The sequence below is a fragment of the Centroberyx affinis genome, unplaced genomic scaffold (assembly GCF_046629955.1).
Source record: "Centroberyx affinis isolate AG114_WGS23_722 - 3 ecotype Tasmania unplaced genomic scaffold, CSIRO-AGI_Caff_v1 ptg000693l_1, whole genome shotgun sequence".
In the NCBI taxonomy this organism is placed as follows: domain Eukaryota; kingdom Metazoa; phylum Chordata; class Actinopteri; order Beryciformes; family Berycidae; genus Centroberyx; species Centroberyx affinis.
The window spans coordinates 53,313-195,275 of NW_027279313.1; the positions used below are offsets into that span (position 1 = coordinate 53,313).

General features: G+C 40.6%; 11 protein-coding genes and 2 non-coding genes across 15 annotated transcripts in view; 6 read left to right on the forward strand and 7 right to left on the reverse strand.

Annotated features, from left to right (window-relative positions):
- Nucleotides 1-17,458: 17,458 nt before the first annotated feature.
- Nucleotides 17,459-40,993, forward strand: adcyap1r1a (adenylate cyclase activating polypeptide 1a (pituitary) receptor type I). The gene is made up of 14 exons (XM_071519380.1): nt 17,459-17,569; nt 20,711-20,913; nt 24,252-24,348; nt 29,274-29,384; nt 29,509-29,609; nt 29,710-29,807; nt 30,030-30,162; nt 31,930-32,083; nt 32,459-32,519; nt 32,998-33,067; nt 33,425-33,516; nt 35,458-35,587; nt 36,373-36,414; nt 36,696-40,993. The coding sequence occupies exons 2-14, from the start codon at nt 20,869-20,871 to the stop codon at nt 36,897-36,899; spliced, it is 1,338 nt and encodes a 445-aa protein (XP_071375481.1). The 5' UTR covers nt 17,459-17,569; nt 20,711-20,868; the 3' UTR covers nt 36,900-40,993.
- A 2,238-nt stretch (nt 40,994-43,231) lies between these two features.
- ghrhra (growth hormone releasing hormone receptor a) lies at nt 43,232-61,810 on the reverse strand. Its single transcript, XM_071519385.1, has 13 exons — nt 61,724-61,810; nt 60,677-60,785; nt 54,242-54,349; nt 51,378-51,478; nt 50,473-50,570; nt 49,630-49,762; nt 48,103-48,256; nt 47,269-47,329; nt 47,023-47,092; nt 46,654-46,748; nt 44,462-44,591; nt 44,096-44,137; nt 43,232-43,384 (listed from the first exon to the last, which is right to left on the reverse strand). The coding sequence occupies exons 1-13, from the start codon at nt 61,808-61,810 to the stop codon at nt 43,232-43,234; spliced, it is 1,341 nt and encodes a 446-aa protein (XP_071375486.1).
- Nucleotides 61,811-65,179: 3,369 nt separating this feature from the next.
- Nucleotides 65,180-65,258, forward strand: trnal-uaa (transfer RNA leucine (anticodon UAA)). The gene has a single exon. It is a non-coding gene; the product is annotated as a tRNA-Leu (tRNA).
- Nucleotides 65,259-65,696: 438 nt separating this feature from the next.
- trnal-uaa (transfer RNA leucine (anticodon UAA)) lies at nt 65,697-65,779 on the forward strand. Its single transcript has one exon. It is a non-coding gene; the product is annotated as a tRNA-Leu (tRNA).
- A 1,001-nt stretch (nt 65,780-66,780) lies between these two features.
- Nucleotides 66,781-75,846, forward strand: eef1da (eukaryotic translation elongation factor 1 delta a (guanine nucleotide exchange protein)). The gene is made up of 7 exons (XM_071519391.1): nt 66,781-66,883; nt 69,992-70,115; nt 73,886-73,967; nt 74,068-74,156; nt 74,350-74,547; nt 75,177-75,371; nt 75,708-75,846. The coding sequence occupies exons 2-7, from the start codon at nt 69,999-70,001 to the stop codon at nt 75,744-75,746; spliced, it is 720 nt and encodes a 239-aa protein (XP_071375492.1). The 5' UTR covers nt 66,781-66,883; nt 69,992-69,998; the 3' UTR covers nt 75,747-75,846.
- LOC139644027 (uncharacterized) lies at nt 68,446-69,097 on the forward strand. The gene has a single exon (XM_071519386.1). The coding sequence runs from the start codon at nt 68,453-68,455 to the stop codon at nt 69,095-69,097; it is 645 nt and encodes a 214-aa protein (XP_071375487.1). The 5' UTR covers nt 68,446-68,452.
- Nucleotides 75,847-75,935: 89 nt separating the features above from the next.
- On the reverse strand, nt 75,936-79,621 carry LOC139644029 (tripartite motif-containing protein 16-like). Its single transcript, XM_071519389.1, has 7 exons — nt 79,040-79,621; nt 78,213-78,299; nt 77,883-78,116; nt 77,110-77,269; nt 76,745-76,792; nt 76,582-76,641; nt 75,936-76,474 (listed from the first exon to the last, which is right to left on the reverse strand). Exons 1-7 carry the CDS (start codon nt 79,619-79,621, stop codon nt 75,936-75,938), a joined length of 1,710 nt encoding a protein of 569 aa, XP_071375490.1.
- A 414-nt stretch (nt 79,622-80,035) lies between these two features.
- ftr67 (finTRIM family, member 67) lies at nt 80,036-85,111 on the reverse strand. The gene is made up of 7 exons (XM_071519390.1): nt 84,468-85,111; nt 83,957-84,052; nt 82,826-83,059; nt 82,214-82,373; nt 82,009-82,110; nt 81,553-81,660; nt 80,036-80,565 (listed from the first exon to the last, which is right to left on the reverse strand). Exons 1-7 carry the CDS (start codon nt 85,065-85,067, stop codon nt 80,498-80,500), a joined length of 1,368 nt encoding a protein of 455 aa, XP_071375491.1. The 5' UTR covers nt 85,068-85,111; the 3' UTR covers nt 80,036-80,497.
- A 938-nt stretch (nt 85,112-86,049) lies between these two features.
- On the reverse strand, nt 86,050-88,651 carry LOC139644036 (protein THEM6). Its single transcript, XM_071519399.1, has 3 exons — nt 88,594-88,651; nt 87,501-88,005; nt 86,050-87,399 (listed from the first exon to the last, which is right to left on the reverse strand). Exons 2-3 carry the CDS (start codon nt 87,999-88,001, stop codon nt 87,292-87,294), a joined length of 609 nt encoding a protein of 202 aa, XP_071375500.1. The 5' UTR covers nt 88,002-88,005; nt 88,594-88,651; the 3' UTR covers nt 86,050-87,291.
- Nucleotides 88,652-89,014: 363 nt separating this feature from the next.
- LOC139644037 (protein THEM6-like) lies at nt 89,015-92,079 on the reverse strand. Of its 2 annotated transcripts, XM_071519401.1 has the most exons (4): nt 91,969-92,070; nt 91,292-91,427; nt 90,037-90,544; nt 89,015-89,446 (listed from the first exon to the last, which is right to left on the reverse strand). In XM_071519401.1, the coding sequence occupies exons 3-4, from the start codon at nt 90,538-90,540 to the stop codon at nt 89,339-89,341; spliced, it is 612 nt and encodes a 203-aa protein (XP_071375502.1). In that variant the 5' UTR covers nt 90,541-90,544; nt 91,292-91,427; nt 91,969-92,070; the 3' UTR covers nt 89,015-89,338. The 2 variants fall into 2 exon arrangements, with proteins under 2 accessions (XP_071375502.1, XP_071375501.1); XM_071519400.1 differs by lacking the exon at nt 91,292-91,427 and having other exon boundaries at nt 91,969-92,079.
- Nucleotides 92,080-94,787: 2,708 nt separating this feature from the next.
- LOC139644032 (uncharacterized) lies at nt 94,788-117,151 on the reverse strand. Of its 2 annotated transcripts, XM_071519392.1 has the most exons (25): nt 117,107-117,151; nt 116,804-116,933; nt 115,463-115,630; nt 115,153-115,290; nt 113,332-113,483; nt 112,924-113,027; nt 112,638-112,827; nt 111,860-111,991; nt 111,493-111,636; nt 110,824-110,959; nt 109,706-109,856; nt 109,249-109,385; nt 108,889-109,000; nt 108,095-108,158; nt 106,637-106,840; nt 106,284-106,429; nt 105,886-106,004; nt 104,834-104,958; nt 104,576-104,673; nt 103,568-103,704; nt 102,857-102,981; nt 102,502-102,647; nt 101,336-101,438; nt 101,088-101,221; nt 94,788-97,043 (listed from the first exon to the last, which is right to left on the reverse strand). In XM_071519392.1, exons 2-25 carry the CDS (start codon nt 116,931-116,933, stop codon nt 96,917-96,919), a joined length of 3,222 nt encoding a protein of 1,073 aa, XP_071375493.1. In that variant the 5' UTR covers nt 117,107-117,151; the 3' UTR covers nt 94,788-96,916. The 2 variants fall into 2 exon arrangements, with proteins under 2 accessions (XP_071375493.1, XP_071375494.1); XM_071519393.1 differs by lacking the exon at nt 115,463-115,630.
- Nucleotides 117,152-125,319: 8,168 nt separating this feature from the next.
- ccdc24 (coiled-coil domain containing 24) lies at nt 125,320-136,580 on the reverse strand. The gene is made up of 5 exons (XM_071519388.1): nt 136,431-136,580; nt 131,087-131,274; nt 127,170-127,313; nt 126,821-126,925; nt 125,320-125,410 (listed from the first exon to the last, which is right to left on the reverse strand). Exons 1-5 carry the CDS (start codon nt 136,578-136,580, stop codon nt 125,320-125,322), a joined length of 678 nt encoding a protein of 225 aa, XP_071375489.1.
- A 956-nt stretch (nt 136,581-137,536) lies between these two features.
- The window catches only part of LOC139644034 (von Willebrand factor C domain-containing protein 2-like), a 4,897-nt gene continuing 470 nt past the window's right edge, over nt 137,537-141,963 (forward strand). The window contains exons 1-3 of the mRNA XM_071519396.1: nt 137,537-138,080; nt 139,627-139,756; nt 140,157-141,963. The exon at nt 140,157-141,963 is cut by the window's right edge and continues 470 nt beyond it. Of these exons, the coding sequence (XP_071375497.1) occupies nt 137,724-138,080; nt 139,627-139,756; nt 140,157-140,335 (666 nt within the window). The 5' untranslated portion in view covers nt 137,537-137,723 and the 3' untranslated portion in view covers nt 140,336-141,963. The remainder of the gene's footprint in view (nt 138,081-139,626; nt 139,757-140,156) is intronic.

The following is a 141,963-nucleotide window of genomic DNA, read 5'->3' on the forward strand; positions in this document are numbered from 1 at the left end:
AAAAAGCTTTGTGTTAAAATATGAATTTTGCCTAGCTGCGGCTATTAAAAATGAATTGATGGGGAGTTGTCCTAGCTTTCTGCCTCTCTGGTGGTTCAGTCTCTCTCTCTCTCTCTCTCTCTCTCACTCTCTCTCTCTCTCTCTCTCTCTCTCTCCCTCTCTCTCTAGGTATCTTTCAACGGTTTATTGAGATAAAACTTCCCAGTGTCACTTCGTCCTTGGCCAGGTCACTTTCAAGAAGTGTTAGATCTCAGCAGGAATAACAGGCTTGGCCCTGGATTAAAATTAAAGATTAAAGATTCAAAAATGTATTTCTGCAACTTTAAGACAATTATCTCGCTAGTCTACCTTCTCTGGAATCAAGAGTGACTACTGAGTGTGTTCCAGGCATCATTTTCCAGCAGGTGACTACGATTGCCATTTTGCCACAAACATCGCTGGCAAAATGGTGGGGTGTGCTTTTAAAGTGATTCAACCTTGACTATCCCAACTCATTACAGACCCACTCCCAGGCTGCATGCGTAATTACTGCGAACAGGTGCATCACTCAGCCGCATCGCCACGGAGTTAGAGATTTAATTTAGAGATGCTGCCCAGGATATTAACCCCGCTAATTACATCAGCGAGCTCCACGTTCAGCCACAGGGATGAAACGTTGTGGACCTCGGGGCGAGAAAAAGCACACAATTACTTTCTCCTTTATTCTAGGGGGAGTACAGGTGGGGAGGATGTGGTGTTTACACAGAGGAGGCTTCCAGATTGGGCTCTTGCGTGCAAGGCGTGTGATCGCCGAGGAAGATGGCTTTGTGTGTGAGGATGGGTAGCTACATGCCATGAGCACGTTCTGCATCTTAGGCAGAAAATTCAAACACACGGAGAGAAGCACTTGATGGCTAATGTTGTGCAAGGCCACACTCATGCGCTCACACAAAAAAAATACAGAGTTGTATCTTATTTCTGAGTGTGCTCAGATGTATACACTCTTAACAAATAGAGTTTTAGTACCAGAAAATGGTTCTTTAGGCTTGTACCACAGCAGAACCCTTATTGGTGCTGTAAAGAACCCTAACTCTAACCCAGTCGACAGATGATGCAGGGAGAGTCACAGGATAATACCAACACTACCTAACCCTAACCCTAACCCATGCTCAATTGGTTCTACATAGAACCTTTGTGTTGCTTTAAGAAACAAAATGAAAGATTTCAAGTAATGATCCAAAACCAGCAGTATTAAAAGATTTTTTTAAGAACCACACTGGGTCCTTTATTCTGATTTACTGTTATCTGTTTTTTTTTTTAAATAAGTAATTATTAGTTTTGCTACTCTTTATCATCAATTGATATAACACAATGGTGATTCAAGCAGTTCATGAAAGCTTTTACATTTGCTGTTCTAAAGAGGTGTTTGGTACGTCTTTGTTATAACCCTTGGTCATATGTGTGGTTTTCCCTGTACTGTTGTGTTTTTCTGCTCTGTGCTTTCTCTCTCTCTCATCTGTGTGTCTGATGAGCAACAGGTGGTGTGCTGTGATTGGTTGTGCTGTGTGATTGTGTTGGTGTGTCCTGGCTTGTGATTGGTTCCTGCTGAGACACCAGAGTATAAAGCTGCTGCCACCTGTCCAGAGATGTCTCCTTTCTTTGCCAGCCTCCAACCAGTCGGCATCCTAGTTCTGTGTGTTAGTTCTGTTCATTGGTCTGTTACAGCCCTGGGAGTTGTAGGGGTGGGTGGCCTTTTTGTTTGAGATCCTTTTTCTCCTGTTTTTCCTTGGTTAGGAGTGTAGGTAAGCCTCCTGTAATTTTGTTTCTTTTCTTTAAACAGGTAAGATTAGGGAATCTGTGTTAGCTTTCCTTTTGTTTGTTATTTTGGCCATTTACCCACCCTGACGCCTGTCTCCCTGAAACAATAAACCGTCTGGGGCTTAAACTACTTGTTTGCTGGTTGTGTTTGGGAGCGGGGAAAGAGGGGAGCCATCCTTTTATGTTGCACCTGGGTTTCCCCTAGGCCGGGGCGTAACAGTCTTTCCTGAGAAAAGTCCTCTGCACAGGAAGTGATGCATTTCCGCTTCCAGCTGCAGCAATGGCGGTTTGTTTGGAATACATACAGTAGAAGAAGAACTGGATAGTTGGCGTGAGCAGTGATAGCCACCATGGATGAACAGACAAAGAGAAGAGCGCCACCTACAGCAACTCAAACTTCATCAGCAGATATCTAGGTGACAGAGAGTGATCTCTAGGAAGTGCAGTGCAGAAACAGCAATAAGCGCTTAGCACCTAAGATGCTAAAAAAAATTAAACAAACAAAAAGTCATTACAGTTCTATAAAACCACTATCCTAACCAAAGAAGAACCCTCCTTTTTCTGGATGTAGAAACAGACTGCATACATATTCTGTCTTGCTTTCTCCCTCTCTCTCTCTCTCTCTCTCTCTCTCTCTCTCTCTCTCTCTCTCTCTCTCATTCTCACTCTCACACACACACACAAAACACTACGGTATTTTTCATTTCATGTGCATCTGCGTCAGAAAGTTTTTTTCATTGGAAAAGGGAATAGGGTGATAGCTAGTCTGTGATCTTTTATTCATCCATCCGTCCTCGTCTCCTCACTCCTCGCCTCCGCACCAGGGAGCTCAGCATCTGACAGCCCTTACAGAGAACCACCAGCTGGAGTGGCAACAAGAGGAGGGGTGAGGAGGAGAGGAGAGGAGAGGAGAGGAGAGGAGAGACAATAAAGGAAAAGGAGAGGGAGTGATGAGGAGAGAGAAGATAAGGTATGGAGTGGAGAAAACACAAGTGGAGAGGAGAGGAGAGGAGAGGAGGGGAGGGGAGAGGAGAGGAGAGGAGAGGAGAGGAGGAGAGGAGAGGAGAGGAGGGACAATAAAGGAGAGGGAGTGGCGAGGAGAGAAAACACAAGGGAGAAGAGAGAGGAAAAGGGATGGAGTGGAGAAAACATAAGTGGCAAGGAGAGGAGAAGAGAAGAGAGGAGCAGATACAGTAAGACACAGATACATAGGTTCAAATATTGGAGGTGAGTTCATGTCTGGGCAAGTGTGCATGTACGTGCATGCGTTTGTGTCTGTGCGTGTGTGTGTGTGTGTGTGTGTTGTGTCTGCTGGGGACAGGAGGACGGTCAGGGGCAGAATGTGCTGACAGCAGCCCGGCCCTCAGAGCATAGCAGATGGTTCAAACAGGATCAAGAGAGAGGCGACGGGCTGCAGCTCCACATCAAAACCTCACCACACAAAAGTCAGCGCAAGCTTTGAATAAAATCAACTTTTTGGTTTCAATTAACTCGCTTCTATTGCAACACTTGATCCCGCTTTAGAATGCCCTGCCTGAGGGATGGAGGCTGGAAAATCATCTTTTACATTCCTCTTGAAACATATAGTATTTTTAGAGACAGGCTTGTTGTATTGTTATAATAAAAATCAAATAACAATTCTTATTCTTATTATGTTATTATTATTATTTTTAGTAGTAGTAGTAGTAGTAGTATAGCTCTCACATGTAGCTATTTTATAGCCATTTTGCATCCCCCCTAGATTTCGCTTGGTTTAATACAATCAGGGACTCAAAATGGCACGATTGCAGGCCATTGAGCCCATAGTAGCTGCTCAAGATTCAGAGTTAGTGTTTCTATCCTTCATGTTTCCAGGACTCCATCTTGCCCCCAAGCTCCACTACAGCCATTGGGCATCAGGCGTTTCCATCAGCCATGGAGGGAATGCTTCCTTTGAAATCAATGAAAGCTGCTCCACTGCCATGTTGTATCACATCCAAAGGAGGTGTCCATGTTCAAAACTCACAGAGGTTCAATTCTCAATGGCTGCCTGATCACCCTCATATAGTGCATTGACATAATGATAAATAAAGTTGATTTTGGTTGTTTTCTGGTGTATTGACACATAAAAAAATACATAAACACATAAAACGAATGACAATCCACATAATCCACACAATCAACACTAAATTATGTTCAATTAATAAAGACCTATACATTTTTCAAAGTGACAAATACTCCAAAAATTAAGTGTAACTAGTGTCTCTGTGGAGTGGCTAGAACAACACACTGGCACAACGCAACTCAGTGCAACAGGTTTTGTGAAATTGCATTGAAAGTCCTTTTTGAGCTTATTCACAAAACACACAGGTGCTGCATCTCATCTCTAATTCAGGCAGTCAACTCAGGCAGTTAACATGCCATTTTTGTCAATGTGAATAACTCATCTTTTTTTTTTTTCCAGATGCTATACTCATAGTCACCTAGTCAAAACACCTTGCTCTGCAGTGAAAGCCAAGTGTTATTACTGTCTCCCACCGTTTCGGTTGAAGAACATGCTGTCAAACAAGGGCAGAGGGATTCAGCAGCCACCGTGCTGGAAAAAATCAGTCCTCCTTTTTATGGACAGAGAACATGACGTTCATGTCGGCTTACTGGCTCCCTCACCTCAACTTCACACAAAGCTGAATCGACCTGCCAGCCACCAACTGTCTTCTACCTTATTTTCCACCTCCTTCAACCACTCATCCTTCCTTTCTATCTCCCTCTCTTTCTCTCTTTGTCTATTTGGTTTTGTTTCTCTCTCTCTGTGCCTTTGTATCTGTTTCACCCCCCCCCCCCCCTTTCTGTTTCTCTTCCCCTCTCTTCCTTTCTTCCCTCCCTCCCTTCTTTCATCCATCTTTCCTTCTCTGGTATTATACCAATCTGATAGGTGAGAGTTTTTGCTGGTTTCTTCAAGTATTCTGTGTCATGTAACATCTGTGTCACAAACATTGTGTAAGGCCAGCCACCTTAGATCTTTGTGGTGGCTTTTTTTGTGTGTCTGTCCCTCAAAGTGTGCCACATACACACACACACACACACACACACACTTGGTGCTGCAGGTGAGAGTTGCCATGGCAATCTGTTGATAAGGAGCTATGATTGAGTGGCTGAGGTGGAGGGTAGACCGTGCTTTGATACCTACTTCATACTGAATTTCACTTTCACAGCATCTCCTATCGTGGGCCTAATGTAGTCATTTTATTGAAGGATAATGGACTGACGTAGTAACAGCCTATGCAGACTGTATTTGTAGCCAATTAAAATACAAAGTGTGCCATCATTTATGTAGGAATGTTTGCTGCTGGGGTTTATGTTTCTTTTGTTCAATATTTAGCATTAGCTAGTGTGTAAAAACTCTTTTACAAAGTCTCTTAGTTGCAGTTACAATGTTTTAATTAGGAAAACATGCACTATCCAGCCTTTAGACCATTTTTTAATAAAATGTTTTAACTGAAAGTAAGATGCCGTGTGTGTATTGTAGACTGTCTGTCCATAAGAATACTCAGTAGGTTTTTAGCCTCTACAGTTAGCTGTCACAAAACACATAATACACCCTATGCCAGCTTTCAGTTAACAAGCCCTCATCAGATTATCTCTTTACACACAGACATAGAAAACTGCACCTCCAAAGCCCACATTCACATTGTGTACTCCTAAATATTAGCACATTTACTGAGGATCAGGCCACAACACACAATATTTAGGATTGACACTGTGGAAAAAAAAGGACTAGGCTTTGGAAAATCCTTTTAATGTTTGTCTTCAAGGGAAATAAGCAGAAGCGGAAAGTAACTGCTCTAGTTAGTGCTTTGTTTCTTGAATATTTTGAGTATTTTCTCATACTTTTACTTAGGCCACAGTTTTATTTCTATATGGACAGTGACTACAATAAGATTAAAGTAAAACAGTAATAGTGGACTTAACCTCAAATAACTGTTACTACATCTGCATACTTTTGCCTGATAATGATCCATCAAATTATTCACAAAAACCACACGACATTTTGGAAATTGCACAAAATATTACCTTCTTGTTTGAAAGCATCTAAGTGTTTCAGCACTTTTTCATGAGGTGCTCTTTTACCGTTATGTTTACTTGAGTATAATTGTCAAGACTAATACTTCTGATCTGAGGAAATTTGAGTAAAGTAAGAGTATTTCCACTTGAGTGAAACAGTTCAGTATTCTTTTCACCATCGGAAAGAAGAGGATTTTGTACATTTCAACAGTGACATACCTATTCTGCACTTAGTTGGGCTCACTGCTTGACTTCTATGACCTAAGTGGTATGAATCATATCTTCCCTGTAAAGTGTGTGCGTCAGTGCTGCTACTGAAATAGAGGCACCAAAATCTGAACACTGCACAGGTCCATTAGGTTTAAGATGTTAGGAAGCACATGCTGTACAACTATGCTATAGCCGTATATGTAAAGTAATCTGGGTAATACGGAGAGACGTCATAAGGGGTAGGAGCACCTGCACACACACACACACACACACACACACACACACACACACACACACACACACACACACACACACACACATAAAGACACGCATCTGTTAAAATTAAACTCACAGTGTGCACACAGGAAACAAACCAGCACCTCTTCCAAATTGCCAGTAACACACTCAGACACACTTTTGTATAATTAGTTCCTAAGTAGCTCACTGCATGGGTTAGCGTGCTAAGAAGAGGAAAGACATTCTGGCATCATAAATGTATACACACACACACACACACACACACACACACGTGCGCTGTACATGTGTACCGTGACAATGACTATACCCCGGGAGCTGCTCTAATATGCATTTGCAGGTGAGAGCACAGTCAGTGGTTTAATTAGCTGGTACTTAGAGATCTAATGCAGAGTCAACTCTAATATTACTTGATGTAGACTAAATAATAAATGATTGTCTGTACCATGACCCCATACATACAGGGGTGAAAGATCCTATACACACCCTCTAGTTTCATGCATGCCCTGCCTCCATTTCTACTTGATGAAGGGAAAAGTAAAATAAATGAAGGTAGGAAAATTTAAGAAAGTAAAAAATGAAAGGTTGTATCTTGTATGACTGAGTGTGTTCTTAAAAGGCGATAAGTGGCACTGAAAACTGCTTTGATGGATTGAAGTTCAAATCCTGGCATGATCCTGGTCAAACTCACAAATACAGCATAGCATGTGTGTGTGTGTGTGTGTGTGTCTGTGTGTATCATTGGAAGTATGGAAGTGGCGCTGTTTGTTCAGTTCTACTGTATTTGTTTCTTATGTGAGACACTGAGTTTAATCTGAGTAAATATGTTGTGTCTGATCACATTTCTTTTGTTTATACCCCTTTATGTTTTCACTTGGACGACGTTATCAATTATTCAAAAGTGTGTGCGTTGTAAAACTATTCTTAGGACTTATTCTTGTAGTGTATCTGTGTTAGTGTTGTTAAATGTCTGCCTGTGTGTGCCTGTCTACCTGTGTGTCTGTACAGGTCTAATCAGAGTGTGAAAAATAGAATACATATTTACATATTTTCATATAAATTTACATATTTACTGATGTCAGCTGGGTGAGCTGTTGGCATGAGCTGTGGAACATTGTTGGCATGCTCAGCCTCGGGTTCTAGCTCCATCCAATATCATTATCAGTATAAATCCATATTACATGTGAAGAGTTGGTTTAACAGTTTTCCCCATAAGGAGAGAAACCGACCAGTCTCTGAACCAGACACTAACCCACTTTGACCTGCTGTTGACCTGGGAGTTCAACACCATCTGGTGGGGTGAAAGCAGTCTGTCTACTTTCTATCCTCAAACTACCTATATATGCAACAGCATCTGTGTCTCCGAGAGGTAAGCTGAACCTAAAGAAGAAGACAGTATACTACAGTTGCTGGAGCTGTGAAAGCGTGAACGCTCAGATTTATATGTGCATTAACATTCCAATATTCATATTAAGAAATGTCCCATTTAAAAGATACAGTATATCACATGTAAATGCCAGATCTGATAATAGCAGGATAGGTTCTCCTGATTGTTGGAAACTTGAATATCATATAACAAGAATATAATTGGAATATACTAGAGCATGTAAACACCTTCCCCCATTTATTGTTGGGTTTTACGCTCTGTGTAAGTTCTGTTTCCTTGGTAATTTTCTGAACACTAAATCCTGAATCTCACCTGAACAAGTATATGAGCTGGTATTTGGAATACTCTGTACCGTTTTCATGTACTGTTGAGAGCATGTAAACACTCTCAATGATTTTGATAATATATTTTTTTACAGGTCTTATTGATAGTCTCTCTGCTTTGTTGTTGTTGTATGCCTGCCTGCCTGAGGTGTATTTTATGAAAGCAGTAAAAAAAAAAGAAAAAAAAGAAAATGTATATGCATTCATACTACCCCTTGCGTACTCTGTGCTTACAGTGAGAGGTTTAGTGGTGAGCATAAAACTCACTCGCCTTACAGTATGTTTTGGTTCATCATGACTCATCCACTGCAGATAAGGCCAATGACAGCCAGTCTATGAATAACACATTGAAGACCTGTACTTTCAGTGTACACTGTGTAATATCTGAGAATGCCGTATACCTCAGAGTACAGTGTGCTCGCTATGTGCTCATAAAAGCATAATATTACATGTCGGAGCAATATCACGCCACTACCCTTGAATAACTGATTATGTAGGGGAGACCGGGAATGATTGTACCACATCTCAGCATCTATGACTGTAAGAGTTTGGTGTTAGGTATCTCACATTTTGACACAAACTACTCACATTCGTCTACTACAGATAGCACTCATTTCAACCTCTATTATAATATCACAGACTTCATGAATTGATGTCAAATACAAGGAGTTCCATTTTTACAACCTACCTCGATACCGGGGTAAGTTGTAACACTAGCTGGGGTAAGTTGTAACAATAAAAGGAAATTAAAAAAAAAAATGCACCAACACTATGCATCTTGCATTAGAACAGCTTTAATGAAGAATGTATGAAATGAAAGAACCACATTACTGTCAGTCAATGTGTGTGTGTGTGTGTGTGTGTATGTGTGTGTGTCTTAGACTATGCTGATCCTTTTGAACTAAACCATTACGCATGCATTTATAGGTGTCTTTTGAATGAAATCAACTTAAATCTCAGTCAAACTTAAATCTTAAATCAATTAAAACTTAATTGATTGAAATGTGCTGTTCCATCACATGACTCACATGACTCACACTTTTTTCAAAAATGTTACAACTATCCAAACCCCTGTCAGCCACTATATTTCTAGCTGTTGTAGAAAGGTGGTTTGAGATTAGCATGGATGGAATGCATCACATTTTACTTTACAGACTAATACAAGTTCTATCATTTTAACTTCAGCACTATATCAGTCCTAATCATAATAGAAACTTGGTCCAAAAAAATACATTCTTACCTCAAAATCTTTTTTTTTTTTTTTTATGGCTGTAAAATCTGCAGCTTGGGTTACACAGCCAACTGCACATGTGAGATTAAGAGGGAAGTGGGTGTGTACAGTAGTGATCATATCACTCTAGCTCATCCCTGATTGGTGGAACTGGTGCTGTTACAACTAACCCCATGTTACAACCATCCCGGTCTCCCCTACTACATTTGCATTCTGCTGTTTATCTTTCTACTGTACCTCCTCTATACATAATAATATATACTGTATGAGCAGTGGTCCTTTGATTGACTTCTTCTGCTCTGTCCCAACCCACCAGACTCTCAGTGCCCATCGCAGGCTGCCAACATTTCATGCTTCCTCGCATCACTAGGCTTAAGAGTTGCACGGCATGTCTTTTCTTCAACAATGCAAACCAAACATCTGTGTTTGTGTGTGTGTGTGTCTGTGTGTGTGGGAAATCTCCTTTGGGAAGTCTGTGCTGTCACAGTCTGATGGCTTCAGTGGTCCATTCCTTGGAAAAACACAGTTATTCTCTGCATGCTTAGAAGTCTCTCCTCCTCACGCAGCCTAATATCCAATGTATAGCACTTAGACCCTTTTATATAAGCCGCCATAAAAGGCATTCTTTCTATAAGCATGAAAAATGATACGTTCCTGTCCTGTTTTTACAATATGGGGAAAATGAATGGCATGACAGAGGCAATTGTTTCTGTAGCACTCAAAGGAGGGATTAAACTGTATTAGTGGGTGGAGTTTTGGCAGCGTATTGTGTTGTGAGTTTATGTGTGTGTGTATACATGTGTGTGTTTATGCTTTTGCACTTGCATTTTTGTTGTGTGCGTTTGTGTGTGTCTCTGCGTGTGTGAATGCATTGGGTTTATGCTTTGTGAGTGTATGTGCCCGCCTGCCCTTATGTGAATGACAAAGAACATGTTTCTATGGTTCAGTTTGTTATCATAGACACAGACTTGTATGTGTGTGTGTGTGTGTGTGTGTGTGTGTGTGTGTGTGTGTGTGTATGATACTTTAGTCTCAAAAGCTTCCCCCCCCCCTTTTTTTTTCCTATCTAAAATCTGATGGAAATAAATTATTCAGTCTATAGAATGAACAGTAAAGCAATATCCCGCTACCCCTGGTTTCTTTCCCAGTGATGATCTAAAATCCCTACTGATCAACCCCTTGAGGCTGCTGCCTTGCCTCATGAATTCCAAATGTTCTTTCTTTCTTTCTTTCTTTCATTCTTTCTTTCTTTCTTTCTTTCTTTCTTTCTTTCTTTCTTTCTTTCTTTCTTTCTTTCTTTCTTTCTTTCTTCCCTCTTTCTCTCCCTCTTTCTCTCTTCCCTTTTCTCCTTGTAAACATCTTTCTTAGATCAGCTGCCATATTTCAATCCCTAAAACTCTGTGCCTTCTGGGTGTCGGAGGCGTCAGTGTGAAACAAAACTTTGAGTTTTGTTTGTGGGTACAGAGCATGCAGACAATTTTTCATTTCCTGACAGATCTAAAAAGCAAAGACTGACATCTCAGCATTGCACAAACCCAACAACATCACACAAATATGTAAAGCACTTCAGCTTCTCTCCGTCTCCATGACAACAGGGACGTTTTGTTCCTTCGTTTTTCTAATGCCATTAGAGCCATATCCATATGTGACTGGCAGAATGTCTCCAAATTAAAAACTGCTCAGTGATGTTTTTTTGTTAGACTGCATCTTTCATCTAAGAAAGACACGCAGCTGAAATTCACCTCATCATCACAAAATGTCACTTAAGGATTATTCCTTTTAAATTTAATAATATTCAAGGGTCACCGAGAAGTAGCACTCAGTAATTCTGTAATCTAGCCTCGGGACTTTCACATGCAATGAGATCCCACTCAACAAAATAGGCCAAATGGTCATTCTAGCATGCTGAAACACTCCAGCTGCTTGAACAATGCCTTGAGGTCATGCAGCTGGCTTTTTCTTGCCTTGTAATTAGTGGTCCAACACACAATGACAGTGATTGCTATGTTACACATGGCAACCATTAATCAACCACACAACTGTATAGTGATCAATGTAGCGGATCTTTTCTCATGGATAGTCCTGTTTGATCAAGTCTAAGGACAATCAAAAACATTAGAGTACACTCCTGAACCCCCTATACATGCGTATGAATCTTTCCACCACAAATTTAAAACAAGACATAGTGAACACTATGTAATACATTTACCATAAGAGCAAAACAATGTTTCAGATTTGCCTACAGCTGCTGTCAGCCTTGGGGAAGACTGACTAACCGTTTCCATCTTTATAAAGTGCCATCCCAATGCAGGTGCATTAAGTGTGATTATTCACTGAAGGGGGGGAAAAATATATCCGTAATTGTCTCTAAAATTTAATGTGTGCAGAAGATGCATAATGGTCCAAACAAACCATTAAGTTTAGAAGCAACCTGTGAAATGCGATTTGGAAGAGTTTGTTATGGTGTTTGCTTGTGATCATTAGTGAGGCAATGACTAGGAAATAAAATTCAAAGTGGTAAAAACAAAGACATCAATGCCACACGTTTTTGGAATAAACAGACCCACACTGAATATAACATTAGCGCTACCTAAACATTATGATTTCCAGTTTCCAGTTCTTTTGTGCATTGCCCTGATCCTCTTACACCCATTTCCATATCAATGTGCTGCTATTAATTTGTTTTTCGTTTTGCTTGTTGAAAATGGGATTTAGTCTCTTGTCTCTCTATCTCACCATTAATGTGTGGTATTTGAGCACCAAAACCTGCAACATCTAATACATAAAACAGCAGAGAAATGATATAAAACAAATGTACTATCTGCTGGACTTATGTGTTCCCAAATCAGTCTTCTGTGAAATATTGGAGACACACTCAACCATAACCCGCCTCTTCTCTTTGATGGTCCGCATATTGTTTACAATAACAATAGCGTGAAGCAGCAGTGCCTCGAAACAATTAGTCCCTCATGTTCTAGTTTATGTATTTTGGCTGTAAAAGCCACAGACCCTGTTTTGATGAAGTGGACAGCGAAAACAAAGACACATGCAAGTTGGCATAGAAGAATACGGCAAAGATCAAAGCTTTTCTATAACAAGGTTCAATTGGGTGAAATTCAAATTCTTGATATTATCAAGAGTGTCACGAACACAGGAGGGACCCAAACGCAGGACACGGACAGAGTGGTGTTGGTAAGAAAAAGGTTTTATTGTAAAGGAGGATCTGGATGAGGGGCTGATGGTAGGGAATGGGAATCCGGTGGCAACAGGGGTGAGTGATGGTGAGGAGGAGCGGGGCTTGGCGTGAGCGTGGGATGAGGGGAAGTGTGGCTGGCAGAGGTAGCTTGGAGGCTAGGAGGTTGCTAGCAGGCAGGCAGGGAGACAAGCAGGAAGACAGGCAGGCAGGTGATGATCCTGGAACACAAGAGAGGCTGGTTAGTAACATGAAACACGAAGAGACAAAATCACTAGGAGTTCAAACTAAATTGGCCTGGAAGCGTATCTACCACTGAGGTTGAAACAACAATCTGGCGAAGAATGGTTGAAGAGCCGGGGTAGATATACTGCAGGCAGATGAGCTGATGAGAGGCAGGTGAGCAGACTGGGAGAGGAACGAGGAAGGGAGACCACGCCCACGCCAATACACACAGGGAACAATACACAGGGAAGGGGAAACACTAGGGAATCTTCTCCAAATGGCAATATCAGCGCCTCAGTGATCACTTGAAATCCTCTTTTTTAAGGTTTAAGCAGCAGTCTAAGCCATAGTTAAAGCAGCAGTAATCAGGAAAGCAGCATGCGTGGGATTGATCTTCTTTCATGTCCCTTACCAGACTAGATGGGCCCACTCTAGGTCTGAGTGCCACTGGGCACAGAGATCAAAGTCTCATTTTTAAAGCCAGAGAACTGTCTACTTGCACAGATGAATCAAAGGGAGTGTAAATGTCATATGTACAGAATGTAGTGGTGAATAGAGAGAATATAGTGGTCAGCTGAGCTCTCTGTATTTGGTCTGGTCGAAATGGATTAAGAATCAGGATTGTCCATAATGTAAGATTATTATATGATATGATTATTATATAATGTGTATTTGTATGGTGCACACAGACAGGGACTCAGTCACAGCCTACCAAGAATCTGTTGCCCACTTCACCCAGTGGTGCACAGACAGTCTCCTCCTCCTCAACGTCACCAAGACGAAGGAGCTCATCTTTAGACGCCCACAATAAACTCACCACCCCTCATTGCTCCACTTCCATCAACGGCCAGCCAGTGGAGATGGTGAAGAGCTTCAAGTACCTCGGCATCATCCTGGACAATAAACTGAGCTTTGATCACCACATCACAGACATCCACAAACGCTGCCAACAAAGACTCTCTGCCATCCGCAAACTTAGGGCTCTCTCAGTCAAACCCCACCTCCTGCTCCTTCTGTACCGAAGTATTATTGAACCCATCCTCCTATACTGCACCACCTGCTATTTCACCATGCTCACCCTCACCAATAGAAACAAGCTCCTGAAAATCACTAAGATATCTTCTAAAATAATTGACTTCCCCACTCCCAACCTGCCAGCCCTCATTGACACTGCCACCACTCGCAGAGCACTGAACATAGCACACGACCCCTGCCACCCCCGCAACCCATGCTTCACCTTCCTCCCCTCTGGCTGCAGATACAGACAACCACTCTGCAAAAAAACACGCTTTGGGAACAGTTTTGTGCCCTCCGCAATCAGTGCCTTAAATAGCCTGGGCACACTGTAACAGACTTGTGTTGTTGTGATGTTCTTGTTTGTTTATACCCTGTTTTGAGCGTTACTTGTTTTGAGTGTTTGATTGTGTACAGACTGTGAAAGCAAATTTCCTCTATAGAGGACAATAAAGAATGAATCTGAATCTGAATCTGCAGCTGCACAAGCTACATGGATCAAGTAATCATTAGTTCTCATTGGTCTGTCAATCTAGGTTAGGCTACAGTGGTGGAAATGCTTGAACATGGTATAACACACACACACACACACACACACATTCACACACGCACACACACACGCTCTATCAAACCTCCCCCACTGGGACTACTGATGCATGATTTGACACTCCTTTCTCCCACACTAGGGAGAGGACATCATGATGACATGCGTCATTCATTACAGAACATTTTATTGAGCTGCTCCTCTCTTCTCTGACAACCTGCAATTATATCAGCATGCTCTATGAAGTCAATCCACATTTCCAGCCTCACATTAAAGGCAATCAAGAGCTTTTGAACAGGCTTGGTGAGAACAAAATGGGAGTCCGAGCCCTGTGCTGCCTTGCTCTCACTAACAGCTTCAGAACAAGCCTCTCACACACTCTTTCAACGCAGTTAAAGGTACTATGTGTAGCATTTTTAAACATCACTTTATCATTGTTAAATTGGTATAATTACCCTAAACAAATGAGACCATGGTCGAATTGGCAGCCTCTGTCAGACATCAGTAGCGTTTCATAAAATTGGTGTGTGAAGAATTCCACTACATCTATGTACATTGCGGAGGCGAAAGCCAATATGGCACTTTTCGTTTCGTTTCATTTTCATGCAAACATGTCCATTTGTTCACAAAAAGAAATTCAAACTTTCTCCCCTGATTTGATTGGGTGGAATGAGGTTTAACTGCATCAGCAATTAGTGTTATGATTACGGAATTCAGTTATTTATTTGCAGATAAAATGTGTGGCTAAAAACAGTGATTGGGTTCAGCTGAGCCTATACTTTCTCCCCTGATTTAGATTGGGTGGAATGATGGAGGAAGCATTTTTCCCTTTTCTCTTTTCAATTTTCCATTCCTTGAGCGTTCTGCATATATAGACTTGACGGATGGTCCTCCTTTCATGTGCTTTGTCTTTTTTCATACGCATGGGCTGATTGATTAATCGCCTACCACTAAAACACTCAGTAGGAGAGAGGTTTGTGGGAGGAGGATGAAGAGGGAATGGGGTTTAGGATGAGGTCTCACCTGGTTCCCCACAGTGTCCTCTTTAAGACGGGATGAGTAGGTGGGCTTACCACTCAACCACTTGATGCTTTCCTCCCACATCCTGCCAGAGACGAGTTGCCATGGCAATCCAACAATCTGATTGACGCGAGACAGCAAGAGAGAGCGAGATGGAGAGAGAGAGAGAAGCAGACAGAGAGAGAGACGTCCTGTGGAGAGTCTCATTGAGTGGAGGAGCAGAGAATCATACACACCCTCAAGAGACTGTGTCATCCCAATAGAACAACTGACGAAACAAATCCACAATCTCCTTGTGTCTGTGATCTCAAATCCATACAAAAGTCTACTTTTAACTACACAGAAAATAAACAAACAGATTCACACTATGATAGGCAGGTATATAATACTTCCCAAAATAGTTGAGGTGATTTAACAGTCGGAACTGACAAGATATAGGAGAATAGCAGGGGAGAGATAACCAACAGATCACTGCGTGTGATAATTCAAGTGTATCTTACTACTAAAGAACTGGCAGGCACGTAGGCAGGTTGACCTAGAGTTGGAGAGGCCAACCGCCTGGTTTGATCTTTGACACTGACAAACACTGCATCGATGTCATCACTGTCAAATTGTCCTTGAACAAGCCACTGAAAAAGGTAGAATTTTGACCTCACTGAAGAAATGCATGCTCCATTATCTGAAAAGATAAATTCAAAATAAAAAAAAAGTAATTACAGTCTTTTTCTTTGTCTTCTTCCTGTCTTGTTAGATAAGTGATCTCTTTATCTTGTTGCTTGGTCTAAAGTTCATAGAGATGTGGAAGGGCAAAACACTTGAAGCCAGTGGAAGATGAAGCAGAGAGCGTTTGCCATGGAAACAGGGCTCAAACCACTGATTCAAACTTTGTTTTACCTGCTATTAGAGTGATAAAAATAGCCACAAGACTGCTGACTGTAATGATGGAGAAATGTTCAATTTCTCTCAATGGGAGCATTCCCATGGATGTCCTTGAGAGGGATCCAATAACAGTGTTCAAATGTTCCGGAGAAGGCAGGAAACATACGTCAATACATCCATCCAATCAGATGAGTTCATGTATTTTTTTGGTATTTAATCAATTTTGATAGGGCCGGTCTCTTAGCTGCTGTTTGTGATGTCCTATTTCCTGTTTTGTTCTTTGTGAATATCCACATGGCAGGGTTTAATACTGCTTATGCCCCATTGATTTATGGCCAAGCCATCAAAAGGGCCCAGCTGTGTGATCAATCATTTCTAGGTTGCGCTCCACTCAAAACACCAGCCAGCCACAGCCTAGCTGCTACTGAAATTGTCTGGCCAAAATCACAACAAACCCAAAGAGGTTTAACTGCTTCAGCAATTGGTGTTATGATTACGGAATTCAATTATTTATTTGCAGATAAAATGTGTGGCTAAAAACAATGATTGGGTTCAGCTGAGCCTATATACTGGAGCCCAGTGGTGACAGCCCTAAGGCAATTATTTAGTCACTGTCCGCGGTGCTGAAAATAAACTGGATTGCCAGCGGCATACTGGGCAAATCAAAATGCTCCTGGTCAAATGCATTGATATTAAAGACAAGTTCCCCAGAAAATAGTGAGATACTATATAAAGTAAAACAAAAAATAGCACAGCTCGACTAGCAGGTATCAACATGTAGTTTTCCTGCGGGAAATATTGAGGTTATGACTAAATCTTTGAGAAAATCACACATTATCGACCGACTCAGTTCCCTAGAAGTTGCTCTCAGCAAGGAACCCGAGCGCTGGCTGAACCTGCGGCTGCCAACATCTGGTCCGGGGCCGCAGGCGCTAATGTTAAACGTTGTGAGAGAAGCCTGCTCTGTGACTTTTCTGACTAGTTTCGTTTTCAAAACAAAGTCGCCCAGGCTTGTAGCACAAGAAGAAATGCAATCGGAGTTTTCCTTTCAATTCAGCAGGAGCCTGGTTTCAGTCGTCTAGATGCTGAACGACAATCGTGTGCGAGACCAAGTTTCTCCCCCTGTCTCTCTGGCTGCATACCTGCATTTGTAGACTAAACTGTTGCCTCAATTTGTTGCTTATCTGTCTGACGAGCTGCAAATCCCGAAGGAGCGGACACCCTCCTCTTCCTCCTCCTCCTCCTCCTTGCGGTGCAGCAGCAGCCAGCACGGTGAGCGGCGCGTCCTGCAGCAGCTGCAACAACACTACCTGTCATTTCAAGACGATAACTGAGCGACGAGCACGCCTCAAGCGCCGAGGTATTCACCGAAACAATTACAGATCAAACACCATTGAAGACTAATGGCTTCATGTGTAGATATTTGCTCCTATAGGAAAATTACGCAATGGTAAGTTCGTTTCGCTTATTTTCCACGCCGAGTGCTGCGCGCTTTTACTCTCATCTCTATGTGGCTTTCGCTATAGTGATCAATCAAGGAGGCTTTCACTGAGCCTTATATTTAAGAAAAAGCTTTATTTCTACTTGAAATGTGAGTGGGTTTGCTGTTTTGGCACGAGTAGACAACCTCGCAGTGATTTTCTTGGGAGAGTGTAAATAAGGGGAAGACTGGTTTTATTACTGCTGTTTTTCCCCTTGCGAAGCAAAGGTCACCCACATAAATTGATGAATTAAACGCATGCATGCAGGAATAAGAGGAATAAGGCTGTACAAAATTAACCTATTGATTCTGCACCGCCAAGGGAAAATTTATTTGTCACTGATAGATTATAATTAGGCCTGTATCGCATGATTTCCTTTCCTCCGATATGCCTACAAATCCTCTGACATTTTGCAAGCTGGACTTTAAATGATCACATGAGACTCTTTCGCAGTAGAGATTAGCTGTTTTTCCAGTGATGTGGGCTACAGCCTGTATGATTATGACCGGACAACATTATATTAACTTAACTTATTAACAGAGCTGTCAAGAAGTAATGATTTTGAATGGCTGCGGTGCTGCACACTGACAGACACTCAATATGACACGCGATCCCCATTTGCAACATTAAAAAGGCTCGCATTTGGGTTAATTGAAAGCGTTCCCATGTCAAACTAGGTTCCTTTTAAAGTTGGAATTAATTATTAATGCACCGTGATGTTCGGAGCAATTTAACATACATGAGGAGGATCTTGATATGTTGAGCCAGATCTATAAAATCCTTCATACAATATGGCGCTAAATAATTAAGGAAAACAGAGAGTATCTTTACTATGTTCTCTCTCTCTCTCTCTCTCTCTCTCTCTCTCTCTCTCTCTCTCCCTCTCTCTGTATCTACACACACACTGTCTCTTTCAGTGTTAGTGTGTGTGTGTGTGTGTGCATGCCTAAGTGTGGGCCTTGGGCTGTGTTGTTTTTTCCAAGTGTGTAGGCCTAGTTGTTGTTCAGACTTGACATCTTATGGTTGATTGACAACAGTGATCTCCGTCCCTCTAATTTTAGTGTATGTCTCCCAGCATTTAAAACCCCCCAGTCTGTTTGGGATCTTACTAACCAGTTTTTATTCAAATGCCATAGTCTATCCGTTGATTCAGCCATTCCTCCTGCTTGTGAAGCCTTGTGAATACTGCCTCATCCTGCTCTGTATGATATTATGTCTGGGTACTGCTGGGCTACTTCAATAAAATAAATTATATGATCAGTGTGTGGTAGAAGCACACACATTTCTTGGTTCGGCTCCTTCATTCTGAACCACACAACCCGAGGGTAATATTCTCCTACATTGGTATGAACAGCATGTGCTTTTTTTTTTTTTTTTTTTACACCCATGGCATAAACGCTTTACAGCTTTTCAAGTGACTCACATGCGTCCAGTGCTGAGCAAAGAATCTCCTGCTTCTTGCCCTCAGGACCATAATAATGGTGTTTAGGTCTCTGTTGTTTCCTATTCCAGCGGTACTCAGTACCAAGGAGGGATTAGTCATAGACACTGAGGACTGGTTTTAACTAGGTTTTCATTGGGAGCCAAAATGGTCACTGTGACATTTTGTTCCATGCAGTCAAATAGATGAGGAGAAACAGAAAACAGATTATTAATCTTATTTCTGTCTTCCTCTCTGTCTCTCTATCCATCTCTTTGACGTCTGTTAGCTGTCCACTTGCCTGCCTGCCTCAAATTGTCTGTCTTTCTGGATGTATGTCTGGTTGTATGTTTGTTTGACTCTTTATCCCAGGCAGTTTTGTCTCAGTCCCACTTGACAGCCGTTATCCTCCTCTATATCTCTGGGTTTTCCCTCTGAGCACAGTCTGTCCTATTACTTGATAAAGCATCCGAGAGCTGCTTTAGAAGTAATTGGATTCGGTACTAGAGGGTAGGGACACAGAGCGGAATTTGTGTGCGTGTGTGTGTGTGTGTGTGTGTGTGTGTGTGTGTGCCTGCATTATGTCTGTCTCTGTGTGTGGGGAGAGAGACAGCACTTGCATGCATGTGCGCGTCTTGCTGCTTGTACTTTAATGACTGCATATGTATGTGTGTGTGTGTGTGTGTGTGTGTGTGTGTGTGTGTGTGTGTGTGTGCATGTGCATCGTTTTGTGAACCTCTGTGTATGCTACCGCTAGGGAGTGTGTTTTCTGTTTGCAGTGAATCATTGTGTTTTCGGGAAGCTGTGTGGATGAGTAAGATGTGGAGGTGGTGGGGGTCTACCCCCCCTCCCCTCCTCCCCCTCCTCCCCCATTCATTCAGACGGACCTCAGTACTGTCACCACCTTGCTGTGTTGCTGCACAATGACAATCAATGGATTTGATTTGATTTGATTTGATTTACCTGACAAACGTAAAAACATGCGTGAATAGCATCATTAAAGGCAGCAAAAATCAGGGATGCTATGGTGAAATCAGAGACGTATTTCCATTGTTGTCATGTACACAATACATTGAACTTTAGCAGTAATCTGTAGAATTGCATTAAGAAATAGACTTTCATATCCATAGCCTAATTTTTCCTCTCCTGATGTACATCATGTTCATGCTGTGGTATAAGTTTAATGGAAAAAGAAGGTGCCATATGCTCATAAGTGTTCATTCCAAAATGAAGTTGCCTATATCCGCTATTATATAATTGAAACACCTCCTCTTACATAAGGAACATGGTTGTGAAAAGTAACATACTTTTTGGAAAGTATGTTATTCTCTTTATTAAGAAATTCACATACAAAACAAGGACATCACAGAGGATATAATCATCTGTGTTACCTGAAATACTGATTGATGTATCCAAGGTAGCTTTTTGGTTTTCAGAATTGATACCTAACTCTTCACATATGTTTTCACCTTAAATAGTTAAATTTTAGAGGCAGTGCCATTATGTGAATATTTTACATTTCAGTTTAAGCTTAACATATCGTGTGACCCACAAATTATCTCTACTATTTGTAATCTTCTCCAAGCCTCTAGACCAGCAGTGACGCTGTGGTCTATCGCAGCGAGAAGATGCTCTCTTGTGTTTTGTTTGTCCTCATACAAAGTCTTTTCCTCTGTGTGTTGTATTTCAGAGCCCTTGATGCTGAAGTGCGGTGGAGCCAAGGGGAGCATTTTCATTGCATCCCTGTGAATACACACACACACACAAACACACACATACATACACACACACAGACACACACTGCCTATTGTGTCTAGCCTCTGGGAGATAATCACTTCACAGGAGAAAATGAGAGGCTACCTGCTGACTGCTATCTTTCTGCTACCGTTGGTGGTGAGTAACTAGTGTGTGCATGTGTGTTTGTGTTTGTGTCTGTGCATGTGCATTCATATATGTACACATGTGTGTCTGCGTTTGTGTTTGAATATAGTAGAGTGCAAAAACATTTCATGCAATGGGTGTGTGTGTGTGTGTGTGTGTGTGTGCATGTTAGTCTGCATGCTGGGTTGTTACTCCATCATCAGTCCCCCTCCAGCGTCCATCTCTGGCTTGTGTTCATACATTCATATTGGTCCGTTAGTGGCAGGCGCTCGAAGGAAGGAAATCGCCATATGCCGCATCAGCACATCAGCATACGTTACAGGTCCTTGATCAGCTCTGTGTTAAGGTGACTGACCGCCTGTTAGAACAATAACAGATGGCCTGGCTGACCGGAGAGCTGCCTATCCATCTGCTCTGACTCACTTTTATTAGCGGCCTCATTGAAATAACGAGCAGAATGGAAGAGTTGCAGAAGATACTGTGTGTGGGAGGAATACACTCGAGTGTTTGAAGGAAATTATGTGTCAGGGGCGACCGATGCAGCAGAGCAGCTGTTCCTTTTCATTGGTCAGTTGGATAAGATAGACATATACACAGCTAGATTTTGGGTTAGGTGCAAATTATTATGTGACTGACTGGTCATCCTGGGCATCATCCTTTACTTATAGATTTGATGATGATGTTCTTATGCTTCTTATTCTTCTTCATCTTCTTAGTATTCATCTTCTTATTGTTATTAGTAGTATTAGTAGAAGTTAGAGTACTAGTAGTAGGCTAGTAGTAGTAGTAGTAGTAGGAGGAGGAGGAGGAGGAGTAGTAATAGTAGTAGTTTTAGTAGTAGCGGTAATATAGTGTTAGTAGTGGTAATAGTAATAGTAGTAGTAGTAGTAGTAATAGTAGTAGTAGTAGTAGTAGTAATTGTAGTAGTAGTAGCATCAGCATAATAATAATAGTAATATAACTAATAACAGTTAACTAAACCAAAAAACAACTTCATGAAATTCCAATTCTGTTTCTTGTAGGTTTTTTTTCAAATTCCAATTCCAATTCCTCAGTTGAATTGGAATTGATGACTTCCTTCATGAATTGACCCCAACCCTGGTAGTAGTAGCATTAGTAGTAGTAGAGGTAGTAGCAGTAGTAGTGGTACTAATAGTACTAGTAGTGTGAGGTTGGTAGTTATTGGTAGGTGGATGGTAGTTATTGGGGAGAGTGTTACTCATTCACAATGCACTGATTTGTTTAACCTTCCCTTCTTTAACCTTTAGGCTGTCACTGCCCCCTAACATATGCAAAGTGTTTCTTCTCCTGACATCTTTGTACGTGCCGCACGACTCATTCTCCATCTGACCTTCAGCGGCTGATGTGGCAGCTGGAGCCCGCTGTGATGTACTTGTTGTGTGTCTAATGTGTCTGTATGGTGGGCCAGTGGTGGGCGAAATCAAATGGGAGTTTTATTATCTGTTCTGTGCTGTGGGAGCTACTGAGTTATCTGGCCCTCGAAAAACAGCTTTGGGGGAAAACAGAGTTCTGCCGCTCCAAAATGGACGGCTTATCTGGACAGACATCTGTTCCAGAGAAGAGGGAGAGGAGAGGAAAGGAGAGGAGAGGAGAGGAGAGGAGAGGAGTGGAGAGGAGAGGAGAGGAGAGGAGAGGAGAGGAGAGGAGAGGAGAGGAGAGGAGAGGAGAGGAGAGGAGAGGAGAGGAATGACGAAGTAGAGAAAAAAAGCAAAGGTTGGAAAAGAGTGAATGGGGGAGAATGAGATGCACACTTGAAAATTTTCATGCTATTCATGGATCTGTACACTGTCCCATGCAATGCGGTCTGTTTCTTAGGTGAGAGCTCTTTAAACCCTAGACCTCAGTTACGTTCCAGGGGGTTGTGTGTGTGTGTGTGTGTGTGTGTGTGTGTGTGTGTGTGTGTGTGTGTGTGTGTGTGTGTGTGTGTATGTGTACTCGTCTCCCAGCTGTGTGATTCCACTCTATAACTCTGTGTGTGACACAGCACAGAGATGTGAAACATGCAGCTAAGAACAACAACAGATACACTTCTTCAAAACAGCTGCACACACTTGTGTGGAATGTGTGTGTGTATGCGTGTATGTGTGTGTGTGTGTGTGTGTGTGTGTGTGTGTATTGATGCTAAACTCTATGCGACTATATGTCTGTGGTGTGTTCATTTGCTTGAGGAAGAATGTGTGTGTGCCACTGGATCTGCATAGAAAACACTAATAGCAGTTGTAATTATTGTGAAATTAAAAAAGACTGTGCCAGCTCAACAACACGCATAACCTGCTATCCAGGTTTTCTTATCACAAAAAAAAAAAACAACATTTCATATTTTCATTTTGCAGGACTGTCTGCTCCTACGCCAAATAAGTATTACTCATCTGCATCCAATTATTTCTCATTTCTGGGAAGGCTTGCCTACAGTAACTATTGGCTCCTAGCTGGCTACCTGCTGCTTAGCAACATGGATGCTTGTTACGGGATACAAAGAGGACTCTCTAACAATGCCTGTGGTGGTTTCATTAAATAATATCAAAAACAACATGAAACAATGAGGTCTTTAACACATTTTTATTCCTTAGAAGTAATGCGACAAATCTGTTGCAGTGGTGAGGCAGAAACAAGAAAACACTATGTCAAATAGTAATATTTTAATGCTTTGGAGACAGTATGTGTTTTTCAATAAATCAGGAACTTGCACATAGAATCAAATCATATAAAAAAACATACCAAACCAGACAGGCCTGGTGGATGATGTTTCACATACATATTTTCCACATATGGCTTTAAAATTCTGTTCATGTGCACAAGCGAGAAAGGAAGTGAATTTCTAGGATGTCTTCACAGCGGTTGATGCCCTAGCGGTCTATCTTATCTAGCCAGCGAGGCCTGAAGCCCATTCATATCGGAGGGCAGAGAGATAGAGGGATGAGTCAGCCATGGCTTGGAGGGCCGGGACATATTACACCTATCCTATCATGGTGAGAGAGAGAGATGGAGAGAGAGAGAGAGAGAGAGAGAGAGAGAGGAAGACGGGGGATTGATGAGAGCTGAGCGTGCAAAACAGAGATGGGCCCTAAGAGAGTGAGAGGGAGAGTTATGGAGAAGTTGAAAGCCATTGATAGACTACACAGATAAATACACCACCTGGACTGTAGATGAGTAAGTAGTTCCCCCGACTGCATCATGTCTGCATGGATGGACAGCACTTCGGTTACTCTGCTGTGTTTTCTTCCTTGGCTGGTAAACACTATTCTCAACGGTACACCATGTCTGTATAATCGTTAAGCGTGACATTATGTGTGTGTGTGTGTGTGTGTGTGTGTGTGTTGTGGTTCCAGGTGGCCTCGGAGTCGGAGCACTGTATCATCAAGCGTGAACAGGAGAAATGCATGGAGAGGATCACGCTGCATAACCCCAGCGATGACCTTGAATTGGGTAAGCGAGGACGTGTGCATGAGTCTGCGCATGAGCGTGTGTGTGTGTGTTTGTGTGAGTGTATGCGTGCGTGTGTGTGTGTTCTCGCATCCTTGTTGTGTGTGTGAGTAATTTGGCGTGAAGCCACCGGTTTTCATGGCGCCGCGGTGATTCAACTGTTTACATCTACTTCTAACTTCGAAAACATAGCGCTGTTGTTGGGTGAAAAACATGCATCTCTGAACTAATAAAAGCAGCCTGTTTTTTTAGCTTGACGACCATGTATTTTTCAGTTTATGTAATGGGTTGTAAAAGGGTTTCATAGACCCAAGGGTCATAAAACTTTCTCAACCCATGGAGGATTAGGTAATCCTTCAGTTAAAGTTAAAACATGAACATCACCAAAATTGGAGTTAAGTTTTCACCCAAGAATGACAATAGGTTTATATCACGCAGTGCAAGACTTATCAAGCTTATTGTAGGATTAGCGAAATCATCTTATTGCACTGGCAGATACTTTTATAGATTCCAACAAATTTGACTTTTTTTTTTCAGGATAATGTAACTTGTTTCAGGACATTTACTTGATTAAAGTTAAATTGTCTTGGAGAAAGTGTCTTGTTTCAAGATTTTCTTCATTCTTTTGTGATGATTTCTTGAAAGAAATCAAGTGAAATTTATTGAAACCAGCAGCCAGTGCAGTGAGATAATTTGACTAAAAATATCATGAAATAAGCTTTATAGGTCTGGAAACAAGATAGAAATCGTCAGACAACTTGTCATTTTTTGCAGTGTGGTCATAATACAAATATATCACAATGAAATACCTCTATACAGCATAATCAACCATCCGGTGATATACAATTCTCATACCAAATGTCTGCGTGCGATGTCACGCTGTGCTGCTTTCACAGTTTCCCCACGTGTCCCCTTCCAAAAACACAGGAAACCGGGTATGCGAAACCTGGAAGCAATTATTTTCTTGGCTACAGACGGTGATTTTCATTAGCAACTGCTGTAGGCCTCCTGCTGAGGCGCTGTGAGAAACTCGCCCAACAGACTGCAACTCCCAGACTGCACTCTGACTCATGGCTTTGCTGACAGCTACTGGCTCCTTTGGAAAAAAACAAAAAACAAAAAAAACCATGAAAGATTTAGAATAGAAGATAACAAGTTTAAAGAGGAACGGAAGCGTAAGTTGAGCTCGTTTTTCATCTGAAGAATTTAAAGGTCGGCCCTGCAGCGGGACACAGAGAGCTGCATGCAGTCCTTTCATGTGGGTCTTTTCTTAGCTTCTTGTATTTTTAAATTGCTGTAAAAAGTCTGAAGCCCTGAGGTGAATTGGAGTAGATGTTCCATTTATAAATAACTAATGTACATCATTTGTTTTCAGTTAACACTTGCATTGATAGTTGATAGTTTCAGTGGCTGATGTCCTATTCTCACACTGGACCCTTACACCTCCTGTAAAGTGGGCGGTTTGTTTATGCTTCTATTCAACTGTCCATTTTCCGACCATGTGGTCACATGCATTGGCCTTCCCTGCCCCTTTAATTGATCCTTATCTCCCCCTGTCCCTTTAAAAGGAACTGTCCTGTGTTTCTGCTGACAGCAAATCGTTGGTGAGGAAATAAAAATGCCTGGTTCGCAGAAATCTGACTGGGGAGGAGAGAGAAAGCAGAAAAGGTAGAAAAGAGAAATGAGGACAGCGGGGTGGAAAGAAGTAAAGGGAGACAGAAAATTGACGTCTCCCATTAAGAGAGAAAATGAGAGTGATGTTAAGAACAGAATGAGAGATATTTTACTGAAATGTGAATTCAATAACTTGAAGGTTATGAGACACGTGACTCATTCTGTTGTTTATTTATGCTTTACAGACTGTGAGTGTAGTGCAGCCAAGGTGAAACCAAGACATAAACTTCCACCACAAGCCATGCATGCCAACATATTATGCAGTCTTGGTCTGGTCAGGTGATTTTTCCCTATTCAGACTTATCCATAATTCATGATATATTTCTTTTTTATTTTTTTGAAATGATGTTCTTTGACCTGGGATTGGTCTATAGCCCATGTGAAATTGGTGCATAATATTTTACTCTCTGGTAGTCACCATCTAGCCCATGTGAAATGAATGGGAGGTATAAAACCAAGTGCATAATGTTTTAAATTGTTTCATAACTAAATCATCCTCAATCAAAAAATTGAAAAACGCTAAATGATAATGAATTTGATCAAAATTAGAGGCATTTTGCAGTTGCACCTTGACTGAGTTACACAGGGAATCTAACTCCTAATCATGACAGTGTTACACTGACACAGGATACTCATTTAACCTTAAGAGGGCTTAAGTCTTTTAAAGTTATTCTCACAAACATTAGTTCTGCTCCAGGTCTTTCCAGGCGCCTCATGACATCATGCTTTTCCATCTGGTCCAGCGCTGAACCTTTAATAAAAATGATGAATGTCATGCTCTTTTAGCATGCGGCTGTATCGGAGGCAATCAGCGCTTAACTTCTGATCAGTATTCTGCTGCAGCTGCACTGAACCCCATGACTGGAATACTCCTGATATGAAAATTTCACATTCAGTCCACTGCCTGTGTGTTATCAGATCAGCTTTAATAAGAAGGAATTTGTATCCATCTTGTGAATCCAGCCATCTAAATTGTGAATGTGTGTGTGTGTGTATGTGTGTGTTTGCCCATATTGTGTGCATTTGTGTACATGAATATCATGCATGTACAGTATGAATTTACTGTATGTTACTCGGTCTTTGTAGCCCACTGAAGGTTCAGTGCATTGTGGGATCTTCTGTGTGATAGCCAGTGATGCAGACACAGTGCTTTATTAAGCCGGTTACCTCTGTGCCTCAGTGCGGCTCATTTGGCTCCTGTTTGCCCTTTAAAAGGTAATTGGCTTCGTGTCCAGCTCACCAGACAGAACCAAAACAGATTAGAGACTGAAGCAGAATAGAGGAAGGTCTCCGAACGCACGCATGCGCCGTCCACGTGCGATTACACACATGCACACACACGCGTGAACACACACACATACACTGCATTTACACACGTATACGGTATGCACCCATGAACACATACAGTGAGACACGCATATACACATGCAGATGCACACACACACAGTCACTAGCCAACAGACTTGTACCTGCCTCTGCAGCACTATAAAATTGCCCAAGCATAAACAACGCAGTAACCTAGAATGGAGGGGGGGGGGGGGGGGGGGGGGGTTGGGGCTGAAGATAATAGGAGAGAGAAGAGGAGAGAGAAAGAAATACGACAGAATGAAAGCCAGAACAGTCATAACAGTACTGAAAATAAAGGATTATAGATTTTTAGTGTGGAAGAGTCAAGCTGAGATTGAGGCGGATGAATAGAGGGAGATCAAAACTAAATAAAAAAAGAAAGGCAGAAGGGTGCCAAAGTATATTCAAATAATGTTTTGTTTTTGTTTTAATCTGCTTAGGGTGACAGATGGGTGTGGGTTATCACGTCAAGACAATTTGGATAGTTTTATCAGTCACAAAAAGTATGTGAAATGACTTTCAAATGCATTGCTGTGATTGCCTAAGCTTGCTGGCACATCGTTATATGTAGCAAACCGCCCATCTGGCACTAAAGTCAGATAAAACAAACCGGAATAAAATAAAAAATTATTTAACCCAGGTGTGAAGCTAGACTGAGAACCAGGGCATCAGCTTGTCCAACCAGCTCTGTCACTAATTCAGTAATTGCTGTGCCCCGTTAGGAGAGCTGCAGGTGAACTGAGAACAGTGATATTTTGGTTTTAGTGGTGAAATTTAATGAGTTACAAGGAGGACGAACAGTCTGTGTTGAAGAACAGTGAGAATATGCTCAGTAATAGTGTCCACTGTGCCCACTACACTCCTCTTGAAAAAAGACCAGCTATTGATCATTGTAGCCACCAACAGTACTTCAGAGAATAGCTGCTGTATATAACAGGGGCCTTTGCTTTTGACTCTTCCCATTGGTCACATCGCTCTGTTTTTCAGCCAAATATGTGTAGCAGAATGGTTTGTGGAGCAATGACCCGCAGGCAAGAATTAGAGGGGTGTAAAAGTGTGGATATGTTTTGTGAGAACTGTTGGATGAATTCAGTTGGAAGTTGATTTCATTTTGGATTCACATACTGGAATGAAACTGTTCATTTGTATTCACCCAACAGATAATTGATGTTCACTGCGCAGAATAAAAACAACCAAAAAAAAAGAATGATGGTCACACTTTATTTGGATAGTCCAATGCTGATACTCAACTTCTATTAAATGACTATAATGTGTCACAAAAAAATATTGTGAAAAGTAGTCTATAGATATTCAATGTCTGGGCTACGGTTAAATAGGGTTGGGGTTAATGTTAGAAATAGGCTAAGGTTAGGGTTAGGTGAGTTACATAGTCTGTAGAAATGCAACAAATAGGCAAGTGACACTTTGTTGAACATCTACTTTTTGTCACCTGATAGTTGAGTATCAGCCGTCCAAATAAAGTGTTACCACATTGATGATGTCCTCCAAATGTTAAAATTATCAAAGTAACAGTGTCAAGATAGGTAATAATGTAAATAATATTCAATAGTTTCACACTTTTCAAATGATAGATATCTTATTGTCTTTATTTTGTCTTTCTTTGTTTTTGTCCTATATCATTCTGTTCTATGGTTGATTGTTGATCAGCTAGATCTATTTAGGCTCATACTCTGTAAAGTCCTCTGAGACATATATGTGATAAAGGGCTATAGAAATAAACCAACTTGAACTTGAACTTGAGCTTTTGGTTCAATTCAAATCAGTTTAATTCAATTCATTGCTTTTTCCTTAGCTTTGCAACAGCACACAATGTGGTATGATAGTCCAGCATTCACCACATGCGTTCTCCATTATCTGTTTATCATATCCTGTCCTCTGCCCCTCAGTGTGTCCGTGGATGTGGGACAACCTGACCTGCTGGCAGGCTGCCAATGTCGGTGAGGTTGTAGTGGTCAACTGTTCAGAGCTCTTCCATGACTTCATGGGCCCCGACGATGGTGAGTGGCACTGGGCACTGGGAGACTGGCTGGGTCTCTCATTTGAGAGAGAGAGAAAGTATATTTTTGTCCAGTTCAGTTCACGTCAGTTCAGGCTGAACTATGCACATTCTCTTGCTTTCAGAGATGGGAAAGGTCAGTCGCAACTGTACCGAGGACGGCTGGTCTGAACCTTTCCCTCACTATGTGGATGTCTGCCTCTTCGACGACAACACCACCAAACCTGTATGACCTTATCTCCCTTATATAAAATGTCCTATCAGATTTATTACAGGCACACATGCTGCTAATACAATATGACTGACCCTCTGTTTCTGAACTTCAGGACATGTACTACGCGTCAGTCAAGGCTCTGTACACAGTTGGCTACAGCACATCGCTGGTGTCTCTCACTACAGCCATGGTCATTCTCTGCAGGTTCAGGTGAGCCTCATAATGTAGCTCCTAAAGCCAGGTATAATATATTGATCCCCTGATATCATAATTGGCGTCATACTGGTGTTTCACTTGTTTCACTTCAGCTTGTTTCTGAATTTTCTTAAAGTTCTATAGAACTTGTCTGTTTAAGAGTGAAAATAAGATGAAATGACTTGATAAGATGGGTATATTTTTACAGTTCAGTGAAATGTGCTCTCTCCTCTCCAGGAAGCTCCACTGCACCAGGAACTTCATTCACATGAACCTGTTTGTGTCCTTCATCCTGCGTGCCATCTCAGTCTTTATCAAGGACGGCGTGCTGTATGCTGAGGAAGACAGCGACCACTGCTTCGTACACACAGTTAGTAATAACAACTGCTTCATATATGTATGATCATTAAGAGGCCCTAAAAACCACATCATCTGTGGCTAATAGAAATACTTCCTCATATGGTCATCATTAACAGGCAAGACCTCAGCAACCACACCTGCTTGTTTGGTTCCTAACAGCAAACAATAAATAACCATTTACAATTCAAAAGCCGAATCTTTTGATTAATTTAAATCTGATTTAATTGAAAAATGAGGTCCATTTAAAAAAGTCATCTTAAGAAATGTGCTTACAGAGTTTTTGTGGTTAGAGACATCTGTGTTTTCCAAAGTACTGATTAATGAGCAATGAACTGAAACCAAAACGCGGGTGCCCTGAGGAAGGCCAGCATGCGCTGCAATGGGTCAGTGCAACTTTTAATATATAATGGCATAAATTAGCCACTAAAATAAAGGCTTTTTAACCTTTTTTCTAAGAGAACAGTGCCTTGGATTTGTTTTTCTTCATTTTTCTGAACATCTCTGTACAACACATTGAAGCCAAGGCAGTGTTCCTCCTCTGGGCAAATTTGATGTTGATTAATTAATTCCAGGCAGCTACATTTTAGTAAAACTGATACACAGTACAGCGTTTTGAAATAAATGTCTACATGTCTGTATTATGGATAGTTACCTTACCTGTTCTGTATGAGACATAAATGGATGTTCAAAGACTAAGAAGGCTTGACCCTCTTCTCTTCCACTCTTCTCTGTTTGATATAAACCTTTGAAGGAACTTCAATCAAATGCAAATTTTACAAAAGACAAACATGCTATTAGGTGACTAATATTGTCTGATTACAAATGCTAAACAAGCTTAGCCTTTGTCTGGTAACAACACATTTCTCAGTGTTGTTTAGCAGGCATGATAAATAAACCTAATTAGGTACGCTAATGGTTTAGTGAGGCCAGTGGAAATCTTCTACTAGCAGAGCACTAACATATCAATGGCTACGTTGCCCCCGTTTCAAACCCTCTGCCTTCCAGCTGTCGCCATGGCGATCACAGGTCAGCTTAATGGCATCACGGTACCGGGAATCAGATCTGTGCTGTAATTGGTTGACCCCGGTGAGAATATGGACTCTCTCATTAACATGATGTCATTAGATTGCGGTCCAGCTGAGATGCTGGGGGTCGTTACTGTTTGTTGTGCAATTTGAATGCAGACATACAGAAGGTTGACTATATATTTCATGCTGATTTGTTAAAGGCCAAATCTGTAATTGCACTGTGGTGCCCCCTGTTGTAACACTGTCACCCCAGTGACTACTATCTCTGTTTACATGGTGATTTATAGGAATGAGGACATTTGTCACACTGACATTTATTGTCTTGAGCTTTTGATAGAAACAATGACCATTAAACAGGGGTTTTACATGTATTTTGAAGCTGTAAAAGATTTGTTTGCATTTGTATTGTTTGTAATTGCACAATGCATTAGAAAAAAACCCAAAAAGCTTATTTTGCATCTAGAAGTCAAACCTTTAAAGACCATATTTAAATATACAAAAAATTTGGAAGGTCTAACAAATTGCTGATAGCAGAATTTCTTCATCTTCGAAATGATTTTGTGTGAGATGATAAGAAACTCCAGAGCACTTCAAACACCTCAAGGGATTGACCCACATCAGTGATATAGATAGAAATCTTAGATAAAGAAATAAATGGATTTCCCTCTACTATAATTCTACTAACCCTAACCGTAACCCTCTACTATTTGCTCCATTTAATACAGCTCACCGTGTGTTTTCCTCTGCAGGTGACATGTAAAGCAGTGATGGTGTTCTTCCATTACTGCGTCATGTCCAACTACTTCTGGCTGTTCATCGAAGGTCTGTATCTCTTCACTCTGCTGGTGGAGACCTTCTTCCCTGAGAGACGCTACTTCTACTGGTACACCATTGTAGGATGGGGTAGGTATCCAGTCATGATGGTGGGTTATGCTTTAAGTCTAAATGGTCTTCTGTCAAAAATAAGTAAGTGCTTTCAAGACAAGTGCTTTTATTCAGATGTACCATCTTGAGAAAAAACATTTCAGTACTCTTTCCACCTCCAGTTATGACACCAATTACAGCATGTAATAGTTATCTCAACATAGATAAAGTAGGATTTATATCTATGAATTAGAGCTTTAGCCATCAAGGAAACTATTGCTGTATGTTGGCATTTCCCCATAACTGTGCATAATTGGAATCATGAGAAATAATTACCTAAGCCTACGACAGGGTTTCATTATTTTAAATGTGCAGCAATTGGCTGCAGTTTAATAATGATCACTGTTATTACAGGAACTCCCACCATTTGTGTCACTGTCTGGGCAGTTCTGAGGCTCCATATTGATGACACAGGGTATGTCCGAACTCCTCTTCACTATTTCAGATTTAGGAAATGCATATCCGCTATCCGCCAGCTTCATAGTGTAGAAGTCACTTGGGAACATACAGTAACATAGCGTAAGGGAAGTAGAGAATATCCTTAGTGATGCAGGGAATCAAACCCCAAACTTTAAAATCCGGAAGAAAGATACCTTGCGCACATATCTCCTCTGCATCTTTTATTGTATGGAGCCTGCACAGTATAAAATGGAGCAGTGATATGCATTTGCAGGAGCTTTCTTTGTATGGGTAATATTTTAGGGTAGGTATAGGGCAAGCATGATGGAAATAAGTCTGACTCTACTGTGACACCATTGATGATTTCATCTATGCTTAAAATGTTTCCAAATACATCAAATAAATCCAATCAAGTCATGGCATAGAAAATTGGGATAAGCATGTATTGGCAATGAAGAGAGATAAACCCTGCTCTCCTCCTTCTCCTCCTCCAGATGCTGGGATACGAATGAGAACACCGCCCTCTGGTGGGTGATCAAGGGACCGGTGGTGGCCTCCATAATGGTACGGCAGACGTTGTGACTGGTTCATTCTGCCTCTTGGATATCCATCACCACTCTAATATGTTCATTATTACAGACACTCAACCACGGCTCACCTGACCAGCATGTAATTTATGACAAATCTTCCAGATTATATGCAATTAGAAAACCTTATTACCCACTCTTGCCTTTGGCTACCTGTGGCATATAATACACATAACTGACATAGGACATAAAACACATAGGCACTGTATATTCCACGAGTGTTTACAATGAAAAAATAAATAAAAATCTCTCAATGTGTTTGCCTGTATGCACACAAAGTGTATATTAAGTGCATATAAAATATATCCTATTTGTGTTGCTTCTCTTGTTGCAGATCAATTTTGTTCTGTTCATTGGGATTATCATCATCCTGGTCCAGAAGCTTCAGTCCCCTGATATCGGAGGGAACGAATCCAGCATTTACCTGTAAGTTACAGCCTAGCTGATGAAGAATCATCATGTTCACCCAAAACCAGTGTTGTGTGTCTTAAGTGAAGCCACAAGTGGGTGTGGAGTGGAGGATTTTACACTTGAAAAATGGTGAACATGCGAGTCAATGAGGTGTTTTACCATGTGTTACCAACTTTGATATATCTAGTATACAGTGCACATAAAAAAAACCTGCAACTTGCAAAATGTTATTCATCTTTGCTTGATCAAAGACACGCTCCACTGATAATTCCCAAAAATCATGGCTGGCCATAATGTATTGATTGTGGCACCATCATTTGTGGTAACCAGGGAGTTAGTCAGTGATCTTTTTTTGTTTTCTTCTGTTTTTTCATTCTTATGTATGAATACTAAATTAAAGAAAGAATTCCAGACAGGACACATGCATTAGTAATCGTTGTATAAAAGCCGTAATACACAGGAGGACATTTTTTCCTGTGATTATGGGTACTTAAGCAACGCCTACTGCATCACTATCATACCTATAATCATCATCATAGTAGTATCATAGTAAAAAAAAAAAAAGGTGACTTTGTCATCTGTCTGATTCTCCTGCAGGAAACTTCTAGACTACAGTGGTTGATGAGTAACTTCATTCCCAAATCTTGCGGAGTTCAGACTTGCAGTCGTGTTGCCTGTCTCACGACAGCCTGTATCATTTACATATTATTATTATTATAAAGCATCTGATGTGTCCTCCTGAAACTTGGTTGTCTCTCAATATGTAATTGTTTGCCGTACCTGTTGGCTGTTGCACACAGAGTGCTTCAGTCTCATTAAGGAGTTGTTCTGTGTTGTTCTGCACCACCAAGAACAGTGTCTTTCGAGGCCCTGCAGAGAGTGCCATTCTCATCTGTTGCGTAGACCTGTGTGTGTGACCAAGTGTGAATATGTGTGTGTGAGGCTGTGTGTCTGTGTCCCTAAAGACATTGTCTTTGTTGTACTGTTGTATTGTCTTTGTGCTGTGTAGCAGCTGTGCTCAGAAATGCTTCAGTGAGCCCACACAGGCTGTTCAGCATTCGTGCAGGATGTCAGAGTTATCCACCATCACACTGTAAGTGTGTGCGTGTGCCTGTGTGTGTGCATGTGTGTGTGTGTGTGTGTGTGTGTGTGTGTGTGTGTGTGTGTGTGTGTGTGTGTGTGTGTGTGTGTGTGTGCATATATGTGCGTTTGTGTATTTGTGTGTCTGCTTGTGTTGACCCGCATGTGTGTTTTACACCAGGGGTTCTTAAAGTTTTTCATGCCCCGGACTCCTAAATGCCCAAACAGCAGTGGATAATCTTCCATCTACTGCATGATCAGAATAGTCCTCCCTCATTACACTAACTCATAATAAATTAATTCAGAGTGCAATGGATCTACTCTGGGGTCCCTGGACTGCACTTAAAGAACTGCTGTCTTGCTCAGTTGTCTCTCCCATTACTTTATGACTTTTGCATCATTTGTTGTGTGTTTCTGTGTTTTTCCTCCATCCTCAGTGTGTGTGAGACACTATTTTCTGCTGCATGACATTGCAGAGATAAAAACACAAATGTAACTCTATGTGACTACAAGGATATATCAGGACATGTCAACAGTTATGTCTCTCTGGCCCAGTTTCAGTGTCAGAACTTGTAACGGTATGATAACCGAACCCCCGTCTTAATGCTGACCCCTAAAACCACTAGAGAATTATGATTAAGTCTAGATTTTAAACAGGCAAATTGATGTCTAGTTGAGATGAAGATAAACTTGCAATAACATTGCATCAGTATCTCTGTGGTGTCATCACATCTACTGCCAGCAGAGATTAAATGTGTTCACATAGAATGACTTTGATTTGTGTTTTTTTGATTTACACCTCAATCTTATCAAAGTGTGCCTCTGTCCAAGAAGATTTAAGGTTTTTGATGTAATGTAGCTGTGTTGTGTGTGCAGGCGTCTGGCGCGCTCCACTCTCCTGCTCATCCCGCTGTTTGGTATTCACTACACTGTGTTCGCCTTCTCGCCCGAGGACGTCAGCAAGAGAGAGAGGCTGGTGTTTGAGCTGGGGCTTGGATCCTTCCAGGTAAAACGCTTCCACCTCCTTGAACTTCCGCATTAAATAAAGGAGAGACACGAGATGAAGGATGAGGTAGATAGGATAATGTAGCGTTTGGAATATAGATGGAAAGAAGCCGCTATGGTGAATGATAGTGATTGTCAAACCTTGTTCAGATCCCTTAGAAGTTTAGTTTTAAAGTAAGCTCAGCACAATATTTTCAAGCCTTAAAGACCAAAAGGACTTAGAGACACAGCTCCTTAATACACGTGAAACACATTTTCTTTCCATTGCTCTACACTGTTACTTTTTTAATTTACTTTGGTATGCTTTCATTGTCCCATTTTTGGTTGGCTATACACCATCTAAACCTTCCTATAGACTTTTTAAAGCTGCCCTTGATAAGAGTTGTATGTAACTACACCTATCTTACCAGCCTACATCTCAAACTGGGGCTGCAACAGCAAAGAGTGTCCCATTCCCCCAAACTCCGCCCACATGAAGTGACGAATAAAAACTTAAGAGCAAAATACAAACTGTATAAATCATCACAGATCGACCAAGTTGGTAAACATGAGCATTGAGCATTGAAATTAACATTTTTCAAACACTTACCTCTTGCTGCCATTTGGAGCTGTCAACATGCAAAGTGGTCTATTGCAGTTTTAATAGTGATGGTTGAATTTGTGTGATGTAATATTAGCTGTAACACAATACAGATGCAGTTATTTTTAAAGATGAAAGCAAAATCGCCAGCTGCTCTTTTCACAAGCTACTTTTCTCCTAATTATTGTCTCCATTCTTCTCCTCAGGGCTTTGTGGTAGCTGTCCTCTACTGTTTCCTCAATGGAGAGGTACGATTATGTCCCAGTTCATACTCATTCATTTTGCACACGTTTTGATTGACATCTTATTCCATCAATTCAACACAGAAATGCTCTTAAAATGCTATTTTTGATTTACATAGCACACTTAATACATAATTCAGGAATGGAGCTCTCTGTTGCTACTAGTGTTAAATAGACTAAATATGATTACTGATACTAGCTGCAGACTGCAGTGTACTGTACCTTTTCATGGAGATGGTACAGCTTAAAGTACATTAAAAATGACCTTGTGAAGTTTCTCCCTGAAGGTGCAGTCGGAGATCAAGAGGAAATGGCGCAGCTGGACGGTGAACCGGTACTTTGCTGTGGACCTGAAGCAGCAGAGGCACCCTTCATTGGCCAGCAGTGGAGTGAATGGAGGGACTCAGCTGTCCATCCTCAGCAAGAGCAGTTCCCAGATACGCATGTCCAGCCCCCTGGCAGAGAACGCCAACCTCAGCCTCCCCACCTGAGCGTCTGATTGGCCAGAGTCAACTTCAAGGTGCCGTCCTGCATACATCTAGACCAATCAGAACAGACCAAAGTGGCCCCCTTGTCTTATATTTCCTGGTTTGGCCATTAGCAAATGAGGTATTTCAGAAAGCATTTATTGAAGATAACTGATACATTAGAACTGCATTATTCTTATTTTATGATTTTGTTGCCTATATAATTTGTCTAATTTATTTGTTTTATTGTTTATTTTACTATTTTAGTGGTACATTGCACTCTCTGTAGATGTTCTCTTTGAATTCAAATTCTACTCCATCAATTCAAATATTTTGCTACAGAGAAGCTAGAAACTATCTGTACTGATATTTTCATTTTACAGCAGTGCTTTTGTTTCATTTATGTTACAGTATTTACCAAAATAGAGCAGCATTGAAAATTGGGGGAAAAAAGGAGAGGTGTTTCAAATGTAGGGGTCATGTTTGGCTGATGCTGTGTACAGTAAATGTGCTTCAAAGTGCCATAAAGGTTGCCTGATTGGATCTGATCTGACAATGGTCCAAAGTGAAAGAGCAACCAAACCCTCGCCTTGCTTGTACAAATGCTAACTGTTTAAATGTTTCATCTCAAACTCAACATTTTTCTACAATCAGCCATAAGTACAGAGTATGTCAAAAGATATATAAAAACAACTCATGGATTGATACCTTGTAAATAGTTACTTTTTGTGTCTGGATTTGAATTTCTTTGTTCTTTCTTTTCTTTATTTATCTATCTATCTTTTTTTTTTTTTTTCATAAAGCGGTATTGTATTGACCTTTTCAACAAAAGGAACTGGAGCCCAAATCTGTAGACTTCATCCCATATCCCGAGGACCTACAAGTATCCTATGGAGATTCCTACCCGCTCTATTCTGAACTATTTGTTTGACAGAGAGTTACTGTCTCCTTCTATTCCCGTTCCTTCTAGATAAGATGTGTCTAGATGAGATAAAGTCAGCCCTGCTTTTGAAAATAAAACCTCATCACAGTGCTAAAAACTTCAAGTGCTGTAACCAGGCAAACGGTAACCTGTGGGAAAGGAATCCATAAAAAAAATATTATTATTATTGTTAGTAGTAGTAGAAATAGTAGTAGTAGTTATAGAAGAAGCAGTAGCTAGAAATAACAATAATAATAATAATCATAACAATAAAACATGGTGCCATTGTGAATATGTACTGTATAAGACTGACAGTACATGAATGAATACAGAATTAAAAAACAGAAATACAGTAAAAATCTACATTATGACCTGGTTTATCCTCCCTCACAACTGATGTCAGTGCAGAGAGGCCTTTACCTAGTTACCTTCCCACGGTTTCCCCTTTTAAAGACGTGTCAGACACGTTCTTATGTGATCCTGGCAGACTGTGGAAACATACACATGCCATTTGGTGAACGCTTTTATCCGAGCAGGCACTGGAGCCACTGCCTGCCTCCACCCCATCCATCCCACCCTGCTGAATCGCTCTTCTTCTGTAAATTTAAACCGAACCGTCTCTTATACTCACATTCCAAAGTGCCTAGTCAGTCACAAATAGCTATCACATTGATTTACGGTGAACAACATAAAAAGAGTAGTGCGAGTCATTTTCTGCAAAGAATGTCCAGAGTGATATGTGTATGACTTTGCTAAGTCATAGATGCCTTTAAGATGTGTTTTTTTTTTTCTTCGATTTGGCTCAATGTGAACTGTAGCTAGAGTAATCCAATAAGGAAGATGTTTTGCTCAGTTATAGGTAATGTTCAGTGTTTTTTTTGTTTTGTTTTTTCATTTGCTGCTCATTTGATTTGTCTTTAGGGATTTGTAACTTTGTAACACAGTGTGAAAAGATTCCTTGTTCAATTATGATGTGTTTGATGTGTCTTGACTTCACGCATAACTTCACACAATTGCTGTTTTTTTAGTCTTTTTGTGTAACTATCACCCATTCAAGGTAACTGCAAATCCATTTCGAATTGGAACAGGGACAATTAAGCGTGAACCTCACACACATTAACGACATCACAACAGAAACAACACGTGTTGCAACAATTAACAAAAAGATGCTTTAATGTGATAGCTCTTGACAATCGTGGAGTGTTTGCCCATTTTCTCTTTCTTTCTTTTGTTTGTGCACTTTTTTTTATGAAGGAAACAAGCTTAGCAAACAATAATTTTCCAGGTGGGTAAAATCAATTAGTAAGATGCAGAAATGTTGACAAATGATGTGTACAGGAGGATATATTTACGCAAAATGTTTATTTTTTGTACTGTCATTATCAAGTCCTTCTGAGTGAAAAAAGAATGTATTATCTTTACGCGTTGAGATGATATTGTTGAACAGATAAGGATGTATATTTATTTTTCATCAACCAGTGTCATGTGAAATGACTCAATTTCTATCTGTTTTCCTGTATGTAAGATAGTTCTATGACAGATGTATGATTTTATGATACTGATTGATGTTGACTCCTTGCAGTGATGCGGTGTAAGTGCCATAAATGCGATGTGTGGCAAAAAAAACTTTGGGATATTGTTGTCCAAAGCTTCAGTGGGTGTTATTACTTCATTGAGGCTAGATACGACCACTAAAAAAAGCACTGTCAAGATAATACAAGTTAGATATATATTGTACAGGTGAAATAAACATACAAAAGGATGTGTCATTTTCAATGCATCTGCATGTCTAGGTTGGGACAAAACACATTTGCATTACTTTTGTGTTGAAAATGTCACATCCGGACAAGATGGTAAACTGGAGCCTGAGGGGGAAGAGACGACAAAGGTAATCGAGGAGGTTTCAGATGGAGTAACAATTGCGATAGATAACGCACAACGTGTGTACGAGGGTGTAGTGAAACCACTCTGCTGCTTCTTACGCGTTCTATCACCAGCTGTCACTCTGAGTCCGTCGGCTCAGATGGAAACGACCATGTCTCAAAGCTGTTACTGTCTGTGAAAAGAAGAAGAGGAACTCCTTCCTTGACCGTGTTTGCGCTATTACGTCTGTCCGCCATGAGGTGGCAGCCAAGTGTTAGGTTTTTAGTTTTCTTAGTCTTGTGAGTGGGAAAGAGATAAAGCAAGTGGCTTGTGGGGAGGAAAGGGGGAGAGGATGGCACTTATATGCCACATGCTTGACATTGTTCAAACATCTCTTTTTTTCTTTTTTTATTCTCATTAATCAGCAAACCAGCTTATAGCTTTGGTTTTGTAACTTAGGACTGAAGTGCATCCCACTGCAAAATCTTTAGCTTCATTTCCGGCAAAAGCGACATGCTTTTTTTTTCTTGACTATATTTTATTTGACCAGGAAAAAACGTCAGACACATTTCTTCACACATCTCTTCTGACGATTGGTTCAGCGTTTCAAAAACACACACTAATCTTTAGTGTTTTTTAGTCAGGGAAAAAAAACAAAAACCTTGACATATTTTACTTAAATGTGAGTATTCTCTGTGTGGCATATCTCTGTCTATCTTTAGATGCCTTTTCTTTGGCAGTTGTGCCTGTTGAGCCTGTAATATGTAGTATTATGAGTGTTCAGTGTGTGTGAGTTCTATTGATCGCCATTGAATTCTGAATGTACCATTGTTGCTCAGCTGCTCTTAAATGTTGCCTGCTATCAATTTGCCATGGTGTACAAATGATGTCTCTTCTTGATATGTATATAGATATATACTGTATATGTAGGCTATATTTTTGGCACACAGGTGGACCTCTTGATGAAGACCTGTTATATTTGTGACTGTGTTTTTGTACGTTTACGTTTGTGTACCTGTTTTCAGGGTGTGAAAGTGAATCTCTGTGGAGCAACACGTGTCTATGAGAGTGTGTGTGTGTGTGTGTGTGTGTGTTTCTGTGTGTATGTGTGTCTGTATGCATTTGAAAGAGGGAGAGAATGTGTTCTGTACGCATGTTTGTGTATGAGAAACTTTCATGAGGATAAGTAACCTACTGTAAATGTCAAAAATATCTATAATCCATCACCCACTCTGTGTTTTACCTGTAACATGATATACAGTATGTCATGTGTAACGTGCGTTCTGGTGTCCAAAATCACGTCCCAAGTAATTGTGTAAATTTGACTGCAAAATAAATCCATCTGTGGTGAGTTGCTTTCTGGAGATAATGATTCATTTCACACAGCTGTCCCATTGGTAAAATGGAAACGGTCTAAAGATTTGACTAATGATTTGGCCATAATAATTTGGGGATCAGTTTCAATGAGTCAGGGTAGGACATTTTCTTCCACAGGGAGCTTTTCTTAGTGACATAAACAGATTTTGGCATTTTTCGTTGATGTAAGAATCACTTGGTATACAAGTTGCTGCACTCCTTTTCCATTTTCTGTCTTTTTTTTGTGTGATTTTCTCCACCCAAAAAAATCAAAATTCAGGGGCAAATGAAACTTTTGAGGGGCTTTTTTTTTTTTTTTTACCCCAAGCCTCTGTTCACTTTCTACCCCAGTCCCAATTCAGTCTCTGAAAAATGCAGGCATGTTGATGTTATGAAACTCAGTGTTAAAAGATATAATGTCAGACACAAGAACATAGCAGTAAATACCAACACATTCTCAAACCACAAACATTTCTTCAGTTACTGTGCTTTTTCCCTACGCATGCCAGCCTTATGTCACTAGCTCCACAAAGAACAGCAATGGGAGATATATTCAGTGTAAAATAAAGTGCTGGATCAAATCATATTGTGCATTTACAATGACAGTCAAAGTGCTTCCAATAGTTAACATTACAGTACAGTGCATTATTCATATTCAAAAATGAATGCTTTCTTTTTGGTAGTTCCATCATCACAGCCAAAGTGCATAACTACCTCTTATGAAAACAGAACTGAATACATTGATTTTGACAGTAGACGATACCCGAAAGCTTTACACCGTGCCATTAGGACTGAGATACACGCATAAATACACATAAATTCCCCATCGCAATAGCAGTTGTGTCATAGTGCTTTTGGCTGATGGTTGCCAAAGATTGTACAAAAAATGTCAAGGCAGAAATCGTTCCATTCCGTTGATGAATGTTTTGTGTCCTCTGCTATCATTTGCCACTTAGCGTTGGCAAGGTGGGAACTTCCCTAGACTAGAAAAAAGAAGGCACTAGCACACCTAACCAATCATTTTTGTCAAAACAGCATGTACATTTCATTTTTTTTTTTTTTGTCCTCTTCAATATTGGAGGGTACATGTCGCTTACTTCCTACACCCTTGTAGAGAATTAGCAACAAAAATTAATGTCCTGCTCCACCTTTTATACTCTACTATCACTTTGACACTCCATCACCATACTGTACCCATTTCTCATCGCCTGAGTATTTTTTAATCCTTAATTGACCTCAAAGGGGCTTCACCAAGCTCTTCTTCTCTCCTTCAGAGCACCAAGTGTGCCGAAGAAGAAAAACGGGGGATTATCACTTCTGGCAGCAGACAAGAATTTGACAGATGAGGAGAAAACAAACTTATGAATATTCACAAATACTGTATTTCAAAGACGCCTCATCAAAGGCGACAGACAGCTCCTCAAAATATAAAGTCTTCTGTGACACGACATGCCGATGTATGGCAGACACACACACACACACATGCACACACACAGAGTGAGCCTGAAATACTCTCTGGTCCCTCTGGATCTTGCTTCTAACACTCCGCCTGCTCGGGCCTACAATAATATTAGAAGTACAACACAGGCTAAAATTAAATTACATATTAATTCAGTGACTAATGTAAACTGATTAATTTTCGAAAATAACATTTTCTCTCTAGCAGCAAGTTAATTACTGCACAATAATTCATAAGCGCACTCACAACAGCAGTGACTTCAGGTGCTGGACAGCATTGGCCCAGATCACAAACATTCAATGTTTCCTCAGCTGTCTCTATGTTATCCCTCAACATTTTGCCCTTTTTAAACCCAAACAGGCAGTTATTGATCAGTCCAAACTGTGAGCTCAGCCATGTGAAAGCACCCTCACTGTGGTCTGGTATTTTCACAATGGTACGTTTGGTACAATGTTTTTTTTGGCAGCAGCTCTAATATGACAGGGAAACCTCTGTGATTAAGATCAGAAGTGTGTGCTAAACCTTCCTCAGTCGTATCCACGCTGCTGCTGACTTTGATACGTTGCATCCTGACATTTTCCCAACTTTTCCTCAATCACCCGCCAATGTTCCTCGTGGTTTTATGTTTGAACAGAGGAGGGTGTTGGATTCATATCAGCGACAATCAGGGCTGCCTCTGACATTTATATAATTCTGCTTGACATTCTCACAACGTTCTCATTGTCACAACCTTCCTGTCATGGATGGTCTCTAAAATCAAACTGAAGAGATGTTGCTGGTGGAAGGAGGCCTCCGGGATGCTCCGCGGGCCAGAACTGTGATCTGAGTGACAGTGATGCTTCGCTTGGCTGGGGTGAGGTGATTCTGGGTGTGACACCTCCACAGCCACCTCCGCAGCTCTGTTTGGACCTGCCGACAGGTGGTAAGTAAAAAAGGCCCAGTGGAAAAGTTAAGAGGTAAGAGAGAAGGAATAAAGAGGAGGAAAATGCAATCCAGCCCTACAAAGTTATTTAGGGTAGCTAGTTGGCTAACTGACCCAGCAAACAAGCCCCTGCAGGGCCACTGTGGGGTTTTAATCCCACAAGGGCCCCCTGTGGTTTTGCTCATGCGGGGCCCACAGTCTTTTCCCACCTATGGGCCTCGTATGGGTTTTTTGTGGGCTGCCCACACTTGGGCAAGCCGTGCAGCTTTGGGCCTGGTGTGGGCTGCCCACTAGGGCCCCAGCGTTGGGGCCCACACGTGGCCAACATTTCATATATGGGCCCAATTTTCAGCCCACAGTGGCCCCACATGGGCCCCAAAAGGGCTTGTTTGCTGGGGACTTTCCAAGTTCAAACTAGCCATACAAGCTATAGCGATCTAGGTAAGCCAGTTAGTTCGACTGCTGACCTTCAAAGATCATGAATGCCATCGTGAATGAATTTTATTTATATTTTGACCAGAGTTCTGTCTTTGTCATTCAAGTTTGCCAGTTAGCGCTCTGAAAAACTGTCTCTTTGGCTCCATCCATTGATATTTAACTCAACCAATACAATTATTTCTGCCTCCAGAGCAGCTCTGCCTCTCGGAAATGTTTAACTTTTGTATGACTAAAACTCCCATCTGCTGCATAACACCTACCTCTCCGTTCATGAAACAGTAAAGCAGTGCCACCACAAAACCCTGCAACATAAGAGACTTTGTTGTAACAGTTTTGTAATCAGGACAGTATCCACTCCTCCTGACCCCAACTTTAGTTAGTCTTCATGTAAGCTGATATTCATCAAAATCATTCTTGTATTTTCTTAACTTTCTTATTCTACTTCCTAAGCAAAAATTTAAGGATTCTTGGAAACAAAGTTCTTAAATTTGTTCTTAAATTGTTTCTCAACTTTAAGGTAACCTTCCACTTCTCTTAAAATGTGTGCAGTGAAAGGGTATTAATTTATACACACATTTTAGACAAACACATTTTAGACCAGAATATCCCTCTCTAACGTGTCGTACCTGAAAGGAGCCCAGTCCCAACTCAATGTAGAGTCTGGCTGCTACCCCAGTGTTCTCAGGCAGAAAGGCAAACACAGTGTAATGCATCCCAAACAGAGGGATGAGGAACAGGGTGGATTTAGCCAGCCTCCTGAGGGAGAGAGGGAGAGAGCAAGAGAGGGGGGGCGTTATAGAGACACACAGAGGAAGGAAGAGAGAAGAGAAGAGAAGAGAAGGAAGGAAGGAATGAAGGAAGGAAGGAAGGAAGGATGGAAGGAAGGAAAGAGGAAAAGATTGAAAGTATGAAAGAAAGAGGATAGCAAACAGTTCGTCACCCATGATGCCTGCACCCCTTGGGTCAGTAAGTAACAAGATGCATCATCCCTCCAAGTTTCATCAAAATCAGACCGGTGTAGCAGTTATGGCCTTTAAAGTTTGAAATTTTGACCTTTAACTATAGCACCTCCATCAGGCCAATCAGTGAATTTGAATGCCGGGCCAAGATGCATCAGTACAAAAAATTGTGTTAAAATCTGACCAGTGGTGTCTGAGATACATCATGCAAATGTTGACCTTTGACTATAGTACCCCCATTTCACCAACCAGTGTTAATTTTTTAAACACTGGAACACAGTGTCAAGATGCATCATCCCTCTAAGTTTCACCAAAATATCAGACCAGTGACATCTGAAATAACACCTGAGATATCTGGTTTGATGAACAGACAGACGGACGGATGGAGAAACACAGCCTGATCCATAGTAATAGTGACAAACTCTTCTAGTCACACTGAAATGAACATCTATTTTTGAAGTGACACTATCAGTAACACACAATACAACAATATCCTCTTAACTCTGCACAGTGTCCTTCCAACCTACAACTCCCACGATCTAACATGATCAGTGCATGGGTCTCCTTCAGAAATCATTACATCACAACTTTATCTCACTGCAGGCTGCCACTAATTACCATTTCTGTCTAATTGTGCTTGCCTCCTCTCATGCCACGAGTTCAACTGTGGAGATGGTAAAACGAGCTGGGCACAAATTAATATGATAATGTAACAGTTTATTTTGGGGATCAGAGGCCGTTGCCCTTGGTGGATCACGGGTCACTAAACAAGCAGCTGATCAAACCCCATCAGAGACTTCTGTGTGCTGCTGTGATGAAAACTTAATATGCATAATCATGTTCCCTGATGAGCTTATCAGATTCAAAGCTTGTATCTCAATCTACGCTTAGTATCGCCCACATGCTGGTGAACACTGAAACAGAGGATGTGATTTTAGTCATATGAATAATCAAAATAACTGAAATACACATCGATCAAAATAACCGTGCATCCTAGTGTCAAGTGCGACAAGATTGAATGATCTGATTAAAAATAAAACAACAACATGTAAGCGTATTTTGAGGCGTATAATAGGATTGTGTTTCTCTTTTGTCACACCTGGGATTTCAAACTAGTTGTGCCTTTGTGTGAACGTCACATGATCCGTCTGAATCTGATTGCATTTTGTGAGACTGAGATGAAGCGTCAGATCGTGTGAAATAGTCGCTGAATTGGCGGAACAATCCTGTCATGCAGCACGTTGGAGGAGACGTCTATTTTTGGTACCCGGCCGCTATTTTTATGTGCTCTCATTCCAAAATTAATTCAGTCGAGTTTGAATATACACCGACCAAGCCCTGCTAAGAGTAGGAAGAGTTCATTCAGGTAAAGTAGGATTTCTGTGTTCCCAAATGTGGATTCGCATACGCAGCATTTTTCTTCTGTTAAATTACAGTTAAGAGCTTTGATTTGTGTAGGGATTTGGTCAAGTCACTTTCAATTAAGTCATTGTTATTAGACTATTAAGAAACTGCAATCCATGTCCGGCCATAGAATAGTCATTCTCACTCAGCAGTTTTGTATTAAACTCTTAAAAAGCAAACTGTAATCTATTTCCTAGTGATGGATTATTCATTATCAATCATTATATAATAAATTAGAATTACAATCCTCCTAATTTTTCAATAAATGCCAGAGATAATCCACTTCCTGACTTCTGAGTGAACTGAAGGAAAACAAAACCCAACCTCAGGTCTCTGAAAATCATCTTACTGAGACTTTAAGGCTTTAACCCATTGACTTACATGGGCGCTTTGTTCTTTTTGGAACACAAAGGTCATATTCCCAGTTCGGTTTGTTCTCCTAATTAATGACTTACATAAAGTGTCCGGTGTCATTGTTCCCTCCCATGGCTGGAGACTTGAGTTTCTGCACCAGAATCCGTATCACATTGATGAAAATAACTATGTTGACCTGGTAGGGGCAGATGCACACACAAACAACCAAAGCATGCAATTATACACACACACACACACACACACACACACACACACACACACACACACACACACACACAAAACACACAAAAGACCAACATTTTAATACCAACTAAGCCATTTAATCCCCCTCTAATCCTACCCTAACAACCCAAACTTTTTAATATGTATTAAAGTGCAAGGCATTTATGAATAAAACAGGCTTGATAATTAGGCGAGGCAGAGTTACTCTCCCTCTGGGTTCTACTCACCAGCAGCGAGGCTGTTATGGGTCCTTTAATAATCCACCAAATACCAACATTGTCTGTGTCATCCCAGCAACTGCAATTAAAGACAGATGAAATTCAATTCAAGATTAAAATTAGATGGCATTAAAGTCACAGATACCAACACTGGATGAAAGTCTCAACCATTGCTGTTTAAAAATGCAGACATGTCATATTAGAGGTGAATTGATGCTAAAATATAGGCTGTCATTATAATGTCATATGTCGTACCCTCTGTCATCGTAGAAGTATCTGGTCAAAACCCACAGTATGAGAACTGTTGACGGGAGACCTGGAATGGAAAAGCAAGTTATCTATTGATGCTCTGTGTATTCAGCAGTAGCTATTATTCATTCAGAATCACTTTATTTGTCAAGTGAAATAAATGTTAAGGATGTTTTTCTTGGTGACACCGGTGCTGGGACAGATCCATAACTCCCATTAGACGTAAGCACATACTGTCACACATGGTTCAGGGGCAACAGGGCCACACATTTAGCACAAAGGCACAATGCAGGACATAGAGTAGACAGTAGACTATACAAATCACTCTACACAAAGAGTGCTATATCACTATGTGGATTTGTAGTGGGTTGCAGCTGTAGGTGAGAATCCAGCAGTGCAATGGAACAACATATTGTACCATGAGACCGTAGTATGTGTAGGATGGATATGCATGAAATAAGCCTTTGTATCAAGGCATGAGTCATTTCATACGATTTATAGTATCTCATGCTCAAACAAAACATTTTAACCCTGAAGCGACCAATACATTTTGCCTCAATCAATTCACAAACGTATGTAGAGTATACATATTTCTAGTTCAGTTCAAAATTTTAACATTTAAACAAGAACTTGAAGTGAAGTTACTAGTGAAAAAGAAGCCCCAATTAGAACAATGTCATTACATATGTGGGGAAGAAAAACAATATATATATATAAGAAGTTTTGGAGAGATCCAGTAAATTACTTTAAAGTAATAATACATTTAATCCGACCGCTGTCAGTCACTTGAGGGTTAATCTGTCATCGTCCTCACTCTACCCCTTCTGTCACCCAACTCACCCCATCCAATCAGGATGTACCACCAGACGTACTTCCTCTGAGAGACAAAGGTGAGGGCCAGCAGGGTCTGCAGGTACATGCCCTCCACCAGCAGCCAGAAGTAATTGGCCAGGATGCTGAACTGGAAGAAAGCTACTGCCGCCTTACATGCCGCCTAGACAGGACACAACAAAGCAAAGCTCCGACACATCAGACACTGCCAGGAGGCTTCACGATGTAATAAATACTGTATGTGTTGTTATTTTAAAAGGACTGGAAGACTAATACGGTTTGGGTGGGGGCAGTAATGGCTGTTAGATCCTCAGAAGACTTGCTAAGCCTTCATACTCGTCTCGTGTGATGGGAGTGGAGGTAGAAGTAGGGAGATGATACTGTAGTTTTCAATCTATTCTAACACATCAAAGGCATGGTGAATATACTGAACATATTCTTGCATATTTCACTCTGTTATGCATCTATGCGTCATCATGACACTTAAACTACTCTTGTATTCAGGTCAAAAGCATGCAGCACACATGTTGTTGCAAAAATATATATTTTATGTGAAGGGAAAAGTGGAAATTTTGGTTTATAATATAAAATGTATAATATAGAATAATGTTAAAATAGCTTAACATTACTTAAACATACCCGCCAAAAATAGAGAAACTTTTTTTTTTCTCATTGCAGCTATATAAAAGGATAAAGCCTGTTCTTTGTCTTATCCCTTCTTGTTGAGGATTAAACACATTCTGTGTGTTGGTTAGATTTAGGTGTTTCCATCAAGCGCTCTAGTCCTTTTCTAGTGTTTTTGTTATCTTTTCTGTTGTTCTGATACGCTGCCACACACAGTACAATTCCACTTGGCACAGTGAAGACTTCAAATCTTAGACCCATTATTTTACATTTTTCCTAAAATTGCAAAATCCTAGAATGAAATGTCCTGTTGCCCAAAAGATGCGCTGACACACCATTCTGCCAAGAAACTGCATTAAAAGAGATTTCCTTGTGGGATTGCTCGGTTGATCGTGATTATATAATCCAACAGAGAGGGTTTTTTTTCTTCATGCAAACATAACTTGGTCTGTTTTCATCATACCGTGAAATATTGTTTGGGAACAGTCACTACGTGGCTGTCAGGCCTGGGAAAAATCTGAGATAAAACTCCAGCTGAGATAAAACTCAACCTGAGATAAAACTCAACCTGAGATAAAACTCAAACATCTCACGCACTTGAACTAACTGAAGTACGCTCAGTTTACCTCAGAGACATTTCATGCACAGCATCAAAAGAGGAAACATCCCAGCTACGTTTATGTTAATCAATCACAAATCAAGCACATCTTTTTTTTCCCCAGTATTTGAAATTTGTTATAATGATGCTTTTGAAAATAGCATTGATTTATCTTTTTGTCTACTTATGGGGAAGACAGCTGGCATAAAATCACAACCTTGATCATGTCACCCCCTCCTTCGCTCCTCAGTCCTGTCTCTTTCCACTGTTACTCATTGACAGAGCAGAAATGTAATGCTAACAGCAGTGCTCACCGTGGACATGGAGCAGTGGTCCAGCGTCTCATCAGCAAACAGCACCGTGTCTTTGATGAAGACAGCGCTGGCCCTCAGGACGAAGGAGGAGAACAGGTTGATGTGGATGTAGTTCCTGGTGCAGTGGAACTTTCTGGCAGGAGCAGACAGGAGGGAAAGGAGGATGAATGTGCAGACACACACACACACACACACACACACACACACACACACACACACACACGCACACACACATGCTCACACTACCGTCATCATCATAATTAGCCTCCTACTGTAAGTATCATCCAACTTCACCTGCAAATTAAGTGTCGTAATGAGGTTACCACGTAATTGACTTGCTTGTCTTACAGTGACAAATTAACACCATGCATCCAATTAACAATTTCTTAGATTTCTATTAATTCTCCTGAATACATAGTAAGATTCACATATGCTTCATAAATCAGTATTCTAAAAAAAAACAGGCAGAAGTGGAAGATACTGTAAGACAATAAACAATTACATGAATTTGCATGTAAGATTATTCATTAACCTCCTACTGTATATATAAGTGCTGCAAAGGCTTTATAGAGGCTCCATTGATACACACAGTCCATCATGGTATATGTGGGGTACAGCTAACTAGATAGTGTAGCTAAAAGCCTTTCTTTATGAGTGTTAGCATTATAAAGATGCTGTAATTTAATAGCATTTCAGTTGACAGCTGAGACAGTCAAATATGTCTCCAAAATAGCTTTTCACATTTTGTTCACCATCCCTACTTCTTGGTGTTTTTCCCTTTTATCGCCCTCTCTTTGTGTATATCTATAAGGCCTGTGGCAACACACATTATCCAGGTCTTACCTGAAGGCTGTGAACACCACTATAGCTGTTATAAGGGAGATGAGAGAGGTGGCATAGCCCACAGTGTAAACCTGTCTGAATGTGGAGAGGTAAGTTGTCTGGAGGGAGAGACAGACAGAGATGAAGGAAGGAACAGAGGGAGACAGAGGGAGGGAGAGGGAGGGAGAGAGTGAGAGGGAGTGAGAGATGCTGTTGAGGAAACTGTGATAATGTCAGAGGCACCAGTGGGAAATGTCACATACAGACTAAATTGTTGGATCTGAGTGGGAGTCTGTACAGCTCTTGGTACATGGGCACTTTCATGTGCAAATGTGTGAATGATCAATAAAAGAAAAAAAACATTACTTTGGAAGTGTGAAATCGATACAGAGCTCAATACAGTACGCAAATGTGTATAGTTTTGGACAACACATATTTGTGTCACTTTTCATGTTATGGTAAATATTAAAATAACATATAGATTTGTATTCTGAAATTTGCATTTGGAAATACTATATTTCCACTTTGGAGAAAAAAAAAGTGCCTAACATAATGTGTTGTATCGAACAATTTGTAAAAGTGTGTGTCACCTTTTCCAAATGGTTTATTTCAAAAGTAGGAATAAAAGTAACACAAATGTTTGTCCTGCGCTAAACACACAAATAAGTCTGAACTGAAAGGAATCAACAGAAACCAAATATGATTATAACATTAGAGAGAGAGAAAAAGCAAGAGAGAAAAAGAGAGAGAGAGAGAGAGGGAGTGAGAGAGAGAGAGAGAGAGAGAGAGAGAGAGAGAGAAAGAGAGAGAGAGACCATATGAATATGCTTAACTGATTGGCATTGCAGCCACATTAAAGCACTTTGTAACATTGTTAAGAAAAGTGCTATATAAATAAAGTTTATTATTATTATTATTATTGTTACCTCAGATTCAGGCTCATTGTCGTCATTGAAAACACAGGCCTCTTCATAGGGCGGATACATGTCTGTCCAGCCATCCACTGTGCAGTTCCTGTAAACATATCCTGTGTGGGAGTGGACACAAATGGTGAAATTCAATTCAACTTCATTTAATTCAATCCAGTGTGAAGATGTACACAATGTTTTTTAAAAGCCTCTCCTTCCCAATCTATGAATGAATGAATGACAATGAATGTTTTATCTTTCATAGATATGTACATTTCTTTAGCAACTTTTCACTTGTACTAATTGCGCACATATTTTTATGTCTTTATCTCTGCACTTATAATGATCTGTGACATTAACATAAAGACGGGTCCTCTGTTGATGGGTTTTAATGCACAAGGCATGGCTGACAACCAGTAAAACTCTTAAAACTTAATTAGTTTAAATGTAAAAGTTTTGGACTTTATCTGAATACATCTGTTTCTCTATCTGCTGGATACACTGTGGCCAAAACCTTCAGCTCTGCAAGATTGTACAAATCATTTTAGGCATATTAATAGATGTAATTGGTCCAAAATGGGAAGAGGCTGCAATCTTTTGTCTCTCAGGGTTTTAGAAAAGTAATTCACAGACAGATAAAGTTGTTCCCATTGTGTCTTATGAGTATTATCATAATCGTTTGTCAAGGCATTTGACCATCGCTGCTATCGGATGAAAACCTTATATTTCCATTAAGGATGCTTTTTAGGATTTAAGTAGAAGAGTTTCATGGTAAAATTGATTAGAAGGAACCCTCAGCCAATAAGTGAAACTTGCAAAAAACTCCCTTCTTCTTCTACATGACAATGTTTTTCATCTAGCATCCTATCTAAGCAAGTTGTTTTGTAGGTGGTGGATCTTCGATACAATTTCAAGTATAAAAGTTAGTATATCAAAATTAGAGTAATGAGGTTTTCAAGGAACATCTGGGTTTTTTTTTCCACACACTATATGAGTTGACATATTCTACATTATATAGCTGCATTGTTATGGAGATTTGTCATTTCTGTGCACCTAAATATTAGAACTAGAAAAATGTGTAAATACCTTGATGCACTGCCATTTTTTTCTGTGCATCAGTGTTTTGTGTTTTCAGCCACCAAATATTTGTCTGTGCTTGTCCAAGTCTGTATTGACATTTACTCCTGGTTCGCATCCATTTGGAAAACAGTAGGTGAGGAGAGACAACCGGGTCTGTCTGTGCTTTGCTCTGTTTGTGCGTGTGTGTGTGTGTGTGTTTGTCCATGCGAGTTTGAGCAAGTGCGTGCATCTAAATGTGTATGCCACAGATAGAGCATGCAGGCATCAGCTGGATATTTGAACACAGACACACAGCGATACGCGGCTGTGGGTTTTCTCTACTCCCTTTGAGCTGAGCAAACGGGAACCAGCTGAGTTCAGTCTCCTGTATTTGTGGAAAGGAGAGACTCTGATCTGTTTGGGTGACCTGAAATTCAGTTCATAATGACCCACAGTTTCTATCAAAGTTAGGAAGAAAGCAGATAATTCGTTAATGATCCTAACCACCACAGACAACTGGGCACAAACAATCCAACTTTATTTAATTACACTGTCCTGCAATGTCCTACCATCCTGCAACAGGGCAACAGTTGCAACCCTGGGGATAAGTGGCAAGAAAATGGATGGATGGATGGACAAATTCTTATATCATATCATGTTACAGCAAGCTATGAAAGAACGACGATCCATCCAAAAAATTGAACATCCTTCCACAATCCGCATCCAAATGCAGAGACTGGCATGGCTAGCAGCTGTAACAGCCGATAAGGAAGAAGCAGCTGTTCTGTGCAAGGAATAAGTTGTGCTTATCTCTCATATTTTTTTCTGTGGCTTCACTGTCAGATCAAACACTTCAGTAATGACAGCCTGCTCACACCAACTGGCCTATGGATTATTACAGCCACAACACATTTGAAATAAAGTAATCTCTACTCAGCCCTTCCTACGCATTTACTGTACTGTATCAATACCCTACAAATTGAAACACACAAGCACACACACACACACACACACACACACCATGGACCCCTCCTCTAATAATGTGATACTTATTTAGAGCACAATACGGAACCAGGTTATTCTCAAAGGCTGTCCTTTATAAATATGTATGGTTACGTAATAATTTATTCAAAAATTACTATGGGACTCATCTGACACAGTAAAATCTACTTATTAATGAGTCAATAAACAAATATCAAATTGTAAATATTTGCTCTAAGTGATTGCTTCCCAAAGGATATTATGTAAGCTCTTTTCATTACTCAGATGTTAAATTAATACCAGGAAGTTAATTGAAATTTCCCCAAAAAAGGGGGATTCTCTCCCTTGATACCACAACAGAAAAATGGGAGATCATTTGGAATGCAAACATTATATGAAACCTCTATCACTGATTCTGAGTTATTCCACTAGTGCTACTTTCACCTAAAGGGGCTACGACTGTGTGCTTTTAACCTAAAAATATCTCTCACTTGGTGTCATCAGAGAGAGTGTGTGAGTGTTAGCTTGTGACGTACGAACCCATGCCAACGGATTCCGCTTGAGCTACCAACAGTATGTGCTGCCAGGAATCAGGAAATCTCCCAGAGCATATATGTTGTTGCCAACAAACATTTGTGAATAATTCATACAGCGGTGGTTATTACTGATGTCCCTCCACCACTCTGAATCTATCCTGAACTGCAGGATTACGCAAGTAATTATTCTTAAGGATGAAGCAACAGGAGTCCAGCAAAGCATGTAAACATGTGACTATGTTTTGATGCATAGATGGATGGGAATCAAGTAAATTTTCATCAGTGTTTGCTCATATGGAAACCAACCTTGATTGCTGGAGAAATGCTGGAAGACTTCGGAGCAGGATACATTGACCACCTGGCCAACTTCAGCTCTCAACCAACATCGGATCTCATCCCACTCTGTTTTACAACCTACAAAAACAGATAGTGGAGGGGGGGGGGGGCATTTTAGTCAATCACTCAGACTGAATCAATCAATCTTTACATCATTTAATCACTCTATCATCAATTTGTTTATTTCAAGTTCTTGTGATAATTTCTTGTGATTTTTTTTTCTTTTTCAACTTTAATCCCTGTCAAATTCATGTTACCTGCCAGTCTTATGTCACTGACTCATGTTGTAACTACATGGTGTGGAAGTGGGTGCAAAAACAGTTGTTTTTTTCTGTACACGGATTGGAGTAAAAGCTTTTGCTTAATGGCACACCTGCCAGGTCTTTCCATCTCATGTCCTAAATCCTCCAGATACCAGATAAAACCTGGGATTAGTTGGATAATGGACTCTTTCACCTGTCAGTCAAGGCATGGTCCAGGAGACACGTTGAGACGTTAACAGCACTGAACAAATGGATGGACACAGCAACTTGATTCTGACTCATATTAATTATAATGATAAACTAACATAATGCACAGTGATTTCTCTGGACAAGGCTTGGATGACATCCAGCTGCGAGTTGTGCCGCAATTATCTTCAGCGATTTCTATTCACATTTGGTGAATGTCAACAGTGCAAAGAACAAAGCAATGCAAGGAGTTTTTATTTTGCCCCCAAGACTTACGTGAGACCAACATCTCAGACACATTTTCTGCTGGAAATCCCTCCTCTTAGGGGAAAAGTTTAAATTCTTCAGGCATTACAAGTTTCAAGGAACATAAAAATGTTTCTGAGGGCCTAGAATGATCTCTGCCTCAAATATAAAACACAGTTTGCCTGCATGTCAAATTAAGATAGAGTGGTGATGCAAATTTTGGGCTGAGGCTGTCATTCGTTTTCTCCAATTCATCCATCCGTACTTTGAACATTTCTTCACTTGGCCTATGGCAAAAGGGAGCTGTGGTGTGATCAAAATATGTTAGGGACAGGCCAGTGGACAGGAAATTACTTGTAATGTCACTATATAATTCAGTTTTGGTTTTCCTACAGTCACCAAACTTTAGTCTCAAAGTTTTTTCAGTGTTATTTACATGTCACTGTTCTACGGTAAGTGCAATAGAGCTTTTTAGATTTCTGTTATATGAACAAAAGCAAATAATGGATTTGTGAGAGCTCAGAAGTATCCCTTCACCTGAGAAACACCATGCATAATTTAAATTTTTCTTGAAATCTTGAGAGGCTTTTCTGGCTTCATATTAAATTTTCATTATCAACTCTTTTCATTATCAGCTTTTTTTGTTTTATTGTTCGAATATATTGTCAAATGTATTATGTATGTGTTAATTAATATTACAATTGTACCTCTTCTCACTACCTGTCCTTTAAAAATGAACAAATTATAAATAATAAAAAAGATTTTGTGCACAGTGATTTGCCCTATGGTTCATATGAGCCATCCACTGTGGTTCCTGACATTAATTTAAGGCAGCGACAGTGACTTAGGGGCTGCAATCTGTCTAGTGCAATATCCAATCTCTCTCCTCGCCCTATTCCATTTGTACAAAGCCAGCATATCTAATGCATTATCCAATCTTTCTCCTATGTTTTCCTATTTCCTTTAAAACCAGCCACTTGTGTCCATTGGGGTGGTGCGAGAGAAAATTGCGTCACCCCCAGTGTAACACGCTGAAACGATAGTGGGGCAGGAGTGTGGAATTATTCAGCGGAGGAACAGAGTTGTCGAGGGGGAAGATTCAAATCAACAGCTACTCGGTTGTTGTCAGGTTAGCTCAGTGGTTCCTCTGGGGACTGAAGCTGGGGATTCGGTATGGGCAGAGAGATTGTTTTCATATGTCCTTCTGGGGCGTCCGTCATCTCAGTGTGCCCTCTCAACTACAGATGGGTAGCGAGCAGGGGCGTAGCTAGGAATCATGGGCCCTATGCGCAGGGAGTGACTCTGGGCCCCCCTCCACCTTCCTCTCATCCCCACACCACTATTATTCCATCTATGACAAACGTCTACACTACCAGTCAAAAGTCTAGACACACCTGATATTATGTTTTTCATTATCTTAAAGCAATTTTGATCTAAAGGCTTATGCTCATCCTTGACATTTGTTTTTTAGGCAAATATAAATAGTGAAGTTGATGCCTATGTATGAATTTCTCTCCAATGCCTTTGCCTTTCCATCAAGGCAAAGGGCGGCTACTTTAAAGAATCTAAAATATAAGATAGTTTTGATTTGTCTAACACTTTTTGCATATGAAGTAACACTGCATTTCATAGTTTTGATGTCCTTACTATTATTCTAAAATGTGAAAAATAAAGAATAATGCGTGTGTCCAAACCTTTGACTGGTAGTGTATCCACAACTCAAACACACCTTCACACATTCATTTACTGATTACTGTAATTATTGGAGACATCACTAATTCAATTGTGGGTTTTGAGCACTACGCTTACCAGCACTAATCGGTGTCATAACTATACTTTCAAAACTATTTCCCTGTTCAAAATCTGTCTAGGGAGGACAATTTTGTTTTAGTCTGTACAAGAAAAATCGAGCCAACTTTGATTCCTGCTTGCTCCAGTTTGTCTCGGATAACACAACAGTTGTTGTACCACATTTCTGAGACAGTTTTATTTGTTTGGGGTTTGCAGATTGAAACCAAACCCTGCTTCAAAACCAGAGCAGTGTGAAATAAAAATATCAAATATTCATTGCCCCGATTCCCCCCATTATGGCACCCCAGGAGGATGGTGGAGGATATGTTTGGTGGGGGTGAGGATTGGGAGTCTTTGTAGTGAGTGAGTGAGTGAGTGAGTGAGTGAGTGAGTGAGTGAACGAATGAACAAGTGAACAAGTGAACAAACGTGGTGAGTGTAAGCCAGACCCCCAACTGTTTCACTAAATCTACTTCCATCATATGGTTTAATGTATGCATTTTATCCAAACAATAGAAGCTTATGAGTACATCTACATTTTTTTCTTTAGGCTGTTTGTTGGATCGCTGTGACATATCGGATTGCTTGTTGGAAGTGCAAATGACAGTCTCACTGTCTGTCAAATGCTGGTACAATATTCCCTTATGGGAATTCCCGCTCCTAGATACTAAAATTCAGATCCCTGGATTTGAGTCATACAAAAACTTAGAATGATGAAACAACTGTGATGTTATGAAAAGATTTCATTTTTAGCTCTTGAGATTAGAGGAGCTATAGAAAGAGGCACAATTATATGATCTGTGTTCAAAGAGACATTTGTCCTCATTCATCCAGGCAACAAAAGGCACAATGAGTGCTAGCTTCTCAGAGAAAACCATGAATTATGGAAATACCTACACTGTTTTATTAGGACTGACGTCTTTGTGTTCAGGCTGAATCATGGGGGAAATCTTCTGGGATAAACCATAATGTCACATTCCCCGGTGTGTCTAACTGCCATGGTCCACAACTAACAATCATGTCAAGAGGATGATGATTAGTTTAAACTTTTTTCTTTCATATCAACGAAAAAGTTTTTCTCTCCCATTGAGCAAGGCTCTATTCTTAGACCTTTATTAGCAGACAGCTCTAGAGGGAGCTATACATTCGGCCATGAGAGTGTCACCTCATTTAGGATTAACAATGACTTTTTTACTGCCTCCGGAGCATCGCTGGAGGAGGATTTGGATGATGCCCTCATCTATTCTAAACTTGGAGTCTGTTGTTTTTCAGTGTGATTTAAAGTGATAAGTGGTATATAGTAGGAAAGCCATGAGGAACATTGGATAGCGGGACTCCAAAAATCTAGAAAACAGCAAGACTTGGTCTAAGTTTACCATTTTTTTTATTTTGACTTTCGATTGAAGCTGCCAATAGCTGAAAATTTGTGCATATTTTCAATATCTTTAATTTGACTATTTTACAAAATATTAAACGTACTAAGTCTTTTCCCCATAATTTTTATTCTTAGAAAGGTGGGAAAGCATTTGAAACAGCATATTAACCACTGAAACCTAGGATAATAACAAAAAAAAACATATCAATGTATACTTGTGTGGAATCCAATCAAAATTTTGCATTTGAATCAATTCAGGTTAAGGTCTTTCCATGCAGGATCAATTGGACAACAACAGGTGGACAACAGTATCCAATATCCAGATTTTGGAGCCAATATCGGCCCAAAATATTTAACCCTAGGATAGATCAGATCTCTTGGCCCTACCACAGAGAGTTTGGCACTGACGACTGTGTGCTCATTTAGAAAGCATTATTTACAAAAAAAATCTGCATGACTCTCTAACTCTGCATGACTACATGTCACCTGCACAGTCGGCGTCACACTGATAGATGTATAAACACACGTACATCGACAGTGAAATGCGACAGCAGACCTTTATCTGCGTAATGAGCGGTGGATCGGAACTTTGTGCCAAAGCGTTGCGCCAGTTCAGCGTTCGAAGTCATCAAGGGTAATTAAGATCAAATTAGTCTGGAAATGTTAAAGTTCATCAGTCTCACTGAGGGGAGCTGCCAGACTGTTCTCATTCTGGGGCAGTTTGTGATGAAGTGAGGATGAGCAGCGGCGGTGACACAGACCATTAGGGAGACATGCGGCACGGCCCTATAGGCGAGGCCAAGTTCATTGGAGTGAATCAGTCAGAGAGGAAGGACGAGCAGGTGAACCCGCACCAGGAGGAAGAGCAGGTGTCAGTGTGAGTGAGATCAGCGTTTTAGGTGACATGTGATGACGTTTATTCACTGTGTCCATGAACACTACACATTCCTGCACAGTCTCTGTCCAGCTGTTGAAATTCAACTGTGGATACTGTAATCATCTATATAGTAGAAACTGTATATTTGACTGAAAGTAGGTGAGGTGCAGGGGGGGTGATATCGCCTGAGATGGGATTTAGAATATGTTTTGGACTGTGGAAACGGTATGTAGGGGTTCTTAGGCTGGGCGGTGTTCCCCTTTAATGTCATGTAATTGTGCCACTGTCTTGTGTCTATGTCCCTATTGATCTTGTTTCAGTAACTTGTGTCAGAATATCTGCAATGTTTTATGAAAAACCATCAACTCTTATATAGGTGTTTGTTGTTATGTTTATATTTGCCTTCAAAAACAATAAAAAAAAAAAAAAAAATATATATATATATATATATATATATATATATATATATATACAGTATATACTGTATAAAAGAAACAGTATATGATTGTGTGTCTTGTCTCTTGCAATGTACATTGAGTCTGTTATTATCTTTGTTGCATTTACAGGCCAATTCCTAAATGTACCTGGTACCTTTTAGTCAAACTTATTCTGATGCTCAGTCTGATGTTCGGGCCTCATGCTGTGCTGTGCCATCTTTCTCCATTTCCGCCCCTGTCTCTCCCACTAGGCTGCCATCCTATCTCATAATAAAGTAACAGAATGACATAGGTAGGCGGACTGCCTGCTCTCCTCTATAGCAGAAAATGATCAATGCTTGTCTGAAAGAATGCCTCCATCTCTCTACCAGTGTGCACACAAAATGACAAGAGCGTGCACGCACGCACGCACACACACACACACACACACACACACACACACACACACACACACACATACCACACACTAGAAGTGATTCTAATGCTTTAGCTCTCATATAGTCCAGGATCTTTTTGGATAGCCCAGTTTTAGACCAAGCACTGGCTAAATACAGTATTACATATTCAAACAATACATAAACAGTAAATATCAAACATAGCCTATATGTACCAGAGAATCCATATACAGGTTAATGCTTTATTTTTTTGTCACATAGGCGGACTCCAGAAGATGTAGACGTCTAAAGTTTCACTTTTAAACCTATAGCCTTTAGCCAATACATCAATAATCATTTAGACGTCTAATCGACATAAAATTATTTAGTGGGACAATATGACATATGTTTTGGCTGCTAAATCTCTAGTATAAGATCCTACCACCTACAGAACTACACCTACCAACTGCAGAAACAAGGTTTTTTCTGAATGATTCAATTCTAAGCCTTTCTCAGTTTCTATCATCTGTCTAACTTTCATCTCCTGATGTTTGCCTCTGTGTATGTGTTTTACTCCTCAGCCCTTCTCAACACTCTTCTCCTCTTCCGTTTTTAGTTTAGCCTACATTTCTGTCTATTAAAAACCTCTCGCCTTTCTCTTCCTTTGCGTCAAGTTTTTTCCTCAGTTCTCTTTTCTTTAATGTGTGTGTGCGCGCGTGTTTGTGTGTGTGTGTGTGTGTGTGTGTGTGTGTGTGTGTGTGTGTGTGTGTGTGTGTGTGTGTAAATACCTACACCGTAAACCAGAACTTAAAATAATAACTATCGTGCACAACAAAGCACCACAACTTGGACCTACCGGAGCGGCCGGTCCGGTTTTGCGCCTCACTCCTCCTCGTCTGGCTGCAAATCTCCCGCGCCCTCAGGTGCTGGGAGATGATGGCGCAGTCTGGATGAATTGCTTCTGCCTGCAAATGTGCGACAAGTTATCTAAGGCAGACAGACACATGCACCAGAAGCCCTTCGTGTGGAAGAGTTTCGCGTGAATGGGTGCAGTGATGATGAAAAATGCAGGGATGTTAAAAAAAAAAATACGAGAAAAAGTCTTTATAAAAAGGAAACTCTAAAGATAATAGAGAACATTTATTGTCATTCACCACAAGTATTTAAATAAGACCTTTCTGTAATTTACATTTTCCCTTATGGTCATAAAAACATCTTGGAAACTGCCAAAAATTACGCCTCTTTGAGCTGGCTGAGGTTGAAGTCTTGTGCCAATAATAATTTTCCAATCAAAATCAATTCTTATCAGCACACATCTACGGCAAATTCAATGTTCAAACGTCGTAAATGGAAAAAGCAACATCTGGACCAGTCATAACCTTTTGTGAATTCTCACCGATCTATTTCCCAATTGATTTCTTCTTTGATTCGACCATACGGATGGTGAAGGCACGCAGGGCTACGATAAGCACTAATTAGTGTCAGCAGCTTAATGAGGACATTTGCACTCTGTGATTCTGCACAAGAAACCCAAGTGTGTGTGTGTGTGTGTGTGTATGTGTGTGAGAGAGAGAGAGAGAGAGAGAGAGAGAGGGAGAGAGAGAGAGAGAGACAAGGGAAGACAGAGAGAGATGATAATAGCTTGTTATACAAATGTCAGGCTAATTTTAAGTGGATTATTTCACAATTAGTATGTTTTGGATACGTAAAATGCAGCAGCAGAGACCAACTTTTCGATAATGTATGATTGCGCACTTTCAGTTGCTTTTAATAAATCTATGCATGGGACAGACCTACATTCTAATAGATGGCCCAGATAGGAGGCCTACTATTGCTTATCACTTTACAGTGAGAAATTCATCAGAAATTACCAAAGAGTAAAAGAAGCCTACATGACACTCACCATAGGCCTATTCCACAGATTCAGGTAAAAGATGAAGAGTATGAATTTCTGGTTTCGTCCTGGCAGTCCCACACGAAACAATTCCATTTTCTTATCTTTCTTCATATACCTGCTCGGATGATGGAAGAGCAAATACAGTTCTTGGTTCCTCTGTGCCTTTTAAACACTGACTTCTTTATTGCCTCGGTGTGAAATGTATCCCGCCGACCTGAAATAGATGAATCCCCATTCTCCCTGCGAGCTGCAAACTTGCAGGAGTCGAGCTGTCGCGCATCTCCCTCTCTCTCTCTCTCTCTCTCTCTCTCTCTCTCGCTCTCTCTCTCTCTCTCGCTCTCTCTCTATCAGAGTAGAGCAAAAGCAGGTGAATGAATCTTTTCATTCAGAGAAATTGGAGTGGAGATACGTCAGCGAGAACAAATTGCCAATAGCCTAATCTCAAGTCACAAACCTCAATTTCCAAATTTGCTCATAGGACAATGGCTAATTATTTGACTTACGCTGAACACTATGTGTACTGATGTAACAAAATCAGAATTGTCCATGGTGCTGATTTAACCACAGATCCCATTTACGTTTTAGTTATCAATGTAGAGCGACTTACAGTACAATGAGTTAAACAGTAAAACAAGCCTAAATACTGGATCACCAAAAATGCAAGAAAGCAAAAATATAAGTGTAAGGTCAGGGCCTTTGTTCCGTTACAATATTCCCGTGACAATGGAAAGATCATGTAAGAGCAATGTCCTAAAAGAAATAGAATAAGAGCTAAAGAGAGAAATAGAAGTCTTTTTTTTTTTTTTAGAGAGGAACAATTAGAGAGAGTAGAGAGAGGATATTATTCAGACTGTGTGACCTGCTACTGACCATTTCCCCTTTCAAAAGTCAGTCTTTCAAGGAGATTGAAACACAACAGTGCATAAGGCTCCAAAACTGCTCAGGCCTTCAGATGATCATGCTTCCAGCTGCACCTGGAACAGCTGAAATAGTAACGGGACACTAAAAACGGCAATAGCTATTTCATTAGGCTGTCAGCTGGCCTGGTTACTGTATTTCACATTAACTCTCCTCACTCTGTTTCATACCTGCATAGTTTTTCTTGTAAATTTGTAGCTTTTGTTTCAGTCTAGCCAATGAAGCAAGCAAAACAGAATGGCACTTAAGCAACTACTGTGGCCATAGTATGTCAGAGTGATTTGCTGTCCAGGGTTTGATCCGCAGAGTCTCTTCCCCTCCCAAAGCTGAAATGAAACATACGCCCTTGCTCAGCAGTTTCCAGGTGTGAATGTGTGAAACTGTTTGAATGTGGAGCAGGGCAGCGCTGAAAAAAGAGCATGAGTGCTCAGCAAAACCCTTTCCTAAAGTTGATGTGCCCAATTACTCCACTGAAGCTACTAAGTAGATAACACGTCATTTTACAGGACATTTACATGTTATGCATTCAACTGATGCTCTGCTCAAACAGTAGAAGACTGTGTGCTGGGCAGCATCCAGGGGAGAATGTCTCTATCTGTAATGTGAAGCACAGCAATCATGGAAAACCATTTGTCCCTGGATAAATAAAGGTATAAGATATAGCTTGTTATCAGGTTTCAGTCATCACTGTCTCCCATGTATAAAGCTAATCTTTAAACACCATGACCCAGCCACAAACAAAGGGTAACAATGATTTGTGTGGTACCACGGACAACTGTTAGGTAATGGCTTATTTTTCCAACATATAGGTTGTTTGAGTTTAAGCGATTGCTTGTTTGATCACTGGTTTTTAATTTTGTGGAGCTGGTAAGCCTATCTATCAAAGTGAAGGGAGCTGTGTAACATAAAATAGCCTATGACGTGGCAGTAAAGTGGACGAATGGTTATATCATTACTGAAAGGTCACAAGTTTCATCCCTACAACAGCCAATGTGTCCATCAATGGCAATGTGTCCTATCAAAGTGTGCTTTCACAAGACACTGAACCCTTACATGCTCATCATTATAAGCTACTCTGGATGAAAGTGTCAACTATAAATGCCTAAAATGTAAATGTAAGTATTGAAGTTGGGAAAAGCATGGGACAGGTGAAACCAGTGACTAATACTGATAAATCTACTGATAAAAGTCATTCCTTTATCACATCTCAGTACAAAATAAATGAAATTGTCCGAGCCATTTCAACCATAACTCACATTAATCCCTTTTTCCCACCGTTGATGCAACTGAGTCATATAGTTAGGGATCATTCAATAGTGTAAACCAATGGGATATCAGTTGGGGAGAGAAAGGCAGTTTTGTTTGATGGGAGGGGCGGAGGGGCGGAGGGGCGGAGGGGCAGGATTGTTCAGAAATCTGTGATGGTTTTATTGGTTGGAATTTAAAAAAAGTAAAGAGTTTTGGATATAAATATACTGTATATATAATATACATATACATATGTATAATTTTCTTTTTAGCATAAATTGCCAAATAGGTGTATGGTATAGTTTGAATGAGCTAAAAAGACCAAAAAAAGCAAATTTTTCCATGTCGGTGTGACTTTAATCTGTATAATTTCAGTGAGCCTTCATTGTCACGACACTCAAAAAATCTTGTTAACTTTTAAACCAAACACAGTTGTGTAAGACAGTTTCGGGATAGGTGTCAGATAATACAATGATACAATAATACAATACAATAGCCTAATACAATATACTAATATATCAGCTTTTTTCTGTGATAGTGCCCCCCTAAGGCTGTAAAATAAAGCAGAGTAATCAGTAATCAGCAGTCAGTTTTTCACCTTAAGACCAATTACCAGTGGAAAGGACACTACAGCAGTGGTCTCCAACCATGTGCCATGTATGCAGGTTTTCATTCCAACCAAAGACTACAGCGGGTGATTTCACTGATTAGTTCCTCCTCTTTGGTAGAACGTGTGCTAATCAGTGAAATCTACTACTAATCAATGAAATCAATGGGTAGTGGCTTATTTTTCCAACATATACTGTGAGCTGTTTGAGTTTAAGGTGATTTCACTGATTAGTTCCCCCTCTTTGGTTGGAGGTGGGCTAATCAGTGAAATCTACTACTAATCAGCAGCTTTCACCTTCAGCCTTCCACACTCCTTTGGAGGGTTACTTCTCACATAATGCCAAGCACAGGATCTTTGAACTAGTGCCAGAAACACAAAAGTTCAAATGAGGATGTCTCCCAAATAGCTAATATTGTGGCCTTCCCTTGACTAGAGTAGACCTCTTTAAAAAAAAGGGTAGATCATCAATAACCTGAACTCCCGTGTATTGATGCCCATTCATTTTGACCTAGTCAACACAAGCATCAATACACAGAAGCACAGACATGGGGTTTAATTTTCGAGAGTGTTCAGTGCAGCATGACACTTTCAAACTGTGTAAATATAGCTTTTGCTACCTTTCCTAGCTGACTTGATTGGCCTGTGAAAGATAATCTAAAAGTAGTGTGTTGGTTCAATGTTGAAGAACCAGGATGGCCGAGTGGTTAAGGCGTTGGACTTAAGATCCATGCAGTGTCCTCGTGGGTTCAAACCCCACTCCTGGTAGAAACTTCACCAGGAGGCCCAATTAGAAGGCTGTGCTGACTGAAGGAAAATGTTAAGAGGTGCTTGTGTCTTCTCATACTTAATTGCATAAAAAAAAATTGAAGAGCTCATTTAAAAGTCTATATCTTTGAGCTTTTCACATTGTATATAATCGAGTGGCAAAAGATTGCTGTCACAGCTAATTTTCAAGTGTTGATTTTTTTTCAGTGACAGTTGGGCTATTTGGAATTGACAGTGTTGATTGAAGAGTTGTTTGTCCCCTCATAGAGCTGATATGGCTCTGTGGTGGGCGTTCAAAACTATCTAAAAGTGTTACATTAACGATGATTTGCTGTGGATTTACAAACACTGGCATAGTATTGATTTTTACAGTCAGAGGTTAATTAACATTAATGATTTTGAAGTGATAATTTGACTATGATGGCTGTCCCAATGCCTACCAGGATGGCCGAGAGGTTAAGGCGTTGGACTTAAGATCCAATGGACAGTTGTCCTCGTGGGTTCGAACCCCACTCCTGGTACTGCAACAAAGGCTGTTGTCTCCCAGCTATGAAACCTGAAGCCCTCACTGTGCTTTTTGCTATTGTTTTTGACATATTTATTAAGTAGGCTAATGTTCTTCTGCATTTTCACTGACTGCAACTCAACAAGATTGCAATCCAGCTTTGTCTTTGACAAGAACAGGATGTGAATTGTGAACAGTCACAAGTGCAGCTGTGGAAAATCTGGGGTAGTTTAGAGTTTAAAGTCAGAATTCTGAGAATAAAGTTATTCTCAGAATTTTGATTTAAGAATTCTGACTTTATTCTCAGAAATCTGACTTTAATCTCAAAACTCAAATATTTTTCTTATATGTGGCCCTAATCCTCTTCCACTTTATCTAGCCTATGTCTTGATCCTGACTGTTACAACCACACAGTAGTTGGCCATAGTTTATCTGGAGGGTTTGCGCTGGGGGATTGAACTTGTCTCGACCAGACTGCCATCTGCAGGACAAGGGCGGAAAGAGCATCTGGCTCAAAACTGTAGCCTACTTCAACTGTTGTTTTCACATACGAGTTTCAGAATTCATAACAACATTTTGTGAATTTAGTGACAGATATGTCCGTTTATAAATCTATAGATTTCAGCGTACAAAGTTATATTGTGAGATAAAAAAAAAAGATTATATGCTGTCAAGTATGTGAAGAGAGAGGAAAACAACACTAGAAACAGGCTATTCAATCTATATATAATTGTCATAAACGGTCTATGTAGAAACTACTTCACAGTTCTCCATTACTCGGCCGGTCCAGTGGAATCATGGGAAACGTAGTCTTTGAAAAAAAAAAAAAAAATGGATCATACCAATCTGTAAAGTACGATGGAAATTATGGATAAAACGCGCATTACTTTTTATCTAACAATGATTCATAGACAGTGGGTTATTTTTGTATATTACATTTTTATACATTATACAAACACGGATATCAACGATAAAGATGAGGATCAAGCTAACTGCCCCCCCTTCTGTTACAGACGAATACTCACGGTCCGGTTTTGCAAGTCCTCTTCTACCGTCGGATTACTGCCGAGAGCACGCAAAGGACAGTTATCCGGCTATAAAACATCGATTAAAACCAAGAGTAAGTGCAGTAAAGTTGTATTTCACCGCATGGGTTATAACAGAAAACGTGCTGTTAGTAAAGCCCAGAAAATGTTTTAAATGTTGAGTTTTTTTGTGGGCCACGTGGCTGTTTGAACGAGAAGTTGGTGCCGCTGTCAAAAAAAAAAAAACTTGAGTGGAAGCGCCTGGGTGTGCACGCAACAGATGAAATGCAACACAAATGTTTTTTCTGAACACTATAAGTGCACCGCAAATTGTGTCATGTACCTATTTTGTGGCTCTCACTGTAACTGAACTTCCCATAGGGAGTTGCACTGTGTCTGTGATATTCAACAGCGAGTTCATGGTGACCCTATTTCACTTGACATTATTTTTTTTTCCTCGTATGGTATCACTTTAACATTCCTATTTTTGCTGTGATATTTGTATCCTTCTAAAATGCATTACAGGATCGCCATAGTTCTATTTCGTGAGGGTTTGTAAACATTAATTTATTCAATGTATGAGAACTTTGTATTGTCTCTATTTCTCTATTGGGCATTGGGTTATAAAGGCTGCATCAGCTTCCCATCCCAGCACTAAAGGTGAGTGTTGATGTTGAAGCTGCTTTTCAGCTGATGCTCTAACACATAGGCTAAGCTATATATATTTATTGTTGACTTGTGTTGTGGTGGAAAGAATTTCTGGACTGACAATACTATAGGCAGTGCTTTGGTCATGTTTGCAAGTTATTTTTGTAAATATTTATTTTTTATTATTTTGTTGGCTGTTTTGTTTTATGCATGAAAACTTGATTAGTGGTGTTTATTTGGTTGTGTTGTGTGCCCATTTGTCTTAGACGTTTAGATTGTTTTTCAAGAAACTCTTTACATTGACTTTTGATGCTTTTAAAACTTCTATAAATGATATAATTAGAGTAATAAATACTTTTGGATTTCAGTATTCCATTCCACAATAGGTAGCCTACATTATCCTCCAGCATGCCAAAACAAAGGTGAGCCAAGCACTGAAGAAATTCTGTGCTTTGGGATGCTTCCACAAGAAACATCTTGTCACATTTTATACATAAACACATTCTAACCTAAATATTGGTCATTTTCACCGGTCATTTGTGTTGCCCACACAGCATTTTGCATTGTTTGTTTTGGCTTCTTTGGGTTTTGAAAGTCCAATGTGAGATTGATCAATGAACTTTTGTAACTTTTTTTTTTAAAAATTTTTTTAGTATTATGCAAGCCTGAAATTTGTGCTTCAATCTGCAATTTACATTATAGAGGTTAAGATAATGCTGCACTATTATTTTAAATGTATATTGTCATTGAAATTTTCAGATTAAACTTTAACATTTTGATCAATCCTCTGTCTCCTTGCCTTCAAGACCACATTGGCATCACCATATCTTTTTTTTTTGTTTTTTGTTTTTTTTGTTTGAGCTTCACAAATCGCATCCTCTGATCCCTCTAACCAGCCAGTTCTCTGTGATACTAACTTCACATTGAACTAATGGCTCCAGCTTCTACCTATTGCTTTTCTCTCCTCATATACCTGACACAAGATTGAGTACAGAAGAAACCCCATTAATTAAGCAATGGATCAGACAAACGCCCAGCATGGAAGAGCCTCTCAGAATGCTATACCGGTGGGGGGGTTCAGGCAGGGTAACGGCCCCACTGTGGAGCAAGGCGCCCTGAATGGAGACGACATCCACTTCGGCAGGATGCGGCGGCGTACCCGCTCGTCCCAGTCGGGGAGCCAGGGCTCTGGGGCTGAAGAGGAGTGGTTGGGCTCCCCCTTCGAGGGGGCCGGCTCCTACGGCCAAAGCCCCATCCTGCGGGGCGTGCAGGCAGAGCACAACTGGCACAACCGCAGCGCCGAGGGCAACTACCAGCGCAGGTTTGCTAGCAATAGCAATGGATCTCCCTCGTCCTCTCCAAGGAGCCCAAACACCAGAGGCTCCTTCACCTCCCGCAGCCTGACCTTCCGCTCTAAAGGCCCGTACGGTCAGCAGCAGGACCAGGAGTACCCGTCCCACCCCATTACCACTGTCAGGTCCTCTGGTACCCCCCACCGACAGCCCATTCGAGGCCGCAGCCGCACCTCCTCTGAGACCGGGCAGGGGGGCAAGGGCAGCAGGGGGCCGACCCACAGGAAGAGGGGCCTCTCCGAGACGGAAAGCTGGCCCAGATGGGACAAGTATGACACCTCCCTCACTCAGGGAAAGGGAGAGACGTGATGTTGTCTGACTTGTTTTCAGTTTAACGTATTTTTTCTGTTTATTTTTGTGTTCTTGTCTGTCTGCATTTTTGTTTGGCCATTTTTTGAATTATGCTAACTGTTATGTATTATGTTGTGACTATTTTATTTTTGTTCTGATATGTAGGTTTCTAGACAAGCCTTTGCAGTAGAGGGAAGTTCCTTGTAACCTCTCATTTTGTCTGACACTGAATCAGTGTACAACATGAGGCTGTACATTATGTAATGTATGTCACACTGGTGTTGTCCTCTCCCTGGGTTTTCTGGGTATTCATACAGCAGAGTTGAACCTCTGCTATAACTAAGGGGGAGCGTTGGTGGGCCGTTGCCAACCTTTTGTTCTATAATCCAGAGTTTGCAGACGAGGCAACTCTGTTTCATTGACTGAGGAATGTGTAGATGCCTATCTGCTGCAGTAATCCGTTAGTAAAATGAGAAGGGGAGGTGAAGCACATGAGCTCTAGGCTCTTTTAATCCCTTTCTTCTTATTTATTGTTATTTTAACAGTCTGATGTGGCCTAACTGATGCCTCAGTTATTCTCAAATGTCACATTATATGTTTGATAGAACTTGTCTATTTGTTATGCTTTGATTTGTCTCTCCCTATTCCCACCACAACCCCGTCTGTGGCTCAGCATGCTGTTTGAATTGTAACCTGTAATCTTCATCGTCCTGGTCCCGCATCTAATTAAGACATGTCCTGTCACTCATTTGCTGTCATTGATTGCTCTGGCTATAACGATATAATACAATGTCATGGTTATTGTATCGATATACTGTCATGTATTGATCAGTGTTTTTGTATTCGTGTCAGAATGTCATAACAATGCCTCTTCACTAAATTTGTCTCCCCCCTCCCTTCTTCCCTCCTCAGTACCAATATGAGTGGACTGCAGTGCCTTGCCAGCGAGAACATCTGGTTCGATAAACACCGCTATGATGAGGCTGAGACGCGCTTCTACGAGGGAGCCAACGGCCCCTCCGCACAGTCATACCAGGTAGGAACACACACACACACACACACACACACACACACACACACACACACACACACACACACACACACTTGTTATAGGCCTGAAAGGAGTTCTTCACCTTTCTTTGATGGGTCTGAAAAGAAGAAAGGTTCCCTGGTTTTGCGGAGTTGGGACATTTTTTATTTAGTTATGTATTTTTGGACATGTACTGTATGAGTCTGATTATTCCTAAAAAGAAGGATACCTGTTGTCTGCAAGGCGCACAGTGACAAACTTCACTCAACCCCTTGCAGAGCCCTCCCTCTCTTTAGCTGTGTGCTGCGGCCATCTTGGATGTCCAACAGCGCTCTCCTGCATGGCACCACCTCAGCTCATGTTGCTTTGTCAGCGGCTGCACAGCGCCCCGTCAGTCATTGGCCTTTCGCTTTTAAGCGGTAGTTACATCATCGCCGGTCACAGCGCTCACCAGCCCGTAGCAGCTGTGCGTTAAGCCACTCGATTTAGAAGTGGCTCAGCTGAGGGGGTCAGGTGGTTTGGCAGCTGTCCCCGCTTTTCAGGCTGTCCAGGGCAGCAGCGGCTGTCAGAGTTACTATACAGAACTGGAAAAGAATGGAAAAAGAATACTGTATGATCATTTCCAGATCTTTAAAACTGGGGAATTGCACAAAAAGTCATAAGTGTTGAAGTTGTTCAGCCTACACTTATGGGTATATGTATTATGTGTTTTATACCAGTCAAAAGTTTGGACACACCTGATTGAATGTACTATGTTTTTCTTTATCTTAAAGCCATTTTGATCTAAAGGCGTATGCTTACATGCTTGAACTTTGTTTCTTAGACAAATATAAATAGTGAAGTTGATTCCTATGTATAAATTTCTTTCCAAAGCCTTTGCCTTTCCATCAAGGCAAGTGGTGGCTACTTTAAAGAATCTAAAATATAAGATAGTTTTGATTTGTTTAACACCTTTTTTTCGGTCACTGCATAATTCCATTTGTGTTATTTCATAGTTTTGATGTCTTTACTATTATTCTAAAATGTGGAAAATAATAAAAATAAAGATGTGGTGTGTCCAAACTTTTGACTGGTAGTGTAGACTCATTGTTATTTGACATGTTGGTATTTGTTGTTATGAAGAATTATCTTCAGCCATAGAACGATGTGGCTTCGTGGCCATCATTTTGCCCAGCTAGTGCCAGCATACAATGTGAACGCCATTATGAATGCCAACCAACAAGTAGAAAAAAGTGTAGTCAAAAAAATGTCTGGAATAGGTGTGGAATATTGAAATGGGAAAATGTCAACTGTGGACCGTGAGAGATGCAGGGTGGGTTGTCATCTGGGGTTTGTATTCCCTCCTATCTGCTGCCAAAAGTTGTTGGAACATGTTTTCACCCCTAACCTTCATCTTGCTGCATCAGGCACAACTAGATAAGCCCAGTGCTGAAGTTTATTTGCTATTGTGTGTGTGTGTGTGTTCATCCTCTGAGTTTGAGAATTTAGAAGGAAGTCTAGAAACTTGAATATTCAAGAGCAAATGATTGAATTACAGTATGACTCTGAAGGTTGGGTGCGGTGTGTGTGGGCCAGCTAGCTTGCTTTTGTCTTTTGTCTGCCATGCTCCTTTCTTTCTTCCCCACTGCTCCCCCTTCATCACTGCTTTACCCCCACATGCCAGCAGGAGAGAGATGCTAGTGCCATCCTGCAGGACATTGCTAAATCCCGACAGAATATCCAGCGGTCCCTAGACGGAGTGAGTACTGTACTGTAAATGAGGCGCAGGCCGACCCCCTGTAGTGGCAGTACTGTACTCGCTCATGTCCGTGTACCAGCCCTAAAATGGGGGAATAAATGTTGAGATGAAATGGTATAATGCCTAATGATGATTTCAAGTTTAACAAGCAAGTCCTTTTTGGGAGTTTTAAGCTTTAGTTCAATTCAGTCCCTGAAATGGCCTAACAAATAATACAAGAATGTATTATTTTTTCTCACTTAGGCTGTACTTGACATTTAAAGTGCGATGACTCATCCTCCCCTTCACCTCTGCTTGCTTGTTCTCACATCAACTTCATTCTATGCATTGTCTTGTCTGCCAGTACGCTTGCGTGAGTGTTTCCTTGTGGCATTTGCTATTTTTTGTGCAGTATCAATTTGATCATTTTTGCACAAAGGAACAGTGATTTTTGTCAGTAGCTCCTGCAACCTCTATTACCAAGTCAATATTTCCAAGTGGATGCATGAGTTTATAAGAACCACAAAGGCTACTCTGAGATTCTCCAAGTCGACTGCAGTTTTCTTCACTGCCTGTTTTTTCTATAGTCCTTTTCAAAAATGTTGTTTGATCCCATTTCTCTTCCACTATTCAAATCGATCTCTATCCTATTACTGATGACTCGACGTAAGCGCTGGGTATTATGTAAATGTGTAGTATCTACCTACAAACCTCTACTTTTGTCTTTGTCTTGGTCTTTTCTTCTTGCTCTCTCCTCCCCTTCACCTGAACCCTGCGCATCAATGGGTGCAGGTGAAGTCGGCCCTGCAGCCAGCCAAAGGGCGTCAGCAGAAACGGCAGCACAGAAACGTAAGTCCTCCTCGAGCACATGTGCTCCTCAGGCCGGGGGACGCTGCATGGCTGGGGCAGGCAGCCAGGTCTGGGTTGAGCTGTGCCTGCTGCTGCCTGGAATGGAGTGTGCTGCTCTTTTATCACCGCCCTAAGATGCCTCATCTCTCACCACCATCCCACCTCCTGTCCAGTCGTTAAAGTTGGCTTCATGCATCGTTTGCCACTAGCTGAACTTAAGTTTATATGATATTGGGGCTGCATGATTACGATCGAAATTATAATCCCGATTGTTTTGCTAGATATTGTGATCACCATTATATTAAGGATTTGGGAAAGAAAAATATTTTACTGCACTTTTCTAACAACTTGACGATTCTCAACTACAGTGGAACATAATTTCAATTAGGGCTGGGGGATAATTCAATATTATCGTTTATCGTCTTTCAGTGGAATCATAACGTGATATGAAGATATTTTGATATCGTGACACACATTTCTGTTGTCTAAATTGATGATGACAAGCAAATTTTACTTAAAAACTCTGATAAAATTAGGTATGGTAGGAATAGTATTTGAAAATTTCAGTTTTGTTTGACATCACACCTAACATTACCATTCGGTTCAATGAGATGAACATTCATTTGATTATTTAACGAGATTTTGCATACATTAACCATATCGTGATATATATATATATACTGATATCGAGAAAAATCCTTATGATTATCATGATATTGATTTCAGCCATATCGCCCAGCCCTAATTTCAATACCCAATGATTATTAATTGTGGAAACTGAATTGTGCATCCCTATATGATAGCATTGTTGGATCTGTGTGATGTGAGTTCTTATCAAACCGTTGTTGGTTGTCCAGTCTTTTAAAAAAACTTTGCCAAAAGACAATCTGCATGCTGGCATTGTAAATATTTGATGGGGGGGCAGGGGGAGTTGATTTTAACATCAAGAGTGTGTGTTGGTGTGTGAAATGTGTCCAAATCATCGTTTTGTAATACATTTTAGCCTTGCATGGCATCGTGTTATGTGATACCTCACCGCTCATTGTCATAAATGCTTTGACCACCTTTGTTTATTTTTTTTTTGCTTGCTTCTTCACTTCAGACTGGGACAGGATCTCAGCCCGGATGAAAATGTACTTCCCTCATTACCATTTTGACCCTGGCCTGCAGCATGACACTTTCTAATTAATTTGTGTGTGTTTGTCCTCAGTCGTCCTCACATGCGGGAGGAGACCAGGAGTTGATCTCGCGCATGAAGAGCCTGGAACTGGAGAACCACAGCCTGCACAAAGGTAAGTGTGTCATTCAGTTTGTCCCATGTGTTCTGGGCTTGTACTCACTGTTAGTGTAACACAGTATTCATGCTTGTCTTGCTGTTGTGTATGTTGTCAGTGGTGGAGGATATGAGGTCGGCCCTGCAGAAACTCGAGTCCAGAGTGGCTATGCTGGAAAAGACCCCAGGAGCCATCCCACGTGCTATGGTATATAACTGAGAATTTATTACATGTTTTAGTATATTTACAAAACTGATCCCCCAGAGAGGCTACATAACCTTCTCCATTGAAAAAAGACAGAGTTAACTCATCGTAACAGCTATCTATCTTTGTGTTGTTTACCATGTTAAAACATCATTCAAAGTCTTCTTTCCCTCATCCACATCTTCTTGGCTCCCAGGCTGCTCCAGTCCAACAGGTAAAGGTGGAAAATGGTGGTGATGAGGAAGACGATGACCTCGACTTGTTTGGCAGTGACGAAGAGGATGACGCCGAGGCAGCACGTGTCAAACAGGAGCGCGTTGACGCCTATGCAGCCAAGAAGGCCAAGAAACCCGTCCTCATCGCCAAGTCATCTATCCTGTTGGATGTCAAGCCTGTATGTATCCCTGTAGCAGCCTGTATGCGCTTTTTATTTTTATTTTTTTGCTGGGAACTACTGGTTTTTTTTGACTGAATCTTAATGTATATTTACAAAGACTTCCCATGCATTAGTCTATTCTTGTTCAGCTGTTGCCTACAGCCAAAGAACACCTGTCCATTTTACACTAAGGATCCAGTGCACTGTCCCCCCTTCTGAAAATTGTGTTTTTCCACAAAAAGGTTTGGAGAAGTCATAGATTTTCTCTATTAAGTTTATTTTTCATCCAGCCAATCTACTTTTCAACTGTTGGTGGATCTTTTTACATTGTGTTTTGAACGAATAAAAACCTACATGGCAAAATGCCTGTTTATAAAGTCCCGAATGGTAGTTGTAGACAGCCAAAATAAGACCTAAAATATTCAAATGAACTCTCTGGCAAAAAATATACAAGTTTAACAAGCACGTCATGGAAATTGCACTGTATTTCACGGAACCTGATTGCAAATATCTGTAGAAGCAGCTCATGGATCTGCACTGTATTGAATTTTGGCTTGTGAGAGACAGCATTGTTATGCGACTGTCAGATTAAATTGCATTGCCTCATCTCTTTGTCTCTCCACCTCCTCTCCTCTCTGTTCCCCCAGTGGGATGATGAGACAGATATGGCCAAGCTGGAGGAGTGCGTGCGCTCGGTGGAGGCTGACGGGCTCCTGTGGGGAGCGTCCAAGCTGGTGCCAGTGGGCTACGGCATCAAGAAGCTGCAGATCAACTGCGTGGTCGAAGACGACAAGGTCGGCACAGACATGCTGGAGGAGGAGATCACCAAGTTTGAGGACTACGTAAGTTACAACCACCTCTACATTGGTAGCTATTAAAAACAAGCTAGGATGTAACTGATAACAGAAAGAGGACAGTAATCTTTTAGAAATTAATGGGAGTCAAATGTCCAAAAAAAAAAAAATCACATCCCAGAAAATACTGGGGTTCACAGCGTGTTAGTCTATCTGAAATTAAATGTACTTGATTTTTAAATAAATTTTACATCAAGTGTACCTCTTGATGTATAAAAGTGGTAGAAGAAATCACTGTGTGTCATGACACCATAAATTATGCTTGATGTTCAGATAAATTCATACAAATGTTCAATTTAAAAAATGTTTCTTCTTTCATTACAGGTCCAGAGTGTGGATGTTGCTGCCTTCAACAAGATCTAAGCTCCTCCTCCCTCCTTCCCTTCCTCCCTGCTTCACCAAAGTGTTGCTGCTGCTCTCGGCTTGCACGGTTATTAATAAAATACTGAGCTTTGAACAGAAACATCTGTCCTTCTTTCATTACTATTCGTAATTAAATATACTGTACAAAACAAGGTTATTTGAGAACTGCTACACTGTTGAAGGATACAATCAGCCTGGCGCTTTGAAAGAGCACAGTTTCAACGTCGAGCCCAACCCCACCCAAAACCCCGGGTAGAGGGGCTGGGTGAACACAGTCTTGACTTTATGAAGGAGAATCATTGTATCAGAAACGTTGTAGAAAGACAGAGTCCCACCCCGGAAGTCCAGATACACTCCTATTCTGTTACAGCAGGGGACAGCGATAGCCACTCTGTCCTTGTTGTGCTGAAAAGAACCGGCCGAATAGGAACAGTCCAGGCTCCAGGATTTGGAGTTGTGTCCCAGCTTGCAGTCGCTCCCTCCTCCGCTCCTGTTGATGCCTTTGTAGCAGACGCCGATGGAAACCCCTCCATTACCGGCCCATTCTACTTCCCAGTAGCAGCGTCCGGCCATCCCGGCTCGACACAGCACCTGGGCCCAGCTGGTGAAGCGGTCCGGGTGGTCCGGGTAGGGCTGCGGCTCGGCCCGCGTGGTCACACCTCTTCGGCCATCGGACAGGGACAGATAGGGGTTGGCTGTGTTGGGGTCCAGGGTTATGTCGTTGTAATCTGGACACAGTAGATAGGTATTGTTAGACATCCAACCATTGGTTATTTGGATTATAAAGGAGACTGCTAGTCCATTTTGATAGGGTTGATAAAATAATTGTACTCACATTGTAGGAAGTCAGCTCTTGTCCTTGGCTCGGAGCTGTATGGTATTTCCGTGTCTCTTACTGTCAGGGAGAGGCAACGGGTAGATATTGAATTGAGATGACAGAAGCAGTCAATCGAGTTAATTTCATCACAACAGATTAAATTGCCTTTAATTGAAACTACCTTTAGTTTTTGCAGGGGTGCTTTGACTGGTTTCCTTCAATGAAATCACTAGAAATGCAGAGAAGCAAATACCTGTTATTTGCCATTCACAATAATTGCTATATATAAAATGACAAGCATTCATTTTGATGTGTAGATTCATTTCCATCATCCAGCTAGTAAGATGTACAAAAAGAAAATAGAAACAAAATCCACTGGACTTAAAATGAAGAGTTGAAGGCAGGGAATTTCCCAGCAGTAGAACTGAAGAAGCCAAAAGGCAAAACGTGCTCCACTCTTCATTTTAAGTCCAGGGGATTTTCTTTCCATCTTTTTTTTGGGACATTCATTTTGATGGTAATTGATCCATTGTGGAGAAGACATACCCTTCTCAGATATCCTGTTGAATTCTCTCTCACACACTTCCTCCAGGCTGTCTTTCAGACCAGCCAGCGCTCCTCTCATGGTTTTGTACATGAAATATGGAAGTACGTCGGTACTGGGCAGCTCCACAGTCTTTGTAGGGAAATGCAGGGACTTGCTCTTCTGTAGTACCATGGAACACAGCCAAATGAGAGAAGACAGTAAAAATGAATGTGCATTATAGGCACGCTATAACTGGGGAGGGGAGAAATTAAATTTTTTAGAGATGTATTCCAGACAGAAATTTGATAAATTCTCTGGCAAAATCAGAGAATACTGGGGAGTTTTACAAATGGGTCACTTCACAGGAATATAGCAGAATGTATTTTACTTCACACATTCAATGCATTAAATGGAGGTTTTCAGCTCGTTTTCTCCACAGCAAGCCCAACTGCTATGGGAACCAGGCCATTTACCCCTTAACTTTTTCTGAGCTGAAAAACAGCATTGACAAATCAGGAAAGAATAACTTTTTAGGTCATGGAAGCTTTTCGTCTTAGTTATGGAAAGTTGTGGAAACATGGAATTTTACATCATCGTTTTACATCCACAATGGGAACCCTGCACACAAAATGATATTGACTGAAGCAAGCTCTATTAAATTTGACTTCCATTAGATAAAGAAGTTAGGCCTATCCTATATTTCACAGTTTGTCTTTGCCTTACTAAGTGAGGCCCACAATAAAAAATAAATATTGCCCACTACTGACCAATCCTGTCAGCTCATGTTGCGTACCTGAAGGAAAACGATGTGGTCCTCGTTGCGTGAGAGCCTCTCAAGCTCAGCATCACTCCTCTTCAGCTCAGCTATCTCCTTCTGTATCTTCTCCAGCAGCTCCTCAGCCTGATTGACAGCCGTCTTCTCCTGGGCTCTGATCAGCTCCCTCACCTCGGAGCGCTGCTTCTCTATGGAGCGGATCAGCTTGGAGAAAATCCTCTCGCTCTCCTCCACTACTGCCTCTGTGGAGTGCTGTGGAGAATATAGTTTTAGGATTTTCTTCCTCCCAGAATGATGCACACCCTGCGGTTTCATACAGTATGCGACAACAGTATATTGGAAACTCACCTTGATGTATCTCACAACATATCGAAGTTCCCTCTCAACTTCCTTCAATTTCTGTGCAGACTTCAAAGAGGACTCCTCCAGCTTTTTCTGAGAGAATACAAGAGATGAGTATCGCATGGTGCGTTCCCTTAGGGCGCTCAATGCAATTTTAGTACAGTTGACTTTAAAGATAGATAGCTCAGTCAATTTTGAGGCTGAAATAAAAAGGGACTGCATTAGAAGGCCTTTGGTCTTATCAGCCAAAACCTCGACATAATAACTTCCAAGCACTAAGGCTGCAGGACTGGGGTTCCATGTAATATAGATTTTCACGCTCCCCTGTATTTAATTTTTGAAATTCTGAAGCCTCTAGCATATCTAGTTATATCCTGGACTCTAAAGACACATCTGTCATAGCCACAATGCTTCATCTGTGACTCCGGAAATCCAAAAATGGGTCTATTCTGTCCTTCCTTACCGCTCTCTGAAACAGAATCATATTTAAAGATTTGAAATGGCAGAGAGGCATCCTTTGTTGAAAAGCTGTCACCCCACTACTGGCTTTGTTTTCATAGTGATTTACTGGATTGACTATATAATTTTCCCTCTCAAAATTACAAGGACTGATACCATATGATAGCTAAATATGAGTTTTATATGTATTATTTTGAGGCTGTAAAAAAATATGCATATATAACATATGTATTTCAAAAGGCATGGCTATGAAAGTTCAAAAAGCTGAAAGTCAGGCTCTTCAGGAATAAAATATACCCAAACTTTAGATTAAAGAATTATGAAAATGAATTCTGGATTGCATCTTAAAGTAAATAAGCGATGTTTGAACACACCTGCTGTGCTGCTCTCTCATCCACCACTGAGACCGTGTCATGGCCCTTGTGCCTTTCTTTGGTGCACTGAGAACACACACACTGCTGGTCAGTCCGACAGTACACCCTCAGTAGTTTATCATGGTGTGGGCACAGCTTCTCCCTCAGCTGATCCAAAGCTGAGATCAACTTATGGCCCTTTCCATGAAAGCGTTCCTCATGGACTCTCAAGTGAGACTCACAGTAAGACTCCAAGCACACAAGACAGGATTTGAGAGCTTTTCCCTTTCTTCCTGTGCAAATGCCACATTTCACATCCTCCGGTTTGGCCAAGTGTTGAGCTGCAGCTTGGGATCCAGTCCGCTGAAACTGCTGCACCACCTCCGCCAGAACTGTGTTCCTGCTCAGCACAGGTCTGGGGTTGAACGCCTGCCTGCACTGCGGGCAGCTGCAGTTCCCCTTCTGCTTGGACCTATTCCAGTAGTCTTCAATGCAATCCAAACAATAGCTGTGTCCACAGGGAATAGTCACCGGGTCCTTCAGTACATCCAGACACACTGGACAACTAAACTGGTCTTGTTCAATGGAAATAGTTGCTGCCATCTCCTACACCAAACAGGAACTGAAAGACAGGCCAACAGATATAGGCGTGGCCCACAGGTGTGCAAATGACTGGTTCTCAGGTTTCACCTTGCACCATGTGGCCTCCAATCAAAACCAGCGACAGGGAAACATGTTGTCCCAGGTAAAGCAAACAATTGTCAGCTGAACCACTCGATTACATAAGATATAAGTCTAAATAATTGCATTGTGCCGTAAAAGTAATATTTTTTTGACACTTATCCCCTTCTGCAAAAGTATTGTGTGTATTTGTGTCTGGTCAACCTGTTATCCCAGTTCTACATGGGACACTCAATAGCCCGTATTTGCTCAAAGTACAATGACAGGTAAACCAACCCCTATGCAAAGAACCACCACCCCTGAGAAAGTCAAGTTTGTACAATTCTGTTTGCTTTTTTAATGTCAGCATGTCACAGATAACAATATATTACATTTGTCCGCAAGCAATGATTGTTACAGATCTTTGGTTAAAAAAAAAAGAGAATAATTAATAATAAAAGCATAGCTTTATAAAAACTAAAACTCTCACAAATTTCAATGCCATTTCACTTGCAAATACTGAAATGTGATAGGTACTGAGGTGAGCTCTGCTTTTGTGCTGCTTCATTTAAACATAGTGTAGTTAATGCATGGTCAGTGTGGTCTTCAGTGGCACTGTGCATGATGCTTTCCTTGTCTCTTTCCCACTTGCACTAATGCAAATAAATTATGAAATGTTAAGAGTACAATTCAGAAGCATCAGTGCTGGTCAGGGAGTGGAACAGGAGCGGAGAGCACTTTAGTGTAATGACATTCAACCCTTGTATTTGCAAGGCCAATATGTAATCTGAAGTGTCGATCTCGATGTCCGCTACATGACTATTTCCTCCTGGGGTGCGAGCGCCGCTGCAGGTGCCTCTGCCTGGATCCCGTGGAGAGTTTGGAGCCTGGGCAGACAGAAGCGGAATTAGTCAGCAGCACCCTGGGGGAACCTGGATCCAGAGGAGACGGTTAGGACTGGGAGGGGTCTTAAGCAGTGATGACATGTTAGTGTAGAGTTCACAATTATGCTGTACATGATCAGTGCTGGGTAGTAATGCACTTAAGTAATATAACTTTTACCAGTGTAACAAATTGCTATTTCAATTTCAACAATTATATTATAGTTACAAATCAAGAAATTATGTTACTTTTGTCATCAACCCCTCTAAATATCAGCTTGAGCTGATATTATCCAAAAACTATATCCCACCCCAATCCCCCAAATAATTTTTGTCAAGATTGGTCATCATTCCCTCAGTTGGCATGGGGACACATTAAATTAGTTTAGATGAAAAGTGTTTAGGTCTACTTTCTCCAGCTGAAAGTATTTCCACTACTTTGATTGTATCAGTGATCAAAAACATCAAATCAACAATCCAAAGGATGACAACAACATGGGGTATCAATGCTATTTGTTTACCCTGCTCATTCACACAGAAGAGCACAGATGATTTTTAAATCGTAAGAGGGGATGCAATCAGTCATTTTGGGAGTGTAATAGAAAAGTAATATACTAGAAGTGCAACAACTTACTGCTATTGGTAGTAATAAGTATTAATGCGGCCAAACATTTGGCCAAGACTAAGAGACTTGACCATATTACACTATATTACTCTAGCTTCCCTGCACTGCAACTTCAGAATTCTTCAGAGATCTTACTGTTAGTTTTTAAGGCTCAACGATGTCTGAGATCCTCAGTGCCTTTCTAGTTGTCCCTAGTTCCAGGCTTAAAACTAAAGGTGACTGGTAACTGGTAACAGGCCAGGTAAGGTAACAAGCCAAACAATGGTCATGACATGCATGAGCTTGCTCACTGAAACCATGTAAAGTGAAATCTACATTAGGTGTTTTGCTCTAGAACACATTTGCTTTTTGATAAGGGCTCCATTTACCAAATGGTGAAAAGGCAAAGCCGCCAAATGTGGGAACAGCAGGTCCTGGAGCGAGGAACGGGTTCAGAGGGCTCACAGTGCCTTGGTCTAGCCCAGGTGTAGGAGTCACTGCAAGGACACAGAGAACAAATATTGTTACTGCAGTGTCTCAGTGGTCCAAACTGTCAGCATGCCCTACTGTGCTTACTTCAGCAAACACTATCTTAACCAAAAACAAACAAGTTGAGTAAGGTGTTTGTGCCACATGATAACGCACTTAGATATTTAACAAATGCCAGAAATGTTTTTCTGCTTTCTGTATATGGAAACCATTTCATAACTTTACTGCACAGCGTATGTCAATTATTCTGAAGATGACAGACCATACTGCTCCTTTAAGCTAGGTTTCAAAGTTGAAAACCTGTCAAAAAGCAGGGCATCAGCTGGAATTCAAAATTACAGCATACACACACTCACCTAGCGTTGCTTCCATTTGTACAGCGGACTGGGCATCATCGGGCCGTATCATTTCTAACCGGACACCAGGATTTGGAGAATCTACAATCACCACATCTCTCACTAGAAAACAAAGACAAAAAAAAGAGGTACATAAGGATTAGAGAGTCATTTATGTCAGAAAAAACACAGATATGACCTGTAGTATCTGGCCAAAATTCTCTACCTTTCTCGTAGATGCTGACGAATCCTCCCTGGCAGACTTCCTGCAGCAGTGTCTTAAAATCGGAGACGGCTGTCATCGCCGGGCCGAAGGTGAGGTTGGGGTCAGCGGTGACTGGCGGCAAGGCTCCCAGCACAGGCGGGGCGTGGAGGGACTGGCAGCTCTGGAATGACAAACATAGAGACCAAGAGGAGATGATGTCTGATGTGTGTATGATGTTAAGTAAGTCTTAAAACTCACTTTTTTAGACTTGCTTTTAATACCGGATTCGTTGCTTTTATGTTCTTTTGTTTTTACATTTGTGTGCCTCGTTTTAATTTTTATTTTCTGTTGTTTTCCTGATTGTTAATCTGATGTCTTTGTAAAGCACTTTGTAACTCCGTTTTTTTTAAAAGTGCCATATAAATAAAGTTATTATAATTATTTATTATTAAGTTACTGTATCTCAAGGAACCCTTACCTATAACACTATAAGAATTAAATTTCATCTGTGGCTGGTAAATTTGTCTATAGTGCAAGTCTCTATTGCGATGGTCAGTAAGGACTTGGGAAATCTGCTCATTTTGTGTCCGTGATCCATAATTCAATCTGATGATAGCTGAACAGTGGCATTACCTGAAGGAAATGGATGTGGTCCTCAGTATGTGAAAGTTTCTCCAGCTCAGCATCACTCCTCTTCAGCTCAGCTATCTCCTTCTGTATCTTGTCCAGCAGCTCCTCAGCCTGACTGACGGCCGTCTTCTCCTGGGCTCTGATCAGCTCCCTCACCTCGAAACGCTTCAGCTCGATCGAGCGAATCAGTTCGGTGAAGACCTGGTCGCTCTCCTCAGTTGCTGCCCGAGCAGAACGCTGGAGAAGAAACATGCACCGACAAGAAAATGCATTACTGAGTGTGTGTCTGTCTGTAATCTATCAATCAAGCTTTATTTATATAGCACATTTCATACTAGGGCTGGATGATATGGTTGATAATGTTAAGGATTTTTTTCGATATCGATATACTGTATATCACGATATGGTTCACTTACATAAAATCACATGTTAAATAATCAAATGAATGTTCATCCCATTGAACCGAATGGTAATGTTGGTTGTGATGTCAAACAAAATTGAAATTTTCAAATAATATTCCTACCATACCTCATTTTGTCAGAGTTTTTAAATAAAATTTGCTTGTTATCATCATTTTAGACAGCAGAATTGTGTGTCACGATATCCCCAAAATCACCATATCGTCACGATAAAATTCCACTGAAAGCCGAAAAACGATAATATTGAATTATCGCCCAGCCCTATTTGGTACATAAAAACGCAATCCAACGCTTCACAGAAATTAACATAAACAGCTTGAAAATAAAATAAGGGGGTTTAAGAATGATTTGTGAAAAGAGACTAAATATAAAATAGTAAAGAGAGAAAAAGGATTTAATACAAAGACATAAAGGCACTTAAGTAAAAGCAAGATTAAACAAGTATGTATTTGTTTAAAAACTTTGATATGACACCCCACAGGTCCATAGGCAGACCTAAATTGGCAATAATGGTATGGTAATGATAATAAAATGTCAATGCTATGTGTGGGCCAACTTGTGTAGGTTTGTCCAGATGTAGATATAACTCTTTTTGAGATAAAACACCTTTCAAACAGAACCATTAAGTGCAATCTGAAAGAGCTAGGACATAATTATCATTTACTTTGTCATCTACTGTACTCAATATCAGGCCGAACAGGGTCTTGGCACTTACAGTGAGAGACAAAATGCCTTGTCTCAGCTCCTGGACCACTTTCTCTCTCTCCTGGATTCTCTGCTGAGAGCTTCGCTTCATCTCACCAAGCTGACTCTGAGGAAAAATGTTGTTCATGTTAATTGATATGAGTGAGAACGACGTGATTTCATAGATTTTTACAGTTTGCTGTCAATGCAGATGTAATGCATAAAATGAAATTGATTCGCCTGAACTGTTAGAAAACAGAACTAGAGTAAATCTATGACAAATTTTAGAAGGATACAACACTATTTACATATCAAAGCAAAACTATAAATCCATATACGAATATTAGTGACACCAAAGGAGATAGAGAGTACAATTTGGGTTAATTTAGTAAAATCAATTCACTATAAACAACTAGGTCTTCCACAGACACACTACAAGTCCTTATAGGAATATACTATCTTTGTTTGTGTCCATGTTGGTCAACAGCCTTGTCTTATCTCTAACTTGGCTTGACTCAATCACAGCTAAAGGTATTGATTACCTGCTTTTCCTGTATTTCAGTCTCAGCCAGCACTGTGTCGTGCCCCTTGTGTTCACCTGTCAAACACAGATAGCAGATACAGCGGCTGTCCGTGCGGCAGTAAACCTCCAGCAGCTTGTCGTGGTGGGGACAGATCGTCTCCTGGAGCTTCTTGGAGGCTGAGACCAGCTTGTGCTTCTTGAACGCGGCCGACTCGTAGTGAGGCTGCAGGTGAGTGTCGCAGTAGGAGGCCAGGCACACCAGGCACGACTTGACAGCTTTGTTTTTCCTCCCGGTGCAAACATCACACTCCACGTCTTCGGGTCCGGCGAAGGTTTGCTGCGCTGCGGGCGTCGGGGCCGTCTGAAGTCCCGTGTTTTTGAATTTCTCCACCACGTCGGCTAGCATGGTGTTTCGGCCCAGCAGCGGCCTCGGGTTGAAACTCTGCCTGCACTGCGGGCAGCCATACACCCCGAGAAAATCGTCCTGGTCCCAGTAGTGCTTGATACAGCCGGAGCAGTAGCTGTGTCCGCACGGGATGGTGACGGGGTCCTTCAGCACATCCAGGCATATCGAGCAGTTGAATTGGTCCTTGTCGAGGACGAGTCCGGCTTGTGCCATATTGTCTAAAAATACTGACGTGGACGCGAAAATAGCAAAAAACGGGAGACTAACAGCTGCTGCTTTGTTTACAGGAAGTGGCAGGGAGTGGGCGTGGTGAGCGTGACGTCGGCGGAAAGCGTCGTAGGAGGAACCAAGGACTTTTAAATATGGAGGAACTATGTTTTCGGGGAGGTGGTGGTTGGCCTATTCTTCACATTTTAGTCAACTGAGGGATGAATTGACGGCAGCCTGTCAATTCATCGACAAAGAATGACACGAAACTTCCCCACTGTTGTTGTGCATCGGGGCATGGCTTCAAATTTCCAGCTTTTACGTCATTGTGCGTTGAAACAGCGGGTCACATGACTACATCCACTAGATGGCGACACTGAGCCATGATGAAATGATTAGTAGTATCCTAGTACTGCAGAGGCAGATAGGCCTGTAAATATATAGGACCACAAGTACATTACTAGCTCAAATTATTACTAGAGGCACAGTGTTGTCCTTACTAGTCTAATTAAAAGCACTAAGGCAGTGATTCTCAACCTTTTTCATGTCAAGGACCCCTAATTTAGTACACATTAGGGCCACAGACCTCTATTCAATGAGATTTTGTCTCTCAAACCCAATATTTTACTTATATTTTAGATATGATTTTGTCCAGAAATCCATGACTATATGTATTGTAGGTACAGATATAACAATGAAACTATGATCAAAATAGTCAATTCTTCTACCTTCTCTAATTGTGTTAACCTCCTGTAAATGAAATAATGTTGAAGTTTAACAATTCATCAATTTGCTGGGGACCCCCTGGAAGCCCCTCAAGGACCCCTGGTGGTCCGCGGACCCCACGTTGAGAACCACTGCACTAAGGCAATCCCATTAACCAACCACATCCAGTCATCACTGAGGCACTCCACCACATAGTTTCCAATGCATTGTTTAATTCAAAATGCATTTAAAGAATTGACAGACACAATAAATAAAAGTCTGATACGTGAATCCCTTTGAATAATGTATCTTTAAATAATAAAATAACAAGTGGAAAATACATGGGCAATATACATCTTCAAATTTAAAATTGCAATCAATTAAACAAGCTTTTCGCTCTCAGTGCATTGATAACATACATGACATAACATAGGCAGACATACAGTACATTTCCTTTAAAAATAAGTATTTTTTTTTTCAAACAGAACAATACATTACTTTGGTCACACACTCAAAGCTTTGGTGCATTAAAGGGCGGGTTCCAGATTTTAAGACGCCTGTCTTAATGATAACTTAATAAATCTTATTATACATTCTGCAGTTTTTAACCCCCTCCCCATGTTGCAGGTTTTGAAAAGTTGCAAGCAGCCTCATGTTAGCATTTGCTAGTGCCAGTCAATTGGGAAGAAAGCAATTTCTCTTAAAACCAAATGCAAGTCATTCCAAGCAACCCGCCCTTTAAATGCATGCATCTCAAGATCAGAAACGCAACATTGTATTGATAAAGGGATCCTCAACATGACATGTTCCCTTTCAGATAACTGACAGGAATTCAGTTTGTCTATTTACTTGGGGCAACTTGTGCAAATTGTCGAGGGAAAATTAACATCATTGTCAGCATATACTTATGAAGTCCATTCAAGTAATTGATCACACCCAAAGTCTGTAAAAAGTAACTGTTATAATTATCGTAGGTTGTAACTGTAAACTACTGCTAATTATGAGAAACAGGCACAAAAAAATTCATCCCTTTGTTTCGAAACATGCATTGATGCCGATGGAAGATTAACTTGTGTTGTACATGCTTATCTGAAGTAAGGATTTTGCTAAATGATAACGGTCTGAAAAGTCAATCTATTCACAGTCAACTACAGTAGATGCCACATGGAAGAAGCTTCTTCTTTATGTTCTCATATCAATTCCTTCTGAGGTAACGACTCACCTCCAGTGTTTGATATTAAGGACACCTATGCCCTGTTCCCAATGCATACAGTACATCTAAAAAAAAGAAAAGAAAAGTGGAATACCTCAGAGTTCAAGTTTTCATATTCAGCTGTATTTCTATTTCTGTTAATATCATACAAAAAATAGAGAGCCTGGTAGGGTCAACTGAAAAGAGAGCTACATGAAATCTCGTAAATTAACTACAAACTCTCCAGAATGTTTCGCTGTGTGTGCGTATGTGTGTGTGCGTGCAGATGATATGTAGGGACAACTCATGATGAGACGGCGTCTTGCTGTGGCTTCACTTGTTCTTCTCTTCCAGTCCACTCTCTGCTCTCAGCGCCTGGCTGCTGGCTGTAATGAAGCTGATCCAGTGCTTCAGGTCCTCAGGAAACACGGGACACTCAATCTGCAGACACACACACACACACACACAGTTAGGAGAATGCCGAAGCTGCACAAAGTTAGACTCACACACATTATTTCTGTCCATCTCCTGTGATCACATACCTTCCTTTTGCAGACAAACTCTATAATCTTATCTGGGCTGCTGTGCACCACATTCTGCCTGCAAAGCATGACGGCCGAGACGAAGCCATCCCTCTTGGACACGAAGCGCTGCTCCAAGTAAAAAGCCTTCTCATCCCAGCCCACTACTTTGGTCCGAATCTCAAAAGCCTCGCGGAAGGCCAAAGAGCGCCGGTAGCGGATGGTGGAGGCCCCTACGACCATTTTGGCCCCCAGTTTGCGCGAGGCCATGAACAGCCCGTTTCGCATGTAATGGTGGAACCGGGCAAAGTCACACTCCCTCAGGTATCGGGAGTTGTTCATGTGACCCATGTAGTCCAAATCATGGAGGAGGACCGCGCCATCAACACTTTGCTCGGCTAGAATGTCCCGTATTCGGGGTTGAAACCAGGCCTGGAGGAACACCTGGGCCCCCCGTAGGAAGTACCATACATCCAGGCTGCAGAAGAGCAGGAGGAGGGCACCCAGCACCAGCAGCAACATCTCTCTGCAACAGAAACCCATTTATTATCATTAGGGATGGACTCGGGCAGCTTGAACAGCTAATTATGCACTGTAGCTTTAACTGCAGCATCTTCATGTTACTCACACAGCTGAAGTTCAATGACAGCTTCTGCAGTAATTTCGTTAAAAAACGTTCAATTAGCGCAATTGCTGCGTTTTAACATTTTTGCCAGACTCAGCATTTAACAAAATGCACTTTTGACCTCATCAATGACAATGCAGATAAACAGAAAAGCAAAAGGTCAGCGCTTGCTCACTAGTTTACCTTATATTATTCGCGGGAAAAACAAAAATTACTGAAGTATTACATTCGTGTCATCACCCATTTCAACCTTGAAAAGAAGCTACGGCTGCTTCATTCAAATGAATGGGACGGATCCTGCTTTGACAGCCAAAAATCCGTTAGCTTAGCTACCTGCTACCATTAGCTGGTGGCCTAAAAGCAGACTGCCCACCGCTCTGGACCCGGCGGCGATGCGCAAACTCGCTACTCTGAACTCGGCGATTTAGTTCAAGTAATAATCATTAAAAAAAAATGTAAAAAATAATTTGCAATGACTGTAAAACTCACCGTGCTTCCAGAAGAGAGTGCTACCATGGGCTGCGATGCAACTTGAAGAAGCCGGTAGACTAAGGAAATGAGCTTCCTACTTCCGGATGTGTCACAATACCTTAATCTCATTGGCTGAAACGTCGGCATGTGTTACAGGGATAAACACACTGTCATAAGATATGAGAAATTATGTGAAAATGCTTCATATCAAATGTGTACAATTTCCCATTGAAAACATTATCACATAATTGCCGACAGGGCTCATCCTCATTCGAGTTTAGTTCAACTAAAGCTGTACTGGAAAAAAAAATTGATTAGCCTGCATTAGCTGAAGGTCGAAATTGTATCAGCAGTATGCCTAACCATCTACAAACATAAAATGGGCTCATAATTGAATTTGAGAGCCCACAGAAAAGACTGCATCAAGAACAGGTCGAACATATTTTTTTTATTAATTCCATAGCACAAGAAAATATACATTATACAACTGCATTGCTTCTCTATTACTGTACACGTAAGCAATATTCATCCTAACCCTGGTTTCAACCTCTCAAAACATAGTGCAAAGTGATTCTTCACATGTTGGCAACAGATATTTGGGTCTAAGTTATCTCATTTTCAGAGGAGTAGGCACGAGTGTGTTCAAGTCAAACGGATGTCAATGTTGAACAGAGGATGAATCTATTTTTCGGAAGAGTTTTGATCCTTGGCTGGTAGCTTCCAAAAGAGCCGATCACCATAACTGCTGGTGCAAAGTCCGGCCTCATTTGTTCTTCTCCTCTAGTCCGCTCTCTGCCCTGAGAGCCTGGCTGCTGGCTGAGATGAAGCTCACCCAGTGCTGAAGGTCCTCTGGAAACTCGGGGCACTCCACCTGCAAGGAACAAACCACAGGCTGAATGTCGCTCTATCATCAGAGGGGAATGTTCTAGGGCTGGACAATATATCGATATTATATCTATATCGTGATATGAGACTAGATATCGTCTTAGATTTTGGATATCGTAATATCGTGATATGGCATGTGTTGTCTTTTCCTGGTTTTAAAGGCTGCATTACAGTAAAGTGATGTAATTTTCTGAACTTACCAGACTGTTCTAGCTGTTCTATTATTTGCCTTTACCCACTTAGTCATTATATCCACATTACTGATGATTATTTATCAAAAATCTCATTGTGTAAATATTTTGTGAAAGCACCAATAGTCATCCCTACAATATTGTCACAATATCGATATCGAGGTATTTGGTCAAAAATATTGTGATATTTGATTTTGCCCATATCGCCCAGCCCTACTTACAACTGAACATTTAGCCCACTTTGTATTTTTAGGCTGAATCGTGATACACGATATATATCTCGGTATTTTCTACAGAGATATGATTTTTGGTCCATATCGCCCAGCCCTAGAATGTTCTCACCTTTCTGATTTGTTCTGGCCACTACAAAACGTTTCTTCCTTACCTTCCTCTTACACAGGTGCTGCATGATCTTGTCCGGGCTGCTGCGTATGACCGTCTGCTTGCAGTACATCACGGCACACACCAGCCCGTCTTTTGTAGACACGAATCTCTGCTCCAGGAAAAAGGACTTGTCATCCCAGGTGACGACGCGGCTCCGGAGCTCGAACCCCTCCCCTATACACAAAGCCCTGCGGTAGCGGATGGTGGTGGCCCCCACGACCATAGTGGCTCCCAGGGCTCGGAGGGCCTTGAACACGCCATTACGCGTGTAGAGGGAGAACCGGGCGAAGTCACACTCCCGGAGGTAGCGAGCGTTGTTCATGTGGCACATGTCTATGTCGTGGGGGAGGACCCGTCCCGCTAGGATCTGCTCCCCCGTGACATCCCAGACTGGAGGCTGGAACCACGCCCGGACAACCACAGTCGCTGCCCGCAGAAAGTACCACACATCCAGACTGCAGAAGAGAGCCAGCAAGGCAGCGAGCGCCCACAGCACCCACCACATCTCTCTAGGGAACGGGCATACAGAAGCAGAGGAGGCACAGGGGTTAGTGAGGGTTTTGAATGAGGTATGACTTGGGCTGGGGTGGATGCGTGGTAGACGTGGTGGTTTGGTGCATATGTGAGTATATGCGTGAGTGTGTGTGTGTTTGTGGTAGTGACAGTATGTGAAAAAATTCAAATTGCAAAAAGTTATCTGCATTAAACTTTAGCAAGCTAAAGCATGCAGTTCTTTTTCTATGCATTTAGAAAAAGAACTGCATGTAGGGTCTAAGGCTGGGGTGCCGGGTAGGTTAGGCTATGTAGAATAGGTAGTTTGTTTTGTCTTGCTAAATCTGCTCTTGCCTACCTGTGTTTTTTTTCTTTTTTTTTGCTATGCTTGTCTTACATAACTTTGTTCACCATTGATTGTGTTTAGTTAGATCTAGCTAGACACACTCTCTGTAAAGTCCTCTGTGACAAAGGGCTATATAAATAAACTTGACTTGACTATTAAATTCCACTTATTTAATAAAGAATGAAACCAATTTACAAGAGGTAAAACCAAAACTGAAACTTAATGAATCATTGTACAGCTTTGCAGGCTACTAAGCATATCACTACCATTCATAGGGGGAAACAGAAGAGAATATAATCCGATTTACTTCGCTGTAACATGTTTTAGGTACACCAACTCACAAAGGAAAATTCCTAACATATATATAGTTACGCCTGGCAGTTAAACTGATTCTGATACTGGAGGTAAATGCATTAACTTCTTCAGGGTAAAGAGTTTCAATGTGTTCCAGAGCCAGTTTCAGTGTTCCCACTTTTCAGATGGGACACCTGTGAATATACAGTACACTGAAGGAGTAAAGAACAGGTTCTGCAGGAAAGGCAGGTACCACCTCTCTGCAAAAAAAAAAAAAGCATGTCTTCAACACAGATGACGAGTTTGAGTAAGAGAAAAGTTACAGGCGACACTTAAAACCTGTCGGATGTAAAATATGCAAGCCTGGATGACAGAGACAGCCGACTAAATTCCTCTTGCCAAGGCATTTACAGAATAAGACACACTTAACAATAATAAGCACCTCTGAATTTAAGGGTGAGATTAGTCCACAAGTCTGAAACCTCATGAAGTATGCTTATTCTGTCATTAGCATCTGCCCTAAAATGTTAACAATTCTGATTCATGCAAACAACTCAGTTTACAAGTAGTGGAAATATATGGGAGTATATTACGCCTGAAGTGTCATTCATGTGTTGAAGACGACGCTATATAAAGATTCAGTAACGTTGAGAACTGTGGCCAAGGTGCAACTGATCCAGTGGGTGCACCCTCGATTCCCTTCCCTCCTACAGTCTAACTTTTTGGCGAACGTAAACAAATTAAAAAGGCAAATCTATTATTTCGGACAAATTTGTCGGCAAATAAATCGAGTATACCCACATGCTGTCTGATCCTCTCCTGTGTCGTTTATCTTCTTGTTCTCAGATTACCGAGAGTCAGCTGCATTCAATATGTTATGAGTAGCGAGGCGTTCAAGAAAAGCTTCTTCGCCACTGGAATAACAGGTAGACTTCCGGCCATAACCTTCAGAATAAAAGCCCGTATTGAACGAAAACGCAGTAAATGAAGATGCAATTGATTTTTGATTGATTTGATTGATTGATTTAGCAAAATATCCTCCACAGCCCCCCCCCACCACCACCATTAATTTTACGCACCTTTTTTTTGAAGTTTACAAATAAACAGCGCCAGACGGTTATGATAATAAAGTGCATACATTTACAGTAATGACAGCTTTTTTGTTGTTTGAAAAGCAAATTGTATTGTGCGGTTTTACTATCATAGCCTACATTAAATATAGCCTAAAGGTTTAGAGTTGCTTAATTTAGATTTATGTGTATGGTATTTGGCTTATAGAATTATATAATGATTCAATTTAGGACATAAAGTTCCTTAAGTTTGATTGTGTTATTCTTACAGAAACCAAACAATACATTTTCCAAACAAAGAGAAAAATCAGTGTCAGTATTATCAGTTATCACTCTGAATATGTCCTTCCAAAAGTTTCTAGAATGTGCACATTGCAAAAATAAATGGAGGCATTGTTTCTGCCTGCATATTATAAAAAGAACAATCAACATAAATGTGTTTCTTGAACTTAACAAGATAATGATTTAAGGGTAATGCCTATGTATAATTTTAAAGGAAACCTCCCTACTTTATCAGTTAAAAGATACTTATAAAGGCTAATTGTTCTCTCCAATTAAGATCACTGAAACCTCTCTAGGGGTGGATCCCAAAGCTTTTCACTCCTCCTCCTTTCCTTGCTCACTCCTCTCCTACCATGAAGTAACCAGGAGGAGACGAGGGGAGGAGCGAGGGAAAGTGGAGGCCATTTTGGACAGTTTTCACTCTATCAAACCTGATGTAGCCCAAAACACAATACGCCAAATTTTTATGCACACCCAGTGCAAAATTTACACCCATTAACCTGAAGTCTCTGACATTAACTAACGTAACGTTAACTGGCTATGTGTTTATGACCAGTCTTCGAGGTAAGCTTGTCTGGCAATATGGGAGTCACTATATCCCATAGTGAGATACCAAAACGAATGTTGAAAGAGAACTTTAGGTTAAGAAATTAACCCCAGTTCTCTGAAACATAAGTGAGGTATCTCACCAGACCACCCTCCTTGCCTGGAGCGAGGAAGAGGTGTGCTTGCTTAGACTGAAGGGAGTACGTTGCGTCAGGCAACAGCTTTTATAGCAGGAGGAAGCAGATGTCATGTCTGTCTGCCAGTCAAGACTGGCGTAGTGTAAAATAGCTTCTGAGGGACAGCCGGGGAGCATGTCCCATAGTGAGATACCTCACTCATGTTTCAGAGAACCGGGGTTAATTTCTTAACCTAAAGTTCTCAAGGCAAGCAAGTGTGACACACTTTACGGCCTGAATGCCCGGACTTGTCTTGTCACCATAGCAACTAACCCATAGTCGCCATTTTATGGTGTACCAGCCAAATTATCAAAGCAAAGCCATCTTTGAGACTTTCTCTAAGATATTTGAAAAAGCAGTAGAGCCGTCTCCATTTATTGCACTGTTTGGTGTGCCCCCGGTGGACACCCCTCTTAGTAGGTGGGAGATTAGCATGTTGGCCTTCTGCTCTCTCCTGGCCAGGAGACTGATATTGTTTAAATGGAAAGACCCTATTCCACCGACATATAGTCATTGGATCAGGGAAGTCATGTACCATCTTAAATTGGAGAAGATTAGATATACTGTCAGTGGGTCTACTGGGACATTCCATACTATTTGGCAGCCTTTCTTATCCTTTGTTGAGGATATGGAGGCTGACAGCATGATAATGTAACCAATTTTTCTGTCATTTCATTCTATTTGTGTTATTTATTTTCCTTTTGTGGATGTCTGGCTATGTATAGTGTTTATATGTGTTTGTCTGATATTTGGGGGGTGGTGGGTGGGGGATTCGATTAAGTTTCTTTTTCTTTTTCTGTTGGACCTGTTTGGATCTATGATATAATGTGGAAAATTAAATAAAAAGACCCTGATCAAAAAAAAATGTATCAAAGCAAAGGAAGGTTCTATCCATTGAAGTTGTGTGGTGTTTAGACAAGGAAGTGTGGGCTACTTTCAGGTATTCCAGAGCATTAGGATGGGATAGCCTGTAATGTGATGAATGAGATGTATGTCTTTCTTAGAACTTACTGTATTCTGGTTTTTAAAAGCATTAATATTTAATATCAGCCCTGATAGGCCAGTGCTTGCATGTGCATGTTATATGTGTGGGCATGAGTGTCACTGGGTGTGCTGAGGGCGTGCATGGGTGGGTGGGTGACATTAGATTGCGAGTGAGTGTAAATTACTGTATTATTATTATTAGATTTAACCTTTTTTTAACCAGGACTTTTTCAGGACACAAGATATCTTATTACCTGTCCTACTGGAGAAGTCCTTCACTACCTCTGTATTAAGAACTTTATGAGAAGCAGATCTAATATTAACACCGGTGTCAGTAAATCTGATGTGTATTTATCACAGAACTTGAATGGTTAGATCTGTCTTTGCTTGTGTTCGCCAGGTTAAGTAAAAATAAGACTTCCTAGCTTGGCCACTAGAATAAAAAGACTTCCGGCCATACCCTTCAGAATAAAAGCCCCATATTGATGAAGTATTTCAACGTTTGTTGGAAACAAAGAGGAAGGTAAACTTGGTAAATGAAAATGCAATTTATTTTTGATTGATTTGGTTGATTTAGCAAAATATCCTTCACACACACACACCTCTCCACCCATCAATTTTACGCACCTTTATTTTGAAGATTGATTTACTTCCGGTCTTACTCTGTCTTTCTGATTGGTCCTTAAGTTACAAATTTAGCTGATTAATTATAGAATAATAACATGCTAAGCGCTACTCAATGTGGTGCAACGCTAAATGACAACTAAGCTCACTGTTTTGGCTCCCAAAATATTTTACCAAATACAAACTGTGCCAAATTTGAAGCATTGGATAGGGAACAATATGACAACATGAAAAAAATATATATATATTTTGACCAATCAAAAGTAAAAAGCAAGAATCAACGGCAAAAACAAGCAAGAGAAAAATCATAATATGGACCACCAGTGGTGACATCAAGGCAAAAAGGAGATTGCTCTCACTAACCAGAATTATGCTTCTTTGATCAAGTAAGATTTGAATAAGATGAATAAACTGATATGGATATGCTTCCATAGGTTTATATGCAGGTCAAACTCCTGGAATGTAATGCACCACAGAGTAATTTTAAAATAGGCTATAGGCTATAACACACACTGTATCCATGAACCCACCTTCTGCATGTCACTATGCATGTCAAAATGATAATAAAAAAATAAAAAAAAGATATTCTAATCACCATTACACAGCATGATCATTTATAACAGATACTGAGAATGATTGTAAAAGCAAGCTAATCTATATGTCAACTACAAAATCGTGAAACTGATTAATGATGGTTCTGCAGGATTACACAGATAAGAGTAAGTTACAGAGTAAGATTACAGTTTGTGGTATGCTATATCAGTGAAGTCCAAGAAAATTTACTGCCTTGGCATCATCTAAGGATCAAATACCCTAAGCAGTACTGACTATAATCCTTTAAGTAATCAGATTACAAAAACAAAGATAATTGCAATGAGCCGAATTGAGATACATTTGGAAAAGTACAGTATGGATCTGTTTACAGTTACATCATGAAGAATGATTAATATGAACAGATTTATATCACAATATTGAGTATAAACAGGGCAGTATAAAGCATCTACTGAACAGCTTTTTATGGGGCTGAGTAGGCGTGAAAGTAGGCTACTTAAGATTATCTGACCTTATATGGTGCAGCTCTTGTTTTTGTGATGAAAGTTGAGAGTTTCTTTCACTGCAGCACCACACCACTGACAAGTTGAGTGCAACGGTCAAATTTGGTGGCATGTTACAGTTAGTCATTAAGCTTAAGTAGAAATAAACACAAATACATAGAAGTTCTAACCCATATGTGCTTGATGTGCATGATACCACCAATCTTGTAAATTAACTGGAAGTATGTGATAATTAAGTATGTAATAATAACAGCCCCACATTCCACCAATGGCTGAGGGAACTTGGAAATGTGATTTATATGAAAGGCCTTCGATATAAACTTGCCAATAGGGAAAATGTCTTCCTGGATATCTGGAAACCACTCCTCGACAAATGGTTGACATCCCAGCAGAAGTGAACTGATTCATATACCTAATGTGCTTGATACGATGTGATAAGGTCCTATTCATGCTGTAGCCTATTATATTCACATATCCTCACATATATTCACTGTTGTTGCCAATGCTAGTTTTTGTTTCGCTTTTCTTTTCTTTTTTTCTCTCTAATTCCTGAATAACATTCACCAATCAATTATGTATCTTTTTCCTTTTTCCTTTTTTGTTTGCTGCTTGTTCTATTATAACTATATATATTTCTTAATCCTTGTAATTTGTTTTAACTGGACATTTCTTTATCCTGCCTCTGTGTTTTTCTCAGAGTGCTGCCATTGTAATGTATACACTACCTGTCCTTAAAAAACCTAATAAACAGACTTATAAAAAAAAAAAAAAAATGTAAAAATAAAGTAAGTGAAAGATTATATGTACATTTCTGTAATGACAAACAAGTAATTGTGTCATATGTCATATGTAATGTTATAAACCAAACATATCATAAAATCAATAACATGTACTTGCAGTGTTTGTTTTGGATTAAGAAGAAAACACAGTAGCTGACAATTATTTTTCCATTTCCATTGACAAATTTCTCTGAACTGATGTAAATGTCACAGCTTTGCCTCCATATTTTGTTCTACACAGCGGTTTCCTGAATTTGATTAGAACGGTGTTCTTTCACCATTCTCTTCATGTCGCGGTCTGCTTTAAGGTCAGTTCTTCTGAGCAATTGCTCTTTGCCAATGATTGGATCATGTTTCCATCTGCAAAAGAGTGTTCAATTACTGTGAAAATGCATGAAAAAGCAGCTGATGAGAACCTTGTTGGACTTTTTCAGGATCATTGTGATTGACCAGAAAGAAAGGCTCCCTACTGTGTCAGCAACAGGACAATTGTGACTGGAACTTAAAGTTTACTGCACTGAATTTGACTGTACTGAATTTGACTGTGTAGTCATTACGGGTGATTTTAATGTACACATAGATAATGTCATTGACAAAAATGCCAAAGAACTTTCAGCCATACTTGACACGTTTGATCTGTCTCAACATGTGAAAGGGCCGACCCATACTAGAGGACACACTCTAGATCTGGTTATTACTAAGGGTGTTAACATTTCAAATGTCACTGTGCTTGATGTTGCTCTATCAGATCATTTCTGTGTATTCTTTGATCTGTCTATTACACCAAAAATCAACATTAGATCTGAAACTGTTAAAAAAAGGTACATTAGAAGCCTTCAAATCTGAAACTGCCCCAGCTTCAAATCATGTTGATGATCTACTGAATACCTTCAATTCTAAAATTACAAATGTAATTGATGCCATTGCTCCTGCTAAGGTTAAAATGATTGCTAATAAGCAAAAGGCACCATGGAGAAACACTCATTCTGTAAGGGCACAGAAAAGGGAGTGCCGGAAAGCAGAGCGAAAATGGCGTAAATCAAGCCTCCAGATTCACTTTGAAATCTATAAAGAAAAATTACATATTTACAGTCTGAACTTGAAAAGCGCTAGGCAATCATTTTTCGCTGAGATCATCAACAAGAACAGTAACAATTCACGCATCTTATTTGCTACCGTTGACAGGTTAACTAACCCTCCAGTTCCAATATCCCCAGAACTAGTTTCTACCAGCAAATGTAGCGAGTTTGCATCCTTTTTTAATGACAAGATTCAAGGCATCAGACATGCGATTAACTCCTCAATGCCAAACAAAAAAGCATCATCACTGCAGTCTCCCAGATGTAACTTGGTAGGTATGACACAATTTAATCCCATTGATGATAAAACACTCAAAGAAACTGTGTCAAATCTCAAATCATCCACCTGTTGCCTTGATGTTTTACCCACTAGCTTCCTTAAAACAGTTTTGAGCAGCCTGGCAAAAGAACTAATACTTGTAGTTAACAATTCTCTCCAATCTGGCATTTTTCCAACGGCTTTGAAAACTGCAGTCATTAAGCCGCTCCTAAAGAAGAGCAGTCTTGATGCAACTGTACTGGATAACTATCGACCGATATCAAACTTATCGTTTTTAGGTAAAGTTATTGAAAAAGTTGTTCACCAACAACTTAGTAACTTTTTAATGCTGAACAATTGCTTCGATAACTTTCAATCAGGATTTCGGCCCCATCACAGCACTGAGACTGCACTCATAAAGGTACTAAATGACATTCGCCTGAACAATGACTCAGGTAAAGTCTCTGTTTTAGTACTGTTGGATCTTAGTGCTGCCTTTGACACTGTGGACCATACAATTCTATTACAAAGATTAGAAAACTGGGTGGGACTCTCTGGAACTGTCCTTAAGTGGTTCAAGTCATATCTTCATGACAGAAAGTACTTTGTCTCCATTGGAAACTGTGTGTCCGAGCAGATGGCCATGACCTGCGGGGTTCCACAGGGGTCCATTTTGGGACCTCTCCTGTTCAATCTCTATATGCTTCCGTTAGGCCAAATCCTACAAAATAATAAAGTAGCCTACCATAATTATGCAGATGACACGCAAATCTACATATCACTTTCACCAGGTGACTATGGACCTGTTGAAACTCTGTGTCACTGCGTCGAACAAATCAATGACTGGATGCGGCAAAATTTTCTCCAACTAAACAGAGATAAGACCGAGATAATTGTCTTTGGAGCACAGAAAGAAAGACAGAATGTCTGCTCTCACCTTGACTCCCTGTCCCTCATAACTAAGAGTCAAGCCAGAAATCTTGGCGTTATCCTGGACTCAGATTTAAATTTCAATAGCCACATCAAATCGGTAACTTCGTCAGCTTACTACCATCTAAAAAATATTGCAAGAGTCAGAGGACTAATGTCCAAACAAGACCTAGAAAGGCTTACCCACGCCTTTATTTCCAGTAGATTGGATTACTGCAATGGTCTGTTCACAGGGCTTTCAAAAAAAGCTCTTCGGCAACTCCAACTTATTCAGAACGCCGCTGCCAGGGTCCTGACGAAAACTAAGAAATACGACCACATTACACCAGTTCTAAAATCCTTACACTGGCTACCAGTCACTCAGAGAATTGATTTCAAAATCTTGCTGCTTGTCTACAAATCACTCTGTGGCTCTGGGCCCAAATACATCTCTGACATGCTTGTGCCATATGAACCTTCTAGGAACCTTAGGACATCTGGGGCTGGCCTACTGGCTGTCCCAAGAGTTAGAACAAAACACGGTGAAGCAGCGTTTTGTTATCATGCAACACAGACCTGGAATAACCTCCCAGATGATATTAGACAGGCCCCGACTCTGACCGCTTTTAAGTCAAAACTAAAAACTTTCTTATTTTACATTGCCTACTCTACCCTGTAATGGCTAAAAACGTATCTTTTCAGCTCAGCTTTTAAATAACCTTAATTTTAACTCTTTCTGTTCAGGATCCCAACAGAGCTGACACGGGCAAGTACGAATTTTCATTCGTCTTGTCCAGGTAATGCTTACTTGCTCATGAGTGAACACTATATGTGGGGGGGACAGAGCTTTACCCTGTATGATTCTCATCCATCTCTGGATGGTGAGGTTTTTGACCAAGAGGAGAATCTGTGATTCTCGTCTGCCTTAGGCAGTGAGATCTGACGTAAATATCAGATCAAGAGTAGAATCAGGAAGGACAGGGGAAAAGAAAATTACAGAAAAACATATGGGTTCACTCACAATGTGCATCTAAAAGTGGAAGTATTTGTTGTATTTGCTGTGTTCTTTCATCTTTCTATCTCATTTGATTTGAACTGCACTAGTTTACTTTTTAAGTCTTTTATCTTTTGTATCTCTTGTCTGTATTTTTGCACTTTTTACCTTTACTGTATTTTTATCACCCTGTAAAGCACTTTGAATTGCCCCAGTGTATGAAATGTGCTATACAAATAAAGCTGCCTTGCCTTGCCTTGCCTTAAGGCTGGCGTTTTTTAATGCATTGCTTACCGTCAACAAATCCTATGAAAATAACAAAATCAACAATGCGTTTGCTCTACTCCCATTACTTTCTGACTTCCCACGTACCGTTTTTAGCAGTCAACCCGAAGTAATTGGCTCCAATTGTAAGCTAAAAACCTTGAAATACAGCTCACAAAGACATAGTTTCAATTTTAAAAATCGCTACAGTAACTGTTACCACGAAAAGTCAAGTAGTTATTACCAAATCAAATTCAAATGGGAACAAATTCTTCATTACGCCGGGGACTATTTTCGGTGCTACGGAACTACTTTCCTGAGATCGCAAAGTGTTTACAGCCGGCTTATTAAGTTGTTTGAGGAAAAAGTCGGCTGGCCCAGTGCATCGTGATGATGAAATGTGTTGCCCAGAGCAACGGCATGGCTCTTTGACGTGTTTTTAATCGGTTTTTTTTAATACAATGGAGTTCTATGGTTGCTGGGACATGGCTTCATTGGGCACCGGCTACATGGACGAGACATGCTGGCAAAACAAAATCATTGCTGATTTTGTTATTTTCATAGGATTTGTTGACGGTAAGGAATGCATTAAAAAACACCAGCCTTATCCTTTAACTTGTCATACCTGGTTGTATGCATGTTTTAATAGAGGCCCTCTGACTGAAATGTTGAACACACAGTAAAAAATGCAGAGGTGACATTTTTGTGATGAAGGCCTCTTTCTTTACATGGGATTTGAGATGTACACAAAAGACATCAAAAGATGGGGCCCCTGCCGTGTTGCTTATAAACAGACAACAGTAAGCCAATTATAATATGTTGTTAACTATTGCGACTGTATGGCAATAACTCACTTTTTGTCAACAATAATACATTAATAATAAATCATAAAAACTCACCTTTTGAGGTGTTCCTCAATGGCCTTTCGCTCATACACTCTTCCATATTTTGTTTTCACGGGGTCAACGAACATCCTCTTGGTGAGTGGGCAAATTAGATGTGGGGGTACATGTTGTGGCACAGGCACCAATTTCTTTCAATAAAAAGAGAAGACAATAAACATTAACATATTCTGTTAATGTAAAAGCAAAAGGTAAGCAAAAGGTAATCCACATTACAACACCACAAAGCAGAATAGTTAGTTCACCTTCTCCATGTCATCCAGTGTGTTCCCTGCAGTCTCCTCTGTATGTTTCTTGGCATCTTGTTCGTACTTCTCACGGCTGGTCATGAATTCCTCAGCCAAAATGCTTCCAGAGAAAAAGATGCGTATTTAACTCCTTCATTTGGTTAGCAAATATAAGGTAATATTTTGTCTATAAAGGCATGTCTTCCAGGTTTGTATCATCGTCAAGTGTCCAGACAGACTGACCACCAGGAGGCCCTCTACAAAAAGCTGCTCATCACAGAAAGCTTTTTGCCCTGTAGTGCTTTCAAAATCTGGTGGTGACTGGACACCAAAACTTCAGCTTCAATTTCATACCTCTCTCTCTCAGAGGTATGGAGGTAATCACAATCACATAACTTAAGTATAATTAGGTTGTTTAGAACACATATATCATTAAGGCATAGTGAAACTGTGTTTATCAAACAGTTGGCCGAAGAAGCAGAAAAGGCAAGCTTCTGGCTTTGGCTCAGAAGGAAGGATCAAAGGTGGGGACCAAACTAAGGCCTCCTAAGGCCAGTTGCAGCGGGTGGCAAGGAGACGTCCCTGTCACTGACTGTGTTTTCACTGGTTAGGATGAAACAGGATAACCCTGCAGTCATCAAAATCAAAATAAATTTTGAACCAGTTGCATATGACTCTCCATTTCGTCTTGTGCTCTCATCATGAGTAATCAAAAGAAAATTCTTTTTTTCTTAGTGCAGCAGTTAGTTGCTGCATTTCCCCATGTTAGCTGGCCAGTTTTAGTTATCCAAATAGTCTCATTCTCGCAAGATAGTGTTGATGAACACATTCAAAATCACACATTCAAAGTCACCCATCCAAACACACTTTGGGCAGAGCGTGAATTTTCTAGTAGATCCACCTCTTCATTTTTTAAGAGTGATTCTTCAAGCAATCATAGTGTCAATGATAATAACAGCTGATGTCACTAATATAATGTTGCTATTATAATTAAATCCTAATAATACATCAACGCCACGTTTCCATCATACATGACAAACATTAGGAACAGAATGAATTTAGCAAATGGGTCACCAAAAATGTGAGCATTAAGGAATATCTATTGGTCAAAATGCTTGTTGGCTATGGTGTCCACCTGCATTGCCTCAATATGTGACATATTCATGATTGTGTTTAAATCTAACCTGTCCAGTGGATCCTCAGGCTCAGGGATGATGAGCAGTCCATATATGGCATCTAGGATCTCTCTCATGGTGATGTGGGCGTTGTAGTTACGGTCAAATATGTTGTGGCAGATGCGGCCAACACTGTTGACATTGCAGTGGTACACCTTTGTTCATGTTAAGAAAATGACCCTTCACTTGTACATTGTTTACAATAATTTAAATTCTTGTCATATGATACTATATTGTTAGAGAGGAAGCAATATTTCTGCAATAACACTTGCAATATAAGAAACATTCTCAATGTATGTGTAGATGTCTATAAATAGTGTACAGCAACAAAACGTTTTCAATTTTTCATTTGTTAGTAGGATACATGTGTGACAAAGCGGACAAGTGGCGGTTTCACTGGGTAGTCAGGACCAAACTGGCAGTACAGCTCAAAGACTCCTTTCTCATACGGCGTGTCAGGAGGGCCTTGCATGAGAATCTTCCAGAATGCTGAAAAGTTTAGAAATGAGATACAACAGTTGATTGCTGAATATTGGAGTTAGCTTCTTATCTGATCCAAGATTGCTTTAACCCATTTGACTGTACACAAGTCATTTGATGTTTGAAAAGATCTCATATTTCTGAGATAATTATCTCAGAATTATTATTATAATTCCAAGAAAAGACCTTATATTTTTGAGAAAAGAAGTCAGAATTCTGAGATAATGATCTCAATAAATTCACAGAGATGATGATGTGTGCTTCTGTATTTCACAGAAGGCCAACATGAGACAGCTATTTAATTTAATCCAGTTTTATTTCTGTCTTGGTTTCAGACATTGGAAGATACTAGCGTCTTTGATTAATATAGATGGCACTGTCATTAGTTTGTTAACTTTGTGCAGGCACCTTAACCCACTCTGCTCTGCTTGACATTGGATGTGTTACGCTGGCCAGAATAAGCAGAAAATAGCCATAGCCTTAGCCAAATTTAGAACAAAAATCAAATACATTTGAAATCAGTAAAGAAATTCTAAAGCCAAAACCATCAGAACAGGAATTATACCAAAGTTACATGAGAGAACATGCCACTTACTGAAGTCTGATTCTGACGGAAAGACATTGAAGAAGGGATGTGGGTCACAATGCAGGCTCTTCAGCTCTGCCAGAATACGTTTTTCCCTCTCCATGAAATGCCCGTTCTTAGACTCCCGAATCTTCTTTTTCAGAGCACTGTTTTGAAAGATTAGTGGTTCAAATGTAATGTAAAAAATTTTAAATACTGCATATTTTGCCAATAAGAACAGTGTAGTCTAAACTGTCGTCAGCATAGACCAGCAACTACTAGTATTTCAACCACAAAGTCAGCCTAACTGATTTATTTTATTAATGAAAAAGGCTCAAACAATGCTGCTATAACGTTTTGACTAGGGTTCTCTGATCACAGCATCTAAAGAACAGGCTGTAAAACCTGCCATGGCATTTTGTTTTATTTGTAAATTTTATATATTCATTTAATTGTTCAGTGGTGTTTGTTTTATGAATTAATTCTTCATTTAAAGGCTTAATGTATTGAGTTTCCCCTACTATTGAATAGGTGGGGTAGGTCACCTTGCCTTAAAGAGTTGCGAACCCTAAAAGAATTTAATTAGCATGAGCTTTAGTGTCCCATGATGATCTAAATGCTGTTTCAGAGGCTTTTTCACCCTGACAGGAATACAATTCTGGAAAACATTCGATACTTTTTAAAATTTTTAGGGATGAAAATGGTCAAATATAAAGCCCCCAAGACCCCATGAAATGGCATCTTTACTTCAAGGGCTATCTGTCCATCAAATTTCAGCCACATCCATTTGTAACAAACAGACAGACGAAGGTGAATACATGACCTGTGATCTTTTTTCAAATATAACTTTTGTTTGAAACCGCTATTTTATCCATACATTCTCTCTCTTAAAATTGCTTTCAGTAGAGTCAACAATCACGACCTCTGTGCTTGACAAATCAGATGAAACATGACTGTACTCCAACAAATTGGTCCTCAATGGGTAACTTGAAGGGATTTCTTGTCAGCCTTTATAGGATGGTTGGTTCTATCACTTACCTCTCTGTCGCTGTCACTTTATTGTTTAACTCGCTTGGCAGGGAAGTCTCTGGAGATTTATCATACCCATGAGTGGCAAACATGCCTGTTAAAATACGCTGTAAAATGACAATCAACATTGAATGAGTGCATCATTACAATGTGCAAAATTGGCATATGTGTTTTTGAAAGCATAACTATTTACACTGATTGCTGTAATGTGGTCTCATTTTCAGAACACTTCAACAGCATGGTGGGCAATGATCCACTGTAACTAACCTCACTTGTGATGGAAGATGGGTCAAGTTTTTTCTTGGGTTTCCTCATCTCCAAAGAAAGAACAGTCTCAATCTCAAAGAGCTTCAGACCATCTTTGCTCGTCTCTGGCTTGAAACAGCAACCCCCTAAAAGCAGTATTACATTTAAGCAATGAGCCATGAGAGGCTGTGCTTTATAGTGACTTTTGAACAGCTAAGAACAAGTTCAAGCGAATGTTGCCATGAATTTACATCTTTTGAAGCCATATCTAAAAACTCACATCAGGAGAGCATTCACGACAGTTGTTCCCTCTAAGCTGTGTGGCTAATAATTTATATTTACCAAATAATATCTTATCAGTCATCGATTTTCTTAGTCCACAGAATTTTTGTTGATATAAGCAGGTTTTGAATTTTTGTTGGCAAATATTAGATGCAGGACTTCCCATAGGTTGCAATTTAGTGAACTGACACTCTCTCAGCCTATAACTTCAGTTTTATGAATAAACCCTCATGTTTTTTTTGTAAACAATTTTGCATTACCACTCTCAAACACCCCAAACATATTCCAGACAACCTGGAAGGGTGTCTACTATCTTCTAAAAATCTATTTTAAAAGTTGCTACATGAAGCATTTTTTATTTTTATGTTTTCAAGAATTAATTGTGGCACCTTGGTATAATTACCATAAACAAATGAGACAAAAGTCAAGATGAGTGCCTCTATCTCATCCCAGGGGTATTGTTAGTGCTAGTGTTTTTCACAGTTAAAGGGGAACACCAGCCATAGAAGAGACACTGCTGCCTGCTCAAGCTCACGCATTCATCAAGAACGCACTGCAAACTCACTAGGTGGCCATGTCATCACTGTGTAAAGCCATAGCCTTGCAATGGGAGAATGGAGTATAGAACTGCAACAACATTTGTGATCTAAATAAACATTCTGTCGCAATCTTAATCAGGCAGTATGTGTGGCAGTGTCTCTTCTATTATCTTATATTACCCTCTTCTGGTTTCCCGTTAAGACCACATTTCCCATAAATCCAGTTGTTCCTGTTGCAAAGAGGTCTCATACCTGTTGCATTGCTGATTCCGTGCAGCATATTGTTCTCCACTTTTCCAACAAGGATTGCATCCACAATGATGTTCGATTTAATCAGGTTGACTGCAACAGTAACTGGCTTTGCTGAGGAACTATGGACAAAGATTCAGATATGACCTCATTTCCCCCAAAAAAACATCACAATCTGCAGTTCTTTCACATTTTCAAGCATCATATAAAACGTACTACACAAGAACATGATATTAATGGATGGCAAACTCAATGTTCCTCAATGTTTTCCTCAGTTAAAAAAAAATAAATCACAGAAAACTGTCCATTTCTTGCTAGCAAATAGATTGGATAACTGATTAAGCCAAGCAAATATAAAATACATAACACCATAGCTAACTAGCATAGAAAAGGAAATTTACCAAACGTCATTTCCATCTGTGAGACATATGATACGAAGTCTACAATCCGGGAACCTCATCTTGACTCGTTCCAACTCAGACACTCCATGTTGCAGGGCATCATACAACGCAGTACCTCCTCCTGCCTCAAGATTGCGTACGTGTTCCTGTAAATGTAAATCATAACTGGCACTCTACAGTACATCTACATTCATGTGCATTACTGTATTAAGGTTCAGAAGCACATTATACCATATGTAAAGTACCTTATCTGAACCCTCATTTGCTCAGGCTCCTCAGGATGTGTAGGACAGATCTAGTCTGACACACTAAATGTTTATGAATACATTATAGATGGGCCGATGTAAATTTACCTTGAACTTTTCCAGAGTTTCTGTAAATGTGTGGAGAGTTTTCACTGTGGAGTGAAACTTCACAAGGCCAATCACGTGATGAAAATCATAAGCCATGCTCCGTGTTGCAAAGTTGTCAAAGAGCTCTTTTACTGCATTGATCTTCTTTATTTCCACACTTCCATAGCACTCCTCATTCATGGAGGAGCTTGAATCCATCAACACCTGATGAAAGTGAGGTCAAGAATAACCATACAATTTAGTTGTTTTCTTTTTTGCTGACTTTTTTTTTTTAATTTGAAGTTCAAATGAAGCATGTACGTCATTTACTACAGAACTTGACTGAGCTCTCTTGCTCTTTTTAACAACACACAGCTTCACGCTCATACAGACACTCACAGTCACACCAACGTTTTCTATTGTCTTCTACCACCAGTCAAGACCTCACTTCTCTAACCTTTAAACTACCACTCCGCCAATACAGAAGAAATCACTGTAACCAACAGAATTTCAGATTCCATTAATGCAAATGGATTAGGAGGTGGGGGTAACTCTGATATTTCATCATCATTCACAAAAACAAAAAAAACAAGATTTATTAGACTCTGCCTTTATTGGACACATTCATTTGCTAAACTACCTAAAATTTTACTTTAAAGTTATTTCTTAAGTTCAATAAATTACCCAAAATATCAAGTCAACCCTACACCATTTGAATGCTCTACTAATTAGCTAACTAGTGGATTTGATTGAAGTAGTCATCATGGTGTTAGCTACCAAAAAGTTGGTGTCCTGCATTCCCTTTACATGAAATAGTTAGCCAGCTAGCATCAGGCGGTTTAACCCAAATTAAACATAGCAATTATGTCATTCATTATTTTACCTCATCTTCAGTTTAACAGTCTTCTTAAGATATATACCCTAGTTGTTACAGCCAAAACAAAGCATATTTAAATACATAGGATTTCATAGAATATTCATATGAATGACACAACGTGACAGGGTGCTATCTTTTTTGTTAACCAACTCTGCAATGAACATTTCAATAACAAAAAATAAATATAGAAATATATCATTTTAAATGAATAAAATTTCAAGACTGAATGCTTGTTTTCCCCCTCAAATGTGTGTGACTTGGACTTCACGTTTTCATGATAAGCTATTATTTGAGAATTTGTGTATTGGCCAGAACCACTCCCTGTATAGGCCACGCACTTTAAAGTGTGATATTTTCTCAATTCTCCATGATACATGTTTCACACATGGCTAAACTTCTTAAATTCTGCTTAAATTCTCAGTAATTTAGACATTCCCCTTTATTCGGCATTAAGTAAAACTACTCCAGGGACAGCAACTCTAAACTAATGAAGACCGGACCAGATTAATGAAGCAAAGCAAAAATGTAATATTCTCTTTGCCCATCCAGTCTCCTTTAAAAGAAATGAAGCAGCAGCAAGGGACAGACAATGTAAACATTACCAGTATTGCCTCTTTTGGAGTCCTGCTTGTGAAAAATGTATGGTCATCCCTATGGTCGCCAGTTCTGTGGAAAAGTTGAAAATTTAATAATCAACAAAATTATACTGAAAGTCTTAAGATGGCACATATGTAAAAACAAATACATTAGCTGGAGCATCCTGGTGGCTCTATCAATGTGCATACCATGGTTCATAAATTGCTGCCACATGTCTCTGTCCTCACATTTTTGTGTATTTCCTATGTACTGTATTTAAAAAATATTATACTAAAGAAGGGTTGATTGCCACTCTAGCTTGTGAAACTATGGACAGCAAAGAGAAATACTTGAGATCACAAAATAAGATCTATTTTAAAGGCCAATGTTAGCGGTAATAAAAATAAACATTCCTTTTACATAGTGGACCTTATTCTTTAGCATAACCTTTAGAAAAAGTGGAAGATCACATTTATCTGACTGCAGTCATATCCTCCTTAATTCATTCATTAAAATCTTAAAAAAAAAAAATGATAGCCTACAACATTTTTATAACAAAGTGAGATCTTTACTTTTTAGTTTAACTGTCAATTCATATAGGAAAGAGGAGAAAGCAAAAACTTTGAATGAATGGATTCAAATCCACAACATTGTAGTAGTTTGATAGATTGTGTAAATTACGGCTTGCAGATCCACTAAATTGCTTTGTCTGTGCTTCTAATGCAAAGCAGGGGGTGTTATTGGCCCAACCACAAATGCCAAAAACAATCCAGCTTTTTCATTATTATCTCTTGATTGCCTGTCAAGGTACGGTACTCACTGGGCTGCCAATATGTTCAGATCCACTGTTTCTTCTTTGCCAGCGATACAATCGTACACTTTGATCATGTCAGGGTGTGCTTTATCTTTACTCAGACAAACACCAAGGTTGTCTGCCAAAGAGAGGAATACATATTAATAAACAGCAATTTACATTACACTCCACCCTACAAACCTAATAAATAATAACAATAGATATAATTTGATATAATTATGAGATCCTATTGTCCTTGTACCAGTGTAATGTATGTATGTGATTATGCAATCTGTTAATCTGTCCCTGCACCAATGTCACCAAGACAGATTGCTGTACATTTATTTCACTTGTAATAGTCACTCAGATTCTGATTTAATGAAGTACCTTCACTCAGGAGAACAAGGCATGTCTCAGCCATCCCTACTGCCTTCAAAGCTAGTGGTGGAGTCACAGCAAGATGAGGGAATTCTTTCAAGCCTTCAACCATACTTCCAAAAGTCTTCTCAATATTTATCTGAAAGCTGTATTTTAATTATAAGGGTTACTGAAAATAACAAATCAACGCAACATGGGAAAAAAAAGTGAAGGAACACTTTTGAATGTCATAGATACCCAGCAAATTAACCTTAAGTACTTTTTTTTAGTCGTGTATTGGTGTATCTAAGCATCATTTTGGTATTTCTGTTGGCTTAGTTGTAGACACAAGCATATCACACTGTTACAATTGGATCAATTGCAAAATATAAGCAATTAATCATTATGGACAGCCAGCAAGGCTAACAACCATACCAGCTCCTCTAAATAGCCATTAGCAAAAAATCATGAATTTGATGATACATACTTCTGACCAGTGACACTGCCATGAGAAATCCAAACAGGATATGTTTTGATGGATGGAGGCAGACTGAGCAAAATTTTCTCAATATCTCTGTCTCTCGCAAGTGATGTTTCTCGCAGAGTCTTTTCAGTGCAGTTTGGAATGTTCTCTCCATCTTAACAAAAGAAAAGGAAATTAAATAATATAATGACAACAATAACATATAATCCCTAGCTGACAAAATACAGAGGAGACAAAAAGAATATCACATTTTGAATTGAAAGGAGATTTGATCATTAAGTTCAATGGACTTCCTTTACACCTCGCATTAAAATATTTCACAAGTAAGCACTTGACCGAATTAATAACAATTTGGGTGAGGCTTTCCTTGCATTTGCCAGGCAGTTGCTTAAATTGCAAGCCACTGTAGCAGGAGTTTGCACGAGAGAAACTCAGGTAAAAACATGGCAGGTGCATTTTTTTTTTTATTTTGGCGACACCTTTGGTGATATGCGGTCATTGTTGTGGTGTTTTTCCACTGCACTTCCCAGAAATCACTTCGCAGTCAGTGTGGCCAGTGATATGTTTTTCTGTGGATTTTGTGATTAAATTCGAATTATGCTAAAGGCGAGGTAGAGCGTGTGCCGTTAGGGCTAAGTCCTTGTTACAGCAGCATGGGATCCGCAAGTAAACTTCCAGGAACTTCTGTCTTCCAACCTCTGTGTTCTTTTGTTTTGGAATTGTACTTCAACCGTTAGATATTATGTTACAAGCATCAGGGAGGACACAAGAATGAACAACATCACAAATTGAGAAAGACCTGCTTAGTCTACTGATGTCTCTATTCCAGGTTGAAAAGTTGAATACATTTTTCAAGGAAAGACCTGTTAGACACCGGGTATTTAGAACAGCAAATGTAAAGCTTTCATGAACTGGAAATTGGTTAAATCACTCTTGCGTTGTATCAATCTGGGATATAGAGTAGCAAAACAGATATTTATATGAAAATGTTCTGAGGCAGTATTTGTTCTGAACTGATTCATACTCTGGGAGTGTTTCCACACTTCGCTAACAGTATGGCAAGGGTGAACAGACTAATTTATTTTGTCAGTGAGTCTTGGAAGCAGACATTTTAGTTTTACCTTTGATTTTCTGGACAACACGTGCTCTTTCAACGGCACCTGGTATTCCAGGTACTTTGACTGGATCACAGAAACGGCTGCCTTCCTCTGATGTCAGAACCATTGGTGCATAGCTCTCATGTTCTGATGTCTCTTTCTGGCAAAACAAAACAAGACAGAAATACATGGGGCCAGTGGGCAGTAACACTTTACTGGGAATCTGGCCTATAACACATTTGTAAAGGTTGAATATAAAGTTCATAATAATTATATGGTATGCTCATGAATACTGCTTCATGCTTACGTACACAGTTTAATACCGATGCAATTTGAGAGTAAGTAAATGGTGAGTCAATATAGATGAAATTAAATAACACGTCGTCATAGCTATTTCCATTCTAACTGGATATTGAGGTGCTCTCAGTATTTCATTAGTCTGGGTTTCAGTGAAGTGTTTTAGTGTCACATGATGGTCTAAATGCTGTTTCAGAGGCTTTCCCACCCTGACAAGAACACAATTCTAGGGTAAACACTAAACCCTTGTCATTTGAGGCATTAAAATGGTAAAATTTTAACATACTGAATATCAGCAAAAAAACAAAACAAAATACTGCCAATCAGCAACTTTAGTCTAAAAATATCTGTATTGTTTCAAAAGCCCATATCAGTCAAACACTAATATCAATATACCTCTGCTTCCGACATGAGATATGCCCAGCAATATGTTGAATTCTCAAAGACATCGAGGTCCTCAATGCTTTTTTCCCCTCGTTGCTCTCCAAGTCGTGGCAAAAGCTCTCTGAAGAGTTTGTACAAGCCTTCAATGATTGCTATCTACAGGACAAGAACAAAAACGTATATTGTCTGAGAGCCACTCATGAAAGCAGAGGACCACTGTAAATGCATGATGATTCAGTTTTAAAAAATCGGTTGATATAAAATACATCAATAAAATATATCATTAATCATATGTAATGTAGTACCTGAGAGCACTCAGTGCAAAATATACAATGCAACAGATGACAAAGGCAAAATTATACCACTTCATATAGTTTACCTTCTGATTCTTGGTTCCAATTTCATTCCTGCAGAGTAACTGATACAAACTTTGGGCCAGAGGGTTACATCCAGTTAGTTTCCGTATGTATGCAATCACTTTCTTGAATCCAGACCCTGAATTTCTCATTTTCTAGAAGAAAAAACACATCAATTTTTTTTAAACCTCAGGGGAAAGGCCACTAATTAAAGTGCAGGACAATTGTGACATGAATATTTTTAAGACATATTATATAAACCAGAACAAACACTCATATGGTCAGTTGTCACATGTAGTCTAGTACCTACGAACACTACATGGCAAAATATAAAACATCTTACATTAAAAATATAGCAAGAGTACTAAGGTAAGGGTTAAAGGTTTGCAATAAATAAACTTATAAGATCTTGACTATTCAGGGACACCAGTTTGTTCAGAGAAAGCAAGAGGGAGAAGAGTAGATCGATTCAATTGCTTTGAAAAAAAAATACACAACAAAAATGATAATGAGTGAACCTTTGTGACGCCACAAAGTTACGGAAGTCCAAACAGCTCGTTTAGAGGCTCGGTTTTCTAATATGGATTGTGTGGATTTAGTTGGCGACCGTTCGTTTTGATACTTTCACAATGTTTAGATAGCACATCCAACTCCTTTATAATCAAAGAGGCAAGGGAAATCCTGTTTTACACAATATAGTGAGAAGCGTTAGGCCAGACAGCAAAAAAAGAAGGAAATGATGAAGTGAAGGGTTAATAATATATATAAGAAATAGATAATATAGCATGAAACACTGCTTACAACTGCATAAAGTGAAGACAGGAAAACACTAAGTCCTTTTTGGGTTTGTTGAACTGAGGGCACAACATCATTAATGAAGAATGCCTTAGTGTCTGGAATCTCATCCGCAAAGGTCGACAAAGAGAAGTTCACTGTTGACTCCTCAGAGATTCCACAACTTTGCAATGTGTCACCACTGCCATGTTCGCCTCTGCAAATATATAGATAATAAAACATTGCACATAAGAAAACAGAATTGGTACTGTATGACAAATCAAATAAAAGATAAAAGATAATTCTGAATTACATGTAATGAAGAACATGTGCTGGGATTCCACTTTCATTTGCAAGCTTGAGTCTCAGATCAGTTATTGTGTCGCTTCCCAAGTCCACCTTCAGCTCAAAGTCTCCCTATATAAAATATAAAAAATAAATAAATAAAAGTTAAGTTACGACTTAATTTTACCTAAAACTGAAATCCTGTAGTGTTTCCTCTATTGCCATTAGTAGGGACACCTTGTTAACACAATAATTGATTTCAGTGATTATTAGCTGGGAAATGTCGTCCCATGACTGCAAATATGAAACATGCATGCTCCTAGGTTACTGAGTTCGGTTCTTAATTAGAGCCATACATCATACATATTCAGCCTATTGTCCAGTGACATCCATGTAATAGTTTCTAATTTATTATGACTTAAATACTTGAACTCACCCTGAGCATGATGTGACATCGAATGGTATCCTCCCCAGAGTTTTCAGCAACGTCTCGCTTTGGCATTTGAGGAGCTTGTTTCAGGTTCTCCTTTGGTGTAAATATGGCATAGAGTTCAGCTCCATTTTCAATATGTCTGTCTTTTAAAGACCCTGTAGGGGGAAACAAAGTAAAATGAACTAGTACATTTTGTGCTACTATAGCAAAACAAATGGATATTTGTTTCAAACAATTACTATGTATAGTTACTGTAAGGCTGTTGGGCATCAATGGAAATTAAAACATTTTTTGTAGCTACAACTCATTGAAAAAGGTTGATCTTTGGTAGGGGTAAGTTGAGCCCTATTGGGGTACAATGTGCCACTCCTCCATACCTTAGTACAGAACAAAATGTACTCCTAATATTTTATGACATAATATAACTTGTTTTATTTCAACAAAGTTTCAGGTTACAGCAAAGATTACACAACATAAAACCTTTTCTGTCCTCCTCAGTCCTTTCACTAGACTCTAGAGTCTTACGACATGCAGGAGCAGACAATCTGTCTCTACTTCCTCTACTATTTTTCCTGTCTCTTCTGAGAATCAGAATGTGTGTGTCTGTGTGCCTGTGTGTGTGCGTGTTCGTGTGTACAGAGTGAGTGTGTGTGTGTGTGTGTGTGTGTGTGTGTGTGTGTGTGTGTGTGTGTGTCTGCGTGCATGCGTGCCTACTGTAGTTGTTTCTATTAAAGAGAGGTTGAGAATTTCGTCAGATGGTGTGATACCAATTATTTAAACATTGGCATAACATTGGTAAAACCAAAGAATCAGTGTCTGATTTTAGGAAGTTTTAATCGAGGGACAACAAGTGGAGATTGTCCAGCCATACATATACCTGGGTGTACATCTGGAAAGTAAACTGAACTGGAAAAAAAATACTAATGCCATCTTTAAGAAGGTCCAGTCCAGATAATTCTTTCTAAGGAAACTTAGGTCATTTGATGTTTAAGTAGGAAACTTCTATATATCTTGATAGAAATACGATTAACAAACTGGTTAAAAAGGCAGGCTCCATAATTGGCTTGATTCCAGAGTCCTTAGAGGTTACTCTAGAAACCAGAACCAGGAATAAGTTGCAGACTATACTGCAATATGACAGCCATCCTTTTGATGGAATTTTTGATGGTTTTAGAAGTACGGTTGGTCAGTGACCGACTAGAAATGCCCAGTAGTTCCACTGATGATTTAAGTGATTTACGAGGTCAATGTGTTCCTGTAGCTGCCAAATTTTTTTATGATAATTTGTAGTTACGCACCTCCTGGCTAGTCTAGTCTAGTCTAGTTTATTTATATAGCCCTTTATCACGGTCACGTCTCAAAGGGCTTTACATACCATCACGTCATATACCACTACATCACATATACATATATACACATCATATACATCCTAGACTAGGTCATATACCTCATATACATCGTTAATGGATGATTATGTTTTGATGCATCTCAGTTTTTATGAGGTTCGGGGCTTTTTATATTTTGCTGATGTGACTACATGCTTTTTGTACTGATGTAATGATATCAATTTATATAAATGCACCAGTTTGAGTAGCTTTTTAGGTAATCATGTATTTGGATGTTTTGTTATTGTTGTTGTCTCCTGATCAAGTTTCCCCCTTGGGGATAAATAAAGTTCATCATCATCATCATCATCATCATCAGGACAGCACATACTACATCACTGTTGTACCCACAATCATGGTAAAGAACGCTGTCTCAAGTATTATTGCAAGATTCATTTCAAGCAGCCTCCATTGTAAAGGTGTTTGGATCAGTTCTTACATGTGTTGAAGAAGGGATCATCTGTCAAGGGCATCCCATCCACTGTGTAGAGACAGACACCTGTAGAATTGTCAACATTTTCCAGGTGACAGATCCTCAACATCAGATCTTCAACTGTGTTTTGTGCAGGATCCATATCTGCAAGATCAAAATAACCTAATGTTAATAACTGCAATGTTTAATAGGGGATTCCCTGCTGTATCGCAGACAAACAAAAATACTTAAGGGTAAACTGCCCATATATGTAACCAACACTTCAGTGGCTTGTCAATGTTCAGCTATTGATCAAAAAATAGGCTGGTTCACTTACCTCTGATATATTTAGGTCCAGGACACTGGGGGTATGTGTACTGCAGACTAAATGACTCCATTGATTTTTGCACAGGCGTTACAGTTTGAACTCGGGGCCCTGGAGCTCTGAGTCTTCGGATGATGTTTTTCATCGTAGCAAAACGATTCTTTTCCACCTGACTTAAACCTGTTTGGAAAAATGTTTTAATTCAAAATTTTAACAGAGCAATTAAGTCCTGCTCTATTCAACTTTGTATGAAGTTTATACTATGGACATTTAACTCAAAATATTTATTTTTGATTTACTTTGAATTATTTCTTGAAATATCCCTGATAGTTTTGAATACATTATTTTTAACATAATAAAGTCATATGCCAAACATGTGGAGCACACATCACTAGTTGATGTTGAGACCATGCCTTAGTATAAGAAACAAATGTAGTATATTCAAAATGTTCTGGGTTCTACCATCTTTCAGACTGAGTCTATTACTAAATTATTATTATTATTATTATTTTATATTATTATTCGTTTTGGAGAAGAACTCATATTTTTACCCATTTTAAGGCCAATTTTAGGTCACTAAAAGGTTTTGTCATGGTCCTTGCAAATAATTTGAAAGGTAATTATTAGCTGAAGGTTTACAGATTATCACTTTTTGTTAAAATCAAGAAAGCTAGCAGTAATTGTTTTACGCTGTTGACTAGTCTCAGTACTTTTATGATCAAAAATATACTGTACTCAAGTAAAACTACCAATAAATGCTCCAAATTACTCAAGTCAAGGTTCAGACCTGTGAAAGACAACACTAGTTGTAGTTTTAGTTATTTTTCACTAGGTGGCAGCAATACATATATATATATGTGTGTGTGTATATATAGTTTTTTTTTTTTACAGTCTATGGTTTTGAATTGAAGTCAGACTAAGTCAAGAAGTTTCCTGATCAACCAGTTTTTTTTCACAAAGCAAAACTTAGAACTTATAGCATTATAACTCTGTAATGCTGTAAACCTGTTTCCTTGTGCTTGATGTTGTTGGGCATATTGATTGCTGTAGGAAATCCTTTATCTGCTTTTCTTTAGTTGCTTTCTGTTATTTAGGCCTACTGGGCCATGGCATGTCTCCAACAAGTCCTCCAAACCATACGACCTTGGCAACTCATGTCATCATCTGTGAATCTATGGCATCACACTTGGTGGATGTCCTTTACAGTTGTTTCAGTAAACTACAGTTCAATTTTGAAATTTTACATTCTTATGTATTGATAACTTCATTTTCATGTTTAACGACATGGAAAACTTAAAATGCAATTTAAGGCTTGTAAGTCCGTTCACATTGATCCATATTCAACAATCTTACCCATGTTGTTTAAATCTTCATCTGTTACCCCATCTATGAAATCTCTCTCATCTCTCACACCCAGTTGAAGAAACTGGTTGTAGTAAGATTCCAGTCTATGTTGCTCAAGAAGGTTGAAGATTGCACCCATCTAAACAAAACATAAAAATATTCCAACTGTTATCCCTTACTTGTCACATATGGTAATAGGTAAGTAAGAACAGGAACGAACTGAGAAATGCACAATTACGATATAATTATTTATATTATCCTAATAGCCTACTTTAGTGCTAGTTAAGAAACTGTTTCTAAGTACAAACTTACCTTGACGTGTAGTCAAAGATCACGCAACAGTTGTGCCGTTTTAGTTTCTGTTTCCAACATTTATTGTCATTGCAGGGTGTGGCTGGTTGAAAATGAAACTCAAAGACTCAAACGATTTAAGCCTGCAAGTCTAACATTTTGGATAAAGACAGCAACGGAAAGTTTTAACAAAGTTTCACTTTGACTCTACTGGCACTGTATGGAAGCCTAGGCTATTACAGATAGTAAATCTGATGCGTGTTTATAGATTAAAAACAAGACTTTTCAGTGTTCCAGAGCATTAGGATGGAATTACTTTTTTTTTTTAAAGTATCAGTGGGATTCTTGCGCGTGCATGTTGTATCGGCTACGTGGGCAAGTGTGTCACTGGGTGTGCTGAGGGCGTGCATGGATGAGTGCGTGTGGGTGACATTAGATTGTGTGAGTGTAAATAAGGCTACTGTATTATTATTATTATTTGATTAAACCTTTTTGTTTTTAACCACGTAAGTCCCGTTGAGATTAAAACCTCTTCTTCGGACACGACTCATATAGTCCTTCACCACCACTGCATTAAAAACTTTATGGGAAGCAGATCTTAACACTCGCTATACGTGGTCAGCATTATAACGGAACTGTAGAAAAACATGAAAAGACAAATTCGGACCAAGCTCATACAATTGAACATAATGAACAGATTCCATTGGACATCATCCAAATTATACAAAGAGCTGTCCAAAAGTTCAAGACTTTTGGCGCATTATACATGAATGTTTAGAAACTATACCGGACTGCGGCTCTTGTCTGGGCGACGTCCTGTCCTATCTTTCTTTATTAATGCCATTAAAAAACTCTTTCAGTGGAGACACGGCCAAGACGGTAGCTACACAGAAAGTGGCAGATGGTCAAGACACATAACAAAAATAAAGATACAATATAGCTAACATAAAGTGTTCAATAGGCTACAGTACTGTATTGTAAACTGAATTGTAAACAACCTTCCTTCTCATTTGAGCTAGCATTTAAGCAAAAAAGCTAGCATTTAAGGAAAAAACAACAACAACCTCAAAACCCCTCAGTTAATGTCTAACAGAAATGTCCTAAACAACTTGCAATCTACAAAAAGAAAACTCTGAGCACTGTCATCCTCACTGTCATAATTTCCTGTTACCCAACCAGGCTGTCCGCCTGCAGCAGCCCCAGCTGTCTGGTCAAAGGCTGGCCTCTACTGGACACTCTCGGTACTGCAGGAGGGACTGGTTGCAAATACGTGTTAGGAAGCTGTGGTCCTGTTTGTTTGCCGCCTATTTGCTGACTTGTGGCGCCCCCAAGCGGCCCTTTGATGATGGTGAAGGACTGTCCATCTGTCTGAATGAACGCTGGCTGGCTAAATGTGGCCTTCTGTTGCGTACCATTGGTCAGTGGATGATGTGGAGTGACACTGGGAGTGTGATCTGCCACAGACTGACAACCTGGACTCTGTTGTTGTGTAACATCCTTCCCAAGATGACCAGTATTATTTCTATTAATGCCAGTGATTGTCTTCCTACTGCCATTTTGTGTCCGTCGTCCACCAGTTGCTGGCACTGAGTGCCTTTTACTGTTACTATCATTGTCATTGTCATTGTGCGTAAGCGGTCCCCCAGTTTCTGACATGAATGAATGCTTTATCATAACATTAGAAACAAAACTCTCAGAAAAACTGTTCCTTCTGCCATTTTTTGCCTGTATTTCCCCTGTCACTGACACTGAACTACCTCCACAGGTACTGTTCCATCGGCCATTTTGTGTCTTTGGTCTCCCGGTCGCTGACACACAACGGTTATTACTGTTGCTGCAGTAACTGCGCTCGTAACTGTCTGCATCACGGAGAGGGAGGATGAGAGCAGGGACGGGTGAGGGGGTATCGTTGGTGGTTCTCAACCTCCGGACTAGGAGAGGGCTGCTTTTTCTCTCTGTCTGTGGTGAGAGAACACACTCGCTGCTCAGGCTGAGACTCCTGCGATGTGCCGGACGGATGAGTGAGTTTCTTTTAGTCTCAGTTTGAATACTAGGGCTAGAACTCGGGGTCCTACAGTGGAAGCAAGCACGCTCTTTCTCCTGACAAGGGACGCCGTGGTAATCACTTTTAGTCATCAGCTGGTCACTGCCATGTCCTGGAAGTGAAGCATCCGGCCCCTCAGTGGTGATCCTGCGGGAGCCGGGTGTTTGTGTCATGCTCGGTTCAGATGAGGCTCGTGTGCTACCATGCTGACCTTGAGTCCTGGCCAGTGGAGAGGTACGGATTGGTCTGATTGATGCAGAGGTTTTAGTCAGGGGAGCGCCGACTGGTGGGCTGGGGTCAGTGTGGGACAGAGGAGGAGGCGGATGTGGTCTATGGACTGATATAGGGGTTAAAGGTTGCCGAGTCTTATCTAAAGCCATTTGTCCTGCTGACAATCTGGAGAAGAAGAAGAAGAATCAGAATCACTTTCATGTGTTACATGTGATCAGGAACATTATAGTGAAACAGCTATTTTAGATGCTAATAGAGCATCCAGTACGAGTAACAACAAAACATACTCACCTGGATCTGTTCTTTAAGTCTTCCATGAAGGGAGGGTGGGGGGGAGGACTGGGGAGCTCTAAGTCCATCTGGATAGCTCTTCTCTGCTCTCTCAGCTCTGCACGCACACACACACACACAATTTGAAAACACCTTCAAATATTATAACTATCTGAGGTGTGTTTGAAGTATGCTGCCAGATACTGAAGAGCCCTAAAAGCCAAATTATCACTTACAATATAAGATAAAGAAACAACTACTCATTTTCAAGCCTTCAAAATGTTCTCAATTGCTGTTTTACCCAGACTCCTCTCTAGTCCAAATGTTTTAAAATTATTTTCCATGCCATTGACCTCCAAAATAGATGTGCATTTGGCCAGGAACCTCAATCTCCAACTATTTTGCCATTCATAGATTTGTTTCAGTGCAGAATGGCAGAGACTTTTACCAGCTAATGGAGGAGAGGGTGAAACCCACAATCAGCATTCCCATTTTATCAATAAATGTACTCATTGTGCTAATGAAACATAAGAGACAGACATATTAAATGACAGCGAGCCAGCAGATGGCAGCAGAGAGTCAAAGTGTTGGTATTTGGGCTCACCTGCGACTGTAGGGTCTGTTTTATCAACCTCACCCGGACTCCTGTGCTTTTGTTGAATATTCTCCTACAAAACACACACACACACACACACACACACGCAAACACAAAGAGCACACACAAAGTACACCACAAGGAAGAGAGAGAGAAAGAGCGTATATGTTAACTATTCAGGTTATCCGCACACTGCAACACTGTGTAACACATCATCTCTTGGGCACAAACTAGGGCACGCTGACTGACAGCAGGAGGAGTGGAAAAAATGGGAGGAAAGTGTATTAAGCATGTTGAAGAATGTATAAACCTTTGAACATAGTGGAGAAACAAGGAAAAAGAAAAAATAATGGAGGAAAGAGAGGAAAGGAATGTGTGTGTGTGCGTGTGTGTGTGTGTGTGTGAGCGAGCGAGCGAGCAAGCGAGTGAGAGAGTGTATGTGTGCAACCACTAAACGATTGAGCAGCAGTGTTCCATCATAATTTGGCCTCAAACATTTATATCCAGAGGAGACGAAAAACCACAGCTCTCTGTGTGTGTGTGTGTGTGTGTGTGTGTGTGTGTGTGTGTGTGTGTGTGTGTGTAGCTTGCAAAACGACAAAGACCTGATGAAAAGTGTGTCTTCAAGTGTGTGTGTGTGTGTGTGTCGGCCTGGCAGCCGTCTTGCCTCCACTCCTCATTTTACACCAGCACAAGCGCTAATGGAGAATCATTACTGCAACCACAGGCTTGTAGCCATATATAGGCCATTACACACACACAGATACACACACACACACACAGATACACACACTCATACACACAGGCCTGGAAATGGATGGTTCAAACATATATTTTTGGTCTCTTTTCCCAGTGGGATTCAAACCCAAACCCCCTGGTGTTGTCTTTCACAGAGCTATAGACTATGTGTGGTGTGTCTGACAGTGAAGCGGCTGACATCCAAAAGCAACTCTTAACATGAGCACATGCATTCCTAATATAGGCTTTGTGGTCCCTGCGGGATTTGAACCCACAACCCCTTGGCATGGACTTTAGATATCTTAGGAAAGCCTGTATGTTATTGTCATTATCCTCGTGTGTGTGTGTCTCTCAAAACCCGCAGTCTGTCCCACCTCCCCACAGTCCGCCCAGTCTCATACACAACGCCTCCCTCGGCTGACACACAGCCAGACAAACACACACACACACACACACAGAGGAACGAGGACCCGTGCATCATCGCCAGCGCCTAAACTGCCATCCTTGTTGACTCTGATGGCAAATTCCTCACCCACAGAAAACATCACAGTATGGGAAGTTTCTGGTGGCTCCACACTGACAAAGCACTCCTGAAAATACTGTTATCCACCGGGGGAAAAAAAATGAAATGACATGCGCCACAAGGGAGAGACAGTGTCAGAGTCTGTGATTACGGTGGTTAGGAAAGCGCACAGGGAGCTTCCCAGGGTTAATATGACAATCTCCAGACTGCTGCCACGGACTGACTTCCCCATGTTTGACAACACAAACAGGGAGAATGCCTCGGAGTGTGCGACATTACCCAACGTAAATATAGCCCACTCTGACATAAAGGCATTTGTGCAGTCGTGTTCACCTATCCCAGGGCTACATCTGTGTTAAGCGAATGGAGAGCCTTCAGCAACACATTCAATCATAGGAACAACAACATCCCAAGCAACCCACCCAGCAGAGCCCAGTCTACTACAGAGTTGCAGTGAAATTAGTTGTTAAGCTGCAGGTTAAATTGTATATTTGAAGGAGGTCTGAATAGTTTCCACAGCTCGAGGGTGAAGAAATATTAGAGCAATTTACTCAATAGACTGACTTAACGGTGTGCACAGACTTTAAACAATCACGTCTGTGTGTGTGTATGTGTGTGTGTGTGTGTTTTGTTTTGAGTGACTCTTAACTACCCCAGTACTTTCCTGGTGCCAGGCCAAGACCCTATATGAACCTCTCAGTCTCCCGCTAGGAAAATGGGTCATTCCAGTTGTGTCTGGGCCAAATTTCTGATTGGCTGCTGCACGCTACACTAAAAAGAGAATTGGATCATACCATGGCAAGCTTCGGAATACCTCAATCTTTGCCTGGCTCCATTTAATGGCTAATTTAAAAACAATACATTTTAACTGTGTGGAAGAAAAAAAAAATCAATAGGCGTCTCAGTTGTTTTAGACACTATGGTGGTGGATAAGAAACTCAAGCAGCAAGACACTTGATATTTGTCTTGAGTTTAAACAGAGATACAGTACCTCACTGACTATACATGTACTTGCTAGTAATTTCTAACCATTTTATGTATTTTCTTTCCATTTTCCAGTCGATTCACAGTGGAGACAACCAAAAATGTAGAAGACATAGCTAACATCATGACAGGCCTCCAAAAATACAAAACAGATGTGCTTGATTTGATTCCCCGGCGATCTAAAAGCACGTGATTTGGGTGGAGATCTATGTATTTTTCCTGCTTAGCACTGTCACTCTGTGTCTATAAACTTCCAATCAGAATCCAAATCCAGCTCTTCTTCCTAGTACATTTACATGTACCAGGAATTTGTCCCAGTGGATTGGTGCCAGACTGAAGGCATACTGTATGAATAAAGCCATGAATGAAGACTTTTTTTTTTCTTCCAACTACAATAACAGTGACATCCAAATAGCCATGTGGAAAAAGACCTGCTTGACTGAGAACAGTACACAGTATAAACCTATAATGAAGATACTGTATATCTGTTTCATCTTTATTCTTATTTAAAACAAAAGGAGTCGTCCAGGCAGGCGAGGGCAGGGAGGAGCATTGGCCAGGAGGCAGAGAGAGGTGGGGGCGACCCATCAGGGCAACAAGGTTCACCAGCTTCTAATTAACCCTCCTCTAAATGTCTGTCTACATATTCTTGTCTCAGCAAGTGCAGCTAGATGAATCCTCGCAATGAGCCCCTGAATAGAGCTCACTACACCAAAAACACAGCTGTGGCTAACTAGACTGACTAAAGACTTTTGGACTCTGCTGTGACAGGGGAGTGATTACTGGAAGAAGGACCGGTGGTGTGTGTTTTATTTTGCTTTTTGTTTATTCTTTGATGCCAAATAAAAGCCACACAGAAGCTCCAGAGGGCTGTTTCCAGTGTCTTTCCTCCCAGGGACTAATGCGTTATCACAGTCCATTTCTCTGAGGTGATGAGGCGGCGATGTCTTGTGTCAGCGTCGTCCACCACTGCAGCAGTATGGACAGTGCACAGTGCCACGGCTTCATCCCATCAGCTCACACGCTGGATGAAAAACACCTTCGCTTGAGGAGGCAATTTCCCTACAGGGATCAATAAGGTATCACATTTCTGTTTCACTGCAGAATCTGATTGAGAAAGACCGCCGCGGCCTTTGAGTGCCTCTTGACCAATGAGAATCCTCCATCCACCATCCAGCCTCACACCCTGCGCTCTTCAGGCTGGAAACTCCACCACTCCCCCCCTCTTCGCCCTCTTACACCCAGTTCTGCTTTTTTTTCAGACAGTGAAAGTGCCTGATGAGCTCTTCCAATAACATTACTTGTGTGTTGTCTGGTTGTCTATCCAGTGGCATCATCCCCATGCCACAGCTACTAATCTATAATCATACAGCATTTTATTAAGCAGGTCTTGCATTGCAGGTGCTGTGGAAAGCTACGGCCACATGCCATATCAACTGCTGTTCAGATGTCTCAAGCTCAACCTAAATTTTGGTTCCAATCAAACATCTGAAATACATAGACTTGGAGAGGCTATTGTCAGTTTCCTTGGCTAGACTGATAATATATAGTTTCCTCTATATACAATTTCCTACTCTTCAACTGAAGTGCCTTGTTGTCCAGATGAATTGGCAATGTAACACACTCGAGACACACACACACACACACACACACACACACACACACACACACACACACACACAGAAAGTACAAAGAGATAACTTCCACATCTGGTCTGCAGGAAAGTCCTACATCTGGTCTCTCTAACTGACTTGCTCTGTTTCTCTCCTAATGCCAGACAAGCATGATAGTGTAACCAGATTGTATGTATGCATGCGTGTGTGCGTGCGTGTGTGTATGTGTGTGTGTGTGTGTGTGTGTGCGCGCATGTCTGTGTGTGTAGTAAGTAATTGGAGTGATTGGGAGGAGATCGATCTTACTCAGCACTGCAAAGCCCTTGGCCAGACAGATGGAAAAAAACAAGCTTAGACTGAGCCCTTTCAGGCTCCCTGTAAGTGTGTGTGCATGTGTATGTGTGTGTGTGTGTGTGTGTGTGTGTGTGTGAGTGTAAATGGAAGCCTTGGCAGCGTTTCAATGCCAGTGGAGAGTTAGCAGGTTCACCTGAGGAAGTCTAAAGGAGGATTCCAACGTCAAAAAAATGTGTTTTGTTTGGGAAAAACAGTGTTTCTTTTTGGGCGAGTCAATATTTGTTTTATCATTCTTTATGGGAATTAACAGCATGGCGGGAATGCATCTTTGACCGATCATACTGCTGGGTTGATAACTTGCACCATAATAAGCACCGAAAAGGTTATTTGAATACCAAGGTTGGGAAATCATGCCTGAAAAATCATGCATATGGAATGGAGCCTAGAACCTGAGGCACAATTCATTTACAGCAAACTGTAAATCACCATCAATACTGTACTGTACTGTACTGTAGTGACAGTGTACTGTCAAGACAGTGTACTGTCAATCACTGATATCCAAACAGAGGTTTCACATACCTCAGCCCATCCACATAAAAACACTGAAGTGTGACAATCATGTTGATAAAAGTATCTGAGTTACTTCACAAAGACAAAGACAAAGTTCTCAGTCAGATAAATAACCACATTACAAACTAAAAGCTCAAATCTTTTCAAAAATGTGAATTTGAAAATATGCAATTACTCAAGATCATTCTTTAGGATGCTTGCAACGCTATATTTAATAGATTTGGATTGTAGAAGCTACAGTGCAGACCTGACAGCTGCACATCAACACAGTATATCAATACATTGGTCTTGGCCTGGTTTCCCATAAATAACTTTAGGATTAAGATCTTTGCTCCACTGGCAGCTGACAGACACAGAGGATTAAAGATGAATTCAGTACTTGGCTGTGCTCCATCTTATTCTTCTCACCTGTAGATGATTTACCTGGCTCTTCAATGCTTCACATTCTTCTATTAGGACAGACCTAGAGAGAGAGAGAGAGAGAGAGAGAGAGTGAGATAGATAGATAGATAGATAGATAGATAGATAGATAGATAGATAGAGAGAATCGATTATGTTTATCATCTGTACCCCAGTTGTTTTTCATTTAAAAACTCTAGCAAGCCAAAATTTAAAATCTAGGCCAAAGTGGAAACTCTGCATTTGACAGTCACGACACGTACACACAGCAAAGCACCTTGGTTAGAAGCTGAGGCTTTGTTAATAACAGCTGTGGTGATTTAGAGTATCCACTTTATTATTTGGAATATCTTTATTTTCTTAACATGATCGATTTGAAATCCCTCAACCACTGTGGCTGATGGGGGAAAATGTTATAGCTTCATGCCGTGGTCAACTCTGTGACAAGTATACATAATATATGTTCATGGAACACAGAAAATAAATAAAACACTATGTATCATTTTCAACATGTTGTCATGGTACTCGTTGGTAGACTGATTAGGAAAAGGTAATTTGATTTTGTTACAGACGCACGATCCAATCACAAGTGAGACAGAGCGACAACAGAATGAGTGTGCTTAGCGTCTGCTCAGAGACCAACTTTATCCTCTGTAGTTTTCAGGAGGTACTGAGGAAACAGTGTCCTATTTTTCTTTCTCTCTCTCACTCTCCCCTCTCACACTGCCTCTCTTTCTCCCTCCCTCCCTCCCCTTCTCCCTGCTCTTTCTCCTTCTCTGGTTACATAACTATAGTAGACTTTATTCACTTCTTTCAAACGAAGGAAAGGAATCTTCTGCCTGCTCCAGTCTGGTCTGGGATCCATTTTCTGACAATGGGGCCTTTTGTTCTGGTTGAGTCAGGAAATGGGAGAGAGAGGGAGAAAGAGAGAGAGAGAGAGAGAGAGAGAGAGAGAAAGAGAGAGGGAGTGTGTGTGTGTGTGTGTGTGTGTGTGTGAGAGAAAGAGAGAGAGAGAGAGAGAGAGAGAGAGAGACTCCCCTCCAAGGCAGCCCCAAGTGTTTGTATTGCCCTCTAGGCCTCAAAGCAAGGGATGGAGGAAGGGAACGGAGGGATGGAGTGAGAAGGAGGCAGGGGAGCAACAGATGCCATGGAGAAGAGTGGAAACTGAGGGGAACTAAAGGGGAAACAGTGAGGGGGGGGGGGGGGGGGGGAGATGGCAACCTGGATTGCTCCAAACCAACTCAAAACCGACTTACAGAGTACATATGAGTTACATCACTCAGGACAAAGCAGGGTCCATACACACAAACAAATAAAAAACACATATGTGACGTGTGTTTGATAGTCAGCATTACAAATCTAAAAAAATGGTCCAAACAACTATTCCCGAAAGTTTCTGTGATAGTGTTTTACCATTTTGGAATGTGTTGTTTACTGAAACACTATACATCCTCTCATCCTTTATGCTACTCACTTGAGGTGGGCCACCACTTGGTCTATGTCAGTGACATTCAGCTTGTCCCTCACTGCTTCAATCTCATCATGGATGCTAGACTGGACTGAACAACAAGAACTGGGCCTAGAGGAGAGAAGAGAAGAGGAGAGGAGAGGAGAGGAGAGGAGAGAAAAAAGAAGAAAAGACATTTCTGCATTATTTTAAATACAACAAAATACAGAAAGCTGGCTGAACACTGTCATTACAAGAACAGCATCCCACAATGAGTACATCATGAAAAAATCCACAAAAAATAGGCTAAAATATTTCGAACTTTCTATTTCTTCTTATTAGTAATATATTCAGGTCCTTTGTCCAGGTTACTAACCTGCTTCCATGTTGGCTGGGGTCGGTGTTTCCAGGGCAACTACAGTCACTAGGGTAACTACAGTTGCTAGGGCAGTTGTTAGGGTGACCCAGGGCGTAGTTCACTGTGTCAGGTTTGTACCGAAACAAGGCGTCGTCACCGTCCCTACAGACGAAAAGGGAAGGGGCAAGAGAAAGAAAGAGACACAGGTGAGACAGTCTTTCTAGCGGGAATTTGAATTTCAACTGAATTGAATTGAAATGAATTGAGATCAAGAGAGAGACAAGCAGACAAGCAGGCAGACAGGCAGAACTGGGCCCTGACCATAGATTTTAAACCATCTTTAATTATTGTCCTCCAAAAGACGCCCCACATCTCGGGAGAGCAAACATTAATACGCTCTGTGTGTGGTACTAGGAGCAGGAACAGCGGCTACATTGTATTTACTTTAAGTATAAGCAGCTTAGAGTTGCTCCAAACTCACAAAGAAAACCCTGCCACAACATCAGACACACACACACACACATTTACATCCTCTTTTAAGACTGATAAACTGTATACAAAATGAAAGAAAGAATAAAGTACCAAACTTTTCCATGCCCTCTGAATTGTTAGGGCTGGTTTCCAGATTTAGAGGCTATGTTTTGACAGTCCGGGAGTTTTGGTGAATGATGACTGGGAGAACAAACCCTTTAGTCTGAAAGCAACAGGTGCAGGAGGTTGCAGGCAGGGTGACGGCCTGGTCAGTTCTGTTCAACTTTATAGTCCTTGCACGGGGAAAAAATGGTTCTTTGTTGGCCACCAACAAACCACTCAGACAATAACACAGAGGTGTGTGTGTGTGTGTGTGTGTGTGTGTGTGTGTGTGAGGGTGTGTGTGGGTTGGGCATCAGGACCACACAGGAGGAAGCCAAAATGACCACACCAGCCCCACCAATAAGATAAATCAGTTGACTTTTACAAGCCCGCCCCCCTACACACACACACACACACGCACACACACACACACACACACACACACACACACACACAACATGTTCAGGTCATACACATGGATCAAATCCCCAGACCAGTGAGAAAAATCTGGGATGGGGAAGTGAAGCGTCTCCACCAGGTTTTTGCTGTAAACAGTGTGTTCTTTCTTAAACAAATAAATTAAATAAATAAGGTTAAATAAGGTTGAGAGTATGGGAGAGAGAGTGCAAGAGAGCGAGAGAGAGAGAGCAATGCTGGTCTCTATCTTGATACTTTGGCAATGTCGTTCTCAACTTTCAAGTCAATAAAGCATGTTAAATTGAGCTGAATTGAGAAAGAGCCTTATTAGAAGGGAAGTGTGTTCAGCTTGCTCCTGAAAGCCATTCAGCTGATACACTTGGGACTTAGCCTAACTGACTAACTGAATGATCAAAGGCCTGAAACATGCACACACACACGCGCACACACACACACACACAAATATGCATCAAGGTCAACAAGTATACTGTAGTCAACTTCAAAGAGAAAAAGCAGCTTGTGTGGTACCAAAACGTTTTTGGCACTGACCCCACACGGCCAATAACAATAGGCTAGATTTCCACTGAATTGGACTTTTTGTAGTCCATTTACATTTTTGATGACTTCCTGCCCCTGACAGATTACTTCAAAATAAATCCCTGTCAAATGAGCTGTGATAACAAGCACCGGTGTTACATTCTACTGCTCCTATAAGTCATGTCTATTTACATATTTCATTATTTTCCCTCTCCATTGCTGTTTGCTTTTGATGCATAACTTCAATGCAGCAATTGTTTCCTAGTGTTGACATCACTTTTTTTTGCTACAGAATGAATGTCAAATAACTGTGAATGTGATATATTAAATTGGTAATTGTTTTTGGTAAAATTGTGTGTACCTTCTCTATAAATATGGTGCTTACCTGTTAGCCCAATTAGAGAATATAATATAAGAATGACTGAGAATGACTACCCAGATCAGAGACTCTCCACTCCTAGAGTATAAATTCTATGTGTAGAATGTAGAATGTAATATATAAATACAAAACCCAAATCCAAACCCCTAAGGAAGAGCTGGCTGCAGTCCATAGTTTAACAGCTTCAACACAACTGGACACATAAAAAAGAAAATCACAACAGACAGGAAGTCGACAAATCGACAGGCAACAAATGGTTAGTCACATAAACAGAGAACAATCAATCTTGATTTGTGTTTTTCCTAAAAGGCGGCAACAAAACCAAAGAGGTGAGATGGGTCGACATTCCTGGCAGCAGCAAGCTAGTTGCTGGGATAGTTACTTGCACACACACACACACACACACACACACACACACACACACACATTTTGGTACTTGAAAGTTAGTTCAGCTCTAGGATGGTCTCTAACCTAATGGTTAGAGAGACCGTCCTGTAATGGACTCGTCACAGGTTTGACTCCTGCAATGTGTCCAGTCAAAGTAACTTTGTGCAAGACATTGAAACTCTACCGGCTCTTTTGTTGTAGATAAAAGCATCAGCTAAATGCCTAAAATATATAGTAGATAAAATGTAAATTGAAGTCCCTTTCCAAGCCTGCAAAAAGCCCTGTAGCAATTGATAATGTAGTAATTGTCAGATAATGTAATAACTTACATTGTACTTACACACTACATTTTCAGCCCATTTAGAGGGACATTTTGTACATTACATTATCAGTTGCTACAAGCCCCTCTGTCACCTCAGTTGTAACCATAACTGTAGTGATAAAAAAAAGAATAAACAGCAATAAGAGGGTTTTAATGTCACTCTTTGAGCCGCCTGCAACTCCCTGATGATTGTGCCTCATGAGAAGCAGATACAGAATACCATGCTTCATTGCTTCAAACTACTTTTACTCTCTATCACAGTTTTACTCTATAATCTTTTACAAACATTACAAATGTAAACAAACCTTTTCCAGCTTCGAAATGTATGTGTAAAAAAATGTCTTCAATACAATGACTCGCAGCGCAAATAAAGGTAGTGGTGACTGGGCCTTTAAAATCTAGTGTTCTCATGTTATGTTGGTATTTGGTGTGGAATGCATGGATGTCTTCTCCTCCTCTAATTGTTCTATTGTTCCACAATTCCCAAACCATTTTGCAACATCCCTATGCCAAAAAACCTTTGTTCCTCTCCTTTCCAACCCATTTGTAACTGACAAGGGAGCACAATATGGCATTTTATGGCACTCTTTGTTGGAGGGAAAATGACGTAGAGGCTGTGAGAGCAGGGTCTTAACCTGCCTGCCCACCCCATACATGGGCTAGTGAAAAAGCCCAGAGAGAAACGTTGTGCTCAGTTTGGACCATTAATCAGAAAAGAACAGTGACAGAGAGATTGTTTTCAATTAGGTAAAAATAAAAATAAAAAGTGCTCTGTTGTGTGTCCTGTTATGAACCAGACTGACATACTTGATCAAAAGCAATGGCATTTTGAATATTAGGGAAAGGATTTTGAATATTATGGAAATAAATGGTCTTTTATTGTGCAAATGGTGAGTTCAACTGCTTGTTAATTAAGCATGAAGTTGCCTGATCGGTGGACTATCACTGTCACACATTGTCTGAATTTGAACGTAGAGCATGGAACTGTGAATTTAATTTGAATTTTGTGTCACAATATATTTGAGAGAGGCTAGTCTGCGCTGGAGCAATAATGGGGATAGATTCAGTACACTATAGCTGCATAATGGACTTCTAAGATGGCTAACACTGTAATGACACCATCTTCCTGACTTTTAAATAGCCACCATTGTTATTAAGCAAAGGTGAGTTTCAGTGTCTATAATTATTTGGCGTGACCAAACTTGAAAATTAGGCATCTTCAGTGGAGTGATGGAATGATCAGTGGAATGATGGCCTTTAATAAAAACTATGTGATGCATCGGTTGTGTGTGTGCGTGTATGTGTGTGTCCTGTCCCTACCTTCCGTCCCTGATGGCTCTCTCTCTGACAGACTGTAGCAACATCCGGATCTCAGCTCTCAGCAGCTCTTTGACTTTGGGGGGGTCAGCTAGAGGGGAGCGCTGCTGACGTAAGAGCGGGGTCCCCGCCCTGTTACTATGGTTACCACCTCGCTGGATCCCATGCCATATCTTGCGCCACATCTCCACCTATGATCAACAACAAAGGTGTTATCAAGGTTAGTTAAGACGACAAGGGATTATCGCAATCATACAACTGAATAACTGGATTCATTCATACTTAAATTTGCTGCATCCCCATTTATGAGAAACAGCACACTTGTAGATGCCAACTAAAGCAGATGGACTAAAATAATAATCTTAGTCTTTCTTTATTCAGGGACCACTTATTCAAGATACAATTTACTTATTTGCAGTTGTCAATAGTCAGAAATAAAGTCTGAATGCTGGTGGTGAATACACAGTCCAGGTGACGTATACTGTCAGCGGCTGACAGCTCATGATGCCGCACCAGGCGAGGATACTGGTAAATGAAAACATTTCAAAGTGAAATATGATTTTGTTATCCTGTCCTTTTCAAGGAGAGTGGACAGTCCACCTGCCACGCTCCAAGTGTTGATCCAGACATCCGCCACCCAATAATTCCCCCTGACAGTCTCCCTGGCTGAGGATGATATCTGGGCTCCCAGGGAAAGGCTACGCTGCAGTGGAGGATTATCTTCCTTCTTTCATGTCTCACTGAGGCCAAAATGTGACTATAATCTGTGAAAAAGCAATTATGCTCTGATTGTGCCAGTGCAGCTTCAGTGGGGAGAGCAAGGCACTAACGCTACCAGGGTTAGGTGTTGGATTCCTACTTCATACTAAAATTCATTCATACTTCATACTGGATTCATCCTAAAAACTTTGGATAAAAGTGTTCACCTAATGTTATTTAAAAAGTATCCTGGCCTGATTAGAGTTTCCATATTTCAGTATCTGATTACATAATCTAAGGATACAATTTAAAGTAACCATACTCACTATGTGGAGATGTCAGTCCTCTGGCAGAGATACAAACTGTTATGAAGGTAATGACACATGACCAGCTTTTTATAAGGCAATGAAAATGGTCAGTTAATATTGCCTTCAGGCTTACACAGGAATGTGTAAATAGCATAAAATGAATGTGAACCTCCTGACAGAATCACGCAATGATAACAACAACAATGATAACAACAACACACTTCAAGGCCAAACTCATGGATCCAGTTTTGTTCCACTACCCCACTGAATAACTGTGAAGATTTGGTGTACAGAGACACTGAAACACACACACACACACAAACACACATAAGATAAACACAATTCATCCCTGTGTATTCACGATGTAACAATATTGTAGGTCATGGATTAAAATGTCCACCTACATTAATAATAATAATAATAATTGATTACATTTATATAGCGCTTTTCTAGGTACTCAAAGCGCTTCACATATCGGGGGGGGGGGGGGTCTCAACTCATCCACCACCGATGTGTAGCACCCACCTGGGGTGTCATTGATTCAAAATGTGACCTAAGTGTCATGGCCTTAAGGCGATACAGGGTTTTTTTCATGTGGCAGGCAGCTCTACTCTGCTATACCTTTGTAAACCTATAGCTTGCTTTCGCTTGCGGCATGTTATGTCCTCACCTGAAGAACGCTTATGGGATATATGGGATGCAAAATGGACACTGTGAAATTACTTTAGAGTGACAAATAGGCTTGAATGCTGTGGGTCTAGGCAGCCTTTTAGTCTATGTATTTTCCTATTTTCCTAGGGTTATCATTGCTGAGCTAGGATTTGTCTTTACCTTTAAAGAAACTACTAGGGAAAAATGGGAAAAAGGTCAGCCTCTGTGCTTGACTTCTTCTGTGCTGAGGGCCGAGGCTCATAGATGTGTGTGTGTGTATGCTTTTCCGCTCAGTGCCGTGTTTCCCCTAACTAGTACGCAGCCTTGTGTGTTAAAAACATTATCTCCAGGACAACCACAATGAAACAGCCAAATGGAAACAAGAAAAAAACAAAAATACTCAAGTGTGGCAAATTGCTGCGAGACAAAACAGAGAGGAAGTGAGAGAAAGTGAGATAAACTTAGTGTGTGTTTGTGTGTGTGTGTGTGTGTGTGTTCGTGTGCGTATGTTGCGTGTCTAAGTTCATGAAGTCTGGATACCATTAACACCTCCCCACCTGTTTTCTGCCAATCATTTCTCTGCCCGCTCAGTCAAAGACTCGACTTCAAAGGAATCCATTGGAGGATACTAAACACACAGCTTCTGGACTTTGTGTGTGTGTGTGTGTATGTGTGTGTGTGTGTGTGTGTGTATGTGTCTGTGTACTGTAAAAAGTAAAAATACTGAGTGGGAAAACTGAGTGAGGGGACAAACATGCATACACACACACACACACACACACAGGGCCATTTTCACCCACACTGGCTGTGTCTCTCTTGGTGTTAAGGTGTTTATGTTACAGACCTCATGGCTCACTGGCAAACAAGTTATTCGTTGATTTTTTTTCCCTCCCTCTCCTGTGAAACTGTTGATCTCATCCAGGAACTATTTTAAGGGAGTGTTGTTTAAACCTGTCAGTTACAGAAACTATTATGAGCTATTATAATGGACGGTTTTAGCATTCATTCTTGAGAATTTTAATAGGAAAGAACTTTATCTCATTTGGGAAATATTTTCATTCACAGTAGAGAGAGAGAGAGAGAAAGACAGAGAGGGAAAGAGAGAGGGGGGGGAAGAGAGAGAGATTGGGCTCCTAGAGAGACTTGAAAGGAGAGGCTAATATCTGATCTAGCCGCCGTAGACAATGGAGACCTTGATGGAGAGAGGAATGGAGGGATGGAGGAGTCGCCTGCAGATCTACTAGGCCTATTACTTTTCATGGTGGCTCACTGAGGGAAGGGATTCATTAAATGTCTGCAGGAGAAAGAAAGAGAGACAGAAGAGAGGGAATGGAGAGAGAGAAAGAAATAGATATAGGCTGAGACCAAGATGAGTAAAAGAGAGAAAGAGAAGGAAAAGGGGAAAAAGGAAGAGAGCCAACCTAAATGTAATGAATGAAGGAAACCTGCGCTAGCCGGAGAGTTGAATAAGGCGCTCTGTGCTTTGTTTTCCCAGAAATTTCCTAAAGCCTTCAGCCTAAGTCTTTCTTTCCGGCTGGGGGCTTTGCAACCAGCCACTGAATATAAGTGAAAAAATATCAGAGCAATACTGAAAGTCAGATGCACACGCACGCACACACACACATACACACACAGACGACATGCACACACACAATCAGAGTCAGAGAATATGTGTTGCTAATGGTCTTATCAACAGCAGAGGATTAGCCTCTTTAACCCTGTTATACCGGCCCCCTGACTCACTGAGCTTACTGGGGCCTCTTTCTGTGTGTGTGTGTGTGTGTGTGTGTGTGTGTGTGTGTGTGAGAGAGCGTATATGAATTGAATTACTTTGCATCAGTCACTTACTGTATAGTGCATATACATTATATAATAATATTGCAATACTTGAAGTCAGAAGCCACTTCTGATTGCACTGTTTTACCATGTTGTCTTGTTGCACTGTCTTGTTTTTATATTGTCCGTCCCGCTCTCGTTTTTGTTTTTTTGGAATGTACCTTGACCCCAGGTTTTTTGTTTCACTGAGCATTTGTGTAAGGTAAAAAGACAACTGAGTTGAACTGCATTGCATATGTGTGAGTCTGTGAGTGTGTGTGTGTGTGTCTTTATGTGAAAGAGAGGGAGTCTTGCATGCACATGTACATGCGTACTTGCACCCTTACAAAAACAAATCACATGTGAAAAGGAGGTTTTGACATATGAAATGTCCAACAATCACATGATAGACACATGGTTTTCACACATTTCACATGTGTTTTTTAAAAACATTTTCTAAGGGGTGTGTGTGTGCTTGTGTGTGTGTGTCAGTCAACTGTAGGTCTGCATGTGAGCGTGCATGTACAGATGTGATCTGTGATTAACTTTCATGGAATGACTTGAGACAGACTGTGGCCAGACTCTTGTTTTCTGCTGAACGCCTTCTGACCTGTTGGTGCACTGCAGGCAGTGTGCTGATAACATCTTCAGATGGAGAGATTTCACTACTGAATAAATACAGCATAGAGAAAGAGGGAGAGGGAGAGGGAGAGGGAGAGGGAGAGGGAGAGGACGGCAGGAAAGACAGACAGACAGAAGGAGAGAAGGGCTGAAAGAAAGAATGGCGATAGAGCGAGAGAGGCGAGGGAGGTGTGTGTGTGTGTGTGTGAGAGAGAGAGAGAGAGAGAGAGATTTATATGCTGAAGAAAGTGCTGATAAGATAAACTCTTTGTATGTGCGTGTGTGTGTGCTTGTAATCTTCAGCTATAGGCTTGATCTTAAGTGCACACAGCATGGCCTCCCTTACATAAGTCAGCTTTTCCTCAGCAGACTAGGGCTGCGTGTCTTCACATCTTAGGCTTTAGGGTCGACAACTGAGCCATTTCTCATGTAACACAGTCAGGATAGGCTACACATCAGTGTAAAATCAAACTACAGGGTACAAGGTACAGCAATTACTGAACGTATTTTGTTTATGATTCATTTTATTTATGATTTGTGATCGCCCTGTTTTTCTATGGTACGCTGCTTGCATCACCTTGTCATTTCTTGGTTTGCCTGTCTCTTTAAATCACGTTTTAGGCCTCCATCTTGACCCTGGATGGGCCTATCTATTGACGTGTGCCACTATAAGTTGCACCTTAGCTGGGGATTTCTCATCGGCCCAGTAAATCTCTCTTGGCTGAGGTCATTTGTTTGCCAGAGCTGAAGGAGGCCTTCTTGAGTGCCTTCCATGCAAGGGGCTTTGGGGGCAAGAGTTTAGTTGGCCTTGAATAAATATTGATGTCTGTCTGGCTCACACTTTGGCTTCAGTGGGGCAATGTGCCAATTAACCCACATTTCACTTTTATTAGAGAGTCTGGGAATCGTTATTAATGAGAGTACACGGCCAAACTAACCTATTTAAGCAGCCTACTACCAGAGCAGGAGTTCTTAAATTGTTTGGCCGGGAACGCTTAGCTGAGAAAACTTTAGTTTCACCCTGAAACCAGGCTCAAAAGGAAATACTAGTGGGTTACTCAGGATGGTGGGAGCTGACCAAAAACAGGCCTACTGCCCATTTTGAGGTCTGACATTGTTTAGGAAAGACTCCACTAAACTGTCTTCTTTAAATAGATACAGCAAGGCATCACAAAAACAGCGAATAATGGCAAAAATGAAGACAACATGAATGATGAAACAGGTGTTACGCACTGAAACTGATGCCAGCTCACCTCAGAGTGCAGCTCTGTGTACATGTCCAGCAGGGAGTCCCCCAGCACCCCACGCACCTCTGGCAGCTCTGACTCAGGAACATGCTCCACTATCAGGCTCCACAGCGACTGGCGAGGGCCCCAGTACTGGCTTCCATCAGTAGACTGCATGCGAACGGCAATCTAGTGGGGAAGAAATGGAGAGAAACACTAACGTTACAGTCAACACCATAAAATAAGCTGAGGGGTCTGAATCTTTTGAAGCCTGAAACTGAATAAAAACTAAATTATTAGCAGGTTACAGAGGTTCCAGACACCACACCTGTTATTATAGCTTTGACTACAACATGCAAGTTTATATGAGTTTGCAAGTGTACTTTAGCTAATTGAGGGATGGTAGCAATAGCCTACGATAATAGCCTCTCTGCTGAGACAGGAAAGCTAACAGTTAGCTAGCTAGCTGCTTTAGTACAAGTTATTTAGCTTTTGTTAACAGTAAACATTTAACAAAAGGCGTCAGTGAGCAATTCTTAGTTCACTCTATGTCTGACCAAGTCATTGTCGTTCAAAAGTTTAGGTAAAACCCGGTAACTGCTGTGTTTTCTATGCTAAACAGAAAAAAAAAATTGTTGCTCACCTTGTTGCTTCCCTGTATCCAGTGTAAACATTCCAGTTGCCAAGTGGGAAATATCGCGAGACAGATCTGAACTCTCGACAATAATGATAAAAGGTATCAAACTAGAAATAGAAATGCTTTGCATATCGGTTCAGTTGTGTTTTATTACAGCTGAAAATTAAAATAGAGCCTTAACCAAAATAAAGATTTTGTAAAGTAAAACAATAACAGATACGGATTTATTAGTGATTTAAATAATTTGCTAAACCTATTCAGCCAGCCTACTACGCTCTGAAATCTTAAGTAATTTCCAACAATGAATTTCTGAACATAATGCATGTGTTCTTTGAAAATGTCTGGACTAATAGGCTGTGTTTCTATTTGAAAATGTAAAACTGGGGGGCGGACTTCAGCTGCGACTGGCGTGTGAACCCCCAGAGAGGCAGTGAATAACTTTCCCTCTGTGAAAGTTTTTTCACGGCTCTTTACAGGATTGGGCGCAGCCCCAGAAGACTGCAGTGGAAGGGCTATAGAGGTAATGCCGAGGATTTTGCGCTCAGTAACAATGTAACAAACTAAATATTTGTGGGTGTTAATTTGCCTATACCAAATCCCAACAGGACTAAAGTGGATGTTTCACTTTGCTGAGGTGTTGTTCATCTTTCTGTATGTTTTGGACGAGGTGGATCAACTAAATCATGGCAAAGCTTTCAAATGAGCGCCTCTCCTCGCTGCGCACAGTGCGCACGGCCGTTTTGGCACTACTGCTTTGCGCACAGGCCGGCTTTGGCTTCTCGGTAGCCGGGCAGCAGGAGAGCACCTGCGAGGCCAACGGCAGCGTATACTACGTGGGGGAATGGTATTTTCTGGACTCTGATCACTGCACCCAGTGTGAGTGTACCGCCGAGGGCTCGGCTTGTGCCCGGACTGAGTGCACCTCTCTCCCTGCTGCATGCATCCATGTCAGCCACTACCCTACCGACTGCTGCCCCAGGTGTGAGAAGATCGGGTGTGAGTACAGGGGAGAGGTGTACGAGCTGGGCCAAAACTTCCAGGTAAGCAAGGCGATGATACAGCTTGATATACAGTAGCCACAGTAGATGATATAAATTGTTGATGCACTGGAGATGGGCAATGTTGGCCTTCAGCACGGATGGGGACTGGAATGACCTAAGGGTGGTAATACCTTCAGCACGGATGGGGACTTAAAGTGTTTGTGGTAGGCCCTATAGTAGCGTACTATATTATATATATATATATATATATATATATATATATATATTTATCTCCTATGGAATCACTATAGGATAATATTCCTAAAATGTCCTTTTGGATATTACAGTATAAGTTATAGTTTTGCTGATATGTGTATACATTTTATTATAGCTTTACTATAGCTATTTTTGTAAGGGTCAAGTGAACAGGGAACAAAAGTATACCTGTCTGAAAAAGGGCCCACCTAACTAACTCCGAAATTGTCCATTTGCACTACATCAAAATGAAGTGCTACCCGTGTAAAAGAACGATAGTAATCCTATAATAATTTTTAGAAGGACATTGCACAAATGTCACTGCATAACTATAACATCCGATGGTGATATAGGAGATAAATACTGTAAAATACCCAACCCCCTAACCCAACCCTAACCCTATAAAATACCACAGACACACTGTAAGCCCCCAAACTAATATCAGAGGAATATTATAGGGATTTGTCGCAGAACAGGGCCGTGGACACTATGCAGTGGAACTGCTACTGTAAACTACAATTGGTTTGTCCAGCACACAAATAGCGTAAAACAACGGTGTGCCAAGAGTGTACAACTCTGTTGATGTGTAAACTTTGATCTCATTCAAGCAGGTTTTACCCCGCCCTGCTACAAACCACTGACCCGTGCCATTCCTATGCGTAATTACGCACAAACCTGTTTTGGATGAAACGTGTACCTATCCGTGGGTTTTTTCCCCTAAACTTGACTGTTCTAACTATATGAGGCTAGATAGTCCTGTATACATTTATGGCTGTGTATTTCCTCCCAAAAATCTCTCAATCAGATTGGGACATGATGGCATGTAACTCGATTCTGCTGTAGGCAAGAAGAGGTAAATGGCGCCCTCTCTTGAGAAAGCGCTTAATGACAGTTAGAAGTAGTGTGTCATTCTGTTTAATCTGCCTATATCAACAGTTAACTCCCATTTACAACACAAATGGACTATACCGTCTTGTTATGATCCATATTACATATAGTGTATGGTATGATATGCTATGCTATACATAATATTTATTCTGATATACAAGAAAGTGAACAATGTACCTTGAATGTGCCTCCTCTCATTATGTCTCTGTCTCTGTGTGTGTGTGTGTGTGAGTGTGTGTGTGTTTGGGTCTCTCTCTCTCTCTCTCTCTCTCTCTCTCCCTCTCTTCCCCTTCAATCAATTGCCTACCCCTTGTGCTTTTGTCTTTGTATGTGCATGCATGTGCCTCATCTGTATGTGTGGCCATGCATGTCTGGGCGGTTGTGCGCGCAATGTGTGTGTATTTGTGTCTGTTTGTGTCTGTGTGTATATGTGTGTTTGTGTGTGTGTGTGCTTTCTTCCCAGCCGTCAGAGTGTGAGCAGTGCACCTGTGACAGTGATGGCATCGCCCGCTGTCTAGTTGCAGATTGTGCCCCTCCACCGTGTGTCAACCCCGTCTACCAGCCCGGGAAATGCTGTCCTGAATGCAGGGAGGGTAAGTCCACATTGGACTACATGTAGACTTCTTTCTGTAGGTCTACCATGCGTCACAAATATGTCTCATATGCCTTGTGAAGCAGTGTTATTCAATAATATCACCACCACTACTAGTACATTCATTACGACATCTGTAGTGTGTGTGTGTGTGTGTGTGTGTATGTATTGCGTGGTCTTGTGTTGTTAATGATGTTTGTACTATAACGTAACTCTAATTGGTTATTTTTAGCTGTTGGTTACACTAATGTGGTTTATTTTTATGGTTTGGTGGTTGTGTGCACATGCATGCCTGTCCGCTTGCTTTCATATGCATGTGCTTTCTTGCATGTGGTGTGTGTGTCTGTTTGTGGTGTATGTGGGTGCAATCACACTTACCTGCGTTGCGTGTCCCCCTCCAGGCCCTAACTGCTACGTTGACGCGTCCCGTAGCCAGGTGATTCCTGCCGGTGATCCCGTCTGGGTCAACTCCTGCACAAAGTGTCGTTGTCATGACGGCCAGGATGCAGGCTACTGGGAGGGAAACCGTCTGGCCACCTGTGCTCGCCTCAAAAACTGCACCCCTGAACAGCAAAACTGATGAACTCTATCTCCAAAGAAGCAACTGTTACCCCAAAAATACACAGTCCAGTACAGCTGATCAACTGTACCCGCTCCATCTCAAAGAACCTGCTGTACCCTCCAACAACATGATCCAACAGAACTGAACAGCTGTACCTCCACTGATCCAACCAAACATGAAGGATTAGCCATAACTTAAAAAATTCAACAATCCAACAGAACTGATGAAGAACCAAAGAACCAATTTTAGCCCTCCAATAAAACACCACAATCCATCAGAAGTGATGAACTGCATTTCAGAAGAACATGCCATCAAACAATACTGCAATACTGATGAGACCTGGGGAATTCTTTAGCGTAGTGGGCAACTGTGCATACTGTACATGAGCTCAAGATCAGGCCTTTCACACCCTTCGTCCCTGTTCTCCACATCATGAACAAGGCAGAAACTGTGTTAAAATAGAACAGACAAGTTCATCCCAGTCAGCAGAGCAGATGAGCTGTAGTCCTTGAGAAACAATGATCCAACAGCACTGCAAGCAACCAGACATAAACAGGAGTGACACACTGTCCATTTAAAAATTGCAGTGCAGTGTTATAAAAATAAATACATTTGGTTTACTAACATCTACAAAAAACTCCACAATTATACAAAAACTGAGATGAATTAAGAAAATTTCTGCAGACTTTGCTCATTACAAGACCTTGGTCCTCTTATATTGTATCTGTCTGAATCTGTCCACAAAATCTTCAAAATGTTGATTGGACTCACTCTGTTTTATCATTTATTAAGAGAGAGGAGAGGACATTTATACCCCTTAGTTCCCTAAGAGTGTCTCTTATGTGCAGACATCTGCTTTGGAGTGCAACTAAGCAGGTGAAGTAGTGCTGATTCCCTAGTAAGTATAGTGGGATTTGACTGTATTATGATGTTGAGGAGATTAGTTGAGAAGCTGAGAAGATTATTGGATAGGAAGAATCTTGTAATTAACTTGTCATGGATTGATGCAACACCAAAAAAAGTATGCACAAACTGTGATGCAACTTAGACTATAGGACATGGCTTGGGAAAGCAATAAATCTTTTGTAACTGTTATCTGAATTTTGCAGTACACTTTTCATACTAATTGAAATGTAATGTATAGGACTATGGCATAAGGTATGACTGTACAGTAGTTGTAGACATGGGCATATCTGGAAACGGGGTTTCATTTAATGAAATATTAATTGTACATGTACACTGTATTGCAGAAAAAACAGTTTGTAATTTACTGCATTATTCATCTTTTGTCAAGAAAGAATGTGTTTGTCATAGAAACAGTCTTTTGTAATTCTCACAATGTTATCAGTGCACACAGCGATCACTGACTGTCTTTTATTTCACATTCAGAAACAAAATGTATGGTGAAATGTAGCTCAATGTGTATTGTCAGTCTATACAGGTTTAAGATATACATGCAGTACTTCTTCCTAGTCCTTTGTCATCATCTTCCAATTCAATCATAAGGGACCTTTTTATGAAAACCAAAAGAAAAAGTGTGTTATTATTTGTTGATGTGCAGTGCCCATGCTGGCATGGATTGACTTTACACATTGTTCTGTAGGATACCCAAGCCATTGCTGCACAACACCATACCATTACCACTG

What these genes read in the sequence shown, in the direction of transcription:
- adcyap1r1a (XM_071519380.1), top strand. Translation starts at nt 20,869, where the DNA reads ATGAGAGGCTACCTGCTGACTGCTATCTTTCTGCTACCGTTGGTG. An exon ending in CAGCGATGACCTTGAATTGG is followed by an intron (nt 24,349 to 29,273) that starts GTAAGCGAGGAC and finishes TCTGCCCCTCAG; the next exon opens with TGTGTCCGTGGATGTGGGAC. An exon ending in ACGACAACACCACCAAACCT is followed by an intron (nt 29,610 to 29,709) that starts GTATGACCTTAT and finishes TCTGAACTTCAG; the next exon opens with GACATGTACTACGCGTCAGT.
- ghrhra (XM_071519385.1), bottom strand. Translation starts at nt 61,810, where the DNA reads ATGGAATTGTTTCGTGTGGGACTGCCAGGACGAAACCAGAAATTCATA. An exon ending in ATCTGTGGAATAGGCCTATG is followed by an intron (nt 60,786 to 61,723) that starts GTGAGTGTCATG and finishes GCACATTTGCAG; the next exon opens with GCAGAAGCAATTCATCCAGA. An exon ending in CCATAACAGCCTCGCTGCTG is followed by an intron (nt 46,749 to 47,022) that starts GTGAGTAGAACC and finishes TGCCCCTACCAG; the next exon opens with GTCAACATAGTTATTTTCAT.
- LOC139644027 (XM_071519386.1), top strand. Translation starts at nt 68,453, where the DNA reads ATGGATCAGACAAACGCCCAGCATGGAAGAGCCTCTCAGAATGCTATA.
- eef1da (XM_071519391.1), top strand. Translation starts at nt 69,999, where the DNA reads ATGAGTGGACTGCAGTGCCTTGCCAGCGAGAACATCTGGTTCGATAAA. An exon ending in GAACCACAGCCTGCACAAAG is followed by an intron (nt 73,968 to 74,067) that starts GTAAGTGTGTCA and finishes GTATGTTGTCAG; the next exon opens with TGGTGGAGGATATGAGGTCG. An exon ending in TCCTGTTGGATGTCAAGCCT is followed by an intron (nt 74,548 to 75,176) that starts GTATGTATCCCT and finishes CTGTTCCCCCAG; the next exon opens with TGGGATGATGAGACAGATAT.
- LOC139644029 (XM_071519389.1), bottom strand. Translation starts at nt 79,621, where the DNA reads ATGGCAGCAACTATTTCCATTGAACAAGACCAGTTTAGTTGTCCAGTG. An exon ending in ACCACATCGTTTTCCTTCAG is followed by an intron (nt 77,270 to 77,882) that starts GTACGCAACATG and finishes ATGGTACTACAG; the next exon opens with AAGAGCAAGTCCCTGCATTT. An exon ending in CACCCCTGCAAAAACTAAAG is followed by an intron (nt 76,642 to 76,744) that starts GTAGTTTCAATT and finishes TCTCCCTGACAG; the next exon opens with TAAGAGACACGGAAATACCA.
- ftr67 (XM_071519390.1), bottom strand. Translation starts at nt 85,067, where the DNA reads ATGGCACAAGCCGGACTCGTCCTCGACAAGGACCAATTCAACTGCTCG. An exon ending in CGTCAGCATCTACGAGAAAG is followed by an intron (nt 82,111 to 82,213) that starts GTAGAGAATTTT and finishes TTTGTTTTCTAG; the next exon opens with TGAGAGATGTGGTGATTGTA. An exon ending in ACAAATGGAAGCAACGCTAG is followed by an intron (nt 81,661 to 82,008) that starts GTGAGTGTGTGT and finishes GTGTCCTTGCAG; the next exon opens with TGACTCCTACACCTGGGCTA.
- LOC139644036 (XM_071519399.1), bottom strand. Translation starts at nt 88,001, where the DNA reads ATGTTGCTGCTGGTGCTGGGTGCCCTCCTCCTGCTCTTCTGCAGCCTG. An exon ending in AGTTTGTCTGCAAAAGGAAG is followed by an intron (nt 87,400 to 87,500) that starts GTATGTGATCAC and finishes GTGTGTCTGCAG; the next exon opens with ATTGAGTGTCCCGTGTTTCC.
- LOC139644037 (XM_071519400.1), bottom strand. Translation starts at nt 90,540, where the DNA reads ATGTGGTGGGTGCTGTGGGCGCTCGCTGCCTTGCTGGCTCTCTTCTGC. An exon ending in AGCACCTGTGTAAGAGGAAG is followed by an intron (nt 89,447 to 90,036) that starts GTAAGGAAGAAA and finishes TGTTCCTTGCAG; the next exon opens with GTGGAGTGCCCCGAGTTTCC.
- LOC139644032 (XM_071519392.1), bottom strand. Translation starts at nt 116,933, where the DNA reads ATGGGTGCAATCTTCAACCTTCTTGAGCAACATAGACTGGAATCTTAC. An exon ending in GCACATGTTCTTCATTACAT is followed by an intron (nt 112,828 to 112,923) that starts GTAATTCAGAAT and finishes ATATATTTGCAG; the next exon opens with AGGCGAACATGGCAGTGGTG. An exon ending in AAAGTGACAGCGACAGAGAG is followed by an intron (nt 103,705 to 104,575) that starts GTAAGTGATAGA and finishes CTTTCAAAACAG; the next exon opens with TGCTCTGAAAAAGAAGATTC.
- ccdc24 (XM_071519388.1), bottom strand. Translation starts at nt 136,580, where the DNA reads ATGCAGTCTACTGATGGAAGCCAGTACTGGGGCCCTCGCCAGTCGCTG. An exon ending in CCCAGCCAACATGGAAGCAG is followed by an intron (nt 126,926 to 127,169) that starts GTTAGTAACCTG and finishes TCTCTCCTCTAG; the next exon opens with GCCCAGTTCTTGTTGTTCAG. An exon ending in CAAGTGGTGGCCCACCTCAA is followed by an intron (nt 125,411 to 126,820) that starts GTGAGTAGCATA and finishes CTCTCTCTCTAG; the next exon opens with GTCTGTCCTAATAGAAGAAT.